General features: G+C 42.7%; 2 protein-coding genes and 1 non-coding gene across 4 annotated transcripts; 2 read left to right on the forward strand and 1 right to left on the reverse strand.

Annotated features, from left to right (window-relative positions):
* Positions 1 to 27667: 27667 nt before the first annotated feature.
* Samd7 (sterile alpha motif domain containing 7) lies at positions 27668 to 41747 on the forward strand. The gene is made up of 7 exons (XM_040754563.1): positions 27668 to 27768; positions 29789 to 29913; positions 30859 to 30937; positions 32509 to 33089; positions 34875 to 34993; positions 38455 to 38565; positions 39905 to 41747. The coding sequence occupies exons 1-7, from the start codon at positions 27668 to 27670 to the stop codon at positions 40097 to 40099; spliced, it is 1311 nt and encodes a 436-aa protein (XP_040610497.1). The 3' UTR covers positions 40100 to 41747.
* A 23123-nt stretch (positions 41748 to 64870) lies between these two features.
* Sec62 (SEC62 homolog, preprotein translocation factor) lies at positions 64871 to 91079 on the forward strand. 2 transcript variants are annotated; one of them, XM_040754565.1, is made up of 8 exons: positions 64871 to 65028; positions 70014 to 70122; positions 71200 to 71305; positions 81283 to 81487; positions 81856 to 81948; positions 83734 to 83794; positions 85652 to 85771; positions 89526 to 91079. In XM_040754565.1, the coding sequence occupies exons 1-8, from the start codon at positions 64993 to 64995 to the stop codon at positions 89990 to 89992; spliced, it is 1197 nt and encodes a 398-aa protein (XP_040610499.1). In that variant the 5' UTR covers positions 64871 to 64992; the 3' UTR covers positions 89993 to 91079. The 2 variants fall into 2 exon arrangements, with proteins under 2 accessions (XP_040610499.1, XP_040610500.1); XM_040754566.1 differs by lacking the exon at positions 64871 to 65028 and adding an exon at positions 65723 to 65760.
* On the reverse strand, positions 77471 to 77577 carry LOC121143423. Its single transcript, XR_005880612.1, has one exon. It is a non-coding gene; the product is annotated as a U6 spliceosomal RNA (small nuclear RNA).
* Positions 91080 to 116983: the final 25904 nt, after the last annotated feature.

Raw genomic sequence — 116983 nt, forward strand, 5'->3', positions numbered from 1 at the left:
AGAAAAGAAAAAAAAAAAAAAAAGAAACACAGGAAACATAAACCAAGTTCAAATTACAGATTTTTTTATTTTCATCCAAAACTTTAGTGTGTGTGTGTGTGTGTGAGAGAGAGAGAGACAGAGACAGAGAGACAGAGAGACAGAGAGAGAGGGGGGAAGGAGGGAGGGAGGGAGAGGGAGAGAGGGAGAGAGAGGGTGAGGGGAATGTGAGGGGCTGGAGAGCTGGCTCAGTGGTTAAGAGTACTTGCTGCTCTTGCAGTGGACTCAAATTGAGTTCCTAGGACCCACACTGGGTGGCTCACAACCATCTGTGACTCCAGCTCTGATACGGCGCCCTCCTCCGGCCTCTGCAGGCATCCCGGTTTCCCGCACACATGGCATACATTCACATAGTCATATACACATACACATAAATACAAATAAGTATTTAAAATAAAAAAAACTGTGAAACAGGATGATTTGAACACTGACTAGGCACTGAGAAGGCTTTAAGTTAGGCATGTTTTTAGGGTAATGTGGGACTTTCTTTGTGTGTGCATCATACTTTTTGTTTGTTTTTGTTTTTTGAGACAGGGTTTCTCTGTGCTGTCTGGACAGGCCTCACCTGGCTCCCACTAGACTCCTATGTGTGTGTCAGTCATCTTCCCCAGATTCTTATCTTGAGAGTTATTCCTCAGTCAATCTATAGACCCTATCTTAATGGAAGAGGTCACATTTACTTTACAAAGAGTTTCAGTGTAATCAGTTTTGTATATCATCTTTTTAACCCCAAAAATTATTGGGCATACGGTAGTTGACTGTGCTTGTTGAATGGATATTTGTGCATGTATTTTCTTAGGATTTGTTGGAGAAGGACACTCCAATCAGAACACTGAATAACTTGTCATGGTCACGGGAGCTGTTATCCCTTTGGTACCCTAATATTACCAATAAAGCATCCAGCACTTTAGGCTCTGAGGGTTTTGGCTACTATAATAAAATACCATAAATATGTGATAGAAAATGGAAGATTATTGTATCTGTCATAGGGTTGGTTCCTCCTGTGGCCTGTTAAGGATAAGAAAATTTCCCATGTGAGACTGTAGCTGGTAGAGGCTGGCTAGCGAGTCTCCTGTGTTCCTTGGTATATAGGCATGTCCTTTCTTCATATTCAGGTAGCAGTCTCTCTTGTTCACAAGTCTGTCTCCAAATTTCTTTTTGATAGAAACCAGTCACTACAGTTCATTTGAATAGCCTTATTGTCCCAGTTTAATTTCTATTGTTGCGATAAACTACCCTGACAAGAGATTTTATTTGTCTCATAACTCCACGTTACAATCCATCACTGAGGGGACATCAAGGCAAGATTACAGTTATAAAATCGCAACAAAAATAATTTATGATTGGGGTCACCACAACATGGGGAACTTTATTAAAGGGTCACAGCCATTAGGAAGGTTGAGAACCATTGATCTAGGGAATGGTGCTACCCACAGTGGGCTGGATTGTCCCACATCAATTAACTTTAATTAAGACACTCCTTCACAGACACAGGCAGGCTGATCAAATGTAGACCATGCCTCATTGAGATTCCCTTTCCCAGTGATTTGAGGCTGTACCAAGTTGACAAAGCTAAACATCACAATATTCTTAACTAAATCACTTCTGTCAGTATAGCATCTCTCAGAAAGTCAAGTGCTAAGATGCTGGGTGCTAGGATTTCAGCACACAAGTGGGGAGGAGCACAATTCAGCCATGGCACTGACCTTTCTGCCCTGTAGAGTAGTTACACTAACTTGGAATCCCAGCTTTCCTGACAGGTTCTTGGGTTACAAGGTCTCAAATCTCCTCCTTTGCCAGTGGCCTCCAAAATAACTCATCTCCCCTGCTCCTGGAGCTTTCTCAGCACTACTGGGATTAATGACACCTGTTCTGACTTTAGGTGGCCTAGTTTGTGGCCACATTGGGCTCTCAACTCCATCTTCCCTCAAAGCATACCCCTAAAAGCTGAAGTCATTCTCCCTACAAGCATATACAGCTCTTTTGGCCAAGTCCTCCGGGCTATTGTGTTCCCGGGTAGCTCACCCCTCTTGAGAGACATTGGGTATATTTCCAAAACTTAGAGAAATGGCAAGATGATGAGGATTCATCCTGCATTGATCTTGAACTCCTCTGCTAGGACTAGTTCAGTTTTTCTTCTTTCCTTCAAGGAACATTATAATTGTTATTTCAAAGTAAATCAGCCCCCCAAACTGGTCCTATGTTTATCACATTTTTCTCTGAGATTCCTCATCTTGATATTTAAGGAACTTGTAATTACTGAAGTTTGTTATCCTGTTTTTCTGAGGAGCTGAGGGGCTCTTTTACAAATGGGAGCTCTGATAGCCTCAGTAGTATTCAGGATTTCATACAGTTGCTCACTATCCCTTAGTATATGGGAATTACGTTCACATCATCAGCATCCCTGCTGTTTTGGGTCTGAGACTAGCCAAGCAATGACCTAGCTGTATTCTTCCAGATATGTAAAGTAGACATATTCTGGCTAGTTTGGCATAAGGATAAATTAGGCTAGGGACCCAATAAACACTATCATTATTACCATTATTTTATTAAACCCAGGTGGCTCTGTCTGTTGAAGGAACAAGGATAACTCCTTTGACCTTAGCTGTGTTTGTTCATGACCAAAAATTTCCTCTTTCCAAACTCAGATTCACATGTTCAGGTCAATGTCAGAATATGAAAAATTTGCTGTTGCTTCTTCCAAAGGCTAGAACAGGTCTGAGTTTCTTCACCATTTGGAAGATGAAGGTGTATCATTCGGTTGTTGCATTTCTTAGTTACCCTCTGTTCACCCTTCACCTATTTAACACAATACAGCTAGCTCACCAATCTCAACAAATACAGCTAAGTGTCTCAGGACTATGTCTTAGAAACCATGCTGGAAAGGCAGAAGGTTCTTTCTCTGATGGAGGGCCATGTCTCAAACAGCCTGGTCCTCAGGTAGTGACAAGGTTAAAGCTCCAGCTGCACTGTAGAAAGCCCTTGCCATGGTTTCTGAGACAGGATGTGATGGTTAATCTTTATTGTCAATATGACTGGATTTAAAATTACCATGGAATCATCTTTGGGTGTATCTAAAAGGGTTAACTGAAGATGGACTGTGGGGTCTCTATGTGTACCACAGCTGGCAGCAAAATGATCCACAGAAACTCAAGAAGGAAAACTCGGTTCAGCTCAACTTAGCCAGGCTGGATCAAACTTCTGGAATCTGAAACCAGGCAGTTTATTTTAGACATATTTAAGTATTATATAATTTTGAAAAAAAAGTTTCCAGGTAACAACCATTAAAATCCAATGTACACAACAAACCTTAATGCATCACCATATCTAAACCATTTTTGCAAAGTACATGTGACCTCTACCTCTACCATGGGTATGGGATCTATAGCTTAAGGGCCCAGGATCTGGTGTGGTCTCTGAGAGGTAGCATAGAGGTCAGCAACCTATAGAGTACATGTGACAACTCCCCTAAGGATGGGATCTATTGGCTGAGAAACAATTCTGGGGGATTTGGGTAAGTTCTGGCTCTACAGATAGTGAAGGTCACCAGGTCATTAACAACATCACTCCCAGTCTTCCAGGTGGAAAACAGGTATTTGTTTCCTCCATTGAGGAGACAACCCTGTGTAACTAACATTCCTAGTTGCTCCAAGGAATATTTGCTTATTTGTGCCTTCTACAAGGGAAGACCTCCCTTAAGTGTGGGTGACCATGTATCATGGGTTTGGATCTTGAACTGCTTACAAAGAAGAAATCCAGCTAAGAACCAGCATTTCTCTCCCCTAGTTCCTGACTGTGGATGGAGCATGACCAAGAAAGAAGAAATCCACTAAGCACCAGCATTTCTCTCCCCTAGTTCCTGACTATGGATGGAGCATGACCAACCATATCACACTCTGCTGCCATGACTTCCCCACTATGATGGATTACATTACCTAAGACCATGGGTGTGTTGCCTGCACCATGAGTAAGTTTAATATATCTGGCAAAAGCCTGGAGATTGAACTGAAAGACAAGACGTCCGGTCATTTATTCTAAGAGTTCTCTTTTCTATTGTAGAGAAGGAGCAGCCTTATATACAGGCTTACAGCACAGGAAAAAACCCAGGTGGAGGAGATTGTGTTTTCCTCATGCTAGATGTTGATGTCAGTGGGGCAAGGTTGGGACAGTAAGCCAGGACTAGAAAACAGGATGCACTTGGACTAGAAAACAGGATGCACTTGGACTGGAAAACAGGATGCACTTGGACGTTTGCTGACCAGTCACTCACAGAGACCCTGTGGGACATGGGGCCCAACACATGACTCAAAATAAACCTTTCCCTCCTAAAGACGCTTCTGGCAGATGTTTTTGTCACAGCATTGAGATAAGTAAGTTACCAATATACAGGGGTAGAGGAAAAATGAGAAACATAGATTTCTCCTTCACAGCTCTTTGGAAGGAAGGATGACAAGAGATAACCAAGAGATGGGGAGAAGGTAGCAATATGAAAAACTCAAAATAAATCTCTCATTTTCCAAAAAAGAAATCCTTTCTTTTCCCACTCTGCATAAAAAGTGTATACTTTGCACAGAAAATCAGTGGACATACTGGTAGTTGTTTGTGTCTTTGATGGACTGGTTTGGATTACCCAGGAATCTCCTGGGGCTTTGGGAACTGAAGGAAGTCACACGCTCAGTTAATCACTGCAGTGACAGCCCAGGCTTGTCCTCCCCTCTGAAGAGCCTGGGTTTATGGCCACAGAGTGTGGCACAAAGCACATGACTCTGGTCAGAGTTTGTTCCCTTGAATCAAGGGAGGTTTTGTTTAGTTAACAGCTGGGAATACTTTATTTCTTTTTGTGAATCCTAGCTGCATTTTTTTTCTTACAAGGGGAAGGAATACAAAGAAAAGATTTGTATGGAATGGTGACTGAAATGTCCATTTGTATGCTGAAGGAGGCTGGGGCGCTGACTTCGCCAAGTGCCAGGCTGTTTTCCTAAAGTGCTTCCCAGGTACTGTTTCCAACGTTTAATCCTTTGTCGTTTCCTGAGTTTTGACTCAAAACCGCAAAGCACAAGCTCTAAACCCCCATTCTAAAAATAAGTCAATTTTGTTTTTTCAGAAAACTTTGTTACATTTCAGTGTGTGTGTATTAATTTGGGTGTATACACACGTCAGAGTACAATAGGCAGGAGTCAGTTTTTTCCTTCCACCAAACTCAGATGGTCAGACTTTACCCACTGAGCCATCTTGCCAGGCTCTGAGCATAATTCTTGTATGAAGTGGAACAGACAACACATGGCTCAGCCCCACAATGTCTCAACTCCGTTACCTGAACTAAACTAAAAAACATAATTTCTTTGGCCATCCAGATAATATTTTCATGGGTGTCTTTAAAACTGCTGGTCTAAGGCACATGTAAGCCAAGCTCTCAGTTCCTTGCCAAATGGTTTTATTGCACAATTATCTCAGCAACCATTTCGCCACTGTTGTGGTCTGAATGGAAATGACCCCCGGAGGTCCCTAGGGAGTGGCACTATTAGGAGGTGTGGCCTTGTTGAAGTAGGTGTGGCCTTGTTAGAGGAAGTGCGCCACTGAGGGTGGGCTTTGAGGTTTCAGAAGCTCAAGCCAGGCCCAGTGCTCACTCTCTTTCCTGTTGACTGAGGACCCGGTTGTAGAACCTCAGCCGCCTCTCCAGCACCATGCCTGCCTGCATGCTGCCACGCTCCCTGCCCTGATGATAAATGACTAACCCTCTGAACTGTAAGTCAGCCCCAATTAAATGTTTTCCTTTATAAAAGTTGCCGGTGTCATGGTGTCTATTTACAGCAATGAAACCCTAATTAAGACAGTCACTGTGGTACTGTGTAACTTTAAGGTGTCTGGTACCCTGGGCCTCTAGTTGGAGATTCAGGAAAACATGGACCTTATTCCCAGGGGCACAAATGCACTTCGGGCTGGAAAATTATCAACAACAAAACTATCGTAGTGAAGCAAGCATGGGCTCAGCAAGATGAAAACACTGGTGATTTCAGTTTGGGATTGGTGCCACAGAGATGGTTTTCACTGAAGTGAGACCCCAAACTCCAGTTCTCATTACAACTTTCAGCACCTGTTTGGCTTTCTGAAGAGAAATTTGTGGGGTGGGAGTGTAATCTGAGTACATACTTCCAAAAAATCAGAGGCCTGGAAGGTATTACAAATACTTTTTATGACAGTATTTTACTGGATACAGTGCCATCACCCATTTGTCCAAACATGCAGATTGTGCACCGAAAGTGGCCATAATGTGAACTCTGGGTTCTGGCAGAGACTTCTATGTGAGTGTAAGTTCATCACTGCATCAGTAGCAAGGATACCACTCTGGTCGGGATGTTGGAAGCAGGGATATTTATAGGGAGGTGAGAAGTACATGGGAGGTTTCTTTCCCTTCTTAATTTTTCAATGAACCTAAAGCAGTAGCTTCTTTGTTGGGCCTAAAAAGGCTCAGATGTGAGGTACAGTGTAACCTCCTGAATAAATAAACAGTGGTGACCATAACTGGATCCTTCAGTGTCTTGTCCCCAGGGTCACCCTAGTGTTTCATGATTACTCCATGTATGTTTGTAAATATTGTGAGTTGGGAGACAGGAGAAAATAAGGACACAGGCAGAGCTGTGAATATAATTGTTCACTGCCATAAGCCAGCCCATGTCCCCATTCTAATCCTTATGCTTAGCAAACGTTCCCATCAACTCCACTTGGTGCACTACATTCAAACTATAAACGGACAACTCCTTCAGACTCATCCCGCACAACTCCCTTCAGAATATGTCATTTGAACAGAAAGTCTTTGAACAGGTTCAAAGGAAACCAACAGCCTTCCAAAGCAGCCCGAGTTCTGTCACAGAGTTAGATACTGGGACCTGTGGGGCCGTTCTTGATATGCCTGGAAGATCAGTGACTGTCTTCTCTGCACCCTCAGATTGGGCTGAGAGTTTCCTTTGTGTCCAGTGCTACATTTGCTTACATATCTCAGGCAGAACAGCACCTCTCAGGGAAGAGCTGTTTCCTCCCTGGAGGCATGTCAGGTGCAGGCTGGTCCCCTGCTTGCCCAGGACTGAGGATCCACCATGGAGGTCTTTTGCAGAGGGCAGCTGACCCTGTTACACAGTGCCAGTCAAAGAGTTCCTCTGTCTTCCAGATCTACTGACATCTTGAGCGGCACACTTTGAAGCAGGAAGCTTGAAGCAGTTTCTCTATCCGATACATTCCCTGTATTAAATGGTGGCATGATTACAGAATGGGAAGATAAAATGTATATCTAGTAAAATATAATTTTCATATTAAGTACTCAATTTACTAACAATTTTTGAATTTTGATTGATTACTTTTTCAGTTAAAAATTTACTTCCTTGAGCATGCAATTATACATAAATATAAAGAACTATATTTCCCTCATACCTAATTTCTGAATTTTTTCCTTATTTTCTTCATGAGCCTTATCTACACAAAGCTACTTTGCATGTGAAGAAAAAAACAAACTTGATTTCCTCTTTTCATTTTCTAGAGCTTGCTGCTACAACTCATGGCTGTTAAAAGCAACAAAGATGACCCGAGATTTCAGGTTCTGTGTCTTCATTTTCTTTTCCATAGCTCAGATTCACTGTCCAAACATTGCCCTGATTTTAAAATGCCATGATCTATCTGAAAGGATACTTCAAGCTCTAAAAAAAATCACATTGGAAAAAAATATTCACTCACAAAGATATAGTTTGGCCCTTTATTTAAACCACACAGAATTAGCTCGAAATGAATCATGGGTATAAAAACAAGCTAAAAGTATAAAATTACTAGAAGAACACATAGAGGAAATGGTTTATGACATTAGATTTGGGAATGATTTCTTATGTGACTTCAAAGCAAGACAAAAAAGTAAGATTAAATAAATTGTACTACATTAAAAATTAAATCCTCAGTGTATAAATGGACACAATCAACAGAGTGAGAAGGCCTCCCATGGGACAGCAGAAAATATTTGAAAATCGTATCTCTGACAGGAGATTAATATCCAGCTTCCAATTCAACAACCAGAGCCAAGCAACCTGACCCACAAGTAGGCAAGACAGTTGAAAGACATTTCTCAGGGGAACTGTGAAAACAACTGCCAACCAGCCGATGAATTGATACTTGACATCAGTACTCATTAGGGGATTGTAAATTCAGGGCATGATGAGACCCCTCTCACATGCACAGCAGAATGGTTGTTGTTGAAGAAACCTCAAGCTGGGGTAGAGATGCAGAGAAACTGCAGTTGTGTGCCTCGCTGAGGGAGACCTAAAGAGGGTACAGCTGCTGTGGGGAGTAGCGTGGCAGTCCCTCAAGAATTAAAAATAGAATTCTCCTCAGATCCAGCAATTCCACTCCTGAGTACATCCTAGAGGACTGAACCAAGGAGTGCAAAAACATTTGTGCCTCCGTGTTCATGCTATCTAAACACACACTTAGAAGGGAGGAAGAGAGGGAGGAAGGGAGGGAGGTGAGGGAGAGGGAAGAAGGGAGGGATGGAGAGGAAAGGGGGAAGGAAGGAGGGAAGGGGGAGGGGAGTAAGAAAATGTGATATATGTACATATGGGTTCAGCCTTAAAAAGGAAGAAAATCTTACACGTGCTCAAGCATGGATGTAGGTTGAGGACCCTGGGCTGAGGGCAATTAGCAGTCACAAGAGGAAAAATGCGGATGGTTCTGTTTATATGTGCTACTCATATTAGTTAGATTCCCAGAGATAGAAAATGGAACAGCAGTTGCCTGAGGCGGGAAAGGGTTTAATGGACATGGTGTTTCAGTTTTACAAGATTAAAACAAAATGTCATCTATCTACAGCAATTCAAATGTACTTGGTACTGAGCTGCTCACTTACAAATGGGTAATACAGCAAATTTCATGGTATTTCATTGTAACAAAATAAAGCTCAATAGTCCATGCCCCATGTGACCTGTCTGTTATACACTGTTGGCATCTGAGGTTGGCTTGAATCAGGACACAGTGCCAGTGGGGAGCCAGAAAGCTCACAGGAGGAATGGCCACCCTGGGACCACCGTGGTCTCTTCAGTGACCTGCCTTGCAGGAAATACAGTCACTGCACCATTTAGGAATTAGGCCAGAAACTCTCACTACTTCATAAAAGATGCTGGCGCTGCGTGTGCCGTCAGGGCCCGCAAATATAATAGGCCTCAGCTCAATTCCAGGAGCTCAGTTCTCCTGTTGTCTTTTAGATGTGGGCTGGTTACCTCCAGATGGCCTGCCCAGTGTCTTAGTTTGTACAACAAAAGACCTAGGCCCTGGGTGGACCCACACCCACCCTGAGGGCTAGGGGACTAGTGAGGACTTGCAACTTTCGAAATGTGTCTAGGATTAAAGGACATGTTTGGTATCAGCTCTATACATGATAATAGATGTTTTCTGCCAGCACCACTCCCCCCACCTCTGCTTTCGGAAAGCTATTTAAGAGGATGCTTGAATAACCCGGGGTCTCCAGAATTGACTCAGAGCCCTCCAGTCTTGTCCTTAAAGCCACTGGGTAGCTAGGACTTTCCTGATCCACGCTCCCCAACTCAGGGTCAGACCTGGGCTGTTTGGCTGATTCCAAACACAGCCCCAAAGACATCGGGGTCCGAAATAGATGGCCCTGCAGTGTAGGACTGATGCAGGCCGGACCCCAGCAGTGTGCAAATGAGGTAAGGTTCATAAACTGCAGATGCCCTTAACCAACATTTTAAGTAAAGGAAAAAAAAATACTGCCTTTCATATCATTAAGCCATTTCTGTAAACATCACTGAAAAGAAATTGGTTTATTTAGCTGGGCTAAATAGCTGTTAGCGATAGGCCTTTGTCACAGTAAATACTACCAGATGCAATTTTTTAAAAGCTTGCCTTGCACGACTGTTGAAGTCTGTCACTCCATGGATTTATTTGGGGCATTGGGTCCTGGAGTTTGTGCTAATAGCAGGCAACTAAGGCAATTCCAGCTTTTAGCTTGGCCAATGTTCTAATGGCGGTAAAAATACATATCCCATAAATCATAGCGGCACTGAGAACAAAGCTTGCTCTGTAGAGCCACTGAGGCCTGGCAGCCACGATCCCCTTTTCCCCTAATCATCCTATGCTAGAATTCATTTTTGTTATTTAGAAAAAAATAAAAAGGAATTTTGAAACAAATTCTATTACAGTTAACATCCACACAACAGAATGTGTTTGTTCGATTCCAAAAGTCAAGATCCAAATTTGCTAAAAAGGTATTTTATACGTGATTTGTTTCACCAATAGATCAGCTTTAATATATATTATTTTATATTTATGGAGTGCCTCTTCAAGAATCTTCAATATGTTACAGACATTCTGCTTCACTGGCCTCCAAGGAAGCCCTGAGAAGCTCACTGAAGAACCACGTCTCAGGCCTTAACCTCTGAATCCCCAGCCAGACACCTCATAAGAGAAGAGTTATGAAAATTATCTTTAAAGACAATGTCAAATCCAAGCACTTGGGAGGCAGAGGTATGCAGATCTCTGTGAGTTCGAGTCCAGCCTTGTCTACAGAGTGAGTTCCTGGACAGCTAGGGCTGTTACACAGAGAAACCCTTGAAAAACAAAAACAACAAAGAAATTGTCAAAGGACAGTGGTTGGGTGTGGTCTTATCATGTTTTGTGAGACCCTGTGTTGAATCCCCAGCACCATACTAAAATAAAGGTAGTGTTGACGTAAGACTGGGCAGCTACCAGCATGGAGAAGTTGAGCTGGCTAGATTCCATAGTTCCAGAACTTGCTATACAGGTTGCTCGGGGGCAAATGTCATCAATGGTCTTATCCAGCTGTGATCCCTACAAGCTGCAATGACAACCTGTCAGACAAGGTGTGCCCTCTGGTACAATAGGGGCATGAAGACATGAGGTAACTCACCACTCTATGGCAGGATTTGAGGCCTGAACCACTGGAGGGAATTCATACCTGGCCCTAGAAACCTGAGCAAAAGTCCCTGGCTGAGGAGAACCTAGGTCACAGGGGAGTGCCAAACTACCTCCTAAATATTTGTTACCCATGGATAAATGCTATTCTCGGCCTGGGTCAGGACTTCTGTTTTGCAATGGGTTAAGGGTAATTTAGAGACTCATAACTGATCAAAATGCTGAGATCAGGTGATTCTTGAGTGCCCAACCCTAAACAGGACATCTACAACATTCCCCTCATGTCAAGGAACATTTCAAAGAGGAGGGAAGAAAAGATAGCAAAAATTATATAAGAATGTAATGATGGTAAGAGCTCTGTGAAATGTGTCTTCTGGACATGACATGACTGTTACCCCTGCGAACTCACAACAGCAGTGGCCACCTGCACAGATGGAGTCTATCAACATCCCATCATGAATGGGGGAGACATCAATGAGGACATGCCCCTGCCTGAGTTGAAGCCAACCTGGGTTACAATGCTGAAACTGTCTTTTTTAAAGCATTATTTAAAATGAATTGACACTTTAAAGCACTTTGCTGTGTAGAAACTAATTTTTGTATTTTTATTACTTCAAGCTCATTACTTTCTCAGTGATTATTTTTAATGGGGCTATTAAGAAAACTAAGACAACTTAAAATTAAGGAGGTTAAAGAAAAGATAGAGAAGACCTCTATGCTTATTGTCTTTCTCGCCTTACCATTTCCAAATGTTCGTTCTGTAGGAGCAAGGGATATAGCCAAGGTCTGGAGATGTAGCTCATAGTGGACTGCTTGTCTAGCATTCGTGATGTCTTGGGAATGGTCCCTAGCTCACACACATACACATGCATGGTCAGCAAACATACTCGTCCTTGCATGCACATTCATACTCAGCATACATGCAAGAACAACACACACACAGAGTCAAAATTCAGACTCCACGGAACTGCCATTATAACCATAATGAAGTCCACTGATGCAATCGTATGCATGACATGCAAGTAAGCCCTCCACATGTGCTCTAGTCCACACAAGGCTTATATCAAATATGGTTGTATACTTATAGCTAGAATCATTGTAAAATGGCAATAACAGTTTTATGACTACGTATTGCTACATTATTTTAAAGTAATAATCTTATTGAGCTGGAGGTTTTTAGGTAAAGATCTCACATACTCGCAGCACTGACCAAGCCTGCTTGGGCGTGGTCCCAGGTATGTGCAATCTCTACCTTCATTTACCACTCTAGTCCTCCACAGGAGAGCAGGGTCTAAAATGAGGGAGACTCAAGTCGCATGCAATAACCAACTTCATTCAGAGTACCATTCCGTTTATACTCTGAGAGTTAAGAAGAATCACACGAGTAAGGGGTTCAACCACAAGGACTAGCTGCACGTGGGAAACCAGGTTTCTCCTTAGAGGCGCATGAACAACAGCTGGAGTAAACTCACTCCTGTCCGCTTCACCTGGGAGGAGCACGAAAACACACCCCACGATCAAGTCTGTGTGTTGAAGAATCTGAGGTCACAGGACTCTTGTTTCCTTGGAGTTTTCTCACAAGCACTCAGAATTCGCGCACTCCAAGAATGGTGTCCAGGACTCCATTTTTGGACTGTGTTCTGACAATTCACAATTTAAGCAGATTTCCTGGTTTGCTTAGATTATGAAATAATAACCATCTGCATTTGATCAAAGAAGGAAAAACACAGATAAAGAAAAAATGTTTTCTCTTTTGTCCTTGAAAGTTTTTAGTTTATAAAGGAAAGCATGCCCTTGCAACAACATTTCATAAACAAGTAAATAATATTAGCGCATTGTATTTCTATATCTACATGCTTACTTTCTGGAAAGGGAGAACTTAATGGTGTTATGAAAATTAATATCAAATGCATGAGGGGTTGGTAGTGTCAGTATCACATGACTCTGTAAGATCCTAAGCATTCTTCAGTTTCCAGCATGTCCTTAATAGCCTCTACAGGAAGTCATTGATGCAAGAATTTTAATTGTAGCCAATATTGAAAGCTAATTGTATTTTTATATGACAACGATGTAAGTGAAATAACAGCCCTTCCTTCTGGAAGCCTGAAGGTTACTATCCCAATAAGGACAGGGTGACAACTCCAGTCACTGAAAGAGACTAGAGGCGGCAGGGGAAGACTTACTTTGATCTTATGTTTCTTTTCTTCAGCTACCTAGCTGAGACATTTGTTCTTGAACTTGTTGGGGAGAGACTGTAACTTAGCTCCAGGTACCCCCTGGTTAACGAGTCAGGGGCCATCACTACAGAACCCCAAAGCTGCACTTCTGAGCAAGGCTGGGGAAGGTGCTAACTTTCTGGATCCTTCCCACCAAGGGTGTTCTGGAGTACAGGAGAGGGCAGAGGAGAGAGCTTCCCTAAGCCCTGACTGGCTCTTGTCCACACCTCCTGTGGTTTCCTGGAAGCACTGGCCTGAAGCAGTCATCCTGGAGCAGTGCCCTGAACAACCTTGGCTTGTCATGACCAGGCCGGCAGCCAGCCTGGGTTAGCTTCCCAGAGTTACTCTGGGCTCCTGGGACCTAGAAGTGCCTCCATACCCTCAGATGACATAGAAGGAGCAGAAAGCATCTGGGAAGCTTGCTAAGGTGCACCACTAAGGCTACGGCAAAATTAACGCTGTGGCTAAGAGCTACTTTATGAGCCATGTAAACCAGGGGAGGGGCATGACAGTAAGAAGGACCTTCTGATGACCAGACCTTGTGATAAATGAAACCAGTGCCAGGGGAGTCAAGGGACAAGGCGTGGCCCCTCAAGGTATCTAGTGGACGTTCTCCCTACTCCCACTTCTCTACTGTACAATCCTTTCTTTCTTTTTATGAAAGACAATCTCAAGCACTCAAAGCTGGCTTCAAATTCACTAGGAGCCAAGGATGACTTAGAATTCCCGATCCCATAGCAAGTTAGGTACCAGGCAGACACTAGCAACTGAGCCACACTGCAGCACTGTATGGTTACTTGTGCATCACTGTGACCATCACTGCCCACACTGCAGCACTGTATGATTACTTGTCCATCACTATAACCATCACTGCCCACACTGCAGCACTGTATGGTTACTTGTGCATCACTGTGACCATCACTGCCTACACTGCAGCACTGTATGATTACTTGTCCATCACTATAACCATCACTGCCCACACTGCAGCACTGTCTGGTTACTTGTCCATCACTGTGACCATCACTGCCTACACTGCAGCACTGTATGATTACTTGTCCATCACTGTAACCATCACTGTCCACACTGCAGCACTGTATGGTTACTTGTGCATCACTGTGACCATCACTGCCTACACTGCAGCACTGTATGATTACTTGTCCATCACTATAACCATCACTGCCCCACACTGCAGCACTGTGTGGTTACTTGTCCATCACTATAACCATCACTGCCCACACTGCAGCACTGTATGGTTACTTGTCCATCACTGTGACCATCACTGCCCACACTGCAGCACTGTATGGTTACTTGTCCATCACTGTAACCATCACTGTCCACACTGCAGCACTGTATGGTTACTTGTGCATCACTGTAACCATCACTGCCCGCACTGCAGCACTGTATGGTTACTTGTGCATCACTGTGACCATCACTGCCCGCACTGCAGCACTGTATGGTTACTTGTCCATCACTGTGACCATCACTGCCCGCACTGCAGCACTGTATGGTTACTTGTCCATCACTGTGACCATCACTGCCCACACTGCAGCACTGTATGGTTACTCGTCCATCACTGTGACCATCACTGCCCACACTGCAGCACTGTATGGTTACTTGTCCATCACTGTGACCATCACTGCCCACACTGCAGCACTGTATGGATTACTTGTCCATCACTATAACCATCACTGCCCACACTGCAGCACTGTATGGTTACTTGTGCATCACTGTGACCATCACTGCCCCACACTGCAGCACTGTATGGTTACTTGTCCATCACTGTGACCATCACTGCCCACACTGCAGCACTGTATGGATTACTTGTGCATCACTATACCCATCACTGCCCCACACTGCAGCACTGTATGGTTACTTGTCCATCACTATAACCATCACTGCCCCACACTGCAGCACTGTATGGTTACTTGTCCATCACTGTGACCATCACTGCCCACACTGCAGCACTGTGTGGTTACTTGTCCATCACTGTGACCATCACTGCCCCACACTGCAGCACTGTGTGGTTACTTGTCCATCACTGTGACCATCACTGCCTACACTGCAGCACTGTATGGTTACTTGTCCATCACTGTGACCATCACTGCCCCACACTGCAGCACTGTATGGTTACTTGTCCATCACTGTGACCATCACTGCCCCACACTGCAGCACTGTATGGTTACTTGTCCATCACTGTGACCATCACTGCCCCACACTGCAGCACTGTATGGTTACTTGTCCATCACTGTGACCATCACTGCCCACACTGCAGCACTGTATGGTTACTTGTCCATCACTATAACCATCACTGCCCACACTGCAGCACTGTATGGTTACTTGTCCATCACTGTGACCATCACTGCCCCACACTGCAGCACTGTATGGTTACTTGTCCATCACTGTGACCATCACTGCCCACACTGCAGCACTGTATGGTTACTTGTCCATCACTGTGACCATCACTGCCCACACTGCAGCACTGTATGGTTACTTGTCCATCACTGTGACCATCACTGTCCACACTGCAGCACTGTATGGTTACTCGTCCATCACTGTGACCATCACTGCCCACACTGCAGCACTGTATGGTTACTCGTGCATCACTGTGACCATCACTGCCCACACTGCAGCACTGTATGGATTACTTGTCCATCACTATAACCATCACTGCCCACACTGCAGCACTGTATGGTTACTTGTGCATCACTGTGACCATCACTGCCCCACACTGCAGCACTGTATGGTTACTTGTGCATCACTGTGGCCATCACTGCCCACACTGCAGCACTGTATGGTTACTTGTCCATCACTGTGACCATCACTGCCCCACACTGCAGCACTGTATGGTTACTCGTCCATCACTGTGACCATCACTGTCCACACTGCAGCACTGTATGGTTACTTGTCCATCACTATAACCATCACTGCCCGCACTGCAGCACTGTATGGTTACTTGTCCATCACTGTGACCATCACTGTCCACACTGCAGCACTGTATGGTTACTCGTCCATCACTGTGACCATCACTGCCCACACTGCAGCACTGTATGGTTACTTGTCCATCACTGTGACCATCACTGCCCACACTGCAGCACTGTATGGATTACTTGTCCATCACTATAACCATCACTGCCCACACTGCAGCACTGTATGGTTACTTGTGCATCACTGTGACCATCACTGCCCCACACTGCAGCACTGTATGGTTACTTGTCCATCACTGTGACCATCACTGCCCACACTGCAGCACTGTATGGATTACTTGTGCATCACTATAACCATCACTGCCCCACACTGCAGCACTGTATGGTTACTTGTCCATCACTATAACCATCACTGCCCCACACTGCAGCACTGTCTGGTTACTTGTCCATCACTGTGACCATCACTGCCTACACTGCAGCACTGTATGGTTACTTGTCCATCACTGTGACCATCACTGCCCCACACTGCAGCACTGTATGGTTACTTGTCCATCACTGTGACCATCACTGCCCACACTGCAGCACTGTGTGGTTACTTGTCCATCACTGTGACCATCACTGCCCACACTGCAGCACTGTATGGTTACTTGTGCATCACTGTGACCATCACTGCCCCACACTGCAGCACTGTATGGTTACTTGTCCATCACTGTGACCATCACTGCCCACACTGCAGCACTGTGTGGTTACTTGTCCATCACTGTGACCATCACTGCCCACACTGCAGCACTGTATGGTTACTTGTCCATCACTATAACCATCACTGCCCACACTGCAGCACTGTATGGTTACTTGTCCATCACTGTGACCATCACTGCCCCACACTGCAGCACTGTATGGTTACTTGTCCATCACTGTGACCATCACTGCCCACACTGCAGCACTGTATGGTTACTTGTCCATCACTGTGACCATCACTGCCCACACTGCAGCACTGTATGGTTACTTGTCCATCACTGTGACCATCACTGTCCACACTGCAGCACTGTATGGTTACTTGTCCATCACTGTGACCATCACTGCCCACACTGCAGCACTGTATGGTTACTCGTGCATCACTGTGACCATCACTGCCCACACTGCAGCACTGTATGGATTACTTGTCCATCACTATAACCATCACTGCCCACACTGCAGCACTGTATGGTTACTTGTGCATCACTGTGACCATCACTGCCCCACACTGCAGCACTGTATGGTTACTTGTGCATCACTGTGGCCATCACTGCCCACACTGCAGCACTGTATGGTTACTTGTCCATCACTGTGACCATCACTGCCCCACACTGCAGCACTGTATGGTTACTCGTCCATCACTGTGACCATCACTGTCCACACTGCAGCACTGTATGGTTACTTGTCCATCACTATAACCATCACTGCCCACACTGCAGCACTGTATGGTTACTTGTCCATCACTGTGACCATCACTGCCCACACTGCAGCACTGTATGGTTACTTGTCCATCACTGTGACCATCACTGCCCACACTGCAGCACTGTATGGTTACTTGTCCATCACTGTGACCATCACTGCCCCACACTGCAGCACTGTATGGTTACTTGTCCATCACTATAACCATCACTGCCCACACTGCAGCACTGTATGGTTACTTGTGCATCACTGTGACCATCACTGCCCACACTGCAGCACTGTATGGTTACTTGTGCATCACTGTGGCCATCACTGCCCACACTGCAGCACTGTCTGGTTACTTGTCCATCACTGTGACCATCACTGCCTACACTGCAGCACTGTATGGTTACTCGTGCATCACTATAACCATCACTGCCCACACTGCAGCACTGTATGGTTACTCGTGCATCACTGTGACCATCACTGCCCCACACTGCAGCACTGTATGGTTACTTGTCCATCACTGTGACCATCACTGCCCACACTGCAGCACTGTATGGATTACTTGTGCATCACTATAACCATCACTGCCCACACTGCAGCACTGTATGGTTACTTGTCCATCACTATAACCATCACTGCCCCACACTGCAGCACTGTATGGTTACTTGTGCATCACTATAACCATCACTGCCCCACACTGCAGCACTGTATGGTTACTCGTCCATCACTGTGACCATCACTGCCCACACTGCAGCACTGTATGGTTACTTGTCCATCACTGTGACCATCACTGCCCCACACTGCAGCACTGTATGGTTACTTGTCCATCACTATAACCATCACTGCCCACACTGCAGCACTGTATGGTTACTTGTGCATCACTGTGACCATCACTGCCCACACTGCAGCACTGTCTGGTTACTTGTCCATCACTGTGACCATCACTGCCTACACTGCAGCACTGTATGGTTACTTGTCCATCACTGTGACCATCACTGCCCCACACTGCAGCACTGTATGGTTACTTGTCCATCACTGTGACCATCACTGCCCCACACTGCAGCACTGTATGGTTACTTGTCCATCACTGTGATCATCACTGTCCACACTGCAGCACTGTATGGATTACTTGTCCATCACTATAACATCACTGCCCCACACTGCAGCACTGTGTGGATTATTTGTCCATCACTGTAACCATCACTGTCCACACTGCAGCACTGTATGGTTACTTGTGCATCACTGTAACCATCACTGTCCACACTGCAGCACTGTATGGTTACTTGTGCATCACTATAACCATCACTGGCCACACTGCAGCACTGTATGGTTACTTGTCCATCACTGTGACCATCACTGCCCACACTGCAGCACTGTGTGGTTACTTGTCCATCACTGTGACCATCACTGCCCCACACTGCAGCACTGTGTGGTTACTTGTGCATCACTGTGACCATCACTGCCCCACACTGCAGCACTGTATGGTTACTTGTCCATCACTGTGACCATCACTGGCCACACTGCAGCACTGTATGGTTACTTGTCCATCACTGTGACCATCACTGCCCACACTGCAGCACTGTATGGTTACTTGTCCATCACTGTGACCATCACTGCCCACACTGCAGCACTGTATGGTTACTCGTGCATCACTGTGACCATCACTGCCCACACTGCAGCACTGTATGGATTACTTGTCCATCACTATAACCATCACTGCCCACACTGCAGCACTGTATGGTTACTTGTCCATCACTGTGACCATCACTGCCCACACTGCAGCACTGTATGATTACTTGTCCATCACTATAACCATCACTGCCCACACTGCAGCACTGTATGATTACTTGTCCATCACTATAACATCACTGTCCACACTGCAGCACTGTGTGGTTACTTGTCCATCACTGTAACCATCACTGTCCACACTGCAGCACTGTATGGTTACTTGTCCATCACTGTGACCATCACTGCCCGCACTGCAGCACTGTATGATTACTCGTCCATCACTGTGACCATCACTGCCCCACACTGCAGCACTGTATGGTTACTTGTCCTTCACTATAACGTCACTGTCCACACTGCAGCACTGTATGGTTACTTGTCCATCACTGTGACCATCACTGCCCCACACTGCAGCACTGTGTGGTTACTTGTCCATCACTATAACATCACTGTCCACACTGCAGCACTGTATGATTACTTGTGCATCACTATAACCATCACTGTCCACACTGCAGCACTGTATGGTTACTTGTCCATCACTGTGACCATCACTGCCCACACTGCAGCACTGTATGGTTACTTGTCCTTCACTATAACGTCACTGTCCACACTGCAGCACTGTATGATTACTTGTCCATCACTGTGGTCATCACTGTCCCACAGAAGCAACTACAGTAGGAAAGGGTTTTTGACTGACAGTTTTAGAGAGATCTTAGTCCTTCATAGCATGAAAAGTGTGCTGAGGGGCATATGGGGCGGAGGCTGTGTCAGCAGGAGCATAAGGCACGGGCTTGTTAAAAGCCAGAAGACAGGAACAAGAGGTGGCTTTAACCTTCAAGTCCTGACCCACTATGACCTTTTTCAACCTTCTAAGTCTTCCTCAGTCTTCAACACATCACTGTGAGCTGGTTGCAAATTGATGGGACTCCCAGATGACCAACAACCACCCACCATCCTTATACCCCTCTCTCCCTGCCTGTGAGCTTCCTGCAACAATTCCCTCAAACAGCCAGGGCCCTGTAAACTATCCACCTCACTTTGGCAATCATGACTTTGAGAGATCTCCTCCGCACTCTGGGGGTAGGAGCTTATAGGAGAGGCTGGAGCAACTGGGCCTGGGGAGATGCTAAGGAAGGAGCTTATAGGAGAGGCTGGAGCAACTGGGCCTGGGGACTCTGGGGAGAAGCTATCTTGTAACCAGAGTAGAAGTAATACTTTGACAACTGCAGCATAACCAGATTGGTATACACTAAGTACCATGTGGGGACACCAGACCTTGAGCAGAAACCCACTTCCCCTTCGGCCTGGGAGCAGGCATCTATGTAATGTTTACTGAAAACTATTCAGTGCTTTAGGGCTCAGATAGGGCTTGCTCACTGAAATACCATGCCTTTCACACCCCCTACGGCTAGATGCCTCTTCCTGTTTCCCTGTGGTGTCTCCCCGATTCTGGGGCCGGAGATTAGACCACCAGCCAGGAGGAAAGAATGGTATGTAGATGAATGGCAGAAGTCCTTAAAAAGGGAAGCTCCTTTTTCAGAGAGAGACTTCTCCTGAGACTTCTCCTGAGAGCTCTCTCCTAAGCGGACTGGGGTCTCCTCCTAAGCTGACTTGGGAAGGATAAAGTTTTCTTAAAGCAACCGACCGGTCTCTGTGTCATCTATCCCGACCACCTCGCTACATTCTTGGATGCAGGCCGCACAGCAGGTGCGACAGTACCAGAAGTCAGTCACATGTCCAGTCAGAGTGGCCCCACCTCTCTGGAAACTTCTGTTTCTCTCACTCCTTCCGTTCCACCTGCCAGAATTCCATGTCCTTTACAGGCTCAACTGGCCTCATGAGTAGGAGCTGGTGTGGAGAGTAACACCACAAGCGGGATCTTGAAGGTAAGATGAGGCCGCAGGTAATTTATAGTTTAGTCCTGAGCTTCCTACCAGGGCAAAGAGAGCAACATGCTATTTACATGACTTCTGCAACCTTATTGTGGCCTCATTTTTGGGGGGGAATAATCCCAATTACTCTTAGTAATACAAGCAAGAAAAAGTTTATTTTGTGGGTCTCCAACAGAAAGCTGCAGTTGAAGGGCATTATTCTTCTATTGGTAATGTTTAAGATTAGCTGGGTCGGGGAGGTAGCTCAGCAAGTAAGCTGCTTGTTTAGGAAGGGTGAGGTCTGAGCTCATCCCAGATCCTGCTGTAAAAAGCTGGGCCAGTTACCCAACACAGAACAGACTCTGTGGCTTTTGTATGCTTTTTGTTTTAATATTTTTTGTCTTATTGGTTTGCCTTTTTAAAGTTTGTTTTGATTTTCATTTTGCGTTTTGTGTTGCTTTCTTGTTTTTTTCTTTTGAGAGAGAGAGAGAGAGAGAGAGAGAGAGAGAGAGAGAGAACATAGGTCGAGTGGCCAGGGAAGTGGAGAGGATCTGGGAGGAGCTGAGGAAGGCTAAAGACTGTGATCAAAATATACCATGTGAAAACTTAAATAAATGTGTTATAATAATAATAGTAATAATAATAATAGAGGCTGGTCCTGGCAAACCTCCACTTGTAATTCCAGCACCGAGAGAGTAAAGACTGGAGGGCTCCTGGAACTCAACCTAGCCTGCCTGGTGAGTTCCAGCCAGTGAGAGACCCTGCCTCAAAAAAACAAAGTGGACAGCATCCCAGGGAACAACACCTGAAGATGACCTTTGTTCTCCACATACAAAATTCTCTCTCTCTCTCTCTCACACACACACACACACAAACACACACGTACACGCACACAAACACACACACACATAACACACACATGCACACGCACACATAACACACACACGCACACGCACACATAACACACACATGCACACACACACGCACACGCACACATAACACACACACACAACACACACACATAACACACACACGCACACGCACACATAACACACACGCACACGCACACATAACACGCACACACACAAACACACACGCACACGCACATGCACACGCACACATAACACACACACGCTACATTTTAAAAACAAAATGAGACAATCAGTTGCCTATGATAACAGCTAGAATATAGATTGTGAACTAGAAGGAATTATCTAAGTGTTTTGTTTGCACCACTGGCTTCATTTCTCAAAAAGCACTCTGTGTGGTTTTCTGAGATGAAGACACCAAGTCTCAGTAACTTATCCCGGTCACACAGCTAATAAATGGTGCAGCTCGCTCTTAACCACTGCTGAACACTGCTTCAGGTGCAATGGCCTGTGGTAACCACAGTGAGTCCTAAGGATCTCAGTGGTTAATAGCAAACTCTTGTGACGAAGGAGTCCCTGGTCTTCAAACTGGAAACTAAAGCGTTATATACACAACTTTAAATTTTTATATTAAATTCTTGTTTTGTGTTTTGCCCTGGTATATTACAAGCTGCATATTATCAGTTTATTACTACAAGCTATATTCTAATATATGGTATGTTATCAGAACAAGCTATATTGCCTTTAGCTCAACAGTTCCTTTGACAGTGCATGAACCACAGATGTTCTTTGTCAAGGCTGTAAATGTGTCTCAAGCAAAGAAAACAGGACACATTTTATAATGTAATGTCCTCTTCCTTTAGAGTGCCAACTCTCACCTAGAGTGGGAAGGGTTTTCTCACAGCCCACGAGAACGGAAACAGCTGTTGGTTCTAGGAAGTTCATCTTTTAAATGCTTAAACTTAAATCATACAGCTGAATAGAAAATAACTTTCCACACTTGCAAGAGAAATGTCCTCACTTGAAGGCTGTTGGAAATACAGAATGAGAAAAAACTGCATTACTTATCCCCAGATATTTTCCTTTCTATAAAACTGAATAGTGGTATTGGATGAATTCCCACAAAGCATCTTAAGGGCTAAGGAAGGATTATGCTAAAGGCTAAACCCTGAGACAGGTTTATGTACCCTGCGTTGCACTTTCCTTGGGCTTAACATCTTTCAGCCTATCTATAGAGGATGCTGGAGGGCAGAGTTGCTGTTGGGAAACAGAACTAAGCAACTTAGTTGAATTCATATTTCAGGCAAGGTTTTTCCTTCAGTGAGACATTTCAGAAGGAGCTACCGGCTGGGGCAGTCACTGATCACCCAAGAAGCTGCTACAACAGAAGGGTAGAGGCTGTGGAGGTCCTCACTCGGGCAGTGGGTGCCGAAACCAGGCTGTAGAGAGGACGTAAGTACACGCATCTTACAGGTCTACCTATTGAGCCATCCAAACTAGCTATGCTTAGCAAAATGTTACCCGCAAAAACCAAAAGGACATTTTATCAAGGAAATTGACTAATTTTATAAACTTCCTTGGGTCTGTAGTAGCAGCGTGGTAGCTTATAAGCAATGATTTAACTGACGTTGCCAAAAAGTAAAGGCTCTATTCCATTTCTGCCAGATAAACACTGCCTGGCTTTGCTTGGTTAACTGAAAGCAGCGTGGAAGGGAGTGCTTCTATAGATCAGTTTAAAACTGACTTTTAAGCTTAAGCATTTTATCATCTTCAATTAGATAATCTCTTTATGATACTGCTATTCATTTACTATCCATTTTGTTCTGTTAGCATGCATTAGGTATAATAACAAGTTTCTTTATGGCATTTCCACACCTGTAATGCACTTTGAGAACATTCACCCCATCTCCCTTGCTCATTCCCACTCCTGTGAACCCTTTTCCCCAAACAATGCCCATTCTGCTTCTGTGTCTTTTGTGTGTGAGAGAGAGACAAAGGGTTAAATTAGGGTGTGTACAGAAGCATGGATGAGGGGCTATTTGCAGGAGTGCAGGCACCTTACCAGAGGCTATAATGCTGAAGAAAATGTCTTTACCTCTCCCACTCTCATTGATTTCTTATAGGTACTTGGGGAGGGTACTTTGTGTCATTGAGATAGTGTTGTGCTATATGTTCTAGAATAGTCTTGAACTCATGATCCTCCTGCCTCTGCCCTAGGTTAGGGTTTTCAGGCATGTGCTGCCACACCCAGCTTTATACTGTTTCAATGACCCCCATTACTATAGTTAATTACATTTTTAGTGTTACGTTGTGGGAAGCATAAACTATCAGATTAGAAATTTTCAGAGAAAAATACTATGGAGCAATCAATGATAACTATGAAAAAAATCTATGTTGCTACTTTTAAATCAATTCTTTAACTGAAATACCTAATATTCATGAGTGTGCCTGGAGTTTGACATTTCAAGAAGGCAAGGATGTTTCTAATGTCAAAGAGCTTTCTAGAAGCCAAAGCAAAGGGCAGCGTGTGTGCAGCCATCTGTCTTCCACAACACTCCCCAGGGTATGTGAGGTGCGATGCATCTGGGAAAGCGCCAGAGCGTATGCTCAGCCAAGGGGAAGTTCATCTAAGAACCGTGCTGAGTGCGTCAGTGATAGTTGTTTTTGTTGGTGGTGCCACTCATTATTATCATAACTTTTCCTTTCTTTATTCTGCCAGAACGCCAAAGGAAAGATGTATTGTTATTTAGGACCCCATTTAAATCTAGTTGTTTTTTAAAGTTAGAGATACAATTCAAGTGAGTGGGAAATACATATCCCGGGGCTTGGGGGTGGCTGTCAGCAAACTGTGGTGCTTAAGCTTGAGGACCTAAGTTTCGACCTCTGGAACCCATGTAAAAACCATGTAGTGGTACATCCCTGCAACCCCAGCACTAGTGAGAAAGACGTAAGGATCCCGGAAGTTCATTGATTAGCCATGTTGGCTTCAATGAAAGACCTTGTCTCAAAAAAAAAAAAAAAAAAGAAAGAAAGAAAGAAAGCTGGAGAGCAATAAAACAACACCCAGAGCATGCACACACACACACACTCACTCACACTCACTCACACACTCACACTCACACACACACTCACACACACACTCACACACACGCACACACACTCACAAACTCACACACACTCACACTCACACACGCACACTCACACACACTCACACACTCACACACACTCACACGCACTCACACACACACTCACACTCACACACACACACACACTCAGATCCAGGATGTGGTAACTCAAACCTCAAAGTTTAATGAACATGTACAGTTCAGCCAATGGAAGACAAGTACAATCAGACTGTGCCTGGAAACTGTGTACCGGGCAACCATTCACTAAAAATCTGCTGATTTAGCAAGGGTTCAGTTCCCAGAGTGCATGTCATACTACTGCTGCCCTGATGAGTTGAGACAGAATTAGCACTAGCTAAGTCGTCTGTGTGCCTTGGGAGGGGTTTGAGGAGGGTAAGAGTCTGAAGGCAGAGATTAAGGCATCTTCATCCTGCTAATGTGCTGGCCATCCAGGATTAGAGCCCTGGGTCAGGGAAATCCACCCAAGTGCAGACCTCAGCACGACACACTTAGCCTGGAGATTGCCAGACATGCTCTCCACTACAGCAGGGCTACCCGGTTCATAGTCTGTCAAGACGTGTGCAAAATAAAAGATGTTCCCCCTAAAATACAAAAGTTAACACTTAAAAGCTCATGGGTTGACCACCGAGTTTAGCACACACACACCCTCAAGTGGTTTTGGGGACAACATGGATTTGGACTTTCCAATATCTACCTGGGGGATAAAGGGAACGTTCTGGTCAGACTCAGAACTTGAATATGTTCTGGCTATATTTGCTTTACAATATCATTTGATTTGGGGCAGTGCAAATAGTCTGTAAGGTACTGTAATGGTGATTACATGCCATTATACATTTGCCAACCCACAGAACACAAACCAAGAATGAACGCTGATGTAAATAAAGTATGGCCCTTGTCTGTTCACTGATTGTCAAGAAATGCATTCTCCACTCAATTTCTTGTGCACATAAAATTGTATAGAAAACCAAATATGCACATATAGTTACCAGTGTGAGGGATGCACATGGTATGAAGGATATGAGAGAAGATGATGCTTTTGGGTTATTATTATTATGTATACCTGATGCATGGGAGTGCGGGCATGCGTATTACAACACACATGTGGGCATTAGCAGAAAACCTTAGGGAGCCAGTTACAGAAATACAGTAGAAATATCAAGAATTTTAAAATTAGGCAAATGAAGCTGGGGTGGATCTGGGAGAGAGGAGAGCTGGGCGGAGTTGGAAGGAGTGGAGGGAGGGGAAACTGACTGAGATATATTGTATGAGAGAAGAATCTATTTTTGGTTAAATAAATAAATAAACAAACAAACAAACAAATGGCCAAAGCCAGTCCTGAGTGACCCATGTACTTGAATTTCCCATCTGATCAGATGGCAAACATTTTTAGTTTTCAGACCATACAAATGAACTTACAGCCATTTTAAAAATCAAACCAAATGGTACACAAGGAAGAAAAAGATCTCTCCATGAAAACCAGAGTATTTCCTACTCTTCTTTTTCTTGCCATGATGGGGATTGGATCCAGGGCCTCATGCATGCTGGGGAAATCCTTTTTTTTTTCTCAGATTTTTAAGATGATGATTGAGAATGGAAGAGAACCTAAAAATGACCTATTTAACTAGTACTGTTTAATATTTTGAATTATTCCAAGGATACTAACAGTTAATGAGCTAGAAGGCAGACAGCCTCCCTTTAACAACAGTTTGTCTCTAATTACTTTGCATTGAAGGTAATATATGGAGTCACGCATTCATATTCACATCAATATAATTTGGTCCCTCATTCTAGTTAAAGCATCTCAGGCAATCAGCCTATACCCACCCTAATTAGATATCATTTTAGCCATTGAGGGCCTTGCTCTTCATTTTCTGTTTTAATCTTATCAACTATATAAGAATATTTTTCCAAAGGCTAAACATATGGAAGGGCTTGCATGTTTCCACCTCTGGAAATAGTAAGGATGTAAATAACTTGAAAGGAGAGAGCTGGTATCCCTGGAATCTTACAGGGCTGGTTCAGTGTTATTACTGCTTGTGATGTGGCAGGGCACTGCCCTGTGGACTGTAACAAATTCCAGGGCGACTTTATAAAGTGAGTTCTTCAGATAATATCAGCCACTTCCTTTGGGGGAGTTTCTGTATAGTTGAAAGCTTGGTGCAGGGAATCTTCGCAAGCGCTGTGGGAGTGCAAAGAAGTTGCCTTTATGTTTAAGAAAAATTCAAGTAATTCATGAAAGTACAGGCATGAGGACCGGAGTTCTATGCTGAGAACCCATTTCATAAACAAAGCAAATGAATAAACAAAAGCAGGTGTAGCAGTGTGCAATCGTGATTCGGCTCTGGGAGAGTCAAATAGGAAGGTCCCTAGGGATGACTGGCTAGGAGCAGGTCCCCAAAACACAAGGTGGACAGCCTCCACACACTTTGCTTGAATGGGTGCACACACACATACACACAAAGGAAACTATTTTTCAGTAGGTATTTGTTAACGTACCTGTTTCTTTTTAGAACTCCGACAGAGTCAAGAAATCTGATGGCAAACCCAGTGATGTCTGTGAACCCTCTATTGACAGCATCAGGACATCAGAGGATCCCACTGGTTCCCCCGCCATTTGGGCCTCCAATTGTGGACAGGTATTTCTTTCCAATGTAGTAGTTCAATCCGAAGAGAAAACAAACCATTGTTAGAGTTTGGAATGGTGTTAACATTAGCTGATAAAACATTGGGGTCATCTCAGTGAACTGTGCCATGACTCATGGCACTCTGCTGGTCTTACCTTCAAAACTTAAGGCTCTACTTTCCCTTTGAAGCTTTGTTTGACCCATTAGCTGATTAAATAACCACATTTACTCGGAACACGACTGGCAATATCAAGTGTAAATCTGCTAGATTAGTCTTCTGAGGCCACCACAGTAAAGCACAGAAGACAACATGGTTGTTACAAATGTTCAGGGCTGGAGAGATGGCTCGGTGGTCAACAGCACTGGCTGCTCTTTCCAAAGGATGGGATTCAGTTCCCAGCACTCACATGGCAGTTCCCAATCTGTAACTGCAGCCCCAAGGGATGCAGCACCCTTTTCTGGCCTTCCCGACACTACACACACATGGTGCACAGGCATACATCAGACAGAACATCCATACACATATTGTTTCTGGTTGTGATCCCAGCCTTTAACAGCTGAGCCATCTCTCCAGCCCCCCCCATATTTTTTAAAGTAAAGAATAAAAAGGTCTCCATTTCTCAAAACTACAAGCCCAAAAATCACATTTCTGTCCAGTTAGTTCCTGGTGAATCCTACTTCCTGGCTTATAGATGCCAACTCCTCACTGTGTCCTCACATGACCGTCCTCCGTGTGTATACGCAGGGTGCCCTCCACAATCCACTCCTCTCCTTAAGAGGACCAATCCTATCAGATTAAGGTTCCATCCTAAGTCTGTAACATGTGGATCCCCTAGACTGCTTGTCACCAAATCATTCTTTCAATAGCAGGGAAAATGTAAGTATTTTGGTTGTACATTCTGGCAATATTCTAGCTTCATTTCTTTGGAATATTTTGACATTCTGAAGAGAAAATAAAACCCAGCATTTGTCCTTGTTCATGGAATGAGAGGTGGCCAAACTTTTATCCTAGATGGCAAATGCCACCAAGAGACCATTAAATAGGAACAAACTGTGTGTTCAGAGCAAAATGCCCCTTGTGAATATCCCAACCACGGCACTGACTTGAGTGGGCCTTTCCCCAAGACAGCCCTAAGCTATCTTGCTTGCTATGACCCTTCCTCCTCATCTTTCTTGTCATACTTCTCCATTACCACAGAAACTTCAGAGCATTTGAACTTTAGTCTCACCGAGTCCCAAGCAGTTATTTAAAAATCCAGTACCGCCAGGTGCTGGTGGCACACACCTTTAATCCCAGCACTCTCGAGGCAGAGGCAGGTGGATCTCTGTGAGTTTGAGGCCAGCCTGGTCTACAGATCGAGGCCAGCCTGGTCTACAGATCAAGCTCCAGGACAGCCTACAAAAACAATACAGAGAAACCCTGTTTCGGAAAAAAAAAAGAAGGAAGGAAGGAAGGAAGGAAGGAAGGAAGGAAGGAAGGAAGAAAATCCAATACCAACATGAATTACTTTTGTGTGACTGTGACCACACTACCTGATTTTGGCTCACACTTTCAGAGGGTTCTGTCTGTCACAGCACGGGAAGCATACCACAGCTGAATAATCATGCTGGATCAGAAAAGGGAGGACACTCACTTCTGCTCACTTTCTCCTTTGATTTCAACAGATTCCCACCACATCCCAGCCCTCAACAACCCTCTTGAAATGCCTTAGTGAGCCTGTTAAGAAGTGTGCCTCAATTTTCTAGACGTTTCTAAATTCAATTAACTTAACAATGAACTTAGATCATCATACTGAGCATTAGAAATTTTGTATAATTCAGCCGGGCAGTGGTGGCACACGCCTTTAATCCCAGCACTCGGGAGGCAGAGGCGGATCTCTGTGAGTTCGAGACCAGGCTGGACCGACAGCCTCCAAAACAATACAGAGAAACCCTGTCTTGTAAAAACCAAAACAAAAAACAAAAAAAAAAAGAAATTTTGTATAATTCCAGCCATATCCTACCTATTTCATGTCTTTTTTTTCCCTCCTAGAGATGTCTTGCCTTCCAGTATAGCTCCAACTGACCCAAGCCAGTTTTGTATACCTTCCCAACTTGGATCCTCTGTTGTCCCAAATGCAAACATGCCAAACCCACTGTCGAGTCTCTTCTACTCAGGTACGAGCCATGAGTGTGTGCCACCAGTGTGTGGAGCCGTGTGAACGACAGCTGTTTGAGCGTGCAACTTGTGCCCTTGCTTTCTGAGTTGAGCTTGTGGTGGTACCACTGTGTGAGCAAGATTGAGTTGCTTAACCCATCTGGGCACCAATTTAATCACAAATGAGGGCAGACGTGCAGCATTACCATTTGTCTTATCTTTCATGTGAAGAACTGAGGGGTTTCAAAAAGAATTATCAGAGACTTAACTGCTTCGGGCAGCTTATGACTTGAGCTGAGCGTAGAGTATGGCTCTGTGGTAGAACACCTGGTTAGCATGCATGAGGACCTGAATTCAGTTCTCAGCACCCCCAAACCAAACTAATTAAATAGCATACATTCTCATAAGCCATCACGAGAATTTAGTTTTTATTCTGATTTCATTCTGGAGATGTTTAATATAGGATAGTAGTTAGAATTTATAATAATGTGTTATATAGTTAAAAATTGCTGATGGGATTTCAAATGTCTCCACCACAAAATAATAAGGTTATGAGATAGTAGATGTGTTATTATCTTGATTTAACCATTCTTCTGGTATAAGCATTTACCAAAACATCACATTGTACCTTAGAAATATATATATATATATAAACAGGACAAGAAAAGATACACCAAGGAGGCATAGGCCATCTTCTGCCATGTGAAGTATGACAGGAAAATGCCACCAGTCACGAGACTGACAATTCAAGAACTGAAATGTTATCTGCTGTTGATTGGGTGGTGTTTATCAGGTTCTAGCCAAACAGTGTAAGATCTGATACCATTTCCTTCGTTCCAGTCAAGCTGAGGAGTTTCTGACGATTCTGTTTTGAATTTTTTTATTATTTTCAAGTGCATGCTTCTAATTTGTTTGTGGGCTGGGGTGGTTCTCTCTCTTTCTCCCTCCCCTCTCCCTCCCGCTAGGCTGGGGTGTTTTACCACCTGAACCCATAAAGGCAGTGACCACAAGGAATGAAATGCTAGAAAGGCATCACGCTGCCAGGTAACTTCATAATATTGTTACGTTTGTCTCCTGCTCAATCCCAGGACTATTTGTTCATCTGAGTTGTTTTTAAGTAAATTAAATAAATACTTACAAACACAATAGAAGTACATAGGTGACACGATAAAGAACACATGCCATCTATACAAACATGTTCTAGTTATTTACAGAAAGAACTTCAGGTACCTTATAGAATAAATTATGCAAGCTTTTCAATAATAAAAAGAAGCAGACAGCAGGGTCTGGGGATTAAAAAGGTGAGTGAGAATGTTTGCTATCCAAGCATGGAGCCTTGAGGTAAGATCCTTGGTATCCAAGAACAAAGCTGGGTGTGACCTCATGTGTTTTCAGTCCCAGGGTAGAGGCAGGGGTCAGAGATAGAGGGTCCGATGTCCAGCCAGTCTAGCCAAAAAGTGGTGAGCTTCGGTCTGAGTAAAAGACGGATCTCAAGGGAGCAGGCTAGTGAGCTAGGAGGGCATAGGATAGGAGGGCACCTGAAGTCCTCCTGCAGTCTCTGCATGGGTGTGCATGCGTCTGCACGCGTGTGCACACTTGCGCTCTGGCACACAGCACACCTAACACAGGCACATACTGCCCCACGCACACTCCACAAAGTGGAGCTAACGGTAGATGGGTCTGCACATTCAATAGCCTTCTGTTGACCCACAATTCAAAATCCTGGCTGTGAATACTCTGAAATCGCCACGTCATTTCTGTCTTAAATGGCTTCATTCCTGAGGACAGGAGTAAAGCTCACCAACTCCTCTTCAGAGTGTCACCAGAACCCAGGAAATCTCACGTTAACCCTACAATGGTCTTCATCTACACTGGCCAGCAGCAAATAGAGTGCATCTATAAGGAACAGGATTTGGCCTCAGGGAGAGGCAAGGGTGCAGGTGATCACCCGGAATGGGTAAAGTGAAGTGAGCAGAAGCAGGCCTCCCTTCCTTGCCTGCCCCCCCGCCCCCCGCCCCCCCTCCCCGTGCAGTGACTTAGACCCATGAGGACAAGCACTAATTGCTTGAGTTCCATTATCACTGTGCTGCGGAATTAAACACCTTTATGGAGTTTAGTGTCTGGCAAGTAACTACCGCTGCTACCTCACCCGCTCACCTGATAAGGCTCTGTGCATAACAGGCAGCCCCACAGTTGGAGCTCAGGCTTGCATTGTGACTCTCATACATACAAACTGCCCACTTTCAGGCCTCCTGGGAATCCCACACTCCCTCTGCCTTTGAGGGGATTCCTGTCTCCATCAAACAGACAAACACTGATGCACAGGAATAGTAAAAGGGTGAGCTTAGGGAAGGCAAGGGTCTGTTAAAATTACATTTCTGGAGCCCTGGGACGGCTCAGCAAATCAAGGTGCTTGCGGCCAAGCCTGACCATCTAAGAAGTTTGATCCCAGCACACACAGTGGAAGGAGAGAGCCAACTCCCTCACATTGACCTCTGACCTACACGATGGCATGCATGCACCCACCCCTCCACGCTCAAAATAAATCAAAATGTAAAAAGTTAGATTCCTAATGACTGCCTGGGGTCGTGTAAACTATATAATCTTGTTTTTAGGGCAGAAATGGAAATGTATTCTCTTTACCAGCAGAGGAGGATGGAAAGAGTGAATCCCAAGGGGCTGGCTGGTCTGGGGATGCCACTCTTTTATGGGTCTAGTTGCCTGGGTGGCCCTGCAGGCTTCCAAGGCAGGAGCACACTGCCTGCCAGTGATCTGCATTTGCACAGAAGCACACTGCGACACCTTCAGGGAAACCCTATTCTGCTGGCAGCCAGACCACGCTTCTCTGAATGCTGGGGCCAGAAATACCGACTCAGAAGAGGTTTGGTTTATCAGAAACCTCTGGAGAGCGACACTGGGAGTTTCACAAGTCAAATAGAAGAAAAAAGCTCAGGCCAGATGCCTATGGCTCCCTATGAAGAGGAAGAGGGTACCAAAGAACCGGAAGTCGAGGTAGACAACAGCCAGGAAAATGATGAAAACCCGACCCCGGGCCTCACCAACCCCTGCGGCGAGCTCCAGCCGAGCCAGGAAAAGGCATGGGATGGCAGGAAGGACGAATCCTCTGAACAGGGCTGTGAAGGCTGCGACGAGAAGAATGGAGTTGGCCTGCCAGTGTCCATACTGCCTCTGCCAGGTAGGTGCTCGGGGTCCAGGGCAGGTCCTCAGCAGCTCCAGGGTGACCAGGTCTTCCCACTGTGGAGGGAACTGCTACAGCCATGCCTATTGTGGCCTCCAATGTCACGTGCAGACCCTCTGTCTATCTCTCCCTCACCTCCATTTTTAAAAAGATGCACTTTTATTTTTATTGTCTGTGTGTTTTTATTTTATTTTATTGTCAGGGTGCTTTACAGGCATGTGTATATGTGCACCATGTGAGTGCCGTGTTTACAGAGACCAGAAAAGAGCATTGGATCCTCTGAAATTGGACCCAGCTACAGGTGATGTGAGCTGCCTGGCATGCAAACCCGGGTCCTCAGCAAGAGCAGCCGGGATTCTGAGCTGCTGAGCCATCTCTCCAGCCCCTTCCAGCTCTATTTTCTTAATCTTGCTTTAAATGACTTGAAGTCACTTTGTTATACCACTTCTCACAAGTCATATTAGAAACACCAGTCTTGCTATTGCTGTTTAAAAACCAGTCTGAGAGGATGCATATGAGAAAGTATAAAGATTGTTAATTAAAATTTTAATTTAATAGTGAATTTATTTAAGACAAACTAGAGGGTTTTTTGTTGCTTGGGGAGATTTAGGGTTTTTGTTTTGCTTTGCTTTTTTTGTTAAATTTTTGATTTATGTTCATTGGTGTTTTGCCTGCATGTATGTCTGTATGAGGGTGTCAAATTCCCTGGAACTGGAGTTAAAGACAGTGGTGAGCTGCCATGTGGGTGCTGAGAATTGAATCTGGGTCCTCTGGAAGAGCAGCTAAGGCTCTTAGCTGCTGAGCCGCTGTATCCAAGTATAGAAAAACTGACAAAAGTATAAACGATCAGTTTTGAAAGTAATGTACTACGGAGAAAATCTCATATTGGATAGCTCCCTAGAACTTGTTTAGAAAAACAAACAAAACGGAGATTTTGTGTGTCCCTAATTGTTGTAGCTTCCTTTCTGTTGATTCAGTTTGATTAAAAGTAACTTAAGGGAAGAGTCTATTCCAGTTACAGTTCTCAGTCACAGCCGCCACCCAACAAAGTCAAAGTAAGAATTCAAGGCAGGAACTTGAAGGCAGGAGCTCAAGGCAGGTGCCTGCTTCCTGTCCCACACAGCATTACTTCCATGAGGGAATTCGCTTCACAGATAAGAGATGTAGCAGGAACCTTCAAGAATAGTGTCTGCTGTCCCGCAGGAAGGTTTATAATACCTGGCTTTTTTATATGGTTCAAGACCAACTGCCTAGGGGTGGAAATGCCCACATCAATTAACAATCAAGACAATGCCCCCATAGACCCACACATAATCTGATCTAGGCAAACTTATCCCTTGGATAATTTTGGTTGTCAGCTTGACATTAAAATGAATTAGGGCACTGAGGTAGCCGCCACTCCAGCTGCTTCACTATGAAGTTCTGGTCTCATATTCAGGCCATGATGGTCACAGGAGACCAGAGAACATGGTATTGTAGCATAAATATGGAAAATGAAGTTCACAGGGCCTTTCTGCCAGCACCTCAGATATCATAGAGTGAATCTGGAACTTCGTCTACTTTGAGTTATGTCAGTGAAGAGACTTTAAGAGAGGGGAAATAAACCACCTGTGAGTGGGACTAAATATCTTCAGGGAGTTCAAAACATGGCCCATGTGAACAGAGCACCCTGTGGTGACAGACGTTAGTGAGTTCATAGAGCTAAATGCAAATCCGTGTTCTAAGCATCTCCTTCTGAATAGAAATTTCATATCACATAATAATTTTCTTTTCATGTTAAAGGAACACATGAGCTGGTTGCACTTAGGGAAAACCATTCTTTGGCTGATATTCAGAAATGGACTGTAGATGATGTTCATAACTTCATCAGAAGTCTTCCAGGCTGTTCAGACTATGCCCAGGTAACTTTGTAGTTTTGCAAAACTATGAAAGCTAGAAACTATTTAATGCACAATGAGTTTTATCAAACTTGCATTTTGCCCCTGGAAGGAATTCCTACAAAAATCCCTACTTTATGACACTGTCTGTCATTGGAGAGGTGTCTGTGACTGGTGGGTACAAATGCCAGAGAAGTCCTGGGAAGCCAGCTTAATTTTCTGTCCTGTCTAGACTTATGAGAGGGTGACTCAGATGCTAAATATCTAGGAAGAATGAGAAATATTTGCTACAGCACCTAGATAACAGAAATATGTGCTTTGTCCTAAAAGACAAAAGGGGCTAGGGAGACAACTCAGTCAGGAGACTGTAATGCAAGTGAAAGGATTTGAGTTCAACCCCCAGAACACACATACACACACACACACACACACACACACACACACACACACACACACACACGCCAGACATGCTGGTGCATGCTTATAACCTTAGCACTGGGACTTGGGGTGGAAACAATGGGTCCTTGGTGCTTGCTGGCCAGCAAGACTAGTCTACTTGGAAAGTTACAGGCCAGTAAGGAACCCTGTCTCAAATAACAGTGTGGGTGTTATCTGAGGAATTACATTCGAGGTTGTCTTCAGGGCCTCATGAGCATGCCCACGCATGAGCACAGACACAGACAAGGGACCAGGAATGATGCATAATCTGTCATCACAGCTCTTGAAAGCCTGGGGCAAGAAGATTATGAATTTGTGGCCATCCTGAGCTGTAGAGTGAGAACCGGCCTCCACAAATGAACAAAACACAAACAGCCTTGCTCCTACAACAGTGTTACATGTATGACAGAAACAGTCTTACTCCTACAACAGTGTTACATGTACCACAGAAACAGCCTTGCTCCTACAACAGTATTACATGTATGCTATGCTTCATATCAGTTGTGCCTTTGTGGGCACACGGAAGTCATATAAACATCAACACCACAAACTTTGCTGGCTCATTGTCACCATTGTCTGTCACCAACACCGTATCAGTAGCCCAAGAAATTGTACCACTTATTTCTGGAAGTCTCTCAAATGTGTGTAGGATGACCACACTTTGGAGTCTTAGCCCTTTGAGCTATTGCATGTGACATCATCTGCAAAACCCAGCCACCCTGCTGAGCACCCACTGCTGCTCTCTGAGAAAGAACTGTGCAGAAACGAGGAGACACCAGTGCATTCTGGGTACACAGCCCGGAAGGACTGTTTCCCACACAGTTCTCACAGGGAACTTGGCCAGAAATGCCTCCTTGACTTTTATTCACAACCTCAGAAGTTTTTGTTGTTGTTTATACCCACCATCCTTCCCTCTATATTCCTCCTCCTTGCCAGCCTTGTGCAAATGGAGTCTTTAAAACGTGTCTAGAGCCAGCCTTGATGGCATATGCCTGGAATCCCTACACTGGGAAGCTGAGGCAGAAGGACTGAGTTCAAAGCTGGCCTCGGCTACGTAGTGGGAACCCCTACCCTTACATCTGAAACAAACAACCTTGAGAAAAATAATTACATGAGAAGTTTATTTATTTATTTTTTCGAGACAGGGTTTCTCTGTATTGTTTTGGAGGCTGTTGGTCCAGCCCGGCCTCGAACTCACAGAGATCCGCCTGCCTCTGCCTCCGGAGTGCTGGGATTAAAGGCGTGCGCCACCACCACCCGGCGAGAAGTTTATTTTTTTAATCACATATACTTTGTCAGTGCTATGCTACTTCATACTTTATTGTAGTTTGTTGTCATAGTCTCTAAGAAAGAAACTTTATCAAAAAACAAAAATAATAAAAGAAAGAGATACAGTGAGAAGATTTGTGACTTAGGGATGACCAGGAAACACTTCAACAGTTTATTCTAAGTAAATATCTAGTTCAATGAGCTTGGCATATAAAATATTCATGTCTCAAAATATCTGAAATTGATAAAAAAAAGTATATGCACATTTATATCATAGACATGACCCAATGTGCATCAACAAGAAGGATACCCCAGGTCCAGCATGCACAAAGCCCTGTGTTCAGTCCTCCATACCATATAAACTCTAGCACACTGGGGCAAGCCTATAACCCCAGCACTGGGAAAGCGGAGGAAAGAGGATCAGAATGCCAGGGTCATCCTTGCTGCATAGCCAGTTTTGTGACCAGACTGGGCTATCTGAGACCCTGTCTCAAAAACAAAACAAACAACAACGGACCCCCCCCCATCAAGAATAGCTATGCAGAAGCTTTCCAAACCTAGGGTAGTCGCTTCACAAAGGACTGACCAAGGTTTCCAAACATGGCTGAAATGGAAGCAACAGAAGCAACTGCAGCCAGAAGAGCATCATGCGTGTGGTACAGCACAGGCACTAGGAAAGCGAGGAGACAGGGCTAGGGGATGAGGAGGAGCAGAATGCAGAACTCTGGAGACAGGAGAATGACCAGGAAGTGACAACATGAGCACAAGAGCATCCAACTGCATTTGATGCATGGGACTCTTGGAAGGAGAGGAGGGGCGGGTGTAGAGGTGGAGTGTGCATTGTCATTCCCATGAGTGTTTAGGGCTGATGGTGGTCCACTTAGGTGTTAATGGAACGGTAAAGAGAGGTTGGAGACTGAAGAAGGATTCCCACTGTGAATGCCTGCCATGGGGGCCAGGGGTGCTGCAGCAAACTCTTACATTAGTTAGGGCAGTGGGAAGGAGCATCAGATTTTAGGTTTATCGTCCATGTTCACAGGGAACTCTACCTACTATTTTCTTCTCCTCTTCTTTCTAAATCAGAAGGTTGTCTGAAAATGAAAGGGAACCCTGTAAGCTGTGATGTCTGAGGAGGGTGGAGAAGACTTAAAGAGAAAGCTCAGAAGAGCACAGAAGGCGTGTGAGGCAGGGAGAAGCTGGACACTGCGTTCAACCACTAGCATGCTTTTTCGCACCCAGTTCCTACCTGCCTGGGTATCTACCCATTAGCAGCTTCCTAGCTCCTGGGAGAAAGGCATCGTGCACTGACTGGAGTCAGAACAGACCCTGCTGGAAAGGCTGGTGGACACAATTACCCAGGCTTTCCTTGCCTCTTTCCACCACACACTTAACCCAGAAGACCACAACGAGGGGCCGTGTTGTCTGTGATGGCTCCTCCCCCATCCCTTTCCTACAACCATTTCCCCATTTACTGATTTACCCAGGGAGTACATTCCCCATGCTGCATCAGGGCTGCACAGTAAATGAGACATAGAGGCTGCCCTCAGATAACTACTCCAGGTTGAAGTGAGTCCAGCAAACAGAACTACAGAGCATCCCAGATATTATCAGACAACATGGCACTGGAGCCCGCAACCAAAGAGAAGTTTCTGTGTCGCAGTGTCACCTTCATGCAGGCTCTCACATGCAAATGCTCCAACACCAAACTGTCTGCACATGAGACACAGGCTGTACTGTAAGATTCAGCAGCCAGGCTAATGATTTTTGTGTTTCTTCAGGTATTTAAGGACCATGCAATTGATGGAGAAACACTGCCCCTTCTCACCGAGCAGCATCTTCGAGGCACCCTGGGGCTGAAGCTAGGGCCAGCACTAAAAATTCAGTCTCAGGTATGGTGACAGCACAGAATTTTGTTTATAGCAACAATGAAAAGCCCAAGAGAAATGGGTCACATCGTGGCATTGTAATATTAATATATAGAACACTTAATTAGTCTCCTTTTTAGCTTTTCCCCCTCTGTAACAGAGAAGTGGGGAGACCTGAAAGCACTTGTCATTTCTAGGTGTGACAGGAGGCAATAAATAGAATTAGCATTGATACAGTATGGAGCATTTTTAAGTGATTCCTTTTCCTTTAGTGAGGATGCTATCTCTCTTGGCATACTTAGAAAGACAGTTCATGGGTCAGTTCTGTTTGGCTTTGATTTTTTGTTCCTTTTGGGGTCCCCATGTGATAGCTTTTCCTCCGTGAAAGCCATCGGAGCAGTCAGATCCCGGGTACCATCTGCCAACCGTGGAAGGCCCTGTTAGTAGCAGTTATCAGTCAAAGAAACAGTCATGAAGTCCATGTCACTGGGAACCAAAGCAGCAGAGTTGGAAGGCTCTGGTCAACACTTGTGGATTCAGAGGGTGACTACACAAGGGTTTGCCATTGAATAAGTTAATAAGGTCTGGGTCTGGGTACCCAAGATGGAAGCTGAGGGCAATCACCATGACAGTGGACACAAGCAAGAGTAAAGAACCACCCCACTGCCAGGACAGAGTCCTAAAGGATAGATCTGAGTTGAGCATGCAAGGGAAAGAGCAGGATTTGCTATATACATAGCAATATATATATATATATATGTATATGTATATATATATATAGAGAGAGACAGAGACAGAGAGAGACAGAGAGAGAGACACAGAGAGAACGAGAAGCAGCTTTGGAGTTTGAATTATGCAGATGTGGCCTGGTTTTCCATCCAGGGCCAAATTTATTGAAGCAAGAGTGATGGAACCACAGTATAGGCACCCAAAGGTTAGCATCCAGGTGTCCACTCCCACAGCAACCCCGTTTGTATCTCACTGGTGGTCAGTTATGTGCTGGCATTATTTGGAGAATTTTGACCCGGTCCAGAAGAAAAGCTGGTTGACTTTTGTTGGAGGTGTGGTAGGGGGAAAAGGAGGGATGAACCCAGAATGAAATTGACACAGTGCAGATGAACCACAGCAGAACCAGAAGAGAAACGGAAATTTGGAGCCACCAGAAACCCAGTTTTCCAGTTGTAAGTATCACATGACTCTGAAAAACAAACAAGGCCTACCACGTAGTAGAAGTGTGACCTCCTTCATCTACATAGATGCTCCATGAAATTACCTCAGCCTCTCTTACCACCCACCATTAATGCAGGGTTAGTTATCAAAAGAGTTAAGACTTAATTACTCTGTAATTATTTTGTCTTCAAAGGTATCTCAGCATGTGGGAAATACGTACTGTAAGAAAATGCCTTCACTTTCCACCCAAGCAAGGCAAGCGTTTGATCACCCAGCAGGCACATTACCTCTTTTGGATATTAATTCCTGGAGTGATGGTTTGAGCATTCCTTGTTCCCAGGATATAATGGTTCCTAAAAGAACTGAGACAGGTAGTATGAGAAATTAAAAACGTTCAGTTTTCTGGAGTTGTAGGTGTTACCAGAAGTGTGTGAGAGCTTCCTGGGGCCCGGTGGAGGACAACGAGGTTGAGACCATACTCCTAACATTGTCTTGGGAGGATCTCACCCAACAGGCTTCCTGCCAAGCTGGAGTGACCCACACACCAAGGTTCCAGAGAATCGTCCCCAGACAAGAAAATGCTAACAGGCATGAGACTGTCTCTGTGAGAATACTCTGGAGAAGTTGAGAGCAGAAACTGAAAAGGAACTCCTTCTCCTCGCTCCTTCCATCGTCCCGTCCTGATGGAGACACAGGCTCTGGTCGGAGTAAGAAGAGAAAGGCAGAGAGAAGCTGCCCACACAGGCCCACCTTATCTCACGACATGCAGAGTCTGAAGGTTAACTTCACCCTACCAGGGTGAGGTTAGGATTTGATGGAGGGGTGGGGAGTTATCTGTATGCAACAGGCTGGAGCTACCAAGACTGGGTCATGATTGAGGCGACTGCATCTGTTCCATATGGAGTCCCACTCTAAAAGGCCACGGAGAAAAATGATAGCAGTTCAATGAGAGGCAGCTAGCTGTCAGGCATAGGAAAAGGTCTTATTTTGAATGCTCTGAATTGTAAACCACGAGAACATATGTCTATTTTTAGAATTCACAGTTCAAGTGAATGAGCCGTAACAGGAAGCCTTTCAGATAGTGCACACCCATTGTTTAGCATGCTTGTCCTTGTGTAACCCTTGTCTTTAGAGTGGGCTGGACCAAAGAGTTCTTCCTAAGGGAGCGGGGATCAGTGCTGTGGCTTCTGTCTGTTTTCTAAGTCAGCTTCCATCTCCAAGCAGCCTGGGTAGGGAGTTCCTTGTGACTAACCTTGACAATGGACACTCAGAAACCTGCCAACAGCCTCATGCCACTCAGGTATGTGAAAGTGCCACAAATCTTGGTTAGGTCGTAAGACCCTGGTCCAGGCTCTCAGCCAAGCCTCTGCTGGTTCCTGACCACAGAACTACCGTCACAGATGTGCTGCTTCCAAATTTAAACTCGCAAATTTAACTTAGTAACACAAAGAGCACGCTACTGAGCCAGCTGATCTGGAAGGTAGAATTCCAAAGCCCTTTCCCCAGAGTCCTGGTTTAGTTCAGTTTCGCAGCCTTTCGTTTTTCCCCCATGACAACATTTTCTTCTGGTATGAAACTATTTAATGACAATTCTGTGTGCATGGGGACATTAGTGTGGGTGCAGACTTCGGAACTAGAAGGGAGTAGAGACATAGAGGAGGGAACAGAGACAGAGGAGTTCGGTCAAGGACCATGCACATGTGTAACAGGAGAGTACAAAGGAGGCTACAGGGAGTGGAGGGCATCTGAGGGGCGAGAAGCTGGGGAAAGGAAGGGGGCAAAAGACCAACAAAAGTGGTCTTTGTTTGGAAATCTCATTATCAAACCCAGTACTTTATATGTTCATTTTTAAAATCCTGTCACACCATCAGATATACTTGCAAATTTTTAGCTTTGCCTCTCTATCCCTTTGCTGAAGTTCAGTCAGAAAGAAGAAAACCCCCGAAATTTCAAATTTTTATCCACTTTAGTCTAGATGGCAGAAAACTAGCGGATAACATGTATTAGGGTTTTGATTAAACGTAACTTGCAAAATATCTCAGTCTCTTTCCCTTTTTAATTCATCCAATCACTCCTCAATGTAAGAACTACCTGGACATACAACTCTCTGTGATTCCCAGGTTTCAGAAGTTACATCAAGTGCCCACTGTGAGATAGCAGATAAGAGATAAAAAACAAATGCTTAATTGATACTCTCACTCGGTAAAGGGACCACTACTTCAATCCACATCTTAAGTTTCTTATTCCTGCTGATGAGTCTGTCGGGCTGGGGATTTGAGCAGATGTGAACCAGTGTTGTTCAGAGGAAAACACTCAGATTTGCCAGTCATAGCCTATACCACAAAAAGCACTGGGCTTAATTTTAGATCCGTGCATTTAAAAAAGGAATCAGAGACAGTAACAGAAGTCTGCCTGGCTCTGGTGCTCTTTATCAGAAAGGCGATTGAAATAATCTGCCTAAAGAAACTCCTCGCTCTCTTTCTAGTGAGAGTCTACTTTATATTTTTAAAAAGTTAAATTATTTATTTTATGTGTATGAGTAATTTGCCTACCTGTACATATGTGCACATAAGCATGGTTAGTGAGCTTGGAGGTCAGAAGAGGGCATCAGATCCCTGGAAGCAGAGTTATGGGTGGTTGTCAACCACCATGTGGGTGCTGGGACCAATCTCCTGTCCTCTACAAAAGCAACAAGAGCTCTTAAACGCTGAGCCACCTCTCCAACCCCTACTGGGTACTATTTAACAAAAAGGATACTTCAGTCACTGGGATGATTTTGAAGGGTGAAAATTTCACTTACATGATTGCATTACTCACTGATCTATTGCTGTGAAGAGAGACACCATGACCAAGGCAACTCTTACAAGCATTCAATTGGGGGCTTGTTTACAGTCCCAGAGGTCCAGTTAGTCCATTTTCATAATGGCAGCAGGCATGGTGCTGGAGAAGTAGCTGAGAGCTCTGCCCCTGGATCCATAAGCAGCAAGAGAAACACAGGGCCTGGCTTGCATTTTGAAGCCTCAAAGCTCACCCTCAGTGCTAATCCTTCTCAAACAGTGCCACTCCCTGACGACTCAAATTCGTGAGCCTATGGGGGTCACTCTTATTTGAACACCACAATCATCATACAGAATTTGTAAAATTGAAATAGTGTATGACATTTTTGTCAGTCTGTGTGCTCAACAAGGTGTGGGAGTGAAGGTCAAAGGGCAGTTTGCAAGAATCTTCTTTCTACCCTGTGAATCTTGGAGATCAAACTCAGAGTGTTCCCCTGATGAGCATCTCACTGGGCAAAATGTTTTTAACTCCTCCTCTGATGCTGCTTAGCTCTTGAGCAAACTCCACTCTCTGTAAGCATAAAATCAAAGCTAAATCACAACTATAGAAAAATCTTTGTTTGAAAATCAACCACAGTAAGGATTACCTAATAAACAGGGTGTTAGTACTTATGGAATGTTTTGCTCAGAGGAATTCAGGAAGTACTCCTAAAAGTGGCAGGGTCTTGCTGTGTAGACTAGTTTGGTTTGAAAGCCACAATCTTTCCTCATCCATAATCCTGCTCCCGAGGAGCCCGAGTTCTGGGGCTACAGGTGCACCCCATAACTTGCAGAGGTAGTTCCTCCATCTGCACCCAGACATTTCACTACAAATGTAAGAACATTTTGTTTAGAGAGAGTTTGGGTCATTCACTTGTCCAGCCTCTTCTCTGGAGGATGAATCCCTCTTTCCACACAAAGACAAAGGTATGTGTCTACTAGCAGCCGTGAGGTGTCACAATGTGGCTGTGAGAAGCTAATTTCACCCGTAAAAAAGATGATTCACATGAACATCACTGGCTGTCATTTTTAACGAGCTTGTAGGCTGTGTGCATACTTTTTAAAAATTACCTTTCTAGTACATTTTGGAATCTTTGGCTCATTCTCCAGTGATTTTTATTTTGATAGTTGGAATTTTTTAAAGCATATTAAACTGATTGCTAAATTTAATTAAATGAGTGTTTTATTCCTAGTGTTAAGAAGATATACTCATCAAACATAATAAAGCAAGAGCTTCAAGCAACTTTTCACTGCTTAAAAAATCTTATTATAGCCTCAGTTTAGATTAGTCCTTCATCCTTGGTATGAGAGCAGGGAGACAAACTACAATGTATACATTTCTATTTGTTGTCAAATTATTTGGGGGAAACATAATTGATACCTTTTTCCAAAACAACTATCAAATTAAGCTAATTGGTCTGGGGATGTAGCTTAGTGGTAGAATACTTTCTTAGCATGCTCAAAACCCTCAACTGTTAGTACTTAAAAATGTTTTGGTAAAATTAATCTAAATATTCTGTAGCAACTACTTGAATGTGTCCTTTTAACACACACACAGTGTTGAAAGTCTCTTGCCAATACTTTCAAAAATAACTGGGAAACCATTAGTATTGTTGGTCTACAAATCATCCATGCAGCAGAGATTTAGGGAGCTAAGATCTGAAGGCAGGTTTAAAGGAGTTCACAATTATTCAGATAAAGAATTAACAGGTATTTATTTGGGGAGCACTCACACAATGATGGTAAATAACCACCCAGGTCTTCCTGCTCCTGGAGATGCAGCCTCAGCCCTCCAGGATGCCATGACCACAACCTAAGAGAGCATGAGCCAGCCCCTCCTCTTCCTTATAAGGGGTCATGTCTACACTGAAGCCATGCCCTATGGTGTGGTCACCACCCCAAGGCTACTGGTAGAACAAGATGCCACTTACATTTCCCCTTTTTCTCTAAATAAGAGAGTTTTAAACCTGATACAAAAATTATACCCAACGATAATATATAAAGTATTGTCCAGGAGAAAGAAAGGTAAAAATATACACAAATTTAGACTTACAACCAGCAAGAGCAACATTAAGCAAGAAATATATACTAAATGTCCAGTCCGAGGGTAATGGCATAAGACAGAGATTACTCCAATGGCTGTCCTATTCTGGAAAGTCTAAGTCTGGTGCCTAATATGCTCTAGCTAAGATAAGAGAGGATATTAGCTGTGACTATCTAGTCTTCAACCTCATCAAAGACTTGAGAAGGAAAATAAATTAGTGGGGAAAGCAGGAAGTACAAGCGGGTGACTTCCAAAAGATGCAAGAAATGACAGAAACAGCAGGCTGCCTGAACAGGCACCCAAGGTCTTGCAGTAATGTTGGGATAACTGATCAGTGCCGCAGGACAAGAATGGAAGAGGGACAAGTGCATTCCACCTTCTCGGAGCTCATGGTCCGGGAGACTCACGTATCAGAGCATTTATTATAAGTAGAAATTTTGTGTGTGTGTGTGTGTGTGTGTAAATCAAATTTAAGGAAAAGAGTACCAGGTAGGCTCAAATCCTTTCTTCATTCATTCCCTCAGCCCCTTCTCAATTGTGTAATAAATAATAAAATGTCCTTAGCAATCTCAGGCACCTCCCTGTGCTCCTTCTGAAATTGCGAGGCTTCTGCACACTTATTTTTCTTTCACAGTTGCAGTACTATATAGAGAAATAGCCTGTTTCACCTCAGAAAGGGTGAGAAACTTACAGAAAAGGTGACAAGGCAGTTGTTAGAAGAGTGTAAAACCCCTTCTTCTAACTTACGTCTTTCCATACCCCAGCCGAAAGCCTGTCTGGGGAGCACGCCTCACACTCTAGCTCCACGGCCACCCTGGAATCCCAGGTCACTGTGGGGACCCTGCTTTGTTCGTGCAGAATCCACCCTTCACTGGGTGATGCTGAGGGTTGTCCACCAAGGACTCACGGGTCTGGGGCAGGGAAAGAAGCCTCCAAGCAAAGCCTTATGTGTAGCAGTTTGTGCTTGGAGCACAAGCTGCCTGGAAAGCCTTTTCTCTTCAGAGTTAGTATCTCCAGCCTGTCAGGAGCCTGACCAGAAGCATCAAGAGAGCTGTGAAAGGACGAAAAGCAATGAAAGAAAGGTAAAACGGGACCCTTGCTGACTGCTGTTCACTTTCACCACCGTGCCAGCAGCAGAGCTAGGCAATTATAGTGCCCACCACCTAAATACACGAGTCTCTTAAACGGATTCCAACCACCACAGGGAAAAAAAGAGCACTGGACACCCTTACCCAGAGTTCATTCTGTTCTCATGTCCCGCCTTGGCTCATGGCGAAGGAGAGGGGGGCTTTTGGTGGTATGCCAGTGGAGAGGAGAACGGTATCAGGTTCACCTTTTCTGGTTGTACCCCAGGACAGCTGGCAGACACTCGGCATTCATTTTGCTTCCTGGTGCCTCCCTTTTTCCAGTCTCATCTTCCTGAGCAATCCTTCTTGCAGATCTCCCGATTTAGGGTTCTAAATTCTCTCCGTATTTCCCTCGCGAGCAAGCACTGTCTAAAGCGCTCTTGCCCAGTGTGATTCTTAGGAGGCGCGCCCATCCCACTCTGTGGGGGGATGTTTATCCCCATCCTCAGGGCCACGATAGTGGACATAGTTTCATTGTGCCTCTGCATTCTAGATTCAGAGGATGCCATGTTGTGGTCTTTACACGGCAGTACGAGACCCATCCTTTCTGTTAGATGGTTCAGCCTTCCTATAGTGCTCATCTCAGTAAGTCTCTTATTTTTGGCCCCATGGTCTAGAGAAATGTATGCAAATGGTCTTAAGGGCATAGGATCTCTTTACTCAAGGGCATGAGCCTCTTCGGACACACTGAAATACACAACCTATGAACTTTTATTTATCACAGGGAATGAAGTGGCCTTTCTTCTGTAACTGTAAATCCAACCTGCTGCTTCTGTTGCCTTACGTTGGTCTTTGGATTTTCCATCTTGTCTTTCTAGGTTTTTCTTCTGTGGAGTTATACTTCTATTTAATCAAGAATCCTTCACAGAGAGTCTGCAAGACAAACTTTACTCTTGTGTTATGAACCGGAAATTTGTTTCTCTCTCGAGATGGACTATGCATCTAGTACTTTGGAACAGTGACTAGAAGTCACCCAGGTTCTCTCTGGACCTTGGAAAATGTGGAAACTGCAGACATCTCTGTCCCTCTCTATGAGCCAGGCTGCTGATTTACTCAGTGGCCAGCCTGTTCTTTGACATTTCCGTGAGTAAGCTAACCAGTTCTGCAGAGGACACTGTGTTTGTTGGCGTCAGTTCAGAGGCAGTGCGTGCTCTGCTGTGTGCTCCGATACTGCAGCTTTCTCTCACCCGTGAAACAGATACTACAGAAAGCTTGTGGGGTGAAAAGTAGCAGTTGAGAACAGTTCTCTGTTATTCCCAAGACTTCAACTGGTGTCCTCTAGTAATTCTTGCTTTTCAGACATGTATGAGTGTAGGTCACCAAATAGCCGACGATGAAGAAAGTGGGGGCAGGGGATTTCCTTCAAAGCAGAGAAAGCACTTTTAACCCCAGTTGCTTCTTTCCTGATGGGTAAAATGATGGCCACAGTTATTTGCTGTGACGCTGAAGCCACTGCCATAGTGTAAATAGTGATTTCAGGTCCTGTCACTGAATCCACTGCCATGCCACAGGGTCCTGTCACTGAGGCCACCACCACAGTGACAGTGGTTCAGGGTCCTGACACAAACCACCATCACAGCGTAACACTGGTTCAGGGTCATGAAACCTAAGTCATCATCACAGTATAATAGTGGTTTCAGGCCCTCTAATACTTAGTCTTCCCTCTGTGGTCAGCTTGGCTGTCTGGACTCATCCCAAAACCACTCATTTAATTGAGCAGGCAAATAGATAAATATCCAAAGCCCAGAGAAGAGAATGAATTAATCAACAGTCATTAGTTCACACGGATGTGAGAGGAACATCTGCAATTCTGAAGCATAGTTCTAAACATGACTAACATACAACATTTTCAGTCCTCGAAGAGCATAAAAAATGGTCATTATCCCAGGCCTGGTGACTTTTCTTGTGCTAAAGGCAGAAGATAAAAACAGGGTTAGATTTTATTTCCACCAACTCTATAGACACTGGCATCCACAGAAGTATTCAAATACTACTTACTATTCAAAATGTTTCCCTGCTTTTCAGAGAATATACCTTTGTATTGTTTGTTTCCTTCTGTGGTGTCTTTGTTGGTTTGTTTGTTTTTTACAATATTTGGGATCAACCCAGGACCTCACATATGCTAGGCAAGCTACTCTGTCCCCAATCCTAAAGACTTTACCAAAGGAATAGTTTAATTGGGCTATTTCTTATGAGATACTAGTTACAAGCACCACAGATCATAAGTTCGGGGTTTATTTTTTTAATTAGGATAAAGATGATACGAGTTTTGTTTAAAACTGACAGACATTAGGATATGAAAGAGAACTGGGTTTGGGGCAGATGCTATAAAACATAGTAACTTTAAAGAAAGTAGTTTTGTTTGTTTTTTCTGAGACAGGGTTTCTCTGTGTAGCTTTGTAGACCAGGCTGGCCTAGAACTCACAAAGATCTGCCTGCCTCTGCCTCCTGAGTGCTGGGATAAAGACAGTATTTTTAATTTATGGTATCAGCTCTCATCCTTCTGGTTGCTACCTACTAAGAGCAGTGATGGACTTTAAATTCTTTGTACTTTTTCAAAGTATCTAAAAAACCTAAATATTCAATAAGCAGAACTGACAGCTAGAATCAGGTAAGGTGATCTCTATATGTTCTAATGATCATAAAAGCAATTTCTTTATAAACCATATCTAACATCCCACAGCCCTTTGTAAAGCAGTGTAGTAGGGTCTAGAGTCGTGGTGAGTGTTGTCCATGGCCTTTCTAGGTCCTCTGTCTATCAGGTCACTGCTCATAAGGCTGATTTCACTAGACTATAGCAAACAGCCTCCCTTCTCTTAGTCCAACAAAAGATCAAGTAAGAAGGAAGAAAGAATGGAGCATTCCTTTCTTCATCCATTAATTCCTCCATTTCCCTCTTCAGCCTTCTTAGAGCTCACAGCTCCAGCCAAAGGTCTCCTGTGCTGACAGTGGCACTTCCCCCAAGTCCTGGATTCTGGTAATCAATTCCTCTCTCCATCCTCTCAGACCTAGGTCTGAGAAGGCTCCCAGCCGCAGCTACATCTTGACGATTCCCTTGACCACCCCAACACCTGTGCAAGTGCGTGCCACTGTACACTGCTGGAATCCTGCCCTGGACTGCAGTTAGGAAGCCAGCCTCAGGCTTAGCTAACACATGGTTTAGTGAATCGTGTAATGGAAAGATGCAGACATCTGGCTTCAAATCAGTATAGCAGCTTCAGTGATGTCCTCAGAGGTACTAGAACTGAAGGGGACTATCAATTAGACCTTAATTATAATATCATTAAGTCTGTGTGCCCCTTATTTCAGCAGAGTCAGGTGTGACAGCAAGAAGCAAGCTGAAAGTGACTTCAACAGCGTTCAGGGCACGAAGCATGGAAACACCCACTACCTGCTGCATGTGGGACCCTACAAAGAGGAGAAAGGAATGGAACGGTGCAAAGGCACAGACAGTCTTACCAGCTGCAGAGGGAGAAATGAAGAGAAGGGGCAGGGCCAGCCTGGGTGGACAGCTACAGAAGGGGAAGGAGCAGAAAAACTAAGTGAGAGTCTTCCATGCCACTGGCAGCGCAGGCCTCATGGGTAACTGGAAGCAAGAGGACCATGGAGCCAGCTGCAGGAGCCAGAAGAATGAAGACCAGCCAGAGGGGCCAGTCCGAGAGGGCAAGAGGGGTTCAGAAATGTGAAGCCCGTGCCAGGGTAGAGGTCCTGTGCTCCGCCCATGAGAGTGCTGGTGCCTGGATGCCAACCTAGTCCCCACCACAGGCGCTCCCTATTGCAGCTGCAAGAGCTAGAGAGCGTTTTCCGGTGCAGTCGCTACCTCAGCTCTGCAGAAGCAAGATCTGGTGAGATGCATGGGTGTGACTGGAGCTAGACTGCAGAAATGGTTATGGCAGAGGAGAGAGCAATACGGGAGATATAAGATGCTATAAACGCTTGGAGATGCTCCTCCTGCTGCTTCCCGTCGCATCTTCCTCTGAGGACTGTGGAGGAACCACCTTTGCCCCTTGCTCAGTAGCCAGATCCACATGAGAATTGACTGACACCAACACCCTGCTGCTACATGCTGATTTCCTCAGTGTTTATATCGGCAATAAAGAGGTGAATTCTCAAAAAAAATAAAAAGAGGCAGATGACCCTGACAATGGGTGCTAAGTCCTCCTTTCTTGTCCCAGAGGTCACAGATCTGGCAAGACAAGTAACAAAAGGTGGCAACAATCTCTTTCATGACCACCCCAGTCATTATCCAACCAGGGCTTCATGAAGCCCCAACTTTAGACTAGAGGCTACCAAGACACATTGGCCTCAAAATCACGAGGACGCTGATCACTGATACAACAGGCGTTTTGGTCCATCAGTGATATTATAGCCAAATATCTGAGTCTGGGGGATTGACAGATAATGAAATTTTATTTCTCACACTTGGAAGGTTGGGAGCCTGAGACAAAGACTCCCACGGTTCTAAGGTCTCACGGACTCTTTCTTTGATTCTAAGACAGAGTCTTCTTTCTATGTCCCAACAAGGATGGCAGAGAGCAAAAAGGGCTAGACTCTTTCCCAGAAGACCTTCTGAGGGCATAAAGCCCATCTGTGAAGACAGAACTCTCATGGCCAGGTTCTGTCAAGTTGGCAACCAATATTAACTATGCCTCCATGTTTCTTACTTGTGAAATGAAAGTCTGTAACACCTCTAGCCATTAATATCCCATGCTATATTTACCCACATAATACTTGTATATATCCATTTATGTGTTTATTTATTATGAAGAAATGAGGCAAGGACATGAGTCTTGGTGCTACTATGACAAAGTTTGGTCTAGCTTGTATGTGAACATCTTACAGGGAACCCAGCTAGTGGTTTTCATGCCTACAAAACCTTTCTGCTAAGTTGAGACAATTAAAAGCAGAAAACGCAGCAAAGAACAACAGAAAAAAATGAGATACTCCTTTGTGTCTGTGGCTTTTGCTGCTTCTAAGTCAGATTCTCAGGTTATGATGCTCAGACACAAGACTGATGTACATATAAGCTCACAGAGACTGTGGAACATGCCCAAGACCAGCCAGGTCAAACCAGGCAGGGTCCCAGCACTGAGAGGGAGAAACTTGTACCTGCAGCCAAGAAGCTATCTGCAATTGACATCTGTTAGCAACAGGAAAACCAGTTTTCTCTAAAGGAATCTCACTGGGTATATTAGCCACAATCCCAAGCCCAGGAGCAGCTGGCCAACACAAAATGAACTCAGTGGTATTTTTCAGTGGAGGATGGTGTGAACTTTTTGTTTCATTTTGCTTTGTTTGAGCTTTTTGTTTTGGTATTACCTATTTATTTATTTATTTATTGGTTTTTCAAGACACGGTTTCTCTGTGTAGCTTTGGAGCCTGTCCTGGCACTGACTCTGTATGCCAGCGGGGGCGTTGAACTCACAGAGATCCGCCTGCCTCTGCCTCCCAAGTGCTGGGACTAAAGGTGTGTGCCACCATGAGTTTCTTAGTTTATCTGGCCTTTTGCTTCTGTCTTCTTTTTTTTTTTAACAAGTGACAAAGAACATGAGTTGGGTTGATATAGAGGCAGGGAGAATCCGGGATTGGGGGAGGGGAAATACGATAAAAATATTGTATCAAAAATTTTTTCAATTAAAAAAATTAATAACCAGGGCAGGCACAACCAGCAGCTGCTTGGTGCCATCCAGGTCTGAATTGGCAGAAGACACAGCGGTCCCCCCTCCCTTAGACTTCTTGGTCTGGGCAGGCACAATCAGCCAGGAACCACCCCCTGCCCAGTGCCCCTGGCACAGGGTGGACCGGCATCATCATACCAAGAGCCAGCCAAGGTTTCTATGCCGGCACAATGAGAGAGGCAAAGGACATGGCTCCATGTCATGCCTTAAGACTTGGACAATCAGGACTCAACCGAGCACCACCTGTGACCCCGTTAAGAGCCTGGCACTGGGTCGTTGGGCTCCATTGTGGTGAGAGAGCATACGGCGGGGAGGTAGATGAGAGGGCGGGGCGGAAAGGCTCATGGGATGGGGACAGAGACGGATCTGGAGGGGTGAGGGTGGCGAGGAACTGGCTGTACTTAATAACCTCCTGAGTCCAACGTGATGTCCGGTCCTGGGCTAAGACCCAGGGCCAGGTTTTGGTCTTCGGTGGCAACATGGGCCACAGACATCAGTATAGATTCTAACTGTGGTGGGACCCCAGGCCCAGACATGGTCCTATGCAGCAGCCTGTGCCCAGATGTCACCATGGTCCCAGGACACCAAAGATCACATAGATGCCTGGGGTCTGGGTCACAACCTATGGCCATGAGGATGTCCATAGAGCCATGCAGCTACCAGGGACATGCTGATCTGAGTAGCCTATGCTGTCTCCTGGGACCATGGTGAAGTCTGGACCAGGGCTGCTGCTGAGGGCCATGTCTGGGTCTGTGGCCCTTTAGTAGCCAGGGTCTGAGTTAATGTCTGTGGCTCTTGAGACCACATCGGTGTCTGAGGAATGTGCCACTGCCGGAGTCACGCTTATCTAGTTGGCCAGTGTAGTCACCCGGGGTCATGGAGACATCTGGGCACTGGCTGCTGCCTAGGGCTGTGTCTGGGTCTATGGTCCCACGGTGGTCAGGATCTGGGGTGGTGTCCATGGCTCCTGTTAGCACTGAGGACTGCCCAGGGTCTGATCAGTCACCTGAGACCATGTTTGTGCCTGAGAACCAAACCAGGGTCACTCAGATCTGTGCTGCCACCACGCTGTAGTGATGTCTGGCCTGAGCTGCTGCCAAGGGCCATGTCTGGGTCCATGATCCTGCTGCAACTCCAGTCTGTGGTGATGTCCATGGCTCATAGGAGCAATGCTATGCTGAGTCAGCCCCTATCCCCCCTTCTTTACTGACCCTGGGATGGCTGTCCCAACCCCTCATTGGATAATGGAATATGAGAACTGGTCCTGCCCCCTCAGGCGAGATCTGGCCCTCTGCACTTGGAATGATGCCCCTCACCCCTCACCTCAGGTGAGAGAGGGCCCTACATCTTACCTAGGCCTGACCAATCAGCTACTACCCAGGCCCAAAACCAGGGCTCTGAGTTGGCCCACCCCAACATTCACCGAATCTATGAAGGTGACTAACTTACAGATTCAAAACAGCAGAATGTCCATGACACGGGACAGCAACAGGATATCCAAGAGGAGCCCCAGTGAGAACCCCTTATCAGTGGTGTGGCAGAAACCAGAGGTCTGGAGCCAGACCAATGACTCGTGGCAATGAACACTTGCTAGTAAAGATAAGTGGACTAGGGGGTGAACTGTGAGACCCACTGGGCCACACTACAGCCTCCCACGACAAGATTCCCCTGTTCTTGTCTTAGTTTGTTGTTTGTGTTTGGTTGGCTTGGGTTTTGTTTTTCCTTTAGATTTTATTTTGATTTGAGGAGAGGCTGAAAGGGCAGAGGGCAGAAGCAAGGGGCTAGGGAGATGAGTGGGATCGGATGCGTGCTGTGAGATCCACAAAGAATCAACGAAGTTAGAAATTTAAAAGCAGTAAGAAAACAACAAAAACAAACATGTTTCCAGCGTATGGCCAGGCTGATGTGCCTGCTGACCTCGTCTCTGTGGAGAGTGCCTAGGTGTGCTAAAGGGAATAAAAGGAGTCAAGGTAGGCAAGCCTTACTTCCAAGAGGCCGGCCTGCTTAATTAATTACATGCTTACCTCTGGAGAACCTCATTCTCCAAATGACCAGCGTGGACAGGCTTATTTGTTCCTATTAAGAGTAATGTGCCCCATTTTCACTCATTTCTCTAGCTTGGAACGTTTTGATCCAGTGCTGGGACACCGCAGGGCCAGGTCTGGCAGGCAGTGCTGTCCTTCATTCCTGAGGTTGAGACGAGGCTGCTGGCTCAGCCATGGCTTCTGCAACCACCAGATGGATGTGTTCTCAACACTAGAGACCTGTAGTCCCCATAGTGGGCACACCGTGGCTGACAGAGGAGCCCTAGGACCTTCAGTGGCACTGGATGCTGATTCTGCACATACATTTTTAGCCAAAAAACATCAGGACACACGGTCATGAGGCTCAGAAAATACAAGCAGTTAAAAAAAAAGAAGACTGCATCCCAACCCTGCCCTGCAGCCATGCCAGGCCTTCTGGGCAGAAGTGGGTATGCCTTCTTTCTGCAGCTTTTGACCTCTATGCTGAAATGCCTGACACAGGGAACTTGTGGGAGTCATTTCATTCTTGTCTTTTGGACAAAGTCCAGGACAGAGCATGAGAGCCACTGGCTGGCCTTCTGATGGGAATGAATGATAGTGTATCATGAAGGAAACAACACACAGCAGAGTGAACAGTCAAGTTTAAACTGGAGTGGAGGTGGAGGGAGAATGCGGGGGGGGGGGGAGAGAGAGAGAGAGAGAGAGAGAGAGAGAGAGAGAGAGAGAGAGAGAGACATGAGAGAGACAGAGACATGGTTCCCTGTAGCAAGTCCTTCTCTGTCCTGCAGCTGCTCCCAAATCACCACACAGAGACTTAATATTAATCATTATAAACGCTTAGGCTTTTTACTAACTAGCTCTTACAACTTAAATTAACCCATTTCCATTAATCTACATATTGCCACTTGGCTCCTAGCTTTTTACCTGTCCCCCAGCATGTCTTGTTCCCTCTACGTTTCCTGGGGACCCCCAAGTTTCTTCTTCCCAGCATCCTCTATGTTTGGCTGTCCTCCCTATACCTCCTGCCCTGATAATGGCTGTTTAGCTTTTGAGTAAACCAATAAGAAGTCACCTTGGCAAAAACACATCTTCATAGTGTGTCAAAAGATTACTCCACAACAGATCCCCTGATCCCTCTGAAGAGCATGACTCCATGACCTAAGGACTTCCCCCAGCTCCATGCCAAAAGGTTCACAGTGTCTCCTATGCTATTGTCTTGGGGAACAAACATGTGGGCCTGTGGAGGAAAATCAGCCTGCAAACCACAGCATTCTTTATGATGATGATTAATAGGGTCTCACTAATTAGCTTTGGCTGCAACTTACTATGTAGACCTGAAAAATCAGATATCTCCCTTCCTCTACCACCTAAATCCTGGGATTAAAATGTAAGTCAGCACAACTGACTGACAGCCCACTTTAATAAACGAGAAATAGTTTGATGGGTAGATGGCCTTATGGTGCAAATAAGGACTTGAATCCAAATCCTGGGAACCCACATGAGGTTCCACAATCCCAGCATTCCTGCAGGAAGATGAGAAGCAGAGGCAGCAAACTCCAGATGCTTCTGGGCCAGCTTGCTTAGCACGTGCAGTGGGAGAGCAGCAAGACTGTCTCAAACACAGGCAAAGCATGGACTGTCACCCAAGATGACTGTCCTCTGGCCTCCACAAACTCGCCTGCATTCACACGCTCCTGCGCTCACACACAAAGCAGCACACATTGCAAATGCATATTGCACATACACAAATATAGAAATAAAATAAAATTTGAAAAGAAATATGCTCTTACTGCAAATGAGTGCTAATTTCTCTTTCCTCTTCAGACTTTTTCCTTCCCTGTGATTCTATCTGTGCTAAAAGGTACTTCAGCTGGGGCTCTCACAGAATGAATAATTTTAAGTAGCTATATAAACTGTTTCCTTCTTCCTTCAAAAAGCTGTATAATATTCCATTTTTTGCCCCAGCCATGGTTTATTTAACTAGTCCTCTGCTGGTAGATTTTTTTCATCCTTCTATTTTTTTTAGTAATATGTACATGCAAGCTCAGAAAGGTAAAAAATTTATCTGTAGGACAAGTTGCTGAGACTCATAGACTGGACCAAATGGGCTTATGCAATCAGTTTTCATCGGTATGATAAAGTTGTATTCCATATAAATTGCACTAATGTAAATTCTGCCAGCAAGGTGAGCTCAGCACCCTCAACAACAATTCTACTAAAGGTATTGCTTTCCCTGATTCTGGTTGTGACCGAGAGCCGTTGGTGCTGATAGACAGGGCCGTGTCAGAGTCTGGTCGTGAATTCCCTTACATAACAAGAAGTGCACTGCCTCCTAGAGAGGTCTGCCTGTGTCTCCTCCTCAGGTCGAAGCAGCAGGAACCTACCCTGTGTCTATGCCCAATAGGAAGGAAGCCAATTCCAAACCCCCGGAAAGAAAGCTGACTGAGAAGTCACATAGCAAGAGCTGTGATCCTCAAGCAAGGACACAACAGACCACTGCCTCCTCACAGGGAACATCCACAGACTTCAGTCTTTCCCCCAGGCTTTCTGTTAGCCTAACCTGAAGCTAAAGGCAAGGCAGGCATTGTTCCCTACATGCCAGTCACTGTGTTAGAAACAGATGGAGAGATCAAGAAAGGTCTTCAGGGACTGCCCTCCAACGACCAATGCGAAATTTCTTTGAAATCTGATCTCCAGATATTTTGCTTTGAGAGCCATGACTGCACAAGCTGCCCCTTGTAGATTTTTCCCCCTGGTACATGGCCATGGTCATTCATTTTCGTAGAAGCTACAGTTGTTTGGGGATCACTTATAAATATGTTAAAGTTCATAATCTAATTCTTGTATATAATTTATTAACACAGAATCATGAAGAAGAAAAAGACATTAATATTCATTTGCACTAAGAACATTTTAAATTTTATTTTTATATTTGTACAATGTGTGAGTACATGTGTGTACAATTGTGTGTGGGAATACCGAGTTTCACATAGAGGCATTAAAATTGAAGAATTCATTTGAACATAGAACAATTCACAGATTGGGCAGCACCAGAACCAGGAGAGAGTCACCCTGCTGCCTGGGTGCTGACAGTGAGCTTCACAAGCTGAAGGCAGAAACATGACAAAGAAAGTATATTTAACTGTTTAGATAGAAGGACCCAGGTTAGAGGTCAGTTGGCAGTGTCTGATAGGTAGTCTCCTGGTTGTGATGGGCATCATTTGGGTTATGTGAAAACTTAATATTCTGGAGCCACTCTGGCTTGCAGGACCCCCAGCTTTTAAAAGTTTTACATGGTATTAATGTCCAAATCTCAATAGCACTTCCCTACCCTTGCTCAACTGTGTGTAAAAGGCCTGCTGTGGTGTGTGTGTGTGTGTGTGTGTGTGTGTGTGTGTGAGTGTGTGTGTGTGTGTGTGTGTGTGTGTGTGTTTAACCAATGTTCCCATTTCTGGAAAACTGCTAGACTTTTCAGGAACCTTCCATGTCAGGCATGGTCATTATTTGCCTTTCTGGTAGCTGGACTGGGCCGCTCCGCACTCAAGGGTAGTCAGTCTCACAGAGGAGTACATCAGAACTGTGCCTGCAGCTTCCTCTGTGTATTGTGGAATGGGGGCTGACCTAGCATCCTGCTGTTGTGGGGGTAGAAATAGCACCGGAATGCTGCCCTGGAGGTTACTCATCCAAGCAGGCAACCTTTCGAAGTTAAAAGAATGTACTCTCTGATGGGTACCCAGTTGCAGAAGCACAGAGCACCAGCACAAGTTTGCTTGGACCTAACCCACTAAAACATTTGTACACAGTTCTTCCAACCGACAGTCATTCGAACTACCAGAAGTCTATGCTAAGGCAAAATGTTTCTGGCTTTCACGTCCACATCAGACCTGGGGTTCCTGTCCTTCACTGAGTGCCGTGTCTTTTTCTTGGAAGGATGTTTAGCTGTGGGTAAACATCTATTGTATCCATACATTATGAAACTTATTGTCTCAATAAATACAAAATGATTCAAGTTTCTCACCACAAAAAACTACACAAGCTCTTTCCAGCACCCCGCCCTCAAAAGGAGGCAAAAACCATTCCTGTCATCAATGGTGACAGTACAGGTTGGGTGAAGTGAGAATTCAGTACAAATGTCGCCATGGCAATTCTCATTCACAGACTGCTCCCAAGTGACCATCTTTAGGTCAAGCCAACATGCTATTTAATCATAAAATAAATGAACAAATTAGTAAGTGTTAAAAATGATAACAACAGAAAATGAGCATTGGGTAAATCCCACAGTATATTTTCTGATGATGCTGAAGTTAGTAAATGCAGAATGTTTCCATCATTGCAGAGTATCACTCACAAGATGCTTAGTTGCCTCATGGGACACAGCTGTATAGTGGTAACTCCTGGACAATGCCAACTCCACTAAGTGCTCAGCTGTGTCCCCCTGACAGGATGCCGGGGTAACTAGCATTCTAGAAAATAACTGCTGGATTCTCACTAAGGAGTGTTCATGAATGACAAACTGAACCATCCCAGGGTAAAGGAGACAGGGTCCAAGATGACTGCATGCAGCTTAGGAATTGTGGATGAGTTGTGAAAGGGCTGCAGAATGACAACTGTCAATTTTTTAATGAGGAAAGAGGATTAGCTAAAGGTGCCATGATGATGATAATTCTAGTTTTGAAATGGTGCTGTAATGATATACGCTGCTTGAATCTGCAGAACCCAGGTTTTCAAACTCAAGAGCAGGTGGGAATTCATCACACTAATTTTGCAACTTTCTAATATTCCAAATAAATCTGAAAGTATTTCAAATGGGAAAATTGTAAAAGATTTAAATGGAATTAAAAACTTCAGCTAACCCAGATGTGGTGGTGCAAACCTTCAATCCCATTACAGGGATGGCAAAGGCAGATCTCTGTGAGTGACATGTGTAAAAAGTTAAATAAAAAATATAAAACAAACAAACAAACAAAAACAATCTTGGTCTGTCCTAGGAGCAGTGTGAATAAATTCCTGCTTGTAACTACCGTGTTCTAAGTATACCATCCTTCAAATCGTCATTTCCCAGGAAGAGGGTAAATAGGGGAGAAACTCTGTCATTTACCCAACGCAGAAACCAAAATCCCAAGTCCCTTTCCTTAAGAGTTACAAGACACTACTGAGATAGAGAAATGGGTCAACAATTAAGAGCATTTACTTCTCTTGTAGAAGACCCAAGTTTTGGTTCTCAACAGCACTGGGTGGCTGACAAATGCCTGTAACTCCAGATCCAGGGAATTTGGTACCCTCTTGTAGCCTCCAGGGGACCTGAACTCACTGCCATACATAAATACACATAGAAGCAAAATCCTTAAAGAGTTAATGACAGCGTCAACTATGTTTCACTTCTCTGTTTTCCCTGAGGTATAACATTTCAAACGCACTGAGTTTCAATCTGCCAGGCGAAGTGGAGAACACACACAACCTAGAGGCAATGTATGTGCCAACTGCAAAAACCAGTAGGTCACTGGGAAGCAGAGACCATGCATGTGTGTAAGAATATGAGACACAGAGCTGGAGAGATGCTCTTCAAGAGGACCCAAGTTCAATTCCCAGCATCCACATGGTGGCTCACAGCCATCTGTAACTCAAGTTTCAGAGGATCCCACGTCCTCTTCTGGCCTTCACAGGTCCCAAGCACATTCGTGGTGCAAAGATGTGCATGCAGGCAAAACACCCATACACATACAAATAAATCCTAAAAATAGAATATTAGAATATAAGACATTCTATTCCATCAGTTTCCTAGATAGACCCTTGAAGGAAATACATGAATAACAAATAACTTAATTTGAGGGTAGATTACCAATTACTAATCATAACAACCTGCAGAAAATTATTTAGGTAACTAGACAAAACACCCCACCCGTTTTCTGCCCTGTTACTCTACACTACTGAGATATGTTGTTACTGTACACAGGGTGAGCATCAGCACTTGGGCAGAAGTTGGGAAATCATGTAAGGACAATGGAAGGTGGCAGGGTTACTCTCCACATGATGTCCAGGTCTAGACGCCCTGGTTTTCTTGGTCCTCACAACCCCTAAGAACTCTGTATCATCTCCCATCTCTCTCCCCATATTATTGCAGATGTTTATTTTGAATAGGAAAAACGCCCTAGATTCTACTAACTTTTGAGGGTCTGTTGGCCTTTCTTTTCAAAGAAGTTTCCATGACTTAGGATTTCCAAATCTTGCCTCTCCTCTTAGGTTTCGGGGTAGGAAGCAGGCTGGGGTGGGAATGATCTCCACAGGTCTCTGTTCTCAGGTAAGTTTGCACTGTGGGAGGTCAAGCAAAAGTGAGGGTTCCTACCCTCAGGAGTTTTACACAATGAAACGCTTCTTTAGCCAAACCTAGGGGACCTCTTAAAATGGTTCTCTCTAAATTCCATGAAGGGTTACATAGACAGCAGACCTAGGGCAATGATGAAAGCATCCCAATAGAATTATTTCTGCTTTCTAAGAAAAAAATTGACTAAAGTGCCAGAGGATATTTTCATCATTTTTTATTTTCCCACCAGCACTCATTTAGCTGAGCCAGGTGACAAGTAGGAAGTGGAAAGAAAAATAATCAGAAATGCACGGTCATGAAAGAAAATGCATAGACACGAAAAGAGGACACAGTGTGTTCTAAGCTGCTAGCGGATCCCTAGGAGAGAAGAAAGGTAGGGGGATCATCACTCTAAGAAAGAACTTGTGCCGCTGGGAATAGAGGAGTGGCCGGCACACAGCAGAAGGTGGAGGGCCTCGCTTCACTTCCCAGGCTGACTAAATGCACTGGACAGATATCAGGAGGCTATCCACATAATGAACCAGTCATCTACCTGCTGCTGATGACTACCAGGGTCATAGAGTCTGGGTATCCCCCCCCCCCATCCATCTTCTTATCTTTGGAGGAGAAAGAACAACCTCAAAAGTGCTAGAAGCAGATTTCCGGTCTTAGCTTCCTGGTAGCTGGATCAAGCCTTCTAGAGAAGTTTCCTAAGCCAGCATTGCTGTCTTGAACTTACTCACCGGCCTAGACTCCTCCCCGGGGTCTGACAGTCATCCAAGCAGGCCCAACCTGCTCCTCCAACCTCTACATGGTTTTGAAAGCACTCAGTTCCTTTCATTGCATCTCTTTCTTGTTAAATACCTGTGCTAGTTTCTCTTTATCAACCTTGATAAATACAGAATAAAAACCTACAAATCAATAGAACCTGTATTTAAATGAGAATATCACTAAATTTTTAATGATATTAAAACAACAAAACAATTACTACTTCAGTGAAGAGCAACATTGGCAGGATGAGTGGAGAGAAAACCCAGGAAAGAAGTATGAAAAAGAAATGGCTAGAGAGGCAGGAAGAAAAGCAGAAGGCTGTGAGGGCATCTGAGGAAAGAAGAAGATGGCTTGTTTTCTCAGATTTCAATACCATGCACGCTCTAGTGGTTTTCCCTGGCCCCTTAGATTCTATAATGAGGGCCTTTGACAAGAAAAAAGATTAGCAGAAGAAAATGCTGATCAGTTACAGAAGGTTAGCAGAAAAGAACTGAGAGCCTCACCATCTAGTTCCCAGCACACCCCTCACTCAAAAGATGGGAAAGTAACCAGTAACTTGAGTTTTTGTTATCATTTTAACAGATAAAATTGCGGGGAATGGCTACGTAAAGGGCCAGGAAACCACAGGGCAGTAGATACACATGGGCTTAGGTGATCCTTACTAAGGATGTAAGGTCTCATCTCATGTATGTAGACTCATCCCAGCGCTACCTCTAACACCAGTTAGGTTAGGAATGCATCCCTCCAGTACAGGGCAAGGGAAGGAGGTGCTGTCAAGACACAGGTATGTCCTGATCTGATAGGTGGATAACAGAAAGACAGAGAACTGACTCTTCCAGTGTCTGCTTTTTCATAATTCAGGTCAAAACAGTCCTGATACCAACATGGTATGTTGGGCTTGATATATTCTGTTTCTCATCTAGGCAGCTAAGCATCCACATAGCCACTTTAGGCGGTCACTAGAGTTCTCAACATCAGCACCCCATTCTCAGCAGCAAAACCTCTTATACTTTTGTTTTAGGAAAAAATGTAAGAAAGCCAATGCTACTCATTTGGGAGAGAAATGGCAACCAAAGAGGAATGAGACTTTAAGGTCAGGACAAGAAATGTCAGAAGAATTCCTCACTATCATCTTCAATGGCATAAACACACACTGAGTCTTTGAATATGAGTAATAAATAAAAAGAGGGACGCAGAACTTCAACTCTTAGGTTACATTTACAAATATTCGCCATTATACACGTTTCTGTACACAATAGGGAGCCAGAGTATAATAGATGACATGGTGTGCAGAGGGCAGTTGAGGACAATTAGGAGGCTGTCACAGTAATTGTTCAGTGAGTAACCATGATCTGATGAAGACAATGACAATGAAGAGAAGAATTACAAACATCTCAGTTGTAGAATCAGTAGATTGGTGAATGACTAACACTAAGACATGGTTGGGATACTTTCAAGGTTTCTAGCATGACTGAGTGGATAATGTAGTGACCAAAATTACAGATATGTAGTGAAGAGTGTTGCTAGAGAATGGAGATTTCTAGTTCAATACCCAGTGCAGACATCTAGAAGAAGGTTGGAAATGCATATCCATCCATGCAGGGTGTTAGCATTAAAATTAAAGTGTTCCTGAGTCTCCAGAATATGCAAAGAAGAGAAAAGAAAAAAAAAAAGGAAATTTCTACAGAATACTCTTTATTCAAAATCCTCATGAACATAATTGTCTCAAATTTTGGATTTTTATGGGAAAACTGAATCTTTGTATATACATGAGCTGTACTGGTTTCAAATACATCTGGTACATATAATTAGAAATGTTATACACTATTTCCAGTGTGCCTGCATTTTTCCAGCAATGTTCTTTTCTACTTGTAGCATCATGCCAATACTCAAACTATTTGAGATTTTGAATGTTTGAATTAAGGATGGCCAGCCTGACATTGCAATACCATCTTGGCAAACAAAGCTCAGTGTGCCTGCCTTGTCGACTGGGAAGCAGGCATGGCAAAAATTCTAGGACTGGGGCCACATTTTAGAAGATATCTGCCTAGTAAGGAGAAATTTTAAAACCAAACAACATAGCGTGCTTTATAAGGGGAGTGTTCAAACTTCTCTCTTAATTTTTGCCCTACCAACATAATTCTTTTTTTGGGGGGGGTTTACGAGACAGGGTTTCTCTGTATTGTTTTGGAGGCTATCGGTCCAGCCCGGCCTCGAACTCACAGAGATCCACCTGCCTCTGCTTCCCGAGTGCTGGGATGAAAGGCATGCGCCACCACCGCCCAGCACCAACATAATTCTTATACATTTCCTTGTCTCATTTAAGTTGACCCTTTAAATTCTTTTAAAAAATTGACTACCACTACAACTGAAATACAAGTATTACTTTTCAAAGACACTACACTGTTGCCTGCAAAAGTCTTTGAACAAAGATTTGGTTGGAACAAAATGGGGGAGGATGGGTTAATGACATATTGTATCATAAAGGCCAAGATGGAGAATATGTGAACTATCAATATTGTCAAATACCAAATATGATGCTGTCTGATAGAAGATACTATACTTTGGAAATGAAATTTTTATGGATGGGAGAGAAAAAGAGGAAAACAAATTGTGGTCTAGAATGCATGGCAAGGAGAACATGTGGATGGACAGTAAATTAAATCTCTTCTGGAAGTAATAAAAGCCATAGTTTGAGAGGGCACTCATAATGGTTAATCTTGGTTTTCTACTTGGCTGAATCTGGAGTCAACTAAAAGGCAAGCCACTGGACACATCTACAAGGGATTTCTTTATCAGGTTATTTGAAATGGGTGGTGCCTTTTTGTGGCAGCCCTTACAAAAGGAAGTAGAAGGACACTTTTGCTTTTGCCTGTTTTCCTTTGCTACCCCTGGGAAGCTCACCTTCCCTATTGATGCTGCCTCTGCTGCATTCCTTGTTATCAGGGGGCAGATACTTCCAGGTTCTAACGTATGTACAAACACCAACACATCTCTAGGAATGCTCCTGACTTGCTGCACCAGACTGGGATGCTTAGCTACACAGCCTCACCGACTGAGCAACCACCAGGGCTCTTATCCTCTCCAGTGTGAGACAGCCATTGTTGGATAACCCAAACAGTATTACGTAACCTGATGTCATAAATTCCCTTTTAATATATATTCCATTGGTCTTCCTCTAGAGAATCCTGATGACACAAGGCCACAAAGGAATTTCCATTCCTTGTCATATATAGTACTAACCTAACCCTTTGCATTTAGTAAACACTTAATCTCTACTGAGTCACATAGCATGCTTTCATTTACAGATCAACTGTCCTATAGAAACAGTCCAGTGTCTTCCAAATAAAACAGCGCAGAACAGAATCATCATTTGGGTAGGAAGGACTAGAAAAAACAAAAGATATTAAGTATACACGAAAAAAAATGGCTCCTTTGAGAGTAGAATCGAATGGTTTTGAAAAAAGACCTTCAGTTATTTTACTTTACAAAAAGGCATCAGGTTGCCGCAATTCACCCTAATTACATATTAATCAATACATTAGATTATGCAATGCAAAGGTGAACAAAAGTAGACAACCATGTTTCATGTTTGTGGACAGAGAAAACGGAGAAATTCAACATACGCACACCATATGTACACATACAGTGAGAATAAACGACAAAAGAAAATTAAAACAATTAGCAGACCTGAATGATAGAACTAAACTTTATTGTCTTTATCTTATCTGTATTTCCCAATTTTCTACAGCCAGAATGGTTTGAAATTCCCGCAGTGTCGTGGGAACTTGTAGCTAAGCGCGCACTACCTTCTGTTTGGTCTAGAAGGTCTAAAATCACAACAGCCGGACTAGAGGCGGGCGGCCAGCAGTCTCCTTCCCCCACTCAGCCTTGCTCTTCCACGTTAACACCCTGGGCTCTTCCTGACCTCCGGCTGTTAAGATGACTTCGGAGGAGGCACCAGGGGAGCGGGTCGCTTTGCAAGCTTTTGGAAAAGAGCAGGGTAACCCGTCACCCTGGGAAACACGCGTTTGCATCTCTGGCTCCGAAGCTGTCTTTCACCTGGAGGGGAACTTCTCCCCACTCGAGGGCGGCGCCGCGGGCCGGCTGGGGCAGGAAGCGCCGCAGGTGACGCCGGGGACCCCTCAGGAAAGGCCTCGCCCCCGACGGTGACTCTGAGGGGCGGGGCCGGGCATCTGCATTTAGAAGCCATCCAGGTGACTCGGACTTCCCAGTCCGGTGAGAGCCGAAGCCTCCTCCCCGCCCCTGCAGCCCCGACTGTCTCGGCGGCGGCGGCCTCCATCCAGGCGCCGGGCTCCACCGCCCGCCGCCACGCGAGCACGCACGGCCCGGCCGCCTCGGGGCCTCCCCTAGCCCGGGAGCGCGGCGGAGGGTTACATAACGGGCTGCGGGCCGCCGCGCTCTCGCGAGACTTACTCCGCCGCCACCGCCTCCTCCTTCTCCACCTCCTCGCCCCCCTCCTCGCTCCACGTCAGAAGGAACCGGGCGGAGCGGTCAACATGGCGGAACGCAGGCGACACAAGAAGCGGATCCAGGTAGCTCGGCGGGGCCGTGGGGCCGGGGGCTTGGGCTCGCCGGGAGGCGGAGGGAGCGGGGAGGACGTGCGGGCCGGGCGGGCGACGGCAGGGTGTCCCCTCCAGGGTCGCGGCGCCGCGGCGGGCCTGAGGCGGGGCGGTGCTGGCGGCCGCTCGGCCGCGGGGTCTGCGGAGCGGCGGGGGGAAAGAAGGAAGGTGGTGGAGGAGGAGGCGCGGCTCTCGGAGGGCTCCCGCGGCGGCGGCGGGCCCCGGCCTACGGACGCGGGGCTCCGGGGCCTCCCGTCCGTTCCCCGTCCTTCCTGGCGCTCCCGAAATTCAGGCCGCGGGAACTGGGGTAGGAGGAGGCGGAGGGCGGACCCGAGGCACCGCAGCCGGGCTTTGTGCTCGGGGCCGGCGGCCGGCTGCCCCCCGGCCGGCCTGCGGGCCCTCCCAGATGGTCCGCGGCGTCTGCCCTGCTTCCCCCTCTCTCCACGGTTGTTTAACCGAACGGTCTGCTCGGCGCTGGCCGGCTTTCTTCCAGGCGACGCGATGTAAACAAACCCTGCCCCGTCGGTGCTGCAGTGAGCCGGTGGCACCCAGAGCCTTTGGCGTGCCGGCCTGTCAGCCTCACGCCACACATACCATCCCTCCCTCCTCCGTACGAGCGTATGTCACCTGTGCACGTCTTCCCCGCAGGTCTCTCCCAGTTGTCCGCTCTTTGTTTAATGTCATCGGGTGTGAAACAGCGATGATGTGAGTGAGTCGCGCCTCAGGAGCTCACCCAGAAACCCAGAGGCGCGATAAGTGGTGGCATGTACTAAATTGTTAATATTTATCTCCTTATAAAGTTTTATTGACTCGTTGGCCTGCGGGTCCTTTGAGCTATGTAAGTTAAAGTTGAAAACTTTTTAAGAATACTGTGGGAACGATACCGGTGTTCAGTAAGTTTGGAATTTGGCAGGCCTTGGCAAAATTAATTTTGAACCGAGTGCAGAGGGATATTCCAAGTTGACATAGGTCTTTACACCAAAGTGCCCACACAATAGAAGTGTCTCATTATGCTATTCCTAGGCTTTTGACGTTTAGTAATATGGTTTAGCATTGTTACTTTATGATAATTTGTATTGAATGTCAAATTTGCACCACCTGTACTTATTATGTTTACCCCGGCAGTACAAATTTGTACTTTTTGCTCTTTAATACACATTATTTTACAGTCTTATCTGTTCTTCAGTATTGTCATAAAGGTGATAATAACTTTTGAAATAGCTGCTCATATGTCCGTTGTGAACCCAGGTTGAACAGAGAAGTGGGTGAAGAAGCTTTATGGCACTCTGAGGTAGTGGCCACAAGCTGCACTTAGTCATCTTGTACCGTTTGTTCTCCAGCTCCTCCAGTTAGCAAGGACTGTGAAGTTTTGTTTTCACCACAACTTCTGAATTTGTAAGGAGGATTGTTTATCTTACAGAAAACTCTTTTTAGGGTTGTAGAGTTGGCATGACATTAAAAGTTCTTGAAAATGCTTAGCACATAACCTCTTTCTTGCCCTCCTTCACCAGAATAAAGAAATTAGGTTTTTGTTAAGCACTCCTTAATAAGCTTAAAAATAATTAACAGCCACCTATTCAGTAAATTAACCGTTAGGCTGAAAGTTCTATGAAGTATGGCTATTTGCTTTCTGTTCATTTGAGACTCTAATTATTAAAAGTCAGCTTGGTATTATGAAATTAAACTTTTTTCACATCCTCTAACTTAATTTCTATATGACAGTATAGGATGTTTGTGGAAGATACTACATTACTACCCGTATACAGCCCAGCACATATTTTTTGATTGTGTGTACATGTGTGACTACGTGTGGTTATGTGCGCATGGGGTCCAGGTGTGCTGCCAGTGGAGGCCAGAAGGAGGTGTCAGCTCCCATGGAGCTAGAGTTACAGGCTTCCTGACAGTGTGTGCTGGCACCCAAACCTAGGTCTTCTGGAAGAGCAGCCTGTGCTTAACCACTGGAACATTTCTTCAACCTCCTCCAACTGTCCTGGGAGGGAATTCCTCACTTTTATTCCTGTCAAGAACCAAAAGCTCTAATACTGGCATCACTTGTGATAAAACAATCAAATGTAATAACAAAGTCCAGAGTTTCTTACCGAAAAAAAATCTGATCAAGGACTCTAAAGCAAAGCATGTATGTATTAATAGTTAAGCTTCCTGTTGTTACTTGATATTTTTGTTCAGAAATGAATTTTAAGTAGATTCTATTGACAATGGCTTTTTTGGGGAGGGATGTTTGATAAAAACCACTTAAGTTAAGAGTTATGTTTCATTTTGTTTTTATAGCCAGTTCGTTTGCTTTTTCCAGGACAAAATAATTTTAAAATCTGTTACCCTAACAGAGTTGGAAGCAAGGGGACTGTTATCACATTTCTTTCTTGAACTCAGATCAGTTCACTGAAACTTGGAAGTGAGCTTGTATGTTAACTGACATTGTGTTGAAAATTTTTAATAACTAACTAGAGTGATGTCAATCCAAACTAATAAAATACTTAAAAACAAAAAAATCTTGTTTAAGAAAAATAATTATGGTACACAGAGAAATGCTGTCTCAAAAACCAGAAAAAAAAGAAAAGCAATTACGTATTTTTAGGAAATACAGTGACTTTATAGATTAACAAGGCACTAGAAGCATTGATTTGCAATTCTGGTATCGTGAAGCTTAAAAATTGAAGAATCTGATAGAATCTATCTGGAAGCCTCTGTCCTAAGTGCAGCCTTGAGAGGGGAGATGGCTCAGGGGCAGAGGCAATTGCCTGATGACTCGAATTTGATCCCACAAGGTGGCAAGAGAAAACTGTCCTGACTTCTACATGCACACACTTACACAGGAAAAAAATGTTCAGTCCGTACACGGTCGGCTTGAAGCTTACTGATCTCACCCTCATTTTTACTGACAAACTGATGTCCAGTGAGGTTATGTGACTTTTAACTAGGATTGCCTTTTAAGTCAATAAAACTAGATTTAGACTAGTCATCTAATTTTCAGTGGATTCTTCTTTCCACTTGACTAAAAAAATAAGTTTGAAATACTTTAACTCCAAATCATTTTGCACATATATATTTAATTTTGTGTATGCCTGTGTATCTTTGTGGAGATATGTGCACCTTGGTGCATCTGAGGACAGAAAAAGAGTATCAGATCTTCTGGAACTGGAGTTACAGGCAGTGATGGGTGCAATATAGGTGCTGGGAAGAATACTAGTGTGTGTTCTTAACCACTGAGCTATCTCTCTAGCTCCCCAAATTCTGAATATTAAATTTTGTGACAAAGATAGTGTGACTTATTCCTGCTCAGAGAATCATCGCGTATAGTATTCTGCTTATATATAGAAATGGGTTCAGTTTTTAAAATTTTCAGATGACTTCTGTATCTTAGGACTTGTATAACCTCCATAAGTTATTTTGGTTGTGCCCATCTGTCTCCCTGGCAGTAAAATCACGACATATCATGGGTTTATATACCTCATTTCATGAAAGAGAAGAAAAATGTTGGGGACTCTTCAGCCAGACTTTGAGTTTGACTTCTCAGGACCTCTGAGGGAAAGAGAAAGAACCTAGAAACCTCAGTCTGAAAATTCATCTTCTCCCCACCCCAAACATACTGGACTTAATAGAGAATTTTGCAGTACATAACAAACCTGTTGCCACAGGAAATATTATAGAAGCAAGTTGGAGAAGGAACTGCTGTTGTTAGCTGTATGACTTTAAGCAAATAGTTTATTCAAGATCCCCTCTAGTTTTCAAAACATCTTCTATTAACCTGTTGGCATTTTCATAAACATACCTATGTTCAAATTCACAATTGACAAACTAAGACTTTTTCTTTTATTCACCCCGCAATTAACTGACGTAAGTTTATTTCTTTTCAGCTGCAAATTATTTGAAATTCTGTAAGAGTAAAGCCGATGACTTACTCTGGATCTTTTTCCCCCAAAAGGCTACAAATGACAATTTCTATTTAATTGTAGTATCTGGGTATTGATATATTCTAAAATATATTAAATAAAATCTTTTGTGAATATTCTACCCATCTTCTGTTTAAGTAATTTTGGGTTGTGATTAACAGCAACCAGTAAATTGGTATCTGGATAGAAAGAAAAGGCAATCTAGCCTAAACTCCTAAACTTGTTCGTTCTTTGCCTCCTCATTCAAAGACAACTGTGAGAGTTAATGGGGCTAAAAATTCTTTTCATTTATTTGAGAGTTTTGCTGTTTTTGTATGTTTTATAAGCATTTATTAATACTCTCAAAAGGCTTTTACTTAGTAACAGACTAGCACAAGTTACCAGTTAAGTGGATAAACTTTTAAGTTGACACCAGATGCATTGAATGTGGAAAATCATTTAGTAAATGTTGCTATTATAAAATAGAATTGGTTGAACTTTTTATTGCCAGAAATAATTATAGTTGGTGGTAACTGAGTTTGTCTTAGAAAATTTGGGGAAAGATACAGGAAAGCATACAACAATTTTTCCAAAACTGCTCTTGGTTACTGTGCTGCGGTTAATAGAGATAGTCCTTTGGAATTTCCCTTTTTGCCACAGTTGAACCGGGGAGAGAAAGTCCCAGACAGCATGTGTCCCAGTCCTCAGCACCTCAGTTCTTCTGGTCACTACCTTGAGGCAGCTACCTTAGGTTAACTGGCGAATTTTTACAAAAAAAAAAACAAGCCATACAAAACTGAAGGAAAACTATACAAAAGAGTTAATACTCTGAAAAAACCAGTTGTTGAGCTATAGTTGAGGCCAACAGCCTTTGGCCCTGTTTGTATATAGAAGACATTATTAAGAGTATCCATTTTTTTCTTTTGTATCTTATCAAATCTGCCCCCAAGGAATGTCTGAAAGCGAGCTTTCTATAGCACTTGAAAAGGATTTACAGAACAGATGTGAAATTAGAGCTTGAATTTCTTACATACATAAGCACACGAAATTAATATTCCTGTGTTGCAGGAAGTTGGTGAACCATCAAAAGAAGAGAAGGCTGTAGCCAAGTATCTTCGATTCAACTGTCCAACAAAGTCCACCAATATGATGGGCCATCGGGTCGATTATTTTATTGGTAGGATTACCTCTCTAAAGTCTTACTACTGTGTAAATCCTATGAAGTTACCGAAAGTAGGATATGTAGAAGTTATGAAAGAGCTTCCATGTATGATTGTTAAAGCTGGGTGATGGGCATATGGCAGTTGACTATCCTGGTCTTGCCTCCATGATTAAAAAGTTAAAAGATAAAGTGCTTTGTAATTGGTTTTGTTGGAAATCTTAAAAATAAGATGTATTTTCAGTGTTTGTTATGAAATACTACCTTTTGTTCAGATAGTGTGGTTACATGGAACTAACTAGGTACATTGTTCACTTATTATCCATTCAACCTCATGATAAGCTGATATCATCTATAATATAATATAGCCCAATAGCTTATAAATGGTGGTTGATGGCGAGTGGTGGTGGCTCATGCCTTTGCCTTTAATCCCAGCACTCGGGAGGCAGAGGCAGGCGGATCTCTGAGTTAGAGACCAGCCTGGTCTGAAAGAGCTAGTTCCAGGACAGCCTCCAAAGCTCAGAGAAACCCTGTGCTGGAAAAAAAAAAAAAAAAGATAGAGAGATAGATAGATGGTATTTTCCTGTCTCATCAATTTAAGTTGAATTTCTTTACACAGAAGAAATGCCTTCTTTTTGTTATTAATGATTTTGATTAGAAAAATAGGCATGCTAATCTCTAAATCTAATGTATTTATTTGCTAGTCACAGTAGTAGATTGTTCAGAGTGATTCTTTCCTTGGTGAGTTACCATAACTTGAGAATTTTCATTACCATTGAGGGAAAAAGGAAGTATTTGGGGTTATTTTTTATTGTGATTAATGGTTACATACAAATACTTTTAAGAGGATATTTTGTAACTGACATTTCCCCATTAATTTATCTTGCTTTGAGTAATGTTATTTATTTGCCAGCATTGCTGTGAAGGTGGGTATCAATATATTTCATGGGTTGCCCTTAAAGAGCACTAGTGGTAATCATTAGACTTAACATTCTATTTTGTTTTATTTTCTGATGTCAATGTTGACATTTATAACATGATTTCTTTAGACATATTTATGTATACTGAATTTTAAAAAATAAATTTCTTCTGTAGCTTCAAAAGCAGTGGATTGCCTCTTGGATTCAAAGTGGGCAAAGGCCAAGAAAGGAGAGGAAGCCTTGTTTACAAACAGGGAGTCTGTGGTTGACTACTGCAACAGGTAATGTTTCTTGGTGAAGGATGACAGTCAGTAGTGTCTACTGTTTGCGTAGAGCTGGAGCCTTTTAACTCTTTTTGTTACTAACCGCAGTGAGCTTTATATGTAACCTGGATTTCATCAGTGGAAATATATTTGTTCTTAGGCTTACTATGTTTTTGATAGTGTGTAATTTGTAGTTCTGCTTTTTTAACCTTTGTGTATTTGCCAGGGCTACTAAATGAAAGAAGAAAAATTTAAATGTGTCTACATTGAACAAGTTTCATGTAGAAAGGGGTCAGAGAGATTTTTTTTTCCAGGGGTGACTATTAACTCTGTTATCCTTAATTTTTAGTGGCTTTGTCCTGGACTAAGCCAAACTTATTTGCTGTTTTCAGTGATTGCTAATACAATATTCCTCTTAAAATCAGAACAGCTGCACTGTCCCTTCTTGAAGATTTAAGGTAAAGTATGTACACCTTGGTAACATACATGTTTTTCATTTAGTTTTCTTTTGTAAAGAAACTTTTGGTAAAGAATTTATACTTTAAAAAAAAAACAAACCAAATTACCTCCCTCATTCTGTTTAATACTTAAGAAGCATACTTAATAATCTGTATTAGCTAAATTTTGCTTTATGGTACCAAAGTTTAACATCTGAGTATTTGAGATTTTAGATTATATTTTTGCTTGAGAGGTGCATATAGCATTTAATAATGGCTGTGCTTAATAGCACTTTAAGAGTCTACCATCTACCAGGTGTAGTGGCACTTACTTATAATCTCCCACTGGAGAGTTGGAGGAAGGAAGATCAAGAATTCAAGGTTATTCTTGCCTACAGAGTGAATTGGAGGCCAACCTGGACTGCTTGAGATTCTGTCTAGGAAGGAAGGGAGGAAGGAAAAAGGACATTATTCATCAGAGAACCCTCTTTAAAAACTGTTAAAGTTTTGATTTGCATTTCCCTGATGGCTGAGGATGTTGAACAGTTTGTTAAATGTCTTTCAGCCATTTGAATTTCTGTTAAGAATTTCCTGTTTAGATCTTTACCCCATTTTTAAATTGGATTATTTGGTATTTTGGTGTCCAGTTTTTTGAGTTCTTTCTATATTTGGAGATCAGCCCTCTGTCAGATGTGGGGTTGGTGAAGATGTTCTACATGTCGACCTCCAGTTATGCTAGCACTATTTGATGAAGATGCTTTATTTTTTCTATTGTATAATTTTAGCTTCTTTGTCAAAAATCAGGTGTTCATAGGTGTGTGGGTTAATATCAGGGTCTTCAGTTTGACCCCATTGGTCCTCCTGTCTGTTTTTATGCCAGTACCAAACTGTTTTTCAGGACTATACCTCTATAATAGAGCTTAAAATCAGGGATGCTGATGCCTCCGGAAGTTACTTTATTATACAGAATTGTTTGGCTATCCTGTTTTTTTTTTTCCCCATGTGAAGTTGTGTATTCTTTCGAGATCTGTGAAGAATTATGTTGGGATTTTGATGGGGCTTGTGTTGAATCTGTAGATTGCTTTTGGTAAGATTGTTATTTTTACTATGTTAATCCTATCTATCCAAGAGCATGGGAGATTTTTCCATTTTCTGATATCCTCTTCCTCTTCAGTTTCGTTCTTCGAAGACTTAAAGTTCTTCTCATACAGGTTTGTGGCTATTGTGAAAGGTGATGTTTCTCTGATTTCTTTCTCCGCTCATTTATCATCTGTATATAGGAGGGCTATTGATTTTTTTGGGTTAATCTTGTATCTGAAGGTGTTTACTAGTTGTAGGGGTTCCTGTGTAGTGTTTTTGGGGTCACTTATGTATACTATCATATCATCTGCAAATAGGAAGAGTTTTCTTCTTCCTTTCCAGTTTATATCCTCTTAATCTCCTTTTGTTGTCTTATGGCTCTAGCTAAAACTACGGGTACTATATTGAATAGATATGGAGAAAGGGAAAGCCATGTCTTATTCCTGATTTTAGTGGAATTGCTTTGAGTTTCTCTCCATCTTAACCTGTCAGAATGGCTAAGATCAAAAACACTGATAACAACTTATGCTGAAGAGGTTGTAGAGTAAGGGAAATACTCCTCCACTGCTGGTAAGAATGCAAACTTGTACAGCCATTTTGGAAATCAGTATAGTGGTTTCTCAGAAAATTGGGAATCAATCTACCTCTAGACCCAGCAATTCCACTTTTAGACATATACTGAAAGGATGCATGCTCATTCCACAAGGACATTTGCTCAACTCTGTTTATAGCAATATTATTCATAATAGCCAGAACCTGGAAACAATCTAGATGCCCCTCAACTGAAGAATGGATAAAGAAAATGTGGTACATTGACACAATGGCGTAATACTCAGTGGTAAAAAACAATGACATCTTGAAATTTGCAGGCAAATGGATGAAACTAGAAAAAAATCATCCTGAGTGAGGTAACCTAGACCAAGAGAGACAAAAATGGTATGTACTAACTAATAAGTGGATATTAGGCATAAAGCAAAGGATAACCAAACTAATAGTTCACAACCCCAGAGAAATTAGATAACAAGGAGCATCCTAAGAGAGACATACATGGATCCTCCTAGGAAGGGGAAGTAGACAAGCTCTCCTGAGTAAATTGGTAGTGTGAGAGGGTGGAAAGGGAGTGGGGAGGAGAACATGAGGGAACAGGATGGGATTATCAAGAAGCCTGGCACTAGGGAATTACCTGGAATACACAAGATGAGCCCAGATAAAACTAAGCAATAGTGGAGAAGGGTGCCTAAACTGGCCTTCCCTTGTAATCAGATCGAGGATTACCACAATTGCCAAACCTTCATCCAGTAACTGATGGGAGCAGATGCAGAGTTCCACGGCTAAGCACTGGGCAGAGCATCTAGAGTCCAGTTGAAGAGAGGGAGGAGAGATAACATGAGCAAAGAGGTCAAGACCATGATGGGGAAACCCACAGAAACAGCTGACCCAAGATAGTGGGAGATCACTAACTCCGGACTGACAAGGGGGGAACCTGTATAAGACCCAACTAAGCCTCCTGATTACAGGAGCTAATGAAGACATGTGGCCTCAGAGTTCAGGACAATTGTGGTACAAGGGACTACTCAGTGGCACACCCTTGACCTGTTTCTTCATCTTGCAGACAACAGAAGTACAGGGGTTCACTAAAGTTACCTTGGGCCAAGAAGATAAGAGACTTCTTTTGATGCTCAGCGCAAAAGGGCATCATAGCCAGGACTATGGCCATAGGTTTTCCTTCTCCAGAGTGGAAGTGAGCCTGAAACCTCCTCTGAGCACATATTAGCATCAAGACTTACAGGATTGAGTTCTCTAACATACTGGGACACAACCACACAAAAAGACAGGAAAGCAGAAAAGTGACTGTGCAGAAAAAGGGGGTTAGTTGCAGGAATGGGAGGGGAATAAGAGTGGATAATGGGGGTAAATTTGGTCAAAATGCATTATGTACATGAAAATGTCACAGTGAAAAACAATATATGTTAATAAATACAAAATAAATTAAAGTTAGTAATTATCAAATATTTCTTTGCTATTAAATTTTTACTACTGCCTAATAAGTAAATATTATTTAGAGGCCTAATTTATGATGGAGCTACTGGGGCTCCTAACTGCCTGGTTTCCCAAGATTACACTGGAAGTGACATAGGATTTGAGTTTCAGGATGTTCAGAGCGGACAGTGTTTCCACTGTTCTATCCCAGCAGTGGCTATCAAATATTTCTTAAAGTTCTTAGTTGCCAAATGGCCAGAGATGAATAATAAGCATTTCAGAAACAAGTTTTATTTTGGGATTAGTGCTGAAGTAACAATGATACAGTTTATATTTACTATCTTGTATAGTAATTTGTCTGATGAGAATTTCAAAATATAAGCTTCCCTCTCTGCTTTCAAGGAGTGTATGTGCGCACGCTTTCATGAGTGAGTGTGTGTGTGTGTGTGTGTGTGTGTGTGTGTGTGCGTGCATGCTATATATAAAAAGTTAAGAGATACTGCAGCTGCAGGAACTGGGACAAAGCAAAGCTAAAAGCCTGCCCAAGGTCATAACAGCAGAATAGGCTGAAGTGCTGAATGGAGCAGTCAAATCCCCTGCTCTCCATCCTTGACCATGTCTCCTCCAATAAGTTAATGGTGCATTTATTGGAGTAGAAGTTAGTCTGTGTCACCTGCCAGTGTTCCTGCTAAGGATAATAAATCTGTGAGCCTAAATCTCTCAGGAGAGCAGCCAGTTTTAGTTCACTCATTGTGGTGTTTTAGGAACTTTAATACCTTGTTATATGAAGTTTTAAAAGATACTGAGGCTGAAGAAATGGCTTAGGGGTTAAGAGCCCTTGCTGCTCTTGCAAAGGGAACCCAGTTTCCCAGCACCCACATGGCAGATCATAGCCCTCCGTTACATAAATTCCAGAGGATCTCTTCTGATGTATGAGGACACCCAAGTGCACACATACAGTGTACTTACATAGTGTAAGACACTCAACATACACATAAAAAATATGTATCCTTAAAAAAAAGAGACCTGAAACTTGAAGAATGTCCTAGAGACAAACTCACTTTGAACTGTAAGTTTTTCCTCCTCATGTCTGGTTGTTTGTGTTCATTCTGCCGTAAAATAAAGGACTGACCTAAGTTGGTATCCGCCACCTCTGATAAACCATAAAGTCGTCACCATGATAGTTCTCATGGGTTCCTGCTCAATGACCACAGTAAGACTTGTCCAATTTCATTTCTAAAGCAACTAAGTGGAGTCTGAGGGGAAATGGCAGAGTGAAAAATGGTATGCTAGTATTTTAGGAATATTGTGTTTTTTTAACATTTAATTATTTTTATTTTACATGTATGAGTGTTTGGCTGCATGTTTGTGTACTGTATGTACCTGGTATCTGTGGAGGCTAGAAATGAATGTCGACTTCCCCTGGAACTCTAGTTACAGGTGGTTGTGAGCTGCCACAGGGGTGCCAGGAACCAAACCCTCGTCCTCTAGCAAGTACTTCTACTTGCCAAGTTATCTCTCCAGTCCCTATGGTGTGTGGTCTATGCTTTGTACATAAACCCTTTAACCTAATTTCAGTGAGGTGTTGTGTCACCAACCCACAATCTAGTATCTAAATGTTCTCTTTACTCTTGTTGGTTTGCCACATCCCTTCTCTAACCTGATCTTTCTGAGGTGCTAACTCACCACTTTCCCTGCATGATTCTCTTTCCCTCAGGTCCCTAGCCCACATTAACCTTAGTATCTGTGGTTCTCTGGTCTCAAACTCACAGAGATCTCCCAAGTGCTGGGGTTAAAAGTATGCAGCCCCAACCTCGAGTGATTTTACTGTTTCTTCGTGGTTGAGTAATAGTCCATTGTGTAAATGTACCACATTGTCCTTTATCCATTCATTTGTTACTGAACATCTAGGTTGTTTATAATTTCTGGCTGTAGAGCAGCAATAGACATGACTGAGCAAGTGTCTCTGTAGTAACATAAACATTTAGGGTTATGTCCAAGAGTGTTATGGCAAGATCTTGAGGTAGATAGAGTTCCATCTTCCCAATGAGCTGCCACACTGATTTATTTCAACAAGTGGCTGTGCAAGTTTGCACTCCCACCAGCAATGGAGGTGTGTTCCCCTTGCTCCACATCCTTGCCAGCATGAGCTATCACTTGTGTTATTGATCTTTTCCATTATATTCGGTGTAAGATGAAGTCTCAAAGTAGTTTTGATTTGCGTTTTCCTAATAACTAAGAGTGTTGAACTTTTCTTTTAAGTGCTTCTCAGCCATTTGGGTTTCTTGTTTTGAGAATTCTATTTAGATCTATACCCTATTTTTTAATTAGGTTGTTTCTTGATATTTGGTTTTTTGAGTTCTGTATATATTTTGAATATTAGCCCTCTATCGGATGTATAGTTGATACAAATCTTTTCCCATTATGGAGGCTGCTCCTTTATCCAAATGACATTGTTCTATGCTGTGCACAAGCTTCTCAGTTTCTTGAGGTCCCATTTATTGACAGTTGTTCTTAGTACCAGTGCTATGTCCTGTTCAGAAAGTCTTCTGTGCCAGCAAGTTCAAGGCTCTTCCCACTGTGTCTTCTATCTGATTCAGTGTATGTGGCCTTAGGTTGAGATCTTTGATCCATTTGGAGTTGAGATTTATGCAGGTGGTGGTAGTATGGGTCTGTTTGGGATTTTTTTTTTTAAGAATGCTTCACAAATTTGCGAGTAATCTTTGCCCAGGGACCATGCTAATCTTCTTTGTATCATTCCAGTTTTAGTAAATGTGCTGCCAAAGCGAGCACTGTTTAGAATTCTTATACATGAAACCATCCAGTTTGACCAGAACAATTTGTTGAAGATGCTTACATTTTCCCATTGTGTATTTCTGGCTTCTTTATCAAAAATCAAGTATCCATAGGTGTGTGGATTTTTCTGGGTCTTCAGTTTGAGTCCATTGATTGACATGTCTGTTTTTGTGCCTATACTATGCTGTTTTCATTACTATAGTTTTATAGTGCAGTTTGACGTCAGGGATGGCGATACCTCCAGTAATTTTTTTTTCTTGTTTTTTTTTCTTCAGGATTGTTTTAACTATCCTGGGTTTTTTGTGTTTCCAATGAAACTTAAAATTTTTCTCTCAAGATCTCTTTCAAGAATTGTGTTGGAGTTTTGATGGGGTGGCAATTGAATTTTAAGATTACTTTTGGTAGGATGGCCAATTTTACTACATTAATCTACTGATCCATGAGCATGGGCGATCTTCCTATCTTCTTCAGTGTCTTAAAGTTTTTATCATACAAGTCTTTCATTTGCTTGGTTAGAGTTACCCCAAGATAGTTTATATTATTTGTGGCTGTTGTAAAAGGTGTTGTTCCCCAACTTCTTTGTTGGTCCATTTGTCATTTGTATATAAGAGGGCTACTGATTTTTCTGAGTTAATTTTGTATCTAGCTACTTTGCTGAAAATGTTTATCAGCTGTAAGAGTTCCCATGATGGAATTTTTAGGGTCACTTACTTTTACTGTCATATCAACTGCTAATAAGGGTCCTTTGATTTTTTTTTTCTCTTCCTGTTTGTATCTCCTTGATCTCCTTCAGTTGTCTTATTGCTCTGGCCAAAACTTCAAGTACTATATTGAGTGAATATGGAGAGAGTGCACAGCTTTGTCTTGTCCTGATTTTAGTGGAATTACTCTCAGTTTCTCTCTATTTAAACTGATGTTAGCTGAGGGCTTGTTGTGAAGTGCCTTTATTATGCTGTGGTTACATGCTTGGCTTTGCTGGGTGTGAGCAGCCATACCTGCAGCAGAAGCAGCCATCCTGTAAGTTGCAAGGTCTATGATTGAGGAAATAGTTTTTTCCTTAAATGATTGAGAACATTTTTTTCCATGGGGTAAATTTAAGAAAACTGATGATAAAAACTAATGATGTAGAGAAAATTCTAAATTACTGTAATATTACTTTATAGTTAATCACATTACTATTTTGGGAAGAAGTTTTTATATGTGGGCATCTATAATATAAACTAATAAAATTTGGTGTTTTCCCATTAAAATTATGTATTTCTGATTCAAAATTAGAATATATTTAATAATTTTTCAAGACATTCTGAAGTTAAAGAACATTCCTCTTCACATTTAAGTAACTCACTAGCCTATTATTGAATTCCCCTTTGTACTTATAAGTAGTCATCATTAAAGTTTCATTTCAAATTTTTATTTATGCATTACCAAGCAGATATAATTAGCATGTATGGAGAGGGCAGATGGAGCAGTTGTACAGTTATATACTAAATATCTGCTTCTGAACAAGAATAGGCCAAATGAGGAAATCTTACATCACTATGGAGGATGCCCATGAGCTGGAATTAATTGGGCAGCACATGGAAACTCGGTCAAGCAAGAAACAATGTAGATGCCCCAGAAGTCACATTGTGATGACCAAAACAAGCATCTGGACAGAGAGGGGAAATATACTAAGCAAAGGATATCAAGCATGCTGGATTATACACCAAGGAGGCATAAGTAGCAGGGTGAATAGTCACCGTTAGGTACAGGGGTTAGTGATATAGCTTCTAGATTGTGCTGTGGCATTTGCGTAATGTATTACCAAGGCAAGCATGAAGAATAGTATCAGGAACTCTGAAACTAGCACATGAGATTTAAATAGATGGCTTATAACTAGCAGTGCGAAGAACCAAATAGTTTCTTAGATAGGATTATAATGGTAGAAAAAAACCTAAATAACAATGGGATTGACTTACTATGGAATCAACTAAGCTCCTGAACTCATTAGCTAGTGAATGAGATCGGTTTTTTAGTGGTTTAAGTCTAGAGAAGGAGCAAACATCCAGTAAATAATGCAGTAAGGAGTAGATAAGTGCTGTTGACAAGATAGCAGGAAGTGAAGGGTGATGAGGTGGTCTTATGTATTTTAAGCAAGTTAGGTTGTAATTCAGAGAAAACTTGAAAAAAGTAAGAGTGAAACAAAAATTCATGCCTTTTTTTTTTTTTTTTTTTTTTTGGTTTTTACGAGACAGGGTTTTTCTGTATTGTTTCAGAGGCTATCGGTCCAGCCTGGCCTCTGCCTCCCGAGTGCTGGGATTAAAGGCGTGTGCCACCACCGCCCGGCTAAAAATTCATGCCTTTTTGGAGGAAGACTATTCCACATGATGGGAACAGCCTTTGAAACTACCTAGGAATACAGTGTTTTGCCTCAAATACTGCACAATGTTTACATTGTTCTTATGTGGACTGAAGTTTCTGTGCTGCCCAGTCCCACTGCCATTCAGTCCCAGATAAATACACAGAGGCTTAAATTAGTTTAAACTGTTTGGCTGATAGCTCAGGCTTCTTTATTGGCTAGCTCTCTCTTAATTATTGACCCTTTTCTATTTATGTATCTTCATGTGGTCTTGGCTTATTGGAGAATGCCCAGGCATCCTACCTTCCTGGTAGCTACATGGCATCTCACTCTCTGCATCTCTCTCCCCATAATTCTAGTCTGGTAGCACTGCCTATACCTCCTGCCTGGCTACACCTTGTCTTTCCATTGGCTGAAACAGCTTTATTCATCATCCAGTAAGAGAAACATGTATTCACAGCATACAGAAGGACATCCCCATCATCCTTGTGAGAATCCTTGTCAAAGTGTAGAAAGGTCTTAGTATATGTAACTAATCATCACTTACTTGAAGATACTTTATCACAGTGGTTGACTGAATAATGAAGTACATGTTGAGAAATAACCCTCCATAAAATAGCTGAAAAGACACACATTGTTCTCTGTTGACTTTTTTCTGAGACATGGTTTCTCTGTGTAGCTTTGTAGACCAGACTGGTCTCAAACTCAGAGATCCACCTGCCTCTGCCTTCTGAGTGCTGGGATTAAAGGCGTGAACTACCCAGCCCTTTTTTTTTAAATAATTTATTTAACTTTTTATTTTATATGCATTGGTGTGAAGGCATCAGATCCCCTGGAATTGGAGTTACAAACAGTTGTAAGCTGCCATGTGCTTGCTGGGAATTGAATCCTGAGCCTCTGGAAGAACAGCCAGTGTTCTCAACTGCTGAGCTATCTCTCTAGCCCCAGACATTTCTTAAATAAACTATTTTCCTTGGTATTATTTTTACTGTTGCAATAGAGACATAACATTAAGTGAGAATTAGTCTTAATTACTGACAGTGTATCTAGAGACTGTCATAAGTCTCAAAGCAGTAATGTCCTTTATGTTAGTTCAAGTGATAGTTTGACAGCTTTTCATAGTCTGATTGGCTATTGGGCTTTTTTCCTTTGTAAAATTCCTTATACTTCTTTGTGCTTATTATAATTCACTGTATTTTTCCATAGGCTTACTGATTGTAATTTCTTTTATGAGTTGCAAGTTCATGTCTTCCCTGCTTACTTTATTTGGGTCTTGATATTTTTGCTTTTTTTTTTTTTTAACAAAGTTTGGATCTTTGTAATTGATGGGAATTGTAATACTAGAACTGTCACTTTCCCTCAAGGCTTTTAAAGAAACAGTTTTTTCATCGGGCTCTAAAAGTAATGAAAATGAAGTATGATAAAGACATAAAAAAGGAAAAAGATAAAGGAAAATCTGAAAGTGGGAAAGAAGAAGATAAAAAGAGCAAGAAAGAAAATACAAAAGAAGAAAAGACAAAAAAGGAAAAAGAGAAAAAAAAAGATGGTGAAAAGGAGGAGTCCAAAAAGGTAAGCTTCCCTGGAGTTAAATTAAAACTTTAAAAATCACTGTGGGGCTGGGGAGATGGCACCAGGATCAGTTTCCCCACATGGAGGCCATAACCTCTGTTGACTCGTGTTCCAGGGTATCTTCTGACCACCTTAAAAGCTCTGCATGCACGTGGTCCAGGCACAAATGCAGGAAAACATGCACACACGTAAATGAAAAAGTAAAAATCATTTATAAAGCTTTATATCCACATGAGGTAACTCAGAACTATTTGTAAACACTGATCTTAAGGGTTTTTATTAGTGTTGAAAATAGGACTTTTCACTTCATAAATGTCATAGCTTTTGCCATCTGAAGCGTTTTGTTCTATTCACCTGTCTATTCATAGGAGGAAACACCAGGAACTCCAAAAAAGAAGGAAACTAAGAAAAAATTCAAACTTGAACCACATGATGATCAAGTTTTTCTGGATGGAAATGAGGTAAGATGAGAATATTGGAGTATGATAGAACTCCAGTTTTTCATAGAACAAATCTTAAAAATCTATTTGATGTCATTGCTATGAAAAGAAATAATTTAGAAAAATCTAGTAATACATTTAAGTACATGAAAATAACTAATCTAGTTTTATAAGAAGTTAGAATCAGAGTTGACTGGGTGAATGATATGAAACCTGAAATTACAACAGCATAATCAAAATACATGCTTATTCCTTTCTCATGAATGTATTGTAGGGGTGAGCAGCACAGGCAGGAAATGCTCCATGGCAGTCCAAGCTCTTTTTTCCTGTGTTAGAATCTTCTTGCCAAGGTGCCTCATGGTCCACGATGACTGTTAACCTTAAAACTACATCCACAGAGAAAAAGGAACGAGAGGCACATGCCTTCCTTTTTAGCAAACCATCTTATGAACACACTTGGATTCACTGGCTACCTGAAGTGAAGTCTTGAAAGTGCACTTTTTATATTGAAGGTTTAATTTGCCCAGTTAAAATGCAGAATGATTCATGGGGATCACCTACTGATCTCTGGCTCTTCAACAGTGTCTCATCAGACACAGCTATTGAGAGACCTGAAATTCTCAACATTGCTAATGCTTTGTTGAAGGAGATAGTTCCATATACCTTTTGTAATGAGGTTTGTGTGGTGATGGCCTTGCATGAAAACTGTTATGGTAGTCACTTAACTACTATAGAAATAGTAACTGTGTCCTAGCTGGTGACCTATTGTGAATTTCAAGACATGTTCTTTGTTGATACACTTAATCCATTTACCAAATATGTAAAAAGCAGTGGCTCCTAGGGCCCTCTGTTTGAAATTCTGCAATGAGAAGAGCTCATATATCTTGAGTTAAGTATTGAGCATATCAGTATGTGCTAAATACTTCACAGGTGCTGGAAATAGTACAGTAAAATACAATAAAATTGTCTGCAAGGAAGTTTTCCTAGTCCAGTAAATCCATAGACACTTAAACATCTTTCAGTGTTACATATTGTAGTAAGCATTACGGGTGTGAGAATACCAGTTAGGTATGCTTGATTTTAATTAGGAAGTATAAGTAGAGTCTGGACACTGGACGCCTGATTTAAGCCTTCAGAACTGACTGGCAGATTGCCCATAGTATCTTAGGGAGGGGGCAGGCTGAACAAAAGCTTCATGCTTGTCATCTTGAAAAGGTTGGGTTGTGTACATACACTCATACAGTCTCTCTCTCTCTCTCTCTCTCTCTCTCTCTCTCTCTCTCTCTCTCTCTCTCTCTCTCTCTCTCTCTCTCTCTCTCTCTCTCTCTCTCTCTCTCTCTCTCATCTCTCTCTCTCTCTCACTCAAGAACACCCTGTCTCCAGACTTTTAAAATTGGAAAATGTCTCCTTTTAAAAATATAAAGTTTTAGGGTTTTATTTAGTGGTGATTAGCAAAACTAATGTGTGTGAATCTAATTCCCAGGGAAAATGTAAACAGTAAAATAAAAATTGAATTGGAATGCCAAATGTTAGAAATACAAATTAGTCAAAAAAAGAAAACAAGGAAGGTCTTGTTCAAAGTAGTACTAGGACATGGACAGATACTGAATTACAGACATTTACAGAATCTGGGAGCTACAACTAAGTCTTGGTAATCCAGTATAACTCTGATCTGAAAAGAAAAGGTTGTTAGTGTGTTAGAAGTTAGGGCTGCCTTTGAGAAACCAACCACAGTTATGGAAGTAGACTTTACTTACGAATGTGACCATAGACCTTTTAAGCACTGAGGTTTCTTGATTCTTCTAGGTTTATGTGTGGATCTATGACCCAGTTCACATTAAAACATTTGTCATGGGATTAATTCTTGGTAAGTAGGAGGATATAATTAGCTTTTCAGTATAATCTAAAAGTTTAGAGTAAAAAATGTAGCACCCCAAAGAAACTAAATTAAGAACTGTTCAAGAGGGAACTGTTCAAGAGGATACTTTACATACATAAAGTTAGAATATAAGTAATAAACTGAAATTATTTGTAACAGCTAAAACAAAGATTCTTAAGAGATTAACATGGTAGAACAACCTGGTTTTAAAAAAAAAGATAAATGTAGCTCACAGAGGAAGAATCACACTGACCAGTCATTGTGAATACAGAGTGAAGTAACAAAGATGAAAGTTATAAAAGATAACAGTGAAAGTCCTGGGAGAGGGGTGATACACACTCCACCAATTGATAATATATTTTTACCTTTACAGAGGCAATTTGGCAATACCTTTCAAATTGTAGATGTAAATATATTGACCCTGTAAGTCTTGCAAGAATTTATCCTATATTTACCCATTTTGTGCACACAGTTGAACACAGTATATGCACTTACTTGTTTACTATTTTAACCCACATGCTTCAGATTACATTTAAAGAAAATAGTCTAGTAAATATTGTTAATTTTAAATACCTGTATCTTTTGACCTGCCAATTGCATTGAAAAGAATTCATTGTTTTGCTTTTTTCAATGTTATTGGGTTTTGTTGTTGCAGTGCCCAAGGTCTTACACATGCTAGGCAAGCACTTCACCACTGAGCTGTACTCCAGCCTAGAACTGATTCTATTATATAACTCCAGTCATGCAATATACATGTGCGAGTATATTTGCAGGAGTATTGTCTCTTACTGTGTGAAACGGAAAGTAATTCAAGTTCCTCAGTAGAGGAGTGAAATAATGGAAATGTAATAGAATTTCATGAAGCTTTTAAAGAATAAAGAGAGAAAACCGCCAGAGTGAAAATTACATAAGTTCATTCATTTAGAAAAGGCTATTTGTAACTAATTTTTATTGTACTTAAGCAGTCTCTGGGAATAGAATAAGCTTAGTAGTGTTTACCGCTGAATAATGGGACAAAGGCTGAATAATTTCATCTTCACTATAGCCTTTAACTTATTTTTATATTGATCTATATGGATTTCATGGATATTTTAAAGTTTGGGGGCAAGTTGGGTGGGAAAGAATAATTTAACAAATAGCAAAACTAGATAGTAGTTAACAGTTCCCATCCCTCCCCCAGGCTCTACTATAATTGAAAACATAAATAGCTTGTATATAGTTTCCTAACCCCTCTGCCCAGTTTTTAAGAGTCTGTGAATCTGATTCCACTGGGGAGGGGTGGGAAGTGTTCAGAATTTTGAGAGTGGGGTATTGTTTTGTTGATTTTGTTGTTGTTGTTTTGATTTGGTTTGGTTTGGTTTTGGTTTTTCAAAACAAGGTTTCTCTGTGTAGCCCTAGCTGTCCTGGAACTCACTTTGTAGACCAGGCTGGCTTCAAACTCCGCCATTGCCTCCTGAGTGCTAGGATTAAAGGTGTGCATCACCACGGTCCAGCTGGGTTTTTTTGTTTGTCTGTTTTTATTTTTTAAGCTTCCTTACTCCTAATATTTTTAATAGCTTCAGAATAACAATAGTTGGCAATTTAAGGAATAGTTTTAATTTATAAACAGTAATTTTCTAACTTATATAGTCTGAACTTTTAAAACATACTAACCTAGTTTAAGAACAATGTAAAGTGAGATTGCTGATACTTCATCATTTTTATGCAAATAGTACTTTTTTGCTTCAGGTATTTATCAGTTTCCCCTTAAGAATATGTTCACTGTTAATTATAAACAAGCCATTAAAATATTTGTTCTGAAAGTTTTAACTTTTTTGTGTGTAACTTTGTCATTTCTTATTCCAGTTATTGCAGTAATAGCAGCCACCCTCTTCCCTCTCTGGCCAGCCGAAATGAGAGTAGGTGTTTATTACCTCAGTGTGGGCGCAGGCTGTTTTGTAGCCAGCATTCTTCTCCTTGCTATTGGTAAGTGTCTAATAATAGTGATCTTGGTATAAGGTAGGTGTTGAGCACTTAGGCTTTAACCCTGAGCTCCAGTGATGCTGAATAGCAAGATTAACACAGATATATCAAGAAGTGTGTCACCTTCCTTTCAAGGCCAAATCACAGAACCCAGACCTGACTACCTTGACTCTAATCTGGGATTTGCAGTATCTTTTCAAAATTTAATCTTTTGTTAGTATTGCATTTGATTAATGAACATAATTTTGTACAGAATAGGTACAATTTAATTATATGCATATATATTTATATGTGTACGTGAATTGAGTAATGATTAAATCAAGTTAAAATACCCATTGCCTTGTTTAACTATCACTTTTTATGGTGAGACATTTGAAATTTACTCTTCTTAGTTTAAATATATATTACTATATTTTAATCTGCATGTAGTTATGTTTTAAAATTAGCTATAATGAAGATTTATTTTTGCAGTGGTGAATCATTAGATATTTGCGGTAAGGTAAATGTAACTTGTATTAAATATTTAAGTTTAAGTCATGTATCCAGTTAAGTGGTTCTAAATAATTTGTTTGCCACTTTAGGGGCAATTAGAACTTTGCACTTGAGTATCAAAATTAATTCTAGATGGATTAAGAAATTAAGTGACTAAAAACCAAATAGGAAAAGGAAGTGGATGTTTTTTTAACATTCAGAATTATTGAACTCTTTTATGCCTTTAATTTTTAAAGACAGGATCTCACTATATAGCCCTGGCTGGCCTAAACTCACTCTGTAGACCAGGCTGGCCTCAAACTTACAGAGATCCACCTGCCTCTGCCTTTCCAAGTGCTAGAATTAAAAGCACATGCCACCACTCCCAATCAAGAGTAGTATTGCTTCATAGAAAAATAAATCTATTGTGAAATGACACAACTTGGCCAACATTAACTAAACTAGATTCTTATTCTCTAATTTAATTTTTATTTCTGTAAAGCATCATTGCTATAGCCCTAGACGGTTTCTCTAATCATACCTTCCCTGATCACCAGGGCATCCTGAATTGGTGCCACCACTCACATGAACCCAGGAACTTGTCTGCTTCTTTCCAGTCTACCATGGTGGTAGACCCCGCCCCCCATTTCATCCTTGAGCCCTTTTCCACCTAACTTTCATTTTTTTCCTTCCTCTAGCTTAGTTACCTTGAGAAAAATCCCTTGCTGCTTCTGCAGACAGCACAGCACAATTGTAGGCCAAGAAATAATACCTAATCCTATTAAACAGATAACTAGTGTCAGTGTGATGCCTATACCAAGGAGAAAAGCCATAGACTTTGAACTCACATTTAGATACAGTAAGACTGATGTCACCTGATTGTCAAACCAGTGAAATTTACAGAAGTTCCTTGAAGTTTTTCAGCAGAGGGTTTAATTCTACTGAACAAAATTACTCTAGTTGCTATATTTAACTCATAGTCACTATAATTTATTTTAGATTGTTTTGACCTTTAAAATGGTGTTTCTTGAATTTTGAAAATATTTTTCCAGGTTCCTATGTATATAAACATGTAGTATGATCAAGTATGATCAGATAGCCTTGCAGTTAAAGTGAGAAGCAAACCCAACATGTAATTACAAATATATATTTGAAAACAAGGTCTCGTGTCTTAAGACCAAGCTAGCATCAAGATTGCTGTGTAGCAGAGAATGACCTTGAATTTATGAACCCCTGTTTCTGTGTCCCAAGTGCTGGCATTAGGCGTGCCTCTCCATGCCTGGTTTTATGTGGTGCTGAAAATTAAACCTAGGGCCGCTTTCTGCTTACTAGGCAAGCATTCCACCACCTGAGCCTACCCACCCTCCGAATTTTTGTTTGAAATAGTTTTGATCTATGGCCCACTTACAAATCCTGTGGTCTAGAATTGTTCAAAATTTGGTATTTTTTAATATTCATGGTTAATATCACCACTTAAAATGAAACTGGCATTTTTCTGAAATGTGGAGCTTTTACTACAAGAATGGTAGGGTAGAACATGTAGTTTTTCTGTGGCTCATTCTTTTATCTACTGGCATAATAAAACTGGAATGTAAAAATTCTGCTGTGCTCAGTTTACATGTTATAAAAAGTTCAATGTTACTTACAACCAAAATATTTCACATATCTTACAACTTTGTAAGTAAACTAATAAATACATCATAATTTGTATTTGAACGAAAAAATATATTGCCTCTTTAAAAGTGACTCGTTATCTCTTATCAGTGGAATTTACTTGCAATTACAGTTTAAATACACTTACCTTATTTCTGTCATAAAACTGATCTGCAGTATTATTTGATATATTTTTATTCTCATGAAAATAAAAATACTACTTTATAAGAAAGATTATTTATAAGTACTGCTTTATAAATTATGGCATATATAAAAGTCATTGTCCTTTAATTTATCCAAAGCACAATAATGAAAAAAGCATGGACCAGCTATTTTGTAAGCTTTCTTTAAAATAAAAAATATGTGATTAAAAAGAAAAAAAGGGTGAAACAAAGCTGGTAAGCTACCCTAGAACATTTGTATAATCATTGAGACCTTTAAAAAAAGAAAAAAAAAAAGCCAGAGACACACCTTTAATACCCACACTCAAAGTAGAAGCAGGCAGATCCCTGAGTTCAAGGCCAACTTAGTCTACAGAGCAAGTTCCAAGACAGCCAGGGCCATACAGGAAACCCTGTCTTGGGGGAAAAAGAAAAAGACAAGGGAAAAAATCACTAATCTATACATACTTGTTAAAAAATAGAAAACTGTTTGAAATACTGAGGTTTCTGATAATATACTAAGTCATCTCAGTCAAGCATGATTACAAAACCCTATGATCCCAGCTACTTGGAAGGCTGAGGTAGGAAGACAGGGATGTCAAGGCCAGCTTGGATTAGGTAGCAAGTCACAGGTTCTGGACAGTGTAGCCTGTCTCAGAATTGGGTTGAGGATACAGTTTTACGATGCCTAGCTGACAGGCTGCCCAGATTCAAGCCCAAGTACCGACCAGCCTTACTGTTTTAGCATTATGTTGTTTTCTGGGGTTTCTTTGGTTATTTCTCCAAATACACCATTACTATACCTAGCTTTTATTTTAGGTACATAAGATTTTTCTTAATATTGGGGCAGTTGGCACTTAAATAAGCATAATTTACCTAATTAAAAAAACAAGAATTTGACAGTATGAATTTTCTAATGCCTTAATTCTTCTTCAAGGCTAAGCTATCTCTAAATGAGTTGGCACATGCTTTAACTCCACAACAAATGTAGGGACCCACTCAATTGTTTAAATTTATTTTAAAATCAGAAATAATAATATATATTTCTGTGTATACACTAGTTCAGTATATTTGCTTTATAACATACTATATGTTGAATGTAGTTTTAGTATTACTTAGACTACATTACATTTTCGTATTTCACCAGTTGGTTTCTTAATATCATTCATAATTCTTACATTTTTCTTCTCTCATGAAAGCATCAACTTCCAACTGACTATTATGTTTACTGAAGTACAATGTCACAAAATACATAAATCCTAAGTATATGTCTATGAAACAACACCCAGATTTGAAAAAATAGATACTCTGCTATTATAATATTGATATCTGCTAAGCTAATCTGATTTTAAATATTCATCTTTATGGTACATAAATGTGTACATGAAGCTATTGTTTCGGCTTCTTACCCAGAAATTTTCCCTGTGGTTGATTGAGTGCTTATTTATTCAGGAGGCACTTTTCTCCCACAGCTCGCTGTATTCTGTTCCTCATCATCTGGCTGATAACTGGAGGAAGGCACCACTTCTGGTTCTTGCCAAACCTGACTGCTGATGTGGGCTTCATCGACTCCTTCAGGCCTCTGTACACACATGAATACAAAGGACCAAAAGCAGACTTGAAGAAAGACGAGAGATCTGAAACCAAAAAGCAACACAAGTCTGACAGCGAGGAAAAATCAGACAGTGAGAAAAAGGAAGATGAAGAAGGGAAAGTAGCAGCAGGAAATCATGGAACAGAGGGCTCAGGAGGAGAGCGGCACTCAGACACAGACAGTGACAGGAGGGAAGATGACCGGTCCCAGCACAGTAGTGGAAATGGGAATGATTTTGAAATGATCACAAAAGAGGAACTGGAACAGCAGACAGATGGAGATTGTGATGAGGAAGATGATGACAAAGATGGAGAAATGCCTAAATCTGCACATGAAAAATCATAATCTGACTAATTTGGGGACTGAATAAGTGCAGCAGGTTGGGTTTTCTATGTTGGGTGATCATCATAATGTACACGTGGCATTTGTAGCATTCTTTAAATCCATTTTCTGAAATGTATTTGACATTCAGTTACAGTCAGCCTTTTGTTTTGTAGAACATTGGTACTATTGGCACAGTCTAAAGCCATTAAGAACTTTATCCATCTGATAATTTTACAGTAAGTAGGCCTCATTTTTGATAGTCATCAAAGAAATACTGTCCACAGTGACAATTTAGATTAAGGGCATTTTTGATAGTTGTTGGCTTTTTACTGTTAGACTAATGGAAATCACTAAAGAAACTGCAGCATTTCAAATTATGCATAAGTATATAGCCATTTTGCAGTTTCTTTATGATGAAATGCTTAAACTCATTGTTCTTGGTAGACATGCTTTTGTTTTTCTTGATAAAATTATACCAGAAAATTCCTTTTTAAGATTTTGAGTTAGCAGGGATCAAGAGCATTTTGTGGAAACAAACCAACTAGTAATAGTACAGCAACACTTTTAATTTAGCTACAAATTCTCCTTTTGCAACTAGGAAATCCAAACTGAATTGTACATTCAATCCAGAGAAAGGTGGTCATCTCTAGCAGAAAGTGAAGAGCACTGATTGTGAGGGCTCTTCCTTCATCCCCATCTCCTTGTCATAACATAAAATGTATTCTGTACATAATTTACAAATAAAACATTTTATTTTAATTGTTACTTATTATTTAGACATTTCTCAACACTTAAATGTGTAAAACAAAGCCATGTAAGGGTGTGTTTTAGAGTTTTCAGTGCCCGCAGAGCATTTGATCTTCCTACAGCAGCTTGAGTCGTGTGCCAACATTCCATGCATCTTAATGAGTGAGATTCACCCTTATTTTAAGTAAGACAGACATGAAGTAGCTGTTTGTACGCCTTAATGTTCGTTTTGATTTATTTTAAATCTTTACATTTGAAAATGGGGACTATGTTATCAGACCAGAAGGCACTGCTGTCAAACAAAATTTGCTGTTCTAAAAAAACAATTAAAAATAAAGGCTATAAAAGAAAACACAGAAAACTATTGGACTCTAATTGCTTCAAACTAGTTTTGCCATTTTGTATTTTTACACACTTTAGTTACAAATATTTTTTTTAAAGAAATCTTGTTTACTTACAGGCATTTGTTCCTTGGAGCTGCATACAGTCTTACACAATGATAGTGAGCTTTCCTTCAGTCACAGTGGTTTTGGGTTTTGTCATAGTAAGTGGTGGACTATGTAATGTCTTCGTCTCTCCTTAGGCTGTTTCCCCTCTGAGTATTTGACTAAAGTTGACCTTTAATTGTGAGAAAGTGCATTCTGTGTGCATTGAAATCTGATGAAATATGGCTTGTTTGTTTCTGTAGTCTTCCGTGTGTGGTGACAGAACCGTGACTGCTGTCTGTAAGGGTTTTCTCAAAGCACTGTGATCGATTGTAGTACCTGGGTATTTTTCATTTACATTTGCAGAGCCTTGCTGCTTCATTTCCACAGTGAGGAATGGGATAATTGCAGCTGTGAACGTATTAGTTAGAGTAGATTAGTACCCATTTGGAGCTATGAAATGGAACCAGAATGTTTTAACAATAAAACTAACTGCTGTAGCCAGGCATTCAGTATTTATGTACAGGTTCTTTGTATGTCCTGTGTCTAGTCTAAAAAGTGAGGAATGCTAGCTATAAAGTCCATCAGTTGATACGTGTGGGTTTCTACAGGATGCTAGTAAAATTTTTATAAATATTCAATGACCTTGGGGGGGTATTCTTACTGTAGTTAAATATAAGCTAGAAATTTCAACTTAGTTTCTATTGTACGCTTCAAGGTTGAATACTTTAAACAAATACAAAAATCAAAATTCTTCCTCTGTCATAGTCTTCAGAAGTCTTTCTTGGCTAACTAAATATCCTTGTGTCGAAGCATGGAGAATTGTTTACAATAGCCAATGGAGTGGTGACTCCTAAAAAATGATTTCATATGCTGCTGTAAATAGAAGCACAAGGGTGTTGAATAAAGTGGGATTTATTGTGGAGTGTGTACATTGGCCTAAGTAGGATTGAACTAAGGAAGGCCTGAATCCAGATGGAAGAACTGCATATGTGAATGTTCTCAAAATTAACGTGTTATTATATAGGGTGCTTTTCCTTCCTACTGAATTCTTTAATTTTTAAATCATAAGGCCGTCTAGAGAATGTTGATAATCTCAATACTACTCAGTAATAAATTTTAATATATTACATTGAAATATGCAGTAGTGGTGGATTTTGGTGTTTTCTCCCTCTTGTTTTTTATTTTGAGTACCAAATTCCTAGCTTCTGGCTAGAGAAATTTTGTAATTTTTCTTTTTTAAAGCTTTTAGGAATTGAAAAACATGTACAGTTGTTTTTCATTATGGTTATATTTTGTGAAGTCTGTGGAACACAGGATTAGCAAACCCTGAACTACCATGTCTGAGAGAAGTCGAGGGCTCAGCCACTACAAGCCTCTTTTAATAGCATTTAGTCAACCAGCAGTAAACCTGCTTTAGCTGTCTCTGCTTAAAAGATATGTCAGTATATGTGATTGGCTCCTAAGCATTGAATCATGACCAATGGAATACTAATTTCTACCTAAGTGAAGATTTTCTACATATCTTCTCCATAATTCACATCATTATATTTTTGCCCCTAGGGAATATGAGATGACATTTTAACACTACCCTTAGTGACTATTTTAAACAAAATCACCAACAAAAAGCACACAAAAGTGAAAAACAGACTTAAACAGCAAAACAGTGCAAGATTTAGAAGAAGACAGCCCTGTCCAACTGCCTCAGCCCCCTGGAATAGAGTTTATTGATGAATCATGCCTGGAAATAGTTTCTAGTTGTATCGTTTAGCAAATTGCTTTTTTTCTCTGTTACAGCAGTATTTCAGTTCTATTCATTGATTCAGTAATACTGAGCTCTTTGAAATGTCAGAATCTGCTAAGGCACACCCACGAATGGAAGTCCAATTCTGCCACCATGGTGCTCCGAGGAGTGTGGTGAGTGCTGTGCGAGGATTTGCCAGATATGCTGGGTGTCTCTTACCTGCCCAGCTCTTCTTTGGTTCCTCCCACTGAGGGTGACCAGGATGGAGACGAGCAGTAGACTCCTTCTCTTCGGGCTTCTGGGCGGTTGGTTGTGGCCCAGAAGTGTCATAACCAAAATCCAGAGAGGCTGTCTCAGCTGACAGGTCGCCACTTTTCCTAAACGTCCTTCCCAATGTTGTGCTGGCACTCTTTTTGGTCAGGGTAATGTCTGTTCTGATGCTGTCTCATGCAGTTTCTAAAGCTACAGTGCTTCCTCTGTAGGCTCCAGTTCTCACACTTGACTAAACTGCCGGTGTCGAATGAAGCTGTGTGCTGCTGGCAGTACAAGACAACTACACTACCTGCTTGTCAGAGCCTCATTTGCATATTCTACCTTCAGCTGTCCAAGTGTGTGTAACAGATAAATAAACACACGTGAACAGACTTAAACAGCAAAACAGTGCAAGATCTAGAAGACAGCCCTGTCCAATAAATTAATACAGGGGCTGGAGAGATGGACTAGTGGTTAAGAGCACTAGCTGTTCTTCCAGAGGACCTGGGTTCAATTCCCAGCACCAATATGGCAGCACACACATGAACCTAGTTCAGAGTCCCTTTGAAGCAATTACATGGCTTTTCTACCCTACCATTTCAACATGAAGAGCACATTGTTAAGTTGGCCATTCTAGAGTTGGAAGAGAAAAATACTCTTCCTTTCAAAGATCTAATTAATTTTGTGTGTTGTGAGTGCCCGTGGAGGCCAGAAGAGTGTTGGGTCTCCTGGAGCTTGAGTTACAGGTAATTGGGAGCCACCCAGTGTGACTCAGGTTCACTACTGACTTCCCCAGTTCCTATGACCTGTTACCATGACATTAAAGGGAGAGGACAGGATATTTCTCTCAAATCATACCAAAACCTTATTTTTTTATTTTAATACTTAGACCACCTCACCCTTTTTTTTATTTAAATTAGAAACAGGCCTGCTTCATATGTTAATCCCAGTTCCCTCTCCCTCCCCTCCTCCAGCCCCCTATTCCATTTTTCCTCTACTCCCCAGGGAGGGTGAGGCACTCCATGGGGGATCCCCAAAGTCTGTCATATCATCCAGGGCAGGGCTCAAGCCCTCCATGTGTCCAGGCTGAGAGCACATCCCTCCACCTGGAATGGGCTCCTAAATTCCATTTGTACGCCAGGGAGAAATACCAATCTACTACCGGAGGCCCCAGATTGCCAAGGTCTCCTCACTGGCATCCATATTCCAGGGATCTGGGGTCCATGAGCCCCCCCTTGTTCAGGTCAGCTGCTTCTGTGGGCTTCACTAGCCAGGTCTTGACCCCCTTGCCCATCACTCCCTCTCTGCAACTGGATTCCAGGAATTCAGTTCAAACACCTCACCTTTTTTATACCATAGACCCTATCTCAAAATAAGGTCTCTTAGTGTTCTGTTGCTGTGAAGAGACACCATGACCATAGCCTTAGCAATTCTTATAAAGGAAAACATTTAATTGGGTGGCTTACTATTCAGAGGTTCAGTCCGTTATCATCATGGTGGAATATGTTAGCATGCAAGCCGACATGGTGCTGGAGAAAAAGCTGAAAGTAGTACTACATCTTGATCCAGAAGCAACAGGAAGTGAACTATGTCACTTGATGTAACTTGAGCATAGGAGACCTCAGTGCTTATCCCCACAGCAACATACTTCCTCCTAATAATGCCACTCTCTCTGGGAGCCTTTTTCTTTCAAATCACCACATAAGGTTTTTGGGTTTTGTTTGTTCATTTGCTTTGTTTTTTTAGACAGTGTTGCATGTAGCCACATGGCAAAGTATGGACTTTAATTATGATTATGACCTAAGTAATTATATTTGTCAGCGTTCTATTCCAAAAGCCAATGACTATTTAAATGTAATTTAATCCTTAATATCCAAAGCTTGCCTCCTTCGTTAACACCAATAATCAACTTCATGTATGTTTATAGGGTTTTAAGTAGATTATATCTTTTAGATGGTAGTGAAGATTTTTCTTGTAGCAACTTTTTTAAATAGGAGAAACAGGTCAGAAACCCATCCTGAGATAATTCTTCAGTCTTTCAGCAAACATCCCCAGAACAACTATCGTTGCCAGGCACCATGTGATCATCTAAATCAAGGAGCACAGACTCATGCAAAAAGTCACCACAGAGTGTTGTGTGTTGGTGAAAGCATCTGTGGCTTGGGCTGTGTCGTCCCATAAATGAATGCAAGCACAGACTGGGGAGGTCTGGAAAGGCTTCCCCCTGGGTGTATCTTGATCTGAAAGGGTGAAATAGTATTGTCTCAGGTCAGAATTAGAGTAAATACATCCAGATGGGTGTCTAGTGTTTCTAGTGCTGAAATGATCAGAATCAATGTGGGGAGGAAAGGTTGTGTTTCACCTTACGATGTAAGTTCATCACTGAGGAAGCCAGGGCAGGAACCTGGAGGTAGGAACTGATGCAGATGTCATAGAGGATGCTGCTTAATGGCATTGTCTCCATGACTTGCTCAGCTAGCTTGCTTGCTTCCCTCCCCAGCCCCCTTTTTTTCTGGGGGACTTTTGGTTTTTGTTTTGTTTTATTGTTTGGTTTGTTTTTTGTCTTTCAAGACAGGGTTTCACTGTGTAACAGCCCTGGCTGTCCTAGAACTCATTCTGTAGACCAGGCTGGCCTCAAACTCACAGAGGTCCGCCTCCCGAGTGCTGGGATTAAAGGTATGTGCCACCAAATCCTGGCTTCAGCCTGCTTGCTTTTTTTTTTTATTATGTTTTGAGATTATAATTTACATCATGTTTTAAGACTATAATTACATTGTTTCCCCTTCCCTTTCCTCACTCCAAACCCTCCTCTACATCCCTCCTTGTTCTTTTTCAAATTCCTGACCTCTGTTTTTATTAATTTGTGTTACATAAATACATTTCCCAAATACATAGGTAAAATCTGCTCATTCTGTGTAATGTTACCTATATGTATGTTTTCAAGGCTGACCACTTGGTAGTGGATAGCCAATTGATGTATTCTTAGGGAAGACCATTCCTCTTGTCTGGGCATACCTGTAGTTCTTTGTATAAGGCTGAGGCCACATGGAATTTCCCCATGTTAGCATGTCTGTTGTCCTTGTTCGTGTTTAGGCAGTCATGTTGGTGACTTAATGGTGTAGCTTCTGACCTTACTAGTTAACACAATCTCATAGCAAATTCCCAGATCATCTGCCTCTTACAGTCTTCCCAGCCCTCTTCTGTATGCAGTGACCGCTGAGCCTTCAGTTCCAGGAATTGTGTTGTCTGTATACTGTTGGGACCTAGCTCTACAATTCTGCATTTTGATTGTTTATGGATTTTCTATAAAGATGTCTGATGCACGGAGAAATTTCTTATCTGTGGGCATAAAAACAAATATTTAGAATGCAGTTAAAGACAAATATTTAGAATACAGTTAGGGGATTTTGCTCATTTGTAAAATGACAGTTGTAGGTTCTCTCCAAAGATGCATGACTTCACTAGCCCTGGCTTGGTTAGCTAAGTTTCGGGTACCAGGCATGATTTCCCTCTTCTTGAGGGGGTCTTATGTCCAGTTAGAGAGTTGTTGGTTACCACCAAGATGTGCATACCCCTACACCTTAGGGTTATCACGCCACCCATGTTGTTCATTGTTTTTGGTCCATAGCCATTTTAGCTGGGTAGGACTGCTGGTTGCTTCCCTTCTTTGGAAGATTGCATGGTACCTTCTGGTACCATGAATGTTAGTTCTCAGGCATTCAGGTCACTTCTGGCTCAGAGACCTCTGGACCCTATGTCTATATTACATGGTGTTCTAACAATAGGAATTTACCTTGCACCTCTACTAGGACAACCTGTAATGTTTTGAGAGTCTCTTAGATAACCAAACAGAGATTCCTGCCTTGGTCCATTAGTTTGAGACGGTATATTCCTTCCCAGTGAGAAAGCACCACTCTGCACTTAGAGTTAAAAGCAAAGCTCTTTAATAGTGCTTATCTGGCTGGAGCTAATGTCCAAAAAGAGCCAACCTCAAATAGAGTAACTTACATACTCCTTAGGCTTATCCATTTTATACACATTGTCACCCTTAAATCTCTTTTAGGTTACACCCCATGATACTAAAGTCTGACCACGTGGGCAAATGGGAGATTTACACAGCAGACAATAAAAGAATTGCTTCTTAAGTTCACCAGTGTTTTCTCTTTTTTCAAATAGTTGTTACCTAGGGTCTTCTTGCCCACCTGGCAAACTTAACGTTTTTTTCCTGATAAGAGTACAGGGGACATAATGGCAGACTAGGACTTAATGATTGGATGTAAGTCAGGACTGACTCTGTTATGGGAACAGAGGCTAATAGCTGGTGTATCCTGGTAAACAAACATTTACATTTTAGAATTCTAATTGTGCTTCTCTAACAGGCCTGGATAGTAGACTACATATGTTTGGGTATTTTGGAGGCAGTATTCCTTAAACTTGTGTGACTTACTGTCTCCTAAGCAGATCTATTAGTAAATGCTTTATGGCATCATTTTTATTACTTTTGAGTTTCTCAGAAAGCACACCCTCTCCTCTGCAGCCGTTATGCCTCTCTAATCCCAAGACTGGGTACCCAGCCAAGCCTCTCACCTCCTTAGGGCTTCTTGAGTTCCAAGGACACTGTGGACCAGAAAATGGCAGAAGCAATGTTGCCTTCCCATGAATGAAGTTTACCCAAAAATAAATCACAGAGCAAGCAGAGCCAAGGAGAACAGCAAAAGACATGGACAGCAAGAATGTGATCTTTGAGCCTCCAGCTCTGCCCAAAGCCTCCCTGAGCCTTTCAGTCAGTAAGTCAAGGAATGACTCACTTATGCATCAGCTGCTTCAAGTGAGATTTCCATCTGGAACTGAAAGATGACTTGCACACACAAGAGTAAGCACCAACAAAAGATTCAGTCAGTTTGCATCTTAAACCACATGTCGTTATCCTGGAAACTCAGCTGCTACAGGGCAAATGTTTTTGTTTTGTTCTGCTTAATTTTGGTTTTAGACAAGGTTTTGTTTCTAGCTATAGAGCTTGACTAGCAATCCTGACAGCCTCAAATGCCAGGATTACAGGCACAAATTCCCCAAATACTTGCAAGAAGTCTTAGTTTTACATATTCTAACTATAATGTCTATTCCTGACTTTAAAATTTTTAGATATTATTACAGAAAATACTTATAAACAGGAAACTTAGCCATCCCCTCCAGAGACAACTCATTTTGAAATGCCTTTATGTATGACACGTGTGTCTGTGTGTTCACAAAGGTGGGATGAGATCATAACATGGGTACCTTACTCTTAAGAGTATGGAGAAATTAATGATCTGGAAAAATAGTATGTGGGAAACCAGAACCACCAGCTTCAATCTTTGAAGTATGAACTCAACCCTGGAATATGGATATGCCAAATATAGACCATTACTATGTTAGAATATGTGTGTTAATTGGCATAGGAAGGTAGAAAAGAAACATTTTTTAAATTTTATTTTCCAGTTTAAATTTAGATAAGAAACAAGGTTGCTTCTCAAGTCAGTTCCAGGTCCCTCTCCCATTCCCTCCCTTCCTCCCGAGCCCTCCCCCCCCCCCGTTATCCCCTCATTTCCCCAGGGAGGGTGAGGCCCTCCATGGGGGTGTGCATAGTCTGTCATTTCATATAGGGCAGGGCCTGAAAAGAAACATTTTATGATTAACTCTTGAGTGCATATACATTTTATTATTGTGGCATGCTGCAAGGAAAACATAAAGATGTGTAATAGGTATATTCTTTTACAACTAAAGATAAAGCAATTATGCAGAAAGTGATCTACATTTATAGAGTTCAGACATCTGATAGACTTTACAGCTGTAACACCTGTTGAGCATTAGCAAAGCAAGACCAACTGCATCTCCAGGTCTAGCTGCAAAGCTTATGAAACTGAAAATGTTTCTAAATTAATATTTTAGTAAGCATGCAAGACAATGGCTTTCATTATAATGGTTTCATACATGCATACTATTTGTTCACAACCCCTTCTCCCCCATCATCTCCCTTTCAACTTTTGGTGAATTTGGCTAAAAGTTTGGTTTTTTCCTTTCAAAAAACCAACTCTGTTTTACTTATTTTTTTGTATTGTTATTTTAGTATCTCATTTATTTGATTTGTGCCCTGGTATTTATTATGTCTATCTACTGCTTTTGTTTTTAGATTATTTTTGTTTTTCTAAAGTCTTTAGACACATCATCAGTTTGTTAACTTTAGATCTGATTTATTAACATAAACTTTTCCCCAAGGCCTGCCTCAAAGGTTCTAGTAAGTTGTACTTTCAGAATTTTAATTTCATTCTATGAATTTTTAAACTTCTTTGCTGATTTCTTCAAGGATCCACTAGTCATACAAAAGTAAATTGTTCAGTCGTAAGTATTTATGTATTTCTTCTTTTAAAAAGATTTATTTATTTGTTATGCATATAGTGTACTGCCTGCATGTATCCCTGCAGGCCAGAAGAGGATACCAGATTGTGGAGGGCCCTAAATAAGGATAGCATAATAGAAGCCATCTTAATATTCATACTGTCTTCTTGGAGACCAACACTTAGTTAAGTTTCTGTTTCTCTGTGCCTGCTTATCTTCCTGTACAGCATACTTTCAAGGCCTGCAGTCCAGGCTCTCACACCCTTCTGCCACCTGGCCTGCAGTCCAGACTCCCCCAGCTGCAGACTTGTGTCCTTGAAACATACCCTGTCAAGGAGAACTTCTGCTCCCCCACCCTTCTGCTACCTGCCTTACTTAAGCCCTGTTGGTACTTTCAATAAAAGAGACTTGATCAGAATACTGTCTTGTCTCCATCTCTCGTGTCTCTTATTCTCCCATTCTCACTACCCCCCCTAGGGTCCCCGTTGACTGACCCCACAGGCTGGGGCACCAGATCTCATTACGGATGGTTTTGAGCCACCATGTGGCTGGGAGTTGTACTCAGGACCTCAGGAAGAGTAGCCCCTCTTAACCTCTTAACCTCTGAGCTGTCTCTCCAGCCCCATTCTGTTGCTGTTGGTTTCTAAATTTATCCCACTATCCTTTAATAAGGTACAAGAAATTATTTTGCTTCTTTTGTGTTTGTTAAAACTTGTCTTATGGACTAGGATGTGCCCCATTCTAGAGAAGGTTCCATGTGCTACTGAGAAGAATGTGTATCCCTGTATCTGTAGAGTGAAATACTCTGTAGATGCCTATGAACTCCATTTGATCTATGGTTTGTTTAGCTCTATAAAGATGAGAGTAGGTATTGAAACCATCTACTATTACTGTAGCAATACCTATCAACCCTTTATGTCCACTAGTATTTGTTTTTTGAAATTGGAAGATCCAGGGACTGGATTGATGGCTCAGCAGTTAAGAGCACTAGCTGTTCCTCCAGAGGTCTTGAGTTCAATTCCCAGCAAACCACATGGTGGCTCATCTGTAATGAGATCTGGCACCCCCTTCTGGCCTGCAGACAGAACACTGTATACATAATAAATAAATAAAATCTTTTAAAAGTTCTGATATCCAACATGAAGTACATATATATACTTAAATTATTACACCTTCTTGATCGGTTATCAATATGTAATGGTCTTCTTTATTCTAATTTTAGCTTGACAAGAATCACTCTCCCAGCTGTCTTCCTTCCATTTGTTTGGTGGACTCACTTTCATTCTATAGTCCTGGAGTTGTGCATGTCTTTGTCAGCTGTGTGTGTTCTGTGTTTCTTGGAGATAATACAGGCATTTGGACCTTTTTTTTTTTAGACTAGTTAGCTAGTCCATGTTGTAGTTAGACAATTAGCATTGTTTTTATTTAAGATTATTTTTGAGAGTTTTGCTGATTCCTGTGATTTTGTTTCGTTTTTTTTTTTTTTCTGGTTGATTAGATAATTTCTTCTTTTCTCTATGATGGGGTTTTTCTGGTTTACTGTATTGGATACAATGATTCTTTCCTAATTCTCCATTGTTTTAGGAGATTTAGTTCTACTCATTCTTTCCTATGTCTTCATGACTGAGACTACCTCCTTTGTGCTTAGGGTCTCTATAAGCATCTTTGCAGTGTTGACTGCAGGCCATGAACTGTTTTAATCTGTGCTTGTCTTGAAATGTCTCTATTTCTCTTCCAGCTTTAAAAGCTAGCTTTGTTGGTTTTAGCATCTTAGATGAAAGTTATTTAGTTTCAGGACTCAAAATATATATCCATGCTTTGTGGCTTTTAGTGTGTTTGTTGAAAAGTTTAATGTTATATTTGTTTAGTATTTCTTTGCAGAGTTGGCATAGTCACTATAATGGGTTCACATCTGTTTGAGACTCTAAATGTCTATTGTGTTTGAATAGCCATTTTTCCATTGATTGACCCTATATGCCTGTAGGTTTGTGTGTGTGTGTGTGTGTGTGTGTGTGTGTAAATGTGTGTGCACACATACACATGTATGAATGTTCATGTGTGGTAGTATACATGGTGGGGTATATGTACAGGTGTATGAAAATTCATGTGTGGAGTTCTCAGGTGCCACCCAGCCTATTCTCTTAGAGACAGAGTCTTTTACTAGCCTAGAACCTGCCAACAGCTGGCTAGTGAAAGCTCCAGGAATTGCCTATCTACATTCTCCAGCTGACTAATTAGCTTTGCCTATCAACTTGCACAGCCTAGAGTCACCTGAGAGCGGAATTGCTGGATCAGTTGGCTGGTGTACATGTCTGGGGGTGGGGAGGTTTCTTGATTGTTAGTTGATATAGGAGGGCCCAGTTCACTGTGGGCAGTGCTGTTCCTAGACAGCTGGTTCTAAACTGTGTAAGAAAACTAGCCGAGGAGCTAGAAAGATGGCTCAGTGGTTAAGAGGACTTATTGCACTTCCAGAAGACCAGAATTTGATTCTCTTTACCCACATGGCTGGAAGCTTACAACTGTCTGTAAATCTAGTTCCAGGGGATCTAATGTCTCCTTTGGCCTCTGAGCACCGGACACTTACACGATGCACAAACCAACATTCAGGCAAACATTCACATGAATAAAACAGAAATGAGTCTTAAGGAAAGAATGAGACTGGCTCCTGCTGTGCCCTTGGCTGTGAAGTGAGTTGCTTGGTTGAGGGTGCTGATGTGCAGAATAGCACACGGCCCTACCTTGAGCTCCTGCTCTAACTCCCCGCAATGACGGACTATGACTTCTCCTCTCCTAGGTTGCTTTTGGTAATTGTATATGTCACAGTTACAGAGAAGAAGTTAGAAGATTAACACTAGGATTGCAAGAGCATACTGGCATGCCCAGCCTATTTATAAGAGTTCTAGGAATCAAACTCCTCATGCTTGTAAGGCAAGCACTTTACCCACTGAGCTATCTCCCCATCGTGACTGCATGAACACTTGTGCAAGCCCGCACTATGAATGCCAAGCCACAGTTATATCCATGAATAATTTCCTGATAGCTGAGAACAAGCTCCTGCCAAGTGGGAACTCAAATTCCTACCCGGATCATATTCTTATTCTACCCAGTACACCCTGTGAGGTGTGATTGGCAGGTGCTAAGTCCTGCATGGCTTGGTCCTGGAAACCTGATAGAGTGATATGGTAATGAACAGACACACATACAGAAAAGCTAGGATCAGATGGGTTGTGCTTACTATGATGGAGGCGCTAATATGGAACCCAGAAACTAGTCTCTGTAGGAGGTCTCTGTGGAAGAGTGGTGTTGGCTGTAAATACTCCTTAGTAGAAAGCTGTGGTCTATACTATTCATACACTAGCTAATGGTCAGTCATTGGTCAGTAATACTTGGACCCAAGGAAGGCTTTGTCATTTCCATATATCTGATGTACTGGGGTTATTTAAGTGAATACAATACACATCACTCAGACCTTCATCCACTCTTCCACAAACAGACTTGAAGGAATGCCAGGTAGACTCTCAGTACAGCCAACAGGTTGGTTTTTCAGGATTCAGGCACAGTTCTGCAACACTGAGGCAGAGGGCATCCCAAAAGTGAATCCAGGCCACCAGCCTTCCCTGGCATCACTCAGCCAACACTGAGAGTGCCTCTGTTATAATCTGAACAATAAAGTTTTAAAAAAATGAGCATATGCTATCTCTAAACCCAGGCAGCCATCCAGGAAGAAGTCAAGGGCCAACATCAACGTAGTGGCACAAAAACAGGCAGGGGTTCTCTTTTGCCCCAAAGTCGCGGTCCCTGTCATCTGAAAACTGCTGTTAAGGACATGGTGAGTCAAGTACAGAGCAGAGCCCTGTGTGCACTGGTGGGCTCTGAGAAGGAAGGGGACTTCAGGAAGGGCCCTTAGCTGCCACCGCTCCCAATGCCCTGTGTTCCCTTCTTCGCGTTGGCAGGAACGCTGCCCAGATTTGGAAAGCTGCCTTCCAGGAGTTTACAAGCCCAGGTGAGAGGCCTGTGATAGAGAGCGAAGGCACAACAGAGTAGCTCAAGTGGGCTGCTTGGTTTCCGACGCCCTAGCATAGAGTCCTAACATGTGGGCCAGTGTCAGATAAGTCCTGTTTGTCTCCCACATGTCTGGTGTCTTGTCACTGTTAGGGTTAAGCCTGTGTCAAATGAAATCCTAACTTCAGAAGAGACATCTGTTTACCCTCCTCCTGCCTCATTTTAAAAGGGGGGGCACAAAAGATAAGCTCTGTGCTGCTGAGAACTGGACAGCCCCTTTCCTTCCTGTTGGCCGGCTCTTCTGTTTTTCTTGCTACAGCATCTAATTGCAGAATTTTTTAAAAATTTCCAACAGATGTGTACTATACAACTCAGGGCCTCCGGTGGACAACATCAGTTTCTCCCAACAGGCAAAGGCAACCAGAAACCCAGGGGTTGGCTGTAATGTATACAACTCATTTTTTGTTGTCTGTCTGCTAGCACAGCTTAACTGGGAAATTAGTTAAGAAAAACTAATTAATATTTGTGTGGTACTGGTTTTATTTTGTTAAGGTTAAAAGTTAAGCGTTTGAAACACCGAACTGATTTTCATTTCCCACTATTGCTTTTTTAGTACATGACACATACACTGCTTATTTTTAATAAGCTTTTAAAATTATTATATTTACTGATTTATTACATGACGACGTGTGTGAGATGGTCAGAGGACAACTTTCCGGTGTCCTCCCTTCCATGTGAGTTCCAGGGAATGAGGTTGGGTTTCCGGGCTTGTCTGCAAGCACCTCTGCATATAGTGCCGTTTTCCTGGCCCTAAGTAAACTCATAGAGTAAGTTTGGCAAACTTAGAAAAACATGCACAAGTAATAACTACAGCTTCAGTGACTTATCAATGCATCAGTCTACCCTGTGCCCTCCCTGTCTCCCACCTGTCCCGTCCCCTCCCCACGACACCGCCTTTTGAAAACATGAACTAGATTTGCCTGTTTGAACTTGGTACAAGTGAGGCTATTTTAAGTAAGGCTTTATGCACTTTGGCTCTTGTTTGGTTCTGTTTTTGTAGTGTGCGAGCCTGAGTCCAGTGACTGGCACATGATGTGCTCTGAGCTGCATCCCACCCTTTCCTCCCCCCACCCACTCCCACGACATTGAACCTCGGAACTCACGGATGCCTGTCAATTGCTCCACTGCTAGGAACTCACTGACGCCTGTCAAGGGTTCCACTGCTGAACTACCTCCCCCAGCCTTTTGCACACTTTCAGCATTGTAACCTCTATACTGTATGTAGAACCTTTCCTTCGTTACCTTGGTGGGAATGGCTATCACTTCCTGGATGAGAGGGAACAAGAGTCCTCCCAGTGTGGGACTCATCTCAAACTTCCATTTCCTTGTCTTCTCAACTCATTTGAGTGCACCCAGCCACCATTGTTGACTGAGGGTGTGTCCCTGCCTGGAAGAGTAAGTTCAGCTGTGTGCAGACTGTTTCTGTGCTTGTCACTGTGAATTCATCCAGGGCTTGCTAAGCCCTCCTCTGTGTGCACTCTTGTCAGTGTGAGCGTTGTTAAGCAGAAGGAAGTGCAGATATAAAAAGCAACAAGTCCACTGCACAGGGTGTTCAAGCGTAAGGTAAGAGCAATAGTTTGAGAATTTTAAAGCCTGCCAGAAACTTCAGTCATTTGGGAGTCAGAACTCTTTGAGATGGTGTTGAGGCTGTAGAAGACCAAGGTAATCAACAGGACGATCTGTGGACGTAATCTAGACCAACAGCTAAATTCCACCTACCTTGCTTCTTCGTGGAGTATCAGTCTTCATTATTCTTTTGAGTAATGCTCTTTTTTCTCTCTTTTTCCATTTTCAAGTGTGTGATGTGCATGTGTTTGTAGGCATGTGTGCATGTGATCACTGGTGTGCACAGGTGTGTGTATGCACATAGGTGCATGTACATGTAGAGATCTTATTCTTTGAGGCAGGGTCTCACAGTCAAACTCAAAGCTTGTGGGTGTGACTAGTCTTGGTAGTGGCTTGCTCTGGCAATCTGCTCTCTCTGTCTCCCTGGGTTGGAATTACATGCATGGCAGCATAGCTCATCTGGCATTTACATGAGCTCTAGGAATCTGCACTCCGGCCCTCGTCCTTGTGTGCCAAGTGCCTGTCTTAACCACTGGCCCATCTCCCTACTCCTCTGTTGAAGAATTCTTATTCTCCACTTTAACTATAAGCTGGGTTCTGTGCCTGACATCCTTCTGAAAATATTCTTGTTGAGATATTGTGTATATCACTGTACTTTGTTTCAGACAACTGAACCCAGTCTGTCTAGAGGAAGAAGAGAGGAAATTCATGTAGGGAGGCATTGAATTATTCCCAAGATTGAATGGAAGGCTAGGAAAGTGAACATAGAAAATAGAACAGAAGAAAAATCTCTGGGACCTAAGATTCTGTCCCCAGACCAAGCCATCAGATCCTCATGACCACTGAGTATGTAGCAAGCTTTCTTGTCAGACTGTCTTTGGACTACCAGCCCTCAAATAATGACCTAGCAACTTAGTAATTATGAAAGCTTGGCCTTAGCTTAGGCTTTCTCCCAACTAACTCATCTAACTTAATTAACCCATATTTTTTAATCTATATCCTACCATGTGGCTCAGTCACCTTTTCTAGTATGGCACATCCAACTTTCTCCTAGTCTGCTGGCAAAGTTGCCCAGTCTCTCTCTCTGCCCAGAAGTCTTGCCTCTTCTCTCCTGCCTTGCTATTGGCACCTTAGACAGAGACACATCTTTACAGTTAAAAAGATGCTCTGCACCAATTGAACCCTCCCAGGGCATGTCGGTCAAGCTCCTCGGTGAGAGAAGTCATCTGTTTGAACTGGAGTTATACTCTGACCTCAGCCCTGGAGCCAAGAGGAAGAACAGGCAAGGGTTTCTCTTGATGCTCTGCACCAATTGAACCCTCCCAGGGCATGTCGGTCAAGCTCCTCAGCGAGAGAAGTCATCTGTTTGAACTGGAGTTATACTCTGACCTCAGCCCTGGAGCCAAGAGGAAGAACAGGCAAGGGTTTCTCTTGATGGTTAGATTTACTTGTTAGCTTTACACAACTAGAATCACCTGGAAAGAGGACTTTGGTAGGGTGGATGCCTTAATTAGTTACTTTTCTCCTCGTGTTACAAAATTCCTGAGAAAAGTGGGTTAAGGAGGAAAGGGCTAGTCCTGGCTCCCAGTTTGACCTCTGTGGTGGAGAGCTGTGGGATCAGCAGCATGAGGCAGCTGGTCACATCACATCCGCAGTCAGAAAGCAGAGAGAGATGAACGCTGGTGCTCACTTCTGGTCATTCACCCCAGCACCCCAAGCTGTGGCATAGTGCATGCCCTCTGTGAGGTGGGCCTTCCCCCCTCAGTCCAGTCTAGAAACTCCCTCACAGCATGCCCGGAAGTTGCTTCCTAGGTTCTTTCAAGTTGACAGTTGGTACGAACGATCACAGTGGGCTTTGGTCACACCAAAACTGCTCTGCAGAAAGCCACTGTGAGAGAATGAAAACCCAAGCCATGGCCTAGGAGGAAATGTTTGCCTAGTGCCGCCTGATGAAGGGCTCACATCCAAACTAGACAAAGAGCCGTCACAATTGAACAGTACAAAAAGACAGACATCTCAGCAAACAAGACAGGATGGTAAATCAGCGCAGGGAGATGTCACAAAGAAAGGACAAGTCAGTTCTGTTAGTTGTTAGTGTCAGCTGTGCATGGCGTAATGAAATGCCTGCCACAAGTAACTCATAAAGGCAAAGGTTTGTTTTAATTCAGGGTTCTGGAGATTGCAGTTCACAACTGAATGACTGTCATTCTGGGGAGGATGGCCACTTTGTGGAGGCGCACGCCACCATGCCCAGGCTTTTATACGGGTGACTGGGGTCCAGCTGAGCCATCTCCCCAGACTCATTTTCAATAGATTTGAAGAGCAGCTTAGGGAGTCACGTGCGTGACTCACATCAATAGAGCTGCTACTGTAGAATGGCATACTCTTCCTGAAGCTAACTTAAAATGAGGGTCTGGTGCTGCCCACAACCATGTAGAAACAAAAGAAGCCTCAGAAATCGAGTCTGCCTCAGTGGCCCTGGGAAAGCTGGCCTTGACTCTTGCTGGACACTGCCCCGAGAGAGCTGGCCCTGACCCTCACAGGAGAACTGACCTCTGCACAGGAGAGATGCCGCCGCCCACCACAGGCAAGAAAGAACTGACCCTGATGGCATGGGGAGCTGCCTCACCTGAGTGGGGCTGTCCCAGACTGACCGGCTCAGCTACCACCCAGGCACACAGCCTGGCCCTGGGTTGCTCCACTGACATCTACCCCATCTAGAACCGTCTGGAGCTCACGAAGGGCCTGGTCCTGTGAAACAATACCTGCAGAATCTCCAGGACTCTAGTCAGCCACGGGATATCCAGGAGACTTTTCCATGAGGGTCCAGTGATGGTGGAGTACCAGAAACCAGAGACGTTGAGCCAGACCAGTGACTCATTGCAGTAGACATTTGCTGGCAAAGTTGATTGGACAAAAGGCTACACTGTGTGACACACCTTGGCTTCCAATGCCACCAGGACAAATGAAGAGGTGTTGGAGAGGCAGGAAAGACAGAGAAGAGGTTTTTGAGGTTTTGTTTTATTTGTTTACTATATTTTTTTGGTTTGATTTTTATTTTTGGGAGTGCTGCAGGGGTGAGGGGAAATTTGGGGGGACTTTGAGGTGAGTGGGACTGGAGTGCATGACATGAAATTCCCAAAGATTCGATAAAGAAATTATGTCACAAAAAAGAAAAGAAAAGGGAATTGGGGTGTCGGGGCTAATACAGATGGTCACTGACATTGGGGCTGACAGAATAGGGCCAGGAAACACACTCTGGAGAGGAGAGCGTCAGAGTGGGGCTGCTGAGGCTCTGAGGAGCTTGCCTGGGGCATAAATCATTTACCTGCTCATGTGAACCAGTGTGCCTAGCAAACAGAACTGCCTGGCAACCTTGGTGATCAGTTGTTTGAGGCAGATATGACAGACTGCGGTTACATTTAATAATGATGCCACTTAAATTGGATCTGGCACTTCAAGAAACATCCAAATCCCTTGGAGTATCATTATCCACAGTCACTGTGTATCCATTCTGTTTACAAAGAAAGCGCCAACTTATAAAAGGAAAGAGTGGGGGAGAGGATTCAGATAGCCCCAAATGCAAAGCCCTGCCTCGCCCCCCTCTATCTGAAAAGTGGTTTGCCTGGGAATGGTCAGGGTCCTCCACACACAGCCCCTATGCTGCGATGTTGGCTTTAGCTTGGACTACCTGGCTACTCATAAAATTACCCTAAGTCTGGGCCTGATGCCAGTGTGTGTGTGTGTGTGTGCATGTGTATGTGTGTGTGCATATGTCTGTAATTACTTCTTACTGAAATGGGTGAGGCTCAAGCTCCTCCCACACCCTCACTAATGTTTCTTTCCACCACACTCTTTATTACAACCATCCCAGCCAGGGTTGATTTCCACTCTTTGTAGCTAAGATGATTGTAGATAATCTCAAAATAATTAAATCCTAAAGCTTTCAGATAACACCTCCCACCATTGTTTACAACACTTCAGCTTTGGGGAAGGATTAACTGTCTTCCTTGACAATCACACACACACACACACACACACACACACACACACAGAGTCTGGTCACACTTGCTTCCCATTCTCTTACCACTTACACTAACCTTCCCTCCTCCAACAATTCCCCCTCCAGTTTCCACACCTTTTTATTTTGTGACTCAGTTTTGTAGCAAGGGTAACCCACATGAATGTAGTTATGAACCATGGGAGCATGGGTAACTCATAGAGTTATACAACTAAATATACTGACTCCTCTCCACAGTAGCTCTCAACAGCCACAAGTTCCCCAGGAAGGAGCATACCATAAGACCATCACTTATTTTTTAAGCCTAGGAACTACTTTTTGACATAAGAACAGAACATCAAGAAGTCATTATCGTATAACCACAGAAGGCACAAGCCTACATACCATAGGAAACTGTCCATACTTGAAATGAATAGACCCTGATTTTATTTGGGCCCAGGTTGCAAATGTTAGCACCTAGCATCCATACCCAAATCTAGTCACAAGCCCTGGGTTATTAATATATTCTGGAGAGAATTTGAGACCCAGACTGCTGGGCAGACAAGTACCCCAGCTCTTCTCCTGTAGGAGAGTAATTTTTAAAAATATTTTCTCTTTTTTTAAACTGAGAAAATGTATAATATTCACACAGTTATATGATTATTACCACTCTGAACAAGCAACAGCAACCCACTGCCATCTGCCCACAGACACAGCTGCTGTACTTTGGATGGGTTTGTCTGTGCTGGAAATTTCACATAAACAGTGTATTGTGTGGTGTTTTTGATTGACTTACTTCACTTAACATGGTATCTTTTGTCTCACTTGTTATATGATTTATTATATTATTTTTGTACTAGTGCATTAGTAATCCTTCCTTTGTACCACTGAATCCCATTTCAAGGTGTGGATAATGTACATTTTGTTTACTCATTAGCTCATGGACATTTGGAGTTTTCCACTTTTGGTATCTCTGAGAAATGTTGCCATGGACATTCATATACAAGTTTTTGTGTGAGCACACTTCTCCAGTTCTCTCAGGTATATATAACTAGGAGTGAGCTTGCCAGGCCACAGGATAGGTCTGTTTCCTCTTCTCGTGGTGGTCCACTGTATGAATATCTGAGCTCTAATTTCCCTTCGAGGATGACACCAATCACACTGGATCAGAGGCCCATCCTACTCCACTATCATCTCATCCCAATTAAATACATCTGCAATGGCATTCTTTCCAAATAAGATCCCATCTGAGGTCCTGGGATCAGGACGTCAGTATACCAGCTTGCACGAAGGATTCATATGAAAGCCCATAATCCCTTCCTTGCCTCGCTCCCCAATACCAGCTTGCTGCTTCTCTGAAATCACTGTTTGATAAGCTGTGTGCACTCAACTCCTTATTGTAGAGCCCGCCTCTGATATCAATGTTAAAACCAAATCAGCCAACGTCTCATCAGGGTTTCTGGTCTTCAGTATCTCCAAGTCCTCTGACAGGCGAGGAGTTTCCAGCAATACTCACTACTCTCAAAAAGGACCAGGGATTCGACTGGAAGTTCTCAGTCATGGGCCTTTCCCAAAGAATAGGCTTTGATAGTAATCCCAGGATAGACTTTCATTCAGTAGAGTTTTGCAGTTTATATTGCAACAGGGTCCCAGACCTTAGCAGGCCCCAGACCATTAGCACAGTTGACACCATGATGGAAGTAACCCTTCAGGTCATAAAACTCAGCACATAGGCAACACTACCAGCCAAAATAAAAACAAAGACCTAATCCATTAAAGTCCATAGTTCTGGGAAAGTCTCAAAGTGTATCAACCTTGCCTTTGGCTTCTGTAGTTCCGCTTCTGGCTAACTGTTCTTGTTAACTGAAGTATGTCAACCCAAGACATGGTTTTGTGCTTAAAAGCTCACCCTGAGAAAGGCTCAGGACTGCACTGGGGTCCTGAACACCCAATGCAGACGCTGGCCAGCTGATAAAGACTTTCTACTGCCTTAAAGCCAGGTCCCAGCAGTCTTTTCTGGTGGACACCCCACAACTATATGGGGAGTTTTCAAGACATAAGAATAATCACAGATGAGGTAGTACTTTAGAAGAGAAGGTTTTGGGAGAATTTATGCAGACTGAATATGAATCCTCACCACACAAATTCGATTTTTGGATCCACAAGCACACCAAACTTTGCCAGGTCTTAGCCAGGATCTACCATCCACAACCTTCTTGCTCTCTTTCAGTTACAGTTCAGATGCCTCTTCTTCTTTCTAGGTCATTCCAAATTTAGTCTAATTAGAGTGAGATCCAACAGTAAGTGGGAGCCTGAAGGCACAGGCCACCATCTTGCCAATCGTAGAACCTGAGCATTAAGCCAGTTCACAGAAGGGCAGACACAAGAGAGGCCATGAAGAGAAAACTTCTGAGGACATTACTGAAAACTCTGAGTCAAATTGTACCAGTCTTTGTCAATCCTTTGATTGTTCAGTGTCCTGTAGAGATAGCAGGACTGTAGATGAATTTTTCTTTGGGTCGCCAGCACATACACACACACACAAAATGACGTGAAGGCATTATTAATTATGAAATCCCAGCCTATAGCTTAAATTTGTCCCACTAGCTCTTATAACTTAATTAACCCATTTGTATTAATCTATGTTTTTCCTCTCTATCTGTCTTACCCCTCCTGTTTCCTCTCTGTGTCCTGTGTCCTCTCTTCCATGCCTTGATTCATCTCCTCCTCTCTCCCTGCCTGGAAGTCCCACCTAACCTCTTCCTGCCTAGCGATTGGCCATTCAATTCTTTATCAAACCAGTCAGAAGGTGCCTTGTCACAGACACATCTCCACAATGTACAAAAAGATTATTCCACAACACAGGGTTGCTTTAGAAACATTGTTTTCAGTAGACTCTCCCAATGATGTTCCACCCTTACCTTGCAAAGAAACTAGGCAACACTGCCCAAACTGCCTTAGTTTCCTATGCCTGCTCTAACATATTAGTACTTTATCTATTTAGATATGTATTTTAAAATATTTAACATACACAGTTTAAAACTATTCACGGGCAAAAGTGGGAAATGTGTGTCATGGGGTGAAGATCAAGCTAGGTGTTGTGTGCTAGTTTCTAGAGGTTCTGGAGAAAAATCTAGAGGTTTCTAGAGGCTTCCACATCCCTGGCTCATGGCCTCTTTTCTCCGTCTTCAAAGCTGGCATTGGCATCACTTTAACAATCACTTCCATCCTCATAACTCTGGTTCTCCTGCCTCCCTCCCTCAGTTATGAGCACTATGAGGATCTTAAATCTGTGAGGATAGTTACTCAGTATAACACCTTTAATTTTCACATCCACACTGTAAAGTGACAGATATTCTGGAGGGTTCTTGGGACCAGACTGTGGTCGTCTTTGGGGAAAGCATTAATCTACCCATCACTGATTTTCTCCTTTGCTACTTGTGTTTATTGTTATATTTAGCCCTTCATAGAACTCCAGAATGAATTCATTTAGTATTTGTTCTATCCTCCTCCTTTCTGCCTTGTCATCTATTCAATGGTCAACGTTCTGAGCATCCGCTCTGTGGGCTGGGTGCTAAGCTAGGAACTGTAGGGATATAGCCATGCATCCAAACTCTACCCTCAAGGGACCTACAGCCAGTTTCTCTGGATTGTCTTGATAGCAGTCCAAATAAAAAAATGAGCCAGACTTTGTGAAGGGACATTGTAAACAAGGCAGTCACATGTTATGATGGCTAATCTTGGTTATTAACTTGACTACATCTGGGATCAACTGAAACTCAAGCAACTGGACACACTTGAGGGATTTTCCTGACCCACCCTAACCCTGGCCACACCTTCAGATGGCATCCTACATAAAAAGGACATGGAAGAAGGAAACCTTTTTCCTTTTGCCTGCCTGCCCCTCATTCTTGCTGACAAGTTCATCTGTCCTGTTACTGAGCATTCCTTTGCTGGCATTAGAACCTATTTCTTCAGGGTTCTATGACCAAAGACCAGCAGCTCTCTAGGATTTCCTTGGGACTGCAGCATCAAATCAGGACTGCTAGAACATCTAGCCTTATGGATTGAACAGCTGCTGGATCCTTGACCTTTCCATCAGGAAACACCCCTTGGTGGCTATTCTTGACAGTCAACTTGGCTACCCCTGGAATTAACTAAGACACAAAAATGGAGGGACACACCAGTGAGGGATGTTTGCTTAATTTGAAATGGGAAGATCTTGAAACGGTAAAACACACCTTTAATCCAGATTTTTGAGCTGGGAAAACCAATCTCCAACATGGGCCCCACCTTCTGCTGGAAGCCTATATAAGGATCTGGGAGAAGGAAGCTTTGCTCTTTGCTGCTTGTTCCCGCCTCAGTAGCAAGTCCGTTCCTTCACTGGCACTAGAGCCTGCATCTTTGGGATTCCAGTGTATACAGGGCACAAGCTGGACCATCTGGCCGAGTGGACTGAATAACTACTGGATTCTTAGACCTTCTACTCATAGGCAGCTATTGTTGGATTAACTGGGCCACAACTTGTGAGTCATTCTAATAAATCCCCTTTCTATATAAGGAGAGACTCATTCTGTTACTCTACAGAACTCTAATACGCATTCACAGTTGGTTTACTGAGACCACCATTCACTTTGTGTTATGAAACAGGGTTTCTCACTGGCCTGAAACTCACACATCAGTCTAGACTGGCTGGCTACAGACACCGAGAATCCACTTGTCTCCACCTCCTCAGCACTGGCATTTCAAGTGTGTGCCACTATGCCCAGCGTTTTAAACATGCATTCTGTTCTCATACTCAGGCCTTCACATTTAACCCTGCAAGCACTTTTGCAACTGAGAAACACGATCATCTATCTTTCTGTGTCTGCCTTATTTCATTTAACATTATCATCTCCAGTTCTACCCATTCCCCCCAAAATGCAGGATTTTGTAAATACCATAGCCATTTCTTGGCAGATGTACCCACAAACTAGTTTCAGGAAATGCTTGACAAAACACTTGAACACTGAAAAGTTTTTTATCTTTTAGAGACATGTACTGAAATCTTTAGTGGGATTGGTTTCAGAATAAAGCACAAGGGAGAAAGTGGGTAGCATGGAGCTGAGCTCACCTCTCAGGCGGTTGGTTAACTGCTGAAACCTCAGGAGGGGAACCTGGGGTCTTATTACACTACTTTGCACATTTAAAATTTCCATAATGAAAGCAGTTGAGAGAGAACATCTTCCTACATTCTATCAAGCATCATGTAGAGATATTTAATGGCTGAAATAATTGCCAAAATTTAGTATGTAAATGTAGGTTTATGAATATTGATGAGCTATTTTGATAACTCCAGTGAAAAACAATGAGGAGAGCGTGCTCAATATTACATCTGCTGGTTGCCTTGAGACTACAATATCCCTTTTTCTCTAAAGGATAAGCAAGCTAAGGCCACCTAATATAGGGGATACAGTTTAACTTAATAAGAGATAATTGTGGTTTGTCGGGAGATGAAGAATTGACTTATCCTGTCTTCAAATGTTCATATATCAGTTTCCCAGGTCATCATCAGCTCTGTGTCGTGAAACATAAACCAGGACAAACCTGAGAATGGATAGACCTTTGGAGTGTCTTCCTGTGTCTCAGCATTCTGTTAAGTCCACTATGTATTGGGAAGCTATGAGCACCGAGCCCACACCTAAATTGACTCCTATCGCAAATAGAAACTGAAGGTTTTCTATTGCTTCTTGTTCTGCTGACAAACTAAAGATAGACACTAATGAATGAAGCAGGTTTACTCAAGACCAGCATTGAGAAAGCAGAATAGACAGTCTGTCCCAATCTTCCATCTGGGCAGAGGGTAGGTGTTATGTTTTGAGGGCTGTAATGGTTCATTTGCATCATCAACTTGACTAGATCTAGAATCACCACAGAAACGCACTTATGGTGTTTACAGAAGCTTAAACTGAAGACGAAAAACACTCCCTAAATATGGGCAGACCATTCTACCTGCCAGAGCCCCGGCATTCCTCTCACCCAGCTTCCTGATCATGAACACAATAGGACTAGCTGCCTTGCTCTCCTTCCCTCAAGTCTTCCCTGGCCTGATGAACTGTGTCCTGGGAAACTGTGAATGACCATAAGCCTTTGCTCCCTTAAGTTGCTCTGTCTGGTGTATTGTCACAGACAAAGTAAGGACATCAGAGCTTTCACAGGACACAGGGTAAGAAATGCCGCACACACCAAACATAATGTTAAAAAAATGGATTAAAAAAAAACCATATTTTCCACACTTCACAAGACTTCCAAGGCTCCACACCAGCTGATTCCTGTGAGTTCTGCAGCAACAGCTCCTTGGACCCAGGAAAACCAGCTTACTCTCAAAATTTCCGGTATGTTATTGTCCCTTTCCACAGGACCTTTAGCTGTGTTCAGTTCCTGGAGGGCTTGTGTTTAATGTGTGTCACTGTCTTTGCTCAGGTGTGGCTACTCGTATTTGTGTCACCACTGTGCCCATCACTTCCTCAGGGACCTTCTAGGTTCAAGTAGGCACCTCACTGGCTGATCTCTCAGTTCCCAATGACTCCCGTGCAAGCATTAATGCAAAATGTTTGAATTAGTTATGCAAAACATTGCATCTATTAAAGTCAGTCCCACAGGCCTATGTCAGTTTTATTCCCTGGCTTTTGTGCACAGTTCAATACCTTTTTTTGTGGATGCTTTTTCTAAACACTTTCCGAATGAAGCTCCTGGATAGGTCAACACAAGTGCAGCAACCATCCTGTCTCAGTTAGGATTTCTATTGCTGTGGAGAGACACCATGACCATGGCAACTGCAACTCTTACTTAGGAAAACATTTAATTGTGGTGACTCACTTACAGTTCAGAGGTTTAGTCCATTGTCATCATGGCAGGAAGAAAGGCAGCATGCAGGCAGCCATGGTGCTGGAACAGGAGCTCAGAGTTCTTACATCTTAACTCACAAGCAACAGGAAGTGGTCTGAGTTGCTGGGAGTGACTTGAGCATATATGAGACCCCAAAGCCCACCTCCACAGTGACACACTTCCTCCAATAAGGCCACACACACTCCAACAAAGCTACACCTCCTAATAGTGCCATTCCCTTGGGTGGTCATATTCTTTCAAATCACCACATTCCACTCCCTGGCCCCCAAAGGCTTCTAGCCATATCATAATGCAAAAATGCATTTGATCCAACTTCAAAATTTCCATAGTCTATAACAGTCTCAAACTTATTTAAAGTCTGAAGTTCAAAGTCTCTTCTGAGTTTCATGCATTCTCTTAAATATAACCCCCTGTAAAATCAAAGTCAAAAAAGCAGATCACATACTTCCAATATATAATGGCACAGGATAAACGTTACCATTCTAAAACAAAGGAAAGGGAACATAGTGAGGAAATACAGGACCAAAGCAAGACCAAAAGCCAGTGGGCAAACTCCAAACTCTACATCTCCATGTCTAATGTCAAAATGCTCTTCAGATCTCCAACTCCATTCAGCCTTGTTGACTGCAACACACTTCCTTCTGTGGGGCTGGTTCCACTCCCTGTTAGCAGCTCTCCTTGGCAAGTATCCCATTTCTCTGGCATCTCTAACATTTTGGGGTCTCCAAGCAAATCCGGGCTTCAACTTTACAGTTTGACACAATGGCTTCTCTAGATCTCCATTCAGGGACATCCCTGACACATGCCTGGCCTCAGCAGCATTCCTTAGTCATGGAGGCAAATTTTATAGCCCCTTTCTTCTTTCCTTAACTCCAGAACCACATGGCCAAAGATGACAAGTTCTGTTGCTTACTGGGGCTAGGACATGGTTACTTCATACAATTACATCTTCA

The sequence above is a fragment of the Mesocricetus auratus genome, unplaced genomic scaffold, assembly GCF_017639785.1.
Source record: "Mesocricetus auratus isolate SY011 unplaced genomic scaffold, BCM_Maur_2.0 Super-Scaffold_100011, whole genome shotgun sequence".
Taxonomy (NCBI): Eukaryota; Metazoa; Chordata; class Mammalia; order Rodentia; family Cricetidae; genus Mesocricetus; species Mesocricetus auratus.

What these genes read in the sequence shown, in the direction of transcription:
- Sec62 (XM_040754565.1), top strand. Translation starts at nt 64,993, where the DNA reads ATGGCGGAACGCAGGCGACACAAGAAGCGGATCCAG. An exon ending in GACACAAGAAGCGGATCCAG is followed by an intron (nt 65,029 to 70,013) that starts GTAGCTCGGCGG and finishes CCTGTGTTGCAG; the next exon opens with GAAGTTGGTGAACCATCAAA. An exon ending in TCGGGTCGATTATTTTATTG is followed by an intron (nt 70,123 to 71,199) that starts GTAGGATTACCT and finishes TTTCTTCTGTAG; the next exon opens with CTTCAAAAGCAGTGGATTGC.
- Samd7 (XM_040754563.1), top strand. Translation starts at nt 27,668, where the DNA reads ATGGCAAACCCAGTGATGTCTGTGAACCCTCTATTGACAGCATCAGGA. An exon ending in GGGCCTCCAATTGTGGACAG is followed by an intron (nt 27,769 to 29,788) that starts GTATTTCTTTCC and finishes TTTCCCTCCTAG; the next exon opens with AGATGTCTTGCCTTCCAGTA. An exon ending in GTCGAGTCTCTTCTACTCAG is followed by an intron (nt 29,914 to 30,858) that starts GTACGAGCCATG and finishes CCCTCCCGCTAG; the next exon opens with GCTGGGGTGTTTTACCACCT.